Raw genomic sequence first — 144,179 nt, 5'->3', positions numbered from 1 at the left:
TATTAAATGTCACCTATCACAAATGGTAGTCAATACATGTATGTTTCATATAACATAAGTGGTTAAGGTGCACACTCAATATTTTTACTGTAATTAGTGACTTAATTAGTGTCTGCTAGCAAAAAGAGCAGTTCCACCACAATTATGATTTCCATATTTTAAAATTGTCTGCTAATTATTAAATGTCACCTATCACAAATTGTTGTCAATACATGTATGTTCCATACCACATAGGTGGTTAAGGTGCACACTCAATATTTTAACTGTAATTTGTGATTTAATTAGTGTCTGCTAGCAAAAAGAGCAGTTCTACCATAATTATGATTTCCATATTTTAAAATTGTCTGCTAATTATTAAATGTCACCTATCACAAATTGTAGTCCATACATGTATGTTTCATACCACATAGGTGGTTAAGGTGCACACTCAATATTTTTACTGTAATTAGTGACTTAATTAGTGTCTGCTAGCAAATAGATAGGGCAGTTCTACCACAATTATGATTTCCATATTTTAAAATTGTCTGCTAATTATTAAATGTCACCTATCACAAATTGTAGTCCATACATGTATGTTTCATACCACATAGGTGGTTAAGGTGCACACTCAATATTTTTACTGTAATTAGTGACTTAATTAGTGTCTGCTAGCATATAGATAGGGCAGTTATACCACAATTAAGATTTCCATATTTTAAAATTGTCTGCTAATTATTAAATGTCACCTATTACAAATTGTTGTCAATACATGTATGTTTCAAACCAGACAAGTGGTTAAGGTGCACACTCAATATTTTAACTGTAATTGGTGACTTAATTGGTGTCTGCTAGCAAATAGATAGGGCAGTTCTACCACAATTATGATTTCCATATTTTAAAATTTTCTGCTAATTATTAAATGTCACCTATCACAAATGGTAGTCAATACATGTATGTTTCATATAACATAAGTGGTTAAGGTGCACACTCAATATTTTAACTGTAATTGGTGACTTAATTGGTGTCTGCTAGCAAATAGATAGGGCAGTTCTACCACAATTATGATTTCCATATTTTAAAATTGTCTGCTAATTATTAAATGTCACCTATCACAAATTGTAGTCAATACATGTATGTTTCATACCACATAAGTGGTTAAAGTGCACACTCAATATTTTTACTGTAATTTGTGACTTAATTAGTGTCTGCTAGCAAAAAGGGCAGTTCCACCACAATTATGATTTGCATATTTTAAAATTGTCTGCTAATTATTAAATGTCACCTATTACAAATTGTAGTCAATACATGTATGTTTCATACCAGATAAGTGGTTAAGGTGCACACTCAATATTTTTACTGTAATTTGTGACTTAATTAGTGTCTGCTAGCAAATAGATAGGGCAGTTCTACCATAATTATGATTTCCATATTTTAAGATTTTCTGCTAATTATTAAATGTCACCTATCACAAATGGTAGTCAATACATGTATGTTTCATATAACATAAGTGGTTAAGGTGCACACTCAATATTTTTACTGTAATTAGTGACTTAATTAGTGTCTGCTAGCAAAAAGAGCAGTTCCACCACAATTATGATTTCCATATTTTAAAATTGTCTGCTAATTATTAAATGTCACCTATCACAAATTGTTGTCAATACATGTATGTTCCATACCACATAGGTGGTTAAGGTGCACACTCAATATTTTAACTGTAATTTGTGATTTAATTAGTGTCTGCTAGCAAAAAGAGCAGTTCTACCATAATTATGATTTCCATATTTTAAAATTGTCTGCTAATTATTAAATGTCACCTATCACAAATTGTAGTCCATACATGTATGTTTCATACCACATAGGTGGTTAAGGTGCACACTCAATATTTTTACTGTAATTAGTGACTTAATTAGTGTCTGCTAGCAAATAGATAGGGCAGTTCTACCACAATTATGATTTCCATATTTTAAAATTGTCTGCTAATTATTAAATGTCACCTATCACAAATTGTAGTCCATACATGTATGTTTCACACCACATAGGTGGTTAAGGTGCACACTCAATATTTTTACTGTAATTAGTGACTTAATTAGTGTCTGCTAGCATATAGATAGGGCAGTTATACCACAATTATGATTTCCATATTTTAAAATTGTCTGCTAATTATTAAATGTCACCTATTACAAATTGTTGTCAATACATGTATGTTTCAAACCAGACAAGTGGTTAAGGTGCACACTCAATATTTTAACTGTAATTGGTGACTTAATTGGTGTCTGCTAGCAAATAGATAGGGCAGTTCTACCACAATTATGATTTCCATATTTTAAAATTGTCTGCTAATTATTAAATGTCACCTATCACAAATTGTAGTCAATACATGTATGTTTCATACCACATAAGTGGTTAAAGTGCACACTCAATATTTTTACTGTAATTTGTGACTTAATTAGTGTCTGCTAGCAAAAAGGGCAGTTCCACCACAATTATGATTTGCATATTTTAAAATTGTCTGCTAATTATTAAATGTCACCTATTACAAATTGTAGTCAATACATGTATATTTCATACCAGATAAGTGGTTAAGGTGCACACTCAATATTTTTACTGTAATTTGTGACTTAATTAGTGTCTGCTAGCAAATAGATAGGGCAGTTCTACCATAATTATGATTTCCATATTTTAAAATTTTCTGCTAATTATTAAATGTCACCTATCACAAATGGTAGTCAATACATGTATGTTTCATATAACATAAGTGGTTAAGGTGCACACTCAATATTTTTACTGTAATTAGTGACTTAATTAGTGTCTGCTAGCAAAAAGAGCAGTTCCACCACAATTATGATTTCCATATTTTAAAATTGTCTGCTAATTATTAAATGTCACCTATCACAAATTGTAGTCCATACATGTATGTTTCATACCACATAGGTGGTTAAGGTGCACACTCAATATTTTAACTGTAATTTGTGATTTAATTAGTGTCTGCTAGCAAAAAGAGCAGTTCTACCATAATTATGATTTCCATATTTTAAAATTGTCTGCTAATTATTAAATGTCACCTATCACAAATTGTAGTCAATACATGTATGTTTCATACCATATATGTGGATAAGGTGCACACTCAATATTTCCCAAAAAATATTGGGAATAGTGTTTATATACACTCACATAGAGATACACTTTCAGGGGGAGTGAGTACATTTGTTAGAATTTCTCTGTTTAAATGAATATTAGCCATTTATATTAATATATTGATGTCAAACTATGATTACGTGATGCAAAAAGATGTGATAAACTTTGATTCAAAGCATTATTATGCCTTATAGACTGTGGCTGCTAGTGTGTCTGCTAGCTTCCACTGTCTGCTGGGACTGTCTGCTAGCTTCAGCCGAGTAACATTGTTGTGCAAGTACACACTGTACCTGTAGTTATCAGTGTATCTAACCCAGTCCCGATAGTAAGGTATTGAGTCGCAAATCCAAACAGAGTCACTTTGCATAGCTTTCAAATTGATCTGAAAATACGACCGTCTCGATATTACGTGTGGGTGATGATAGCGATAACACAATGACGAATCGTCTGGGTATGAGGTAAAATAACGGTCTTGGGTAAAAATACGACATTTGTGGTGCAAAGTCATAAAACTGATCAAGGGCAGTAGGCAACAACTGTTGATCCAGAGATTTTAATTTAGTGTATGATTGAAATTTTAGTGAATATCAGCAAGAGCTAGTTTTGTTTTGTTACACATTTAGATCATACTACTCGTAGTAAAATGTGTCGCGCTCTGCTTAGTGTGGAATATTCCAAAACTCAGCGAACGTTCACACTTTTGATCGCGGGTAGACATAATATGACACAGTGCATTTCGATTTCGTGGACCTAATTTGTACGCAAAACTTATTTATCTCTGAATACTCGTTTTAACATGTCGATAGATCCAGCATAAATGCTGTTGGCAGCTACTAATCTAACAGAAATCATTTTCTACTGTACCGTGGGATGGGACGCAGCTTTCAATACAAAAAATGTACTTACACGTCAAATAACAATGACAATGACTTTGTTACACGATTTATCCACCTCGGAATGTATCATATCACGTATAATTTTGGACTAGACACTTGACGCCCGTCGTCGACTTGTTGTTTTGATCACTATTTATTTTTACATTTTTTGTATTCCGTAGAAATAAATAACGAATTTGGGTGCCCCGTGTTTTAGACTAGATGCATATTATCGTGTATTCATATTCCAGGCTTATCCGAACGAATGATAAACTAATATTTTTACTAATCACGATGTCTGAATATTGGCCAGTCATCTGGTACTTCCTTGCCATTGCCGCTGGCTCCCACTAAGGGTAATAACAGTATCTGTCCTGCTTACTAGCAAAATCATAATTATCAAAAAATGAACCATACGAGGGGCGTTCAATAAATAATGCCCCTGACCCATTTCCCATAGCAGGAGATTAATGAAACTTGGCACAGTTATTAGTCTTTCTCTACATACGAACCACCCAGAGTTATGCATTTCTCCCATCGTTTGATGCAGCTATGGACATCGTTTTTGTAGAACACCCCAGGTTGGTCCTCCAACCACGTCGTAACTTCAGAAATCAAGGCTGCATCATCTGCGAATCACTTTCATTGCAAAAGCAACTTCATGATAGGGAAGAGATGAAAGTCAGAGGGTGCAAGGTCAGGGGAGTAAGGGGGTGAGGAGGATTTCATAGCCACACGCACGTGCAAATGGTCTGGTGACATGCGAGTTGTTGACCTAAGTGTTGTCCTGCAGGATAACTTTGCTGATCTTGCCCTGCCTCTTGATTTTGATAGCTTCTCTTAATTTCATCAAAAGTGAAGCGTAATAGGCTCCTGTAATTGTGATACCCAGGAAATCTGTCATCACTACTCCGTCCTGGACCCAGAAAACTGAGTATAACATAATAGCCAGCTGAGGGCTGCACCCTTGCCTTCTTTGGAGGTGGTGAGTCCATGTGCTTCCACTGCATTGATGGGCTTTGGATCATAGTGATGGACCCAAGTTTCATCTTGTGTAATCAGTCTTTAAAAAACGTTGACTCATCTTCTTGGCACATCTCCAAATTCATCCTCGAGCACTCGATATAAAAAGGTATAAATCAATAGAGTAAAACACACTGATTAAATACAATAGTTGGAAAGTCACAAAAACAACGGTTATAAATCTAAATATCCTACTCTTCCAGGTAGGGGCTCAAACCGTTCTGTTTACTTCAAAACAGTCCGCCGACATAAGCCCTTTGCTGCACTGTCTCCCGTTACTAAGGTTACAAACTCTATGTCAAAAGGTCAAAAAACTAAGGCATGGCAGTGTAACCATGCGATCGGCCAATCGCGGCCGTCGAGAGCACGATTGGTCGATTCTTAAAACTCTTACATAGCTGCAAAGGTCAAAATGTTCAGAACGCATCTCCGTTGTTTTGAAAATGTTTGGATCCGTTTTACAAAGAAATACGCAATTTCCGAAGAAGCGCGAAGTGTGCAGAATATCCGGTGTTCGGTAAACTTCGACGGTGTATATGGCAATACTACTGAGCGTGGCACGCGTAGCATAAACTGTACAACTTGAACTAAGCCAATTAACACCTTTATAGCCGCGAGAATTTCTACAGTTCTTCAAACAACTATAGGCTTGCAGGATGATGTTCACGAGCTCGATCGAAAAGGGATGAATTGCAGCATACCAGATTTCAATCAAACTTGAACACGTCAGATCCTGTCTTGGCTTGTTTATTCTGACAACACTGCTCACGATCATTCAACTCAACTCTATTCCTAATTTACAGTAACTCGCAAAAGTACGCTCGGCTTCAGTCCTAAATTACAGCAACTTCCACGCTCATGAAAACTCTGTTGGACTACGCGGCATCGTCACGAAGTTCAAATGGCTTCTAACTTAAACAAACGATACAAGAACTCTAAACTCTAGATGGCGCTCACAATAAATGTTCAAAAACAGTAAAATCTAAATTGTCTGAAAGCATCTTGGAATGCAGCGGTCGACGAGCGGCAAACGTCGCCATTTCCAATTGTATGGTATGAATCACAGCGCATGAAAATAAACGTATGTACGTATGTTTCGTATAAACAACCGCATGTAGTCCACGTTTGTAACTGACGGGCGGTCATACTTACTTCTACCTTTGAATAACTCAAGTTCACTTTTGTCTGGTATTTTTATCCGCAATAATGCTGGTGTCGGCGCCAATGATGTGAGGAAAGAGTAGAGCGGTTTGGGATATAGGGATAATGAGAGAGGGTGTCGTCTCAGACTAAACAAAATAGTGAAACTCGGTTGAGTATAGTATTGACGTAATGTAACAAGTAAACACAGACTGGAACGGCAAAGTAATAGCAAACAACGTAATAAAAGTTGGTAAGATTTACGTGAACTTGACAAAATAAATCGCTCTAAGCGCTTGTATACTTGACAAGGTATCAAGGTTGAATACATTTTCTCCCAGGTTCGCAGAAATTGCATTAATTATTACAGTTGTGTTTACCATTGAAATACGTGCAAATGTCACGATAAATGTAGAACATAGTAAAGAAACGAGTGTTTAAACGATACCCCTTTGACTCTTTAAATTAGATAAAATGTTATTACCTGTCTAAAACAACCTTTTGTCTGACTATTGGGCTGTCTGAACAAAGGAACACTTCCGTATTTTTATAATCCATGCATTTTGTTAATACTGATATATCGCGTGACAAATCTACCGTGTCACCAAAGACCGACTGTTAATACTTTTATACGATGTTAAAACAAGCTTTCATTTGAGTGCTGGGATGCTTTATATGAATAATTATACAACAAAACAATCTTAACTTACCGAGTTACGATGAATACCTGGATGTGATCTGATCAGCTGTGTAACCATGGGTGCTGCGCAGTGTAACCGAATCAACAGACTGACTACATGCACAGAATATGTTATTCATTTGGTTAATGATTGATACCATGAATACATCTCTTATCTACAGTATCGTTATCACGTTATAAAAATAGCACATTACCCCCATACCAGGGTGGTTGGGGTAGAAGAGAAATGCTGCCAATTTACAACCAAAACATCGTAAATTAGGACAAAGTTAAATACATTATAAAATCGTAAAAACATTGATAACTTTAAAATGTTTTAAGTTAGATGATACATGGTCCCATTGCAATGGGAGTCTTATTTCGTTTCAGTCTGATTACCAGGAGGTCTAGTTAGATTGCTGTCTTAATTACCAGATAGCGGGTGTTTCTTCATTGCATTCTGGTTGTAAGATATGGAGTTTCCAGATATGGGTCTTATTTCTTTGTAGTCTGGTTGTCAGATAGGGGTCGTATTTGTTTGTATTCTGGATACCAGATAGGGGGTCTTATTTGGTTCAAGTCTGATTGCCATATATGGGGTCTTATTTGGCTGTAGTCTCGTTGTCAGATAAGGGTCTTATTTGGTTGAGTCAGTTTACCAGATAGGGGTCTTATTTGTTTGTAGTATGGTTGTCAGATATGGGGTCTTAGTTGATTGTAGTCTGATTGTTAAGTCGGGGTCTTATTTGGTTGTATTCGGGATACCAGATAGGGGTCTTATTTGGTTGCATTCCGGATACCAGATTGGGGTCTTATTTGGTTGTATTCTGGATACCAATATGCGGTCTTATTTGACTGTAGTCTGATCGTCACATGGCCGGGGTCTTATTTGGTTGTATTCTGGATACCAGATAGGGGTCTTATTTATTTGTAGTCTTGTTGTTAGATAGGGGATCTTATTTGGTTGTAGTCTGGTTGTCAGAAAAGGGTAGTTATTTGGTTAAAGTCGTGTGGGATACCGATTCTGATTCACATTGTGAGTCTGATTTGAGATTCTATTGCAATTCCCTGATTACATTGATTGTTTCCCGACTGCTTAAGGTCTAGGTGCAGACAATGAAGAAAACACATACAATACTTTGCCTGTCAATAATGCACTAATTAAAGATTCATAACGTGGCCATTTCTGAGTTCTAAGCCTTTATTTTGACCATTACCTTCCGCACGCAAACTCAAAACTTCAAGTTCATGCTGTCTTATATTTTCTTTCTCTTCACGGTCTTGTTCACTCTATTCCCCCCCCCCCCCCCACGTTTGGCTGCTCTCTCATTATTCTCACGGTCTCTATTCTCACACTCTGCCCTCGAAAAAAACGAGTCAGCTCTTCCCCCTTAATTCAATAACAATATCTATGCTGAGAAAGTGCATTTCAAACTCAGGTAGTATTAAATAAAGTAATTTAATGTCTACCTAGCAGTACAAGCTGGTCTGACAACACATTATTCTCTAGACCTTGAACAGTTACGAAATAGAATCTCAAATCAGACTCACAATCTGAATCAGAATTAATATCCTACTTCCGACACCAAAATGTCACAGTGTAAGGGCTTCCACAGAACTCGCACTGAACAGTGGGTTCTTTCACTGCTAGTGTGGGGTAGACACTAGTACTGGAAATGAGATGCACGTACACCAAATATCAAATTGAAGCTCTTGGCTTTAATACCTCTCAAAACAATTACAAGAAACAAAGTACAGAAAAATACTATGAATAAAGTCACTAAAATAGGGGATTGCCTGGAGAAGTGTACATTGGTGATAACTCACAGTTCCAGGATGTATTAATGGGCGACAGCCAATGGCTTCTGCAACACAACATCGAAAAATATAGGAGTCTTGCTTGCAAAGGAATGCTGTTATTCTGGAGGGCACAACTGAAAGCAGGAGATCGCAGTGCAGTTCATACAAGTCTCACAGAATGATGGTTGAAAGTCTGTATCACTTGTCTCACAACATCGCAGTAGCTACACACAGAATATACAGTAGAAATGACTCCAACTGTCACCAGTCTGTCCAATTTATAGGCATAAATGGTCCAGATTCAGTGACACCACCTGGGTTTCAACATGAGCCAATCAGAATGCGATCTTGCTAGCAGCTGTGTCACGTAGGCAACTCAGTAGATCATAAACATCTTTTTTTATTCAAATAACAGCACACCTGGTAGATTTCAATTGTCCTTACAAAGTTGTAAAAACCCTTTGTTATGTAAATTACAAGCACACCTGCTGGATTCCAACTGTCCTTCTACAGTTTAAAGTATAACATGTCAATCACCTTTATGACAGTTATCATACAGCAATGCACACCATTTCTTCTCATGATTCCATGCCTTAGATTAATGAAGCAATACAGTTCACTCACCTCAAAACATATTGTGACAGGACCTATAAATTGTACCCATGGGATTGCAGTCTAACCGCAGCTCAATTGCTGTGATATACCATTTTCCAGCTAGTGAATCACATGTAGTGTTGAAATAAAAATAAAATATTGAAACAATTCATAAATTTTACAAGCAGTGAACATCGAGTAATGCATTAGATTAATGAAGCAATACAGTTCACTCACCTCAAGATATATTGGGACAGGATCTATAACTCGTATCCACGGCGCTTGCAGTCGAGCTGCAGCTCAATTCCTGTGATATACCATTTTCCAACCCACTGTGTTGAAATTAAAATAAAATATCAAAATCAATTCATAAATATTACAAGCAGTAAAAATCAAGGGATCTTTTAGATTAATGAAGCAATACAGTGATCTTTAAAACATATATTTGGGCAGGACCTTGGCTGACCTGGTGTCAGGCATAGCTGACAAACTGGATCTCGGCCATATCACCTTTGGTATTTTTATCGATCTCAAAAAACATTAATCATGAAATTATGTGCTGCGAACTAGAACACTATGGTATTAGATTTCTTCTTTTATTATGGTTTAAAAACTACCTTTGTAATCGCCAACCATTTGTTTGTATTTGTTTGTAATTTCATCTTTGCCCGACCTATTATTGCAGGGTTCTGTGAGGGTCGATTCTAGACCCAATCATATTTTTAATATATATTAATGATATAGCCAACTCTACCATTTTTTTTTTAATTTCGACTCTTTGCAGATGACACTAACCTATTTAAATGTATTCAAAACAACAAAATCAATCTTTTATAAATTGATAATGACTTACAAAGGGTTCGTGAATGGTGCAGTGCTAACAAACTTACTATTAATTCTGAAAAAAAAAGTTACATGTTAATTAAAACACCACAACGATCGGTCACTACTGAGGGCAGCCTGGATATTCAATTCTGCAATATACCATTTCCCAGCTAGTGAACCACATCTAGTGTTGAAATTAAAATAAAATCATAAAATTAAATCATAAATATAACAAGCAGTGAACACCAAGTTATGCCTTATAAAAATGTATTAATGAAGCAATACAGTTCACTCACCTTAAAACATATTGGGACAGGACCTATAAATTGTACCCATGGGGCTTGCAGTCTAGCCGCAGAATTATTTCTGCGATATACCATTTTCCAGCTAGTAAATCACATCTATGGTTGAAATGGAAATAAAAACGTTAAAATTAATTTTTTCCATCTATTCTATTTTTATAGACGAACCTTTCCAAAGAAAAGAATTTCTAATATTTAAAAAAAATAAGAGTTAGTCACTAAACCATGTACTTTCACACTCAAGCAAGAGAAGAGACATGTTGGTGAACTCGCCTTGTACACTGAGTGTTTTATTGTTTGCAGTCTTCAAAATACCATATTTTTCACAAATAAACAAATTAAAAAAGCAAAGAACTGCAGTCCTCACATCTTTATATTTTTAGTGGACCAGCCAAGTTTCCACATACAAAAATACACATAATATTTCCATTTATTTTATTTTAAAATATTTTCACTGAATTCTTTAAAATAAATTTACCATATACAAATTAATTTGTTCGACACTACTTCATCTTAATATTTTACAATCTATATACTTATACTGGAATCTATTTCAAGACATTTAAAAATATATATATATTTTAGAAGCATAACAATACAACAACTAGATTTGGTGTCACAGTTTGCTCCTAATTCATATTTGAATATTGCCAGCAATAATTAATAAAGCTTGTTCAGAATACCATTTATTCCCGACATCATATTCAGTGGCTAGTTCTCAGGATCTACAACAGTAATAAATAAACAGAAATCATTTTGATGCCATGTTTTTAGAAGACACTGCAATATCAAATTTTGATTTGGACCATACCATTTCAAGCTGCAGGGTGTTTAAACAATGACACAACAACCAATAAACACATCTTCCACTCACCACAAAAATGTTAGCCATATTTAACAACCAAGAAAGCAACAAATATCAGGCTGCATCCTGAAAACAACTAGATAGCACATTACAACCAGTCATTACAAACATGAAATCTTCCTTCCCTCCCAATAAACTCCCAATTCCAATTCGGTCCAAGCTGTTGTAGCTTCATTGACGAATAAGCGAACCGTCCAAATACCCCTGATAGTAACGAAACGAGTTATCAGTTACTCGAACACGTAACATATGAAAGTATTTAAAAATAAAATAATTTGGAAGATAGCCTTATACATTAACAGTGTTTTAAATTAAAACATCGCTGGCGATTTTGCTTTCTGGAGTGTTTGAAATTGAATAGTTTTCAACACACAATTTATGCCAATTTCGAAACAAAATAAAAATGCTAGGTATAAGAACTTGCCTCACCAATTAGTTGGCTAAATTAGTTTAATTCAGTAACAAATTAATTATTATGTTTGAAATTCTATTTGAAACTGATAAGCATAGTGTGGAGTGGAATTGACCAAGACAGCTTTGAGACAAGCTTAAGAGAAATTAATTATTTAAATTTCACAAATCAGGTAAATGTCCAGATATATTTATGCATTTTTAATTAGGTCACATGACCATATATTTTTATTAAATATATTGATCAGACCATGAGCCAGCCGATTTCAATAAAGCACTGATTTGTATGCATATGTAATAAAGTCGCATAAACATATATGGACATGACATATTGACCTAGTGTGCAATGTCTTCAATATAGCACTGTGAATGTTTTTATTCGCAATAATTCTCCTGATATGACCCCGTACGGACGGCCGCTGGTAACCACTATATTGCTACGAACGAGCATGATAGTATACGGGGAACCTCGACTCACCGATAACGTTTACACTGTTGAGATCACTCTTGATTAATTGATCTTAATGTATTGATCTTAATTGATTCTTGTGTCTCACACTGCTTGTCTGTTCCCGTAAACACCATTCTTAAGTCATGTTTGAGGGTATTTCAGCTACTGTTCAAAATGTTATCTTCAAGGTAAGTATACCTTTATACTAAGTACACATGCGGGTATAGCGTTGATTTTAAGCACGTTCTTACACTGATATCTATTCCCACGTTGTTCAAATAACTACACCCCAATAATTAGGCCGTTGTTGTTCCACCCGATAATTTTCTGAACGTTCTCGGCAACTCTCTTAAAGTTAAACAAGAAATGTACATTCCACTAACAATTATCGCCACGCGAACTGTATAGAATATGCAACTCACAAATCAGACAACAAGCTGTCAATATAGCTCGCAGTACGCTGCCCAATTAGTTGTTCACTGCGTGCTTTACTCCCCGCAATGATCATGTATGTCGATCGTGGAAATCTATCGAGTATTTCTAATTCATAATCTTCGCTGTCTAATTCTGCTATTTGGAATACGGTTTATGGTGAATGTATTCACAGTTTTTAAATACCCCTAAAGTACGGTGATCTAACTGTCGCGACTATTGAAACTTCGATTTGCTTTTAGCGGTGGTGGTTCTCTACTTCTACGCGTAAGCTTAATATCTGGTGGCTTTTATATCAGACCAGCAGGATTCCTATCATCACTGTTTCTGTTCGTCATTAGGTCAAACGTTTTTCACAAAAGGAACTAATCTACTTATGCCCATTTAAATCAAATATGTCACAGTACAGAATGAAACTAACGATATATTCACACAGTGGTAGAATATATCCATAAGACTCAATTTATATAATATAATTCATAAGGTTTTATTTTCTACTTTTCATACGCGTGCAGCTTTGTGAATTGTCATTGTGGTCTCCTCCTCAATTGTGGCAGACCTCAGGCTCGGTAATGTTAACTGTCTGAGACCAAGGCTGTCTACGAATACTCATACATGGTGTGCCATTCAATGGAAACAACTCGAAGCAATGGGATAACAAGTAATTAATGCAAATCATTGTTTCGAGGCACAATTAGCTGATCATATACGTAGTAACAAAATTTGTTTACAGTGCCAGCGGCATGTTGTCATTTCATATTCATCTTTCCAGTGTTTTAGAACGGATAAATAATTACGCTATGTCTCTGCAGGACACTTTCACAAATTTAGCTGTGAAGATTTCAGCTCCTATCAAATCAAATATTATACTCAATGAATGACATAATTCACAAAATATTTAAACGATTGGAAATAGTAAACCAGCCATGTGCCCCTGGGGCTAGTTTTTTGACAAATACGATGGAAACGATGTCTCGCGTTGTCATGGCACACGTCTCGGGACAATCTAACTCGTGACGTCATCATTTCTCTTCACTTGCTGCTCACGGGTATTTGACATCCAAATCCAATGGTGATTTGATTTCCCCTTTTGTGATTGTATGTAGCTCGCGAAAAACACAAATTCGGAATGTAAATCTTGCGGTAAAGAGAAATCGTTGATGATATCCGGGCGAGGAACTGCATTTAAAAAAAGAATTATCTATCGCCTGATATAATCGTCTCACATAAGTTAAATAAGACAAATCGATTTAGCAGGTCATTTGTATTGCCACTATTAAAGCGACGGCAGAATAGCTCACAACCTTTGCTTTTTAAAATACACGTTCTTTCTCATTACGTTTCTTTCAAACATAAAAAAGCAACAGAGCCTGTTTTTACAGTTATAAGTTTTATCCATTTCGGGTGTATAGCAACCGATACGGCAACCGAGGAGGGTCACGACCGTGCTGTGTGAAAAGCGTCAATTTTTTGTGTGTTTAATTTTTTCCCTTATTTCTAGCATTTATAGTTAATATTTGATTTGCATTTTAAAATGGCTTTGTTGATTAAAATCAATACAACATTTAAAAACAAGAGTGAAAATCGCAAATTGAAATCCAATTTATAGATTTGTAATTTCACCTTACTTTTGAAAATGAATTTTCATTTGAAAATTTACTTTTATTTTTGAAAAGTGATTTTCATTTGAAAATGACTTCAAAAATGGATTTATATTTGAAAACTTGCTTTTATTTTTAAAAATGAATTTGCATTTGAAAATTTACTTTTATTTTTGAAAATGAATTTGCATTTGAAAATTTACTTTTATTTTTGAAAATGAATTTGCATTTGAAAAATTACTTTTATTTTTGAAAATGAATTTATATTTGAAAACTTACTTTCATTTTTGAAAATGAATTTAAAATTACATTTTCATTTTACTTTTGAAAATGACTTTGCTTTTGGTTTTGAAAATGGTTTTTACTTTTTTCGCCCTTTGCTCCTTGACCTATAACCCTCGACCTTAACCTTAACTGCAAAGCCAATCAATGGCAAGTTGCCTTTTCAACGGCGCTTGTTACACCTGTTGAAGACTCGGAGTCTTGCTCATTAAAGTTTTTCGTGTGTGAGAAAGGTGAGTATCGTGACTTATTTAATGAGTGTCTGAATTGGGGCGGCATATCGTAGAAGTATTTCCAAATGAGATCGCCGTAAACTGTGGATATATCAAGTCAGATCGCTAAATCTTCATCACTCTTCACCGGTTTGTGTTCATGACGATTACTAATTTAGTGTCTGTCAATGGTCGATGAGATTGAAGTTTACTTTGCAGAAATGTGTGTAGTTTAATCTTATAGAATCGTACTGAAATTGACGTGAACAGCTGATGATAGACATCGCCTGACACAGATTGATCAAACTGTGGAGGTACCCATTATCCTGTAGCCCTTCGTAGTACATGGTGGACTTACACATGCGCTCCACATCTGTGTAGGGACATTGCCCATTAGTTCGCCCGATCTATCTTTAGGGCTAAGCACTATGTAGGCCTACATATAATCTGTGTTGATCGGGTAATTTTACCTCCATGATCGAGACGAACTAATGGGCAATGCCCCGACACACTGGTTTGGAGGATTGCTATGATACTCCTGTTATGATACTAGTCCACCTCCCGATACACAGTCGATGAATGCAGGGATAGCTAGCACTAGAGCATTTCAGGCTTAAATGTTGACATATATATATATATTTTTACTGAACCAACAGACACTGCCTCGTGATTGTCTCCGAAATCAGATTACCACTTCGTTTCCCACTGGTGTTGATGATGGACTCACAAAAGGGTAAGACAATTAATATAAAGTCCATGGTGTTCAGTGCAAGGATTTTTGGCCTCAACAATTGCAACCGTTTTGTACTTATATTCACATTTTGTTTCTTTTTAAGAGTTGAAGACGTACTTACGAACATTAATTGAGAGAGGGAAAACAAATGAGACAATTTTATTATACATGCAAAAAGATTTTGGTATTTCTTGGAGGTGAGTCATTTTTTACAAATAGATTTTTGCCTAGAATTAATATTAGTTTGCTTTGAGATCTCAGTATATTGTATTTCATTTCACTCAGTTGCAGTACACTTAAAAGACGTCTTCGAGAATGGGACATCAAAAGACATGAACAATATTCCCCAAATGACGTGAGACAAGTTATACAAGTAAGTAGGCTGATGTATATATTCATTGACATTTATTTCACAAAATACAGGTTTTTATCATTTTATAGTAAATTCTACATATATTACTTCACACTATTTTACAAGTGTAGTTATCTTTCATGAGTGGAACATAATTGTACTTGATTCTCTCAAATTCCATTTTGACCTAATTTTTGATATTTACATGTGTGAACAACTCTGAAACGACCAGGCCTTTGTACTTCATAGTACAACAATGCTATTCAGGTATTTTTTCTTGTAAAATGGTTACCGGGTAATCAAAGTCGTCATTGAGCGAATGTTTCAATGAATCATAGTAATGTTAATTGTTATGTTCCTTCTACCTAAATTTGTCCTAATGGCTATTTGATTCTATTTGATTTTCAACCTAATTAGAGAGAGCTGCAAACTGCCAGAAAATTGATTGGTATCAAAGCTATGCACCAGCGTTTGAGACAAAAACATCACATATTAGTGAAAAGGTAAGTAGCAATCTGATTCTCTGCTGAATTTCTCTGTCCATGTATTTACATTTTAATATAATTTACAATGTCAATCTTTATTACATCATTAAGGGATCATGTTGAAGCAATTATGGTAGAACAAAATCATAGCAAAATGGTTGAGCGAAGAGGCGGCAGATTGCAAATAGGAGAAAGGAGAAAATTTTATTCCAAGGTAATTAAGGTCGATGTTAAAAACATATGTTTTTAATGGTTTTATTTATTAATAATGTGTTTATTCCATTGTTTAATATGAGTAAAGGCTGCAAGTAAAAGGGATATCCTTCTATTTAGCTTTAGGCTCTGCAGTGTATTTTGTTCCACACAACAGTCATGGAGAGTTCACTGTGTGAGTAGATTCATTCATCATATGATGGAAACATAGTATGGATAAGAATGTAAGCAAAATAGGAGAAAGTGTGCTTGTTGAAGGATTATGTTTGATATATGTTTATACACTTTATTTATATATTATTCTAAATTTGTATTTTAGTTTCTACTTTAAACATCATATTATTTTTGAATATCTGATCCCCAGTACAAGTATTTGATCATGACATTTTCCAAGTATGGGAAATCACAAGGAAGGTGCCATGTGTGATACTGTACTCAATAAACTTGATATTGGACACTCTTTTGTTTTAGTTTACGCAAGCTTCCTCTGTTTCTCAGTTTTGCTACTGAAATTAGACTCCATAACATTTGCTATAGGTTCCTGTTCCACCCACTATAAAATTGCTCCCTTCAGGCTTTGAAAAACATACAATTATGTAAGACATGATGTCAGTACTAAAGGTCACCCCATATTTGTCAACCGGCAGGTTATTCCAATGCCACATAATCATGAGCCATTAGCTTTTGTTGTATTTCTGTTCCTTCTTGATGTTACATTTAATAGGTCACAGTAAATCGATGTACAATTACTGTAGCTGTGTTCGTAGATAGATAAAACACCTTAAGGCTTTTCGTTGTTTGAGTAAAATATCATTCACTGACACCTTTAACAGAGATGGGATGTTTTCTAGTTGGGAGATGATTAGTAGATTTGGTGTGCAGGACTTTGTTGCATTAAAGAAACCTGATAAAATGTTGCATTATAGTTTTGACACAATCGCAGCAGAAATGCACACTCCAAAATAGCAACAACAAATTTACTCCTTTTTGCTCCCAGAAAGATTATCATCTCCTCATCTCCTGGTATATGATTATGCAACTTGTGTGTATCTGGTCTATTCCTAAAATTTGGCATAAATGTATTCAAATTAAACCGAAATGGCCATGATACTAAGACATCAAATCATATATCAAACAACTTTCCACTTTGGCTGGAGTTACTGTAGACATAAACAAGAACTTGTCGCCACTCCTTGGTCGAGGTTGCAAAAGACAACCTTAAAGTTTTGAGAAAATATTGACACATTTGTCAACCGATGTTGGAAATTCTGACCAAAAAAGTCAGACAAGGTGCACTGAAATCAATTCAATTTTATGCAGACTTGATTTGTTAGGCCTGATTGGCGATCGTGTCGATGGAGATTTTGTTTACTTTGGTAACTTATGAATGACATGAATAAATAATTTACTCATCAAAAAATCATGTTCAATTTACGAGTGCAGATGAATCCTATAGCAAACTTATACTGAATTTTCGGTAGCGAAGTGAAAAAAAAACAATTGGAGGAAGGAAATCCCATTATCAAAGTTATGTGCATCAAGGTCCCATATAAATCCAATGTATGTGCCAATTAAACAACATCAGGAGACTGTGATCCTTATCACACTGTTTTATATATGTATTACACTATTGCATTAGCAGCAAAGCGTAAGAGGTACAAAAGAACCTTGATTTAAAATGTTATATCAAGAACATACATTGTACATTGTGTGTTATTTGTAGACCTATAATTGTATTTCAATGTTATTACAACTGCTATAACTATTTTGTTGTTTCAAGGGTCCAAACTGGTCATGGCACTTAGATGGATATGACAAGTTATTAGGCTATAAACACTCTGAGTTTCCATTTGCAATTCATGGTTGCATCGATGGATATTCACGGAGAATATTATGGTTGCGTGTACATACAACTAATTCTAGCCCTCATCTAATAGCACGCGACTTTTATGACACTGTTGTTGCTGAGCAAGGTGAGTGCAAGTTAGAGTACATAGTTATTGGATGCATGTTCTTTTGATAAATTACATATGATAAAATGAACATGGCTGTATAAAACTTATCATGGTAATGTTACAGGTTTTCATTTTTCTCATTAAGTGTTCCCTAGAAAAACCAGGTCAGATGCAGGAACTGAAGTTGGACATCTTGTACAGTGTCAGTTATTCTTACACAATAGTACTGGTGTTAATGATGTGCATTTATATGGCTCTTCAGTTACCAATCAAGTGAGTACAATATATAATATATATATATAATTATAAAATTAGTTGTCTTTGTTAATGTTTTCATAATCAATTTCACCCAAACTTGCCATATTACACCTGTTGCCATATTAATTACTCAAGTAGGCCTACATTGTAACATAGCTGTCTTAACAGCTAGCATAATAAATACAGATATTTAGTCTTACTTGCTTTACTAACTTTATCGCATGAATGTGATCATAGTTAAATGTGCATAAAATACTAGGATTCATGACATCCAACTTAAGGTACCATAGATGAATTTCTCTTTTGATTCAATTATAGATATTTCTTTAGTTTTTAGTCCCTGTTTCACTTTGTATCATTTCTGCCACACAAATGTAAATAAATATTTTGTACTAATGTGTTAAATCACGAAATACTGAAAAGGGAATTGTCATTGACAATTACTTGTTTTATCTGTACGTTGGAACTCTTTCTAAACTTTCTTTATTCTTCTTTGCGTACAGTGTATAGAAAGTTGGTGGTCTCAGATGAGAAAATACCATGCTCAATATTGGTTAGGCGCGTTGACACACAACCTAGCCATGTGACATTCATGGGACAGAATGTATCTAAAAAGTAGAATACACGTACAAAATTTTATTCCAATCGGACCAATACAACACTTGTAATTGAACAATTTCTACTTGCACAATATCGAGATGGCAGCCAAATCATGTGACTGATCAAAATTATATTATTTTTCTCATATGTAGCAATGTTCAGGCATGTTATATTCAAAATGAGCAGTTAATTGGTTGAATCGCCTCTGAGAAACAAATACACCAACTTTTGGTAAATTTTGCCTAAAGTCCAAGATGGTATTCTGAACTGTTTGTTCAGTTTCTGGATCAGTCAAGTGGACGCTGACTAACAGTATAGTAGGCTTTGAAGCTGTCATCATTTTGATTTGTTTTACTAAATTATTAATTATACAATGTGGTTTCATCTATTGAACAACATACGATATCCTAGCTATCACTCACATACTAGTTTCCTGACTATGTTTTCCAATGACTGACATCATGCAAGATGAGCTAGAGGGTGCTATAAAATGATCAAAATACAATTTCAAAATACAATATGCTCATTTAAGTACAGAAATGTGTAAAATTAATTAGATTTAATATCCTTTTAAACGAGATGTACCAGTTTGCCATTATAGCTCTGTCCCTGGGATTCACTTACAGCCATGAACCAAAGTTTAGATTTTAATCTGGTAAAAGTTTAGGCAATTCAACCAAAACCAAACCCGGTCTGTGCAATGACCAAGGGAAGCTATGTATCAAATTTCATTGAAATCTGACAAACTGTTGTTTAGATATCAGTGGAATGAACACACATACTCCTGTACCGGTACATACATATATACCGTACCCCAACTCAAATCATGAAGCTCAATGCTTGGCTGATTATTACAATGACAGTAAATAATTTATCTCTACACATTTTCTGAATATTCAAATTATTTTTACCTGTTCCATGTGTATAATAGTACTGGTTATCATAATTAGTTAAAAAATCATTAACAAATTCACATGAATTACTTTTAACAGAACACAATTTATTTCAAAAACAAATAAACCACAAACATTACAACGCAGTTCAATGAACAAGACATCAGACATCATTCATTAGTTTATCTGGACTTCGAAAGCTCTGAAAAATACAACAGTTCAATAATGTTAAATATTATTTGAGGTATTTACCAATATCTCAGACCACTAATAAGTGGTGAAATGATTTATTATAAAGCAAACATCTCACATAAATGGCTGGAAAATTCACGTAATGATAACTTTAAAATTTAAATCTTCATAATACAAAGAATGCTGATAAAATTAAGCGCATATTTCCGTTGAAAAGAAACACGAAACACCGTGATTTAAATTTTGATCCTGGAGATAACTGAATTGATTATTATTTGTCAACAACACGTATAATTCGTCCTGCAAACCTCTTTTACTTTGTGAAACCCCAACACACTTACCACAACTTCAGATTCACCAATGTCACTAACCGTTGCCTGATCATTCTCATCTATATCATCTGGAAGAGGATTAATACCTAGAGAAATACATACACAAATGATTTTTAATATAATATGAAAGAAGTCAAACACAATACTAAGAGAGAGTTATTAGTGTGAACCAACAAATGGTATAATAAAACAATTTTACAACATAGCTAATGTTAGTCAAAGCTTTTTAATATATCACATAAATAACTTTTCATAAAACCATGCAATTGATTATCGATATATTTAGACAATTGAACTGTGGGATTACTTAGATTAAGATTAGATTAGAATTTTTGAGAGAATCCATGAAAGCAGCTTTTTAGAATACAAAACTTTCGCGTTTTAAAAATGGGTGCAAGGTAAAAATCTTTGTTTATTTTTTCGCTGATATTTTATCATTTTATACTATCCCCATGATATTTATCTTTTATTTTCATGTCATCATATGTAACAAAATCTATGTTTAAGTTTTGAATCTTGGGAATCAAAACTAAAAACAAATATAGCTTAATATACTTGGTTATCTGAATATATATATATCACCTAGTTATGCTCAAATACACTAGCAAAGCACCTTTAGTTGTGATAATACAAAGCTGGTGGAAGTTGGAAGTCCTTTAAGCTGCTTTAACTTACAAGAAAACTCTTTTAAAATCAATTGTAAATCTTAACTCTTTGAAAATCAACTGAACTAACTTTAACTCTTCAATGATAAAAAGAACTCTACCTTGTAAGTTTAAAAGTTGACAATAACGGTTGCACATGTTATGTTCTTTACTAAATGTTATTATGGCAGTTTTAGACATGTTATCACATCCAAAGTACCTATGAAATTAGTAATGCAAATTCAGAATACATGTGTAATTAGCATAACAGATAATTATATCCAGTGAGTTCAGGTTTGATATTGTCGGTAAAAACTACTAATGACAGTTTGTATTATAGGCATGAGATATCACATGAATATCAAGGTGATATCAATAACATAACATGTATGAAATATGGCTATGTGGATATGCACTTGTTTAAACACAATGGCTGCCAGACAGTCATTTTGGATTTGATGGTAACAAAAATACATGTGCCTATGTTCGATCTGATGTCAGATGTATGTGTGAAATTCACTACGTTCAATTTCCCACCATAGACTCCGGTCAGTCAAAATGACTATTTTGAACTGTAGGCATTAATCAGTGATTCTGAATCTAGGTCACCTGTTTTTTGGGTGAAGCCGAGGCTCAGGCTAGTTGCACCGGGTCTCCTCTGGGACCTCGGGCACTGAATACCAGCAGGGATGCTCTGATTTCGGTCAGGGCTTTCGGGTCATGGCACACGTTGCGCCTCCCCCTTACTTTCAGCCAGCCTGGGTTCGTCACGCGGTACCGGACTCAGGAATTTACCCTGTCCGGGCTCCGCTGTGGGTTTTGACTCCCTTCTTCCGACCCACAGGCGTCCCCAGAGGGAACCAACCCTGTTATGAGACGCACAGTCGAACACATTCTCGCTCACATATTTAAGTTGAAAGGAGACGGTTTGTTCGCGTTGGATACAGCCGGTACCACGGGCAGTCCCTCAGAGTCTTCCATCCGTAATGACTCAGTGAGCCACACCGTTAGGGTGATGCGGAGTATCATTGATCCTAGTGATACGATGTATATACCCCCACCTTTGATCCTAAGGCAACCACTTACTGTTGCTTAAACGCTTATGGGATCACAGGCGTCGAGATCCAAAGCAACCCCATCGACACGTCTCCCCCTGTCCAGCCGAGTGCTGAGTGGGGCGCAGGGCGCGCAGACAGTGTTGATGGGTGGACGTGGGTCAGCCGCAGAGGAGGTAACGCTTAAGGCTCCAGGGTGGGGTAAATCTTATGCAACACTTTCCGCTGGACCAAGCGCTAACCGATCAGGGTGGTTTCGGGATCAGACCCCAAAGTGTGGGATGAGACCAAAACGCCCCCCCCCCAACCGGATCCCAAAGCTCCTTCCCCGGGCCCCGGTACCACAAATTTCTGTTTGGCAAACCGGGTAAAAGGGGACGGCCGTGTTCCATGGGCATTCTGGCCAACTCAGTCTGAGACGTCCCATAATGCCCTGAGGGCAGCGTTGCTGGAGCGCATTATTTTGCACGCCCAGGACTCTGAAACCCCATGCAGAGGCAGAACACACCAGCCTCCTAGACCAGGCGACACATGTACTGGTGGACCACCACACATCTACGTGCTACATCCCCAGTGTCGCCTGGCTCTCCTGGCTGGGGCTACTACTGTGCAACGAGACGCAGTCTTAGATGGCAAACTGAGTCAGAAGGTACGTCCCCACCTCGGTAACGCAGACCTCTTTGATGGAGAGATGGTGAGTGCAGTCTCGGGGCTTCAGAGTGTAACAAACCAGATGGTTTAGATCGAATCCGCTAGCCAGTTGGCCACTGCCAAGGGTAAACAAAGGGAGGCCCAATCACAGAAAACACAATGCCCTAAGGCGATGTCCGGTAGCCAGAGTCAGCCAGGAGGCAAGCGCTCATACAAAGAGTAGCGGCGCGCCCCACGGGAAGAAGGGACCAGGTGGTGGCTCCTCATCGGCAGCGGGGGAAGCATGTTTGACGCTTACCTCTGCAACCGGGGGGACAGGCATGTGTTCGGCGAGTGGCCAGGTCACAACTTAGTGACTACCACAGGCCTTGGGGAAACTCAGCTCACGGGGGAAGAGAGCACCCACCCCTCCCAACTGACAAACCCATGGCCACATATCCCTGTCGCACACAGATTGCATAAGTGTAGTCCGGTTTGGAGACAGCGGGTAACCGATCCCTGGACTTTTCCAGGTGGTGACATATGGTTACAGGATACCGCTGAAATCTCCATCTCCCCCGTCAGTGTCTCCCCCATTGGGTGCACTGCCAGGGGACTCCCGCAAGGCGGAAGCAATCAGACAGGAAATAGACAGTTCGCTGGAAAAAGGGCGCCATACATAAGGTAGATCAACCGGTATTAAGTCCAGGCTTCTACTCAAATGTGTTCATAATACCAAATCTAAGTTCAGGACTGGGCAGACTGAATCAGTACGTGCTCCTCGATCGGCTCTGCATAGAGACGCCATTCAGCGTTTCGACTGGCTAGCCCAACTAGACTTAAGCGGGTCCTGCGTGCATACCGATGCACCCGGTGAGTTGCCATCTCCTTTGAGTTGCCCAGCTGGGCCAAGTATTCGAATCTTGGGTGCCCCCCCTTCAGGTTATGCACAGCTCCCTACGTTCCACCAGAATGGATGGAACAGCTCTACTTTGGTGCCTGTAATACAATGCAGAGTGGCAGATACACCAGTGGGTAGCCTCCAGGCTGTTTTGGCTGTGGGACGGTCCAAAGATAGACCGGTTTGCCACACCCTGGAACGGCAAGCTTCCAACGTATGCAACACTCTTGCCAAATCCAGGAAAATGAATTCAATCCAAAAAATAAAATAAAGGGCAATATTCACCTGTTTTATGAATGTACTAATTTTAAAACAATCCGTCAACACACAACTAAGATCCATTTTTGGAATTGTTGAAGTGTGATTTTGATGCATTTTTGGCCTTAAAAATGGCTGCCATCCAACTATTTTGAATCAGATCATGAAATGCATGTGTGTATGTTCAATATAATGTCTGATGTATGTGCGATGTTTGAATGGTGTGAGATATGGCTGGATACGGATGAATGGAGATAAATCCATAAATCCTTGTTATTTTGACTGCATCTGAATGGAGACTAAATTTAACTACAAATTGTTATAATAGTTACTGTATTATTATACTACTTCAACTTTCTTCTTTTTTAAATGGCACAAGATTTACACTGTTCACATGATTTTTTGTTCCATTTCTCTTTCCAAAAATTTTCACTAATGAACATAAATATTTACTCACAAGTCTTTGCTTTCCGGATCCAGAACATCCCAGGTCGCTAGTGCTATATCTGTTAGCTGAAGACCAACACCTGTTATCAACAGCAATATACATGTACATAATTAAAACATTGCCTGAAAATTCTGGGAAGTGCTCCTTGTTAGAAATAGAACAGCTTGTTGACACTTGGCTCATTGCGAGTCATATCATACCCCCATAACTAGTTCAGAATATATGGATGAAAAAGAATTTCCAAATTTAAACATATAAAAATTCAGCTAATTTAATATGGCCGTAGGTTACTACTGCGCTTCATTTAATCTTGTTATTTTCCAATCTGATTAGAGTAGGTGTGATTTCGGCTCTGATGTGTTCCTTTCTTGGCTCTAACACAAAATATATCACAGACGAACACATTTACACAGTGATTTTGGCTGGCTCAAGCTCAAGCCTGTTGTGTAAATGAGGAAATAGATATCTAAGTGGCTGGCTAAATCTATTATATAATATGTTCAGTTCATACCTTGTAAATCCGCTATGACAAGCTTTTTATTAAATTTCTCGTAAACATAATGACAAAACGCCATAATCTTTTTCCCATTATCTTTATCCGCCAACAGTTTATTAATTACCCCATCATTATTCATGTATTTCACAAACTTTCCATGTAATTTTTCCTCGATCATATAGCAATGATCTGAATCATTCTTCTTAAGCAAATAACATGGTATAACACTAAAATGGGAAAAAAGAACAGAAAAGAAGGATTACAATATGACTGCAGTTCTGTTTATCCTCAATCCAAATATAAGTATCTTTATCAGGATCATGTTTATAGTAATTAGGCACCATATACATGGTTAACAATTATATAAATTATTTTAGATATTATTTTCCCGATGTATGACTATTGTGTCTCATCTGAATCTAATTCACCAGCTCTTGTGATAAATAAATAAAAATAAATATAAATAAATAAATAAAACATTTCCTGAAAAGAAACTAAAACTACTTATTTTCTAAACTCTACTATGGGCATGTTCATGTTAAAAAGTGTGTATAATTATTTACAAATAATTTGAATGAAATAACTTATAAAGTTTGGTCTTTCAACATTGAACTACAAAAAACAAACATTCAAAATGTTCTATGTTTTCAGCAATTGTTCAGTCCGTAGTTTACAGTTATTGAAACAGGTTTATTTATACATCTATGCTAAAATCAGGTATGACAAATGCCCTAAAGAAAATCTGTTCAGTTTTGGTTAGCTAATTACAAAAATTGTTATTTGCTATGTTCACACGGCAGCATTCTATCGGAGCCGAACTACTGCTCCTCCCACGGATTAACAGGAGATTATCTACAATGCGTTCATACGGTCGGGAGCCGAACGAGAGCCGAGATCTGCCAGAGTTAGATTCAGTTCGATCAGAGCCGAGCGGAACAGTGCCCTTGAATAATTAGTGACTGAAAACGATTTTAGTGTCGTGCTTGTGTTTTTTTCTTTACTTGACATGATGCTGTTGAGCTAGGAGAAAAAGGAGCCTGACCATGGAGGTAGAAAAGACAATGACTGGTATTTTAAATTTGGTACTAGTATCTCGAATAAACAGGAAACACGGCAGCTAAAAAACGTTTAATACAGCCTATTCGCTCAAGTTATTGTCATGCAAAATTACCATTTTGTAACTATTCAACTGTGGCGATATCTATTAAAACTCCTAGGAAGAATCACGGATTCTCTCTATCTATCATAGACGGACTATGGAACACGTCACCGTACCGCGATCGCTTCTACGATTTTTATCTTTAGTGTCTTTAAAAAGTTTCCGTTCAGTCGTTCTTTCAAGTTTTTGTCGCATAATTTCGTACGCCATTTTTTGTTTCCCATCGAGCTATCAATCTATCGCAATGATTCGTTACTATACACTAGGCCGCGTACCTCTTATTCAAGCGGGAAATTGCGTGAAATTATGAAAGATGTTGTCTCCGCCATAATTGAAATGAGAGGTTACTCGAAGAAGACGATTGAGGGCGTGATTTCGGCTCCGATAGTTGGGCCCCGATGCGTTTACACGTTCGGAGCCATGCCGGGACTCAACCCTATCGGAGTTCAACCCCGACGGTTTAGTGGAGCCGAACTTGGCTCGAGCCGGCTCGAGCCGAACGCGTTCACACAGCCATTTTTGCTGGCTCAAGCCGGCTCGAGCCTTTGGGCTCCGATAAAATGCTGTCGTGTGAACGTAGCAATTTTCTCATGGGCCATGTATAAACTGAATGGAATGGATCAGTACTAATAACTTAAGCACACACCATTATGTATATTATCTCAACACAAACATGAAGTTCAAGCAATTTATTTCGATTCAAATCAATCATAAAACATTACATACAAATATTTTAAGATTACTATATAAATGTACGCAAAAATAGGTTTACCTGTAAATATGAACATGATATTTGTGTTGAGGTGATTATAAATGCTGCATAATACTTGATCAATTAAGTGTTAACTCGATGGATTTTGACAACATGAAAACAGAATCAAATTTCAGTAGTGATATAAATAATTAGATACTTACTTTGGTGTTTCCCCAAAATCAGAAGGTGCCATATTTTGAAAACTCAAGGAAAGCATCCTGGCTGCCATTTGTGACTGCACTTCCTATATTGAAATATAAATAGTGAATGATAAAATTATGATTGTTATAATTTAAAAGAATGTGATATGTACTATTAGGATGACTATACGAATTGTCAATTTCCTTGCCTTTTTCGTCATACTCAATTCACTGTCTGTTCTAGACTTGCCCAGTGGTAGTAGCTTGTAGTGAATCTTGTGCATTGTATTTACAGTATCCGACTTGTATGTCTTAACAACATATTCTTTTTCATGGTCAAATATATCACAGTTAAATACTGTACAATTGTAGCAATCTCTCATACCACCTTCGCCAACAAGCGATCCAATTTTAAACTTTATTGGGAATGATTTATCACACCACTTGATCCCATCCACTTTAATTTTTGCAACATACACACTTCCAGTTGAATCTACACAAGACAGCAAAATTAAATAAAACTTACAAAATGTTCATTGATCACCAATCAACTGGTAACTAGAAGCTATGGTGTTTAACACAAATTGCTGAGCATAAACATAGTTAAGTTATTCAAAGAAAAAAAATCACAAACTACAAGTGTGAGTGGAACTGGTCATTTGAATCAAAATGGTTTGGGTGAATTTGAAACATCACTTTTCACAAAATGCAATTTAAAAAAACATATTAGTTCATTAGTGAAATCACAGTCCCTCTATCACCGGTCTTGAAACGACCGTTGTCCTATTGTCCTATTGCGCGCAGCAGGTAAATAAACCATTGACACCTATACGTAATCCGCAGTTGACGCAACTTGTCAGGGGTCATCTTCAAGTTGACCTGCATATCATTACCATTAATGATTTACCCGACATGGTTTGCGAAAAAAAATTGTGCGGTTGTGCAGAAGTTTTTAGAACCAGAATCAAAACATTGGAAGTCGATTTTTGAGTAGGTTGCGTACAGTGTTGTGTGTACGGAGACGCGGTCGGTTAATAGATGTCCCCACCACAGTGATAGAGGGACTGTGGTGAAATCAATACAATATTAAACTCCATTAACCATTTGTATAGTTGGTAATTGGTTAATACATGAACAAGTTGCACAGCATAGAACATTTCATTGCCCAATCAAATTGCCATGACTCTTATTAAATATTAGTGAATAACATATATTATTATACATCTATCACTGTAACACCATAAGTTACAGCATGCACTCAGACAGTACGTTGTCGCATCGATCTTCAAGCATACTTTTTGGTATCCTCGTAATAACCTCATATTATATTCAACCTGTTTATTGTATGGAACTATCATTATATTTAAAAACTATATAATGAAAATATTAATTTGTGTCTTACAGGTTTTTTCTAGAGAAGTGCACGGCAGACTCCTTCCTAGTCTTAGAAATTTGGTTATTCCAACTATTAAAATGAAAACAATAATAATAATTAATTATTATGATTTATATTTATGCATTGTATTATGTGAATTGTCAGTAATTTACCATTTTCTTTTTAAATTGTTATGTGCAAGGCTATATTAGGATGTCACTCAACAGGTACATGTCAACAAATTATCAAAAACCATAAACAGATAGACTTTATCACCAGTATAGTCCTGCATAAAACTACCAAACTAGCTGAGTTTCAAGTTTGTATCAAATACGGTTGAGACCAGACAAAAACAAATCTTGTTCATCAGCATATTCTTGTGAAAACTTTAGGTTGTTGAGTAAAATTTTTGTTTGCCAAACAATTTAATTGTTTATATATTTATCTCGAATGTTCAAATTATGTACAAAAAGCAAAAAAATATTGCAAACATTGAAATAGATGTTCATTGGCAGAGAACAATTACTATGTTCACATTGTGGGATCTCGGCATATGCCAAAGTATGTGTCACCGACAACTTTCTGCATTTATTTCATTCATTATTACAGCATCCAAACATATATAGCTTCACTTCCCTCCATTGTCATGTCATACTAGTATGAATCAGTATATGTTCTCTTAAATTCACATTAATTAAAGGGCGTGATTTGGGTTGTTGCCGAGCATTCAGGCAACAAATAAGTGAAGGCAACTAATGGCTATGAAAGTGGTTAGAAGCATGTACTGACAACTCTCACCTGAAGCTTCTCAGTTTGCAACAGCCAAATGGTAAAAAAAAAATTAATTCAAAATGCAATCTGGCAGGTGCAGATGGCAGTGTATCAAAATGTGAATATGGAAACTAAACAATGTGGGAAGTGAAGTTTCAGCTGTTGTGTCAATGAGATTTGCAGATATATGTAAGTGCTAGAGTTTAGTAATCTAGAGTACAATTTTTAATGGAAACTAATAAAAATTAGATTACAATAACACATTATGTGATCGAGAGATGAACAGGAGTTTATAATACATGTAGTAGAATATAATAACATACTAGAAGATTTGGGTACTTCATCACTTATCTTTACAGCAGTTCTCTTTCTATCAGAAACAGCTAATGAGAAAACAATTCATTTATCTTAGTTAATATTGCTACAAAACATTAATATACAAACTCTAGTTACCATGTATTGTGAAATTTTACCAAAACAGGTCAAGTATGTCTCCATGATATTTTGTAAAAGGAAACCTTAATCAAATACTCAATGGAAAATGCTACCAATAACAAAAATGGTAATCAGTCTTGTTTGATGAATTATTCATATATTGTTCTTGATAAAAATGAGAATGAGAACACAAATGTTGTTAAAAACAAATACAAACAGTGTTTTTCTAAAGATGTACTAAAGTTAGTGTTATACCAGTAATCTAGAAAACATTATGTCTGGCACTATGTATTGTACATGTCTGAAGTTTCAATGAAATCAACTCATGAGTGCTTGTATGTACATACAAATGTATGCACAAATTTGAACTAAAATTTAAAGAGAGGGGGGGGGGGGTTATGAAAACAAGCAGCCTCTCGGCTGAGATAGCTCCGCTGTTAGCAATGCACATTTCAATTAAAGAACAGAAGATATCATTAGAAAATGAACAATATGCATAGTATCAATGCTATGGGACTTGCTGTTTTCAACAAGAATTCAAAAATATCATTTTTCACCATAAATGATTAAGGTTTTTAACAAGAAGTCAAAAATATTACTTTTTACCAAAAATGACAAAAATATTTATCAAAATTAGAGAATTGAAGATATCATCATGAAATGAACAAATTTGAGAGTGGTCCACATGTAGTACATATATATGTAATATCAAAGCAATTGGACTTTTTTTTTTTAACAAGAAGTCGAAAATATCACTTTTTACCAAAAATGACAAAAATATTCACCAAAATTAGAGAATTAAAGATATCATTACAAAATGAACAAATCTGAGAGAGGTCCACATGTAGTACCTATTTATGTGATATCAAAGCAATCGGACTTGCGGTTTTTAACAAGAAGTTGAAAATATCACTTTTTACCAAAAATGACAAAAATATTCACCAAAATTAGAGAATTAAAGATATCATTACAAAATGAACAAATCTGAGAGTGGTCCACATGTAGTACATATATATGTAATATCAAGCAATTGGACTTTTTTTTTTAACAAGAAGTCGAAAATATCACTTTTTACCAAAAATGACAAAAATATTCATTAAAATTAGAGAATTGAAGATATCATTACAAAATGAACAAATCTGAGAGAGGTCCACATGTAGTACCTATATATGTAATATCAAAGCAATTGGACTTGCGGTTTTTAACAAGAAGTCGAAAATATCACTTTTTACCAAAAATGACAAAAATATTCACCAAAATCAGAGAATTGAAGATATGATCATGAAATGAACAAATCTGAGAGAGGTCTACCAAAGTTACATATACACCAAGTATCAAAGCATTCAGGCTCGTAGTTTTCAAGAAGAAGTCAAAAAAGTAAAACATTGACACGGACGACGGACGACAGACAATCACTCATATGATAAGCTCCGCTCGACAAAGTCGACAGCGGAGCTAAAAAAATGTATCACATAGACTAGAGTATGTTGAATAAAGAAAAGTGGTACATGTATATTCTTACCAAGGTTGTCACTTGCACATCTTGCAAAGCTTTTAAGCTTAGCTGAAGCTGAGAATTCTGCAAGGATGGAAGGATACTTGGATACTTAATTTGGTTTGAGATACCAAAGTGTATTTCTAACAGAAGCATTAATAAACCATCAATTACATCACAGCAATAGACAAATATCACTTTTGGCAATAACATACCACTGTTATTTATGTAAGTGCTGCTAATCAGTATACTTGGTTTACAAATAACAACCTCAATGTTTAACACACCTAGTAATTTATTTTTTCAAATAGGAAAAAATTCCTAGTTCCAGCTACAAGTTCAATTGAGAAATAAATTTCACAATGTCCCCTTTCATCATTCAATAGTAGTTCATTTAACAATCGTAACCAACCATGATAAGCGTTGAGTGAAAGATCTTTATTTAGATTACAGTTTTTCAACCTATTAATATAAATACTCACCATTTTCACCTGAGTTCTCACTGTAATCAACTATGTCACTCATGATAAAACTAAAGAATAAAAAAGTAAAATAGATGATGCAGGTTACATGTATGCAGTTTTACTTTCCTGTTGTATTAATGTTGTACTGTTTGCAAAACTTAGTTGAAAGTCATTCAATTTTGAGTAACTTGGCCATGAATCTAATCTGAAAGTTACTATATTTGTGAGTTATCTGACACATTTTTATTAACTTTATTACAAATCTCGTCATGAATTGCTGTTTGAATTCTACTTCAAGAGTAATGTTCGATGTTCAAAGTTTGTTCAACCACAGTGGTAACATAAGTATTAAATAGTCATCGCATGAATTCAAAAGGGAGGGAGGAGCATAATGGTGATACAGGACACAAAACAAGAGTCTGGTGTGCATCTCAGACTTCACATCAAACGCAGAGTCAATGAAACTGCTCAGTGATATATAGCTATAGACAGCGATATTTTTGCAAATACCATAGATGTTGGATTTATTACAGTACCATCTTTGCTCTGTTAGTAGTTGCATGTGCTTACATAAATTAAAGGGTAGTAAGTAAGAGTTTAATAAATCAGTATACATTGGAGATGCAATTTTAATAGAGCAAATACAGTACAGGTATTACTTAACATGTACTTATTGGCTTCTAACAATACAACTTTGAAGTCATTAGGTGTCTAGTAGTATAAACTAGTGTTTCTTATACAGCTTCATACACACCTTCTACTTGGTTCTCTCATCTCCCCACCACCAACATGATCATCATTTTCTTCCTTATCATCATCACTGTTGTCTTCTTCTTCTTCTTCTTCTTCATCAGCCTATAACATTTAACATCCATTTTGAAATGTACGTTCATAGATTAGAAATAGAGATAATTGTGTTTACTGTGAGACTAACTACAAAAGAAATCCTTCAGTAATGTCAGAATTCTTTAACAATCAATATCAATGAGCTACTCTCAGAATAGCAGTAAATAGCCACCAGTCCAAAATTTACATGAGGCAATCAGTAATTATACTAACCTTATAAAAATAAAAACTAGTTTTACTCTGAATTTGGTCATCACAGGTAAACTCAGGACCTGTTGTCCCACCCAACAATTTTGATGAGGTAAATCTACTGTTGTAGAATATGCAGCATTTTTCCTTTACATTGTTTACTGTTAATGGTACATTAAAAGGAACCTGTTGGTAAAATATCAGAGTATGAAAATCTTCATTTTGCATAGCAGGTTCTTTGTTCCAACTTGGATTGATTAAATGCCAATTCCATAAAAAAATTATGACAAACACACATATTCCAAGACATGCTAGCTTTAAAACGTCGCGCAGTGGATAACAGACAAAACATTGTGTGCTCAATACATTCTGAGGCAGCAATCCTTATTTAAACATGCTGATAAAAAATAAATGACAAGGAAGTCAAAATTAAATTGATGGATCAGATAACAGTATCAAATAACATCAAAACTGTTATATGTGTTGTCACAGTTAGATCCAGCATGTAACAGTTTTACATAAAAAATGTAACAAACTCTTGTTCATAATCATAGAACTCATCTGATTAACTTTACTTACAAAGTCTTTTAATCCGGCAGCCTTTTTATATTTTTTACCATCAAATATAACCCTTGTAATTGTTAGAGTCTGATGCAAAAACAAATAAAATAAATTAATAGTACATGATATAAGCTGTTTAAGGCATTATACTTTAAAGTATAAAGGTTCCTATTCATTTTTGTGCCAGGTGACAGTTACAGACATTGAATGCAACTGTTCACTCTTTTGACTTTTTACGTGCAATTTGCAAGTGCATTTGCTACAAAGACTATATTCCAGTTTGGGACTATGTGACAAGGGTCTGTGACCATCTCCTTATCATAATGCTATCCTGACATGGTACACTCACCCAGGACTGAAACTAATAATAATGGGTGAAAACAGGCAAGAAAACCTAATACAGTATACAGTTACAAAATAAAGAGGAAAAATTACATTCACCAATCCTTCTGATCTCTCAATTAAGACTATGGTGAGTTAATAAGGCAGTGTGTCCACTAGGAAACTCAGACAATGATCACTCGTGGCGTAGAACTGGGAGAAAATATCATGTGATTATATCTAATTATTGGTTGAATGGTTGTCCATTATTGTACATGAATAAGATTACCCCGGTAAATTACAGAATACAAAACAAACCTACCATACAACTTCATCAACACAATACTGCAAGTGGTTCTGAGAATACACCAATTACACCACAGCAACAAAAATATTCATTAAATATAGAGACTTGTAGTCCAATCAAAATAAGTTTATACCAAAAGAAGAGAAAAAACAGGCAGCCTGTTGGCTGAGATGGCTTCCCTGTTAGAAATGCACATTTCAATTAAAGAACAAGTCATTGAAAATGACACAGTCCTCGTTAAATTTTTGAAAGTTCTCTTTGTGCTCGTCATATTAAAGCTTGAAACTTGAGTTCTAAGTGGCGTATACAACAGATTGTTTATTTACATCAAAACGAATGTTTCGTGTAGTAGTAATACATGTATAGCCAAAAATAAAAACAGCCGTTATTCGGCCATCTTTGATCTGATTATGAAACACACTGAAATGTATGATGTATGTGCCAAATACGAATGTAAATGATACATAAATTGTGGAAATATAGTAGTAAGGCCAAAAAGTCAGATGGCTGTCAATCGGCCATCCTTGACCAGATTTTGAAACAAATTGTCATGGACATGCATCCCAACACGTATAAAGTAAATGTATGCGCCAAATTTGAATAGAAAAAAGACAGAGCACATCCAAGATGCCGCATAAAAAAACAAAAACAAGATGCCTGCCAGTGGACCATCTTTGATCCAATTGCGAAATAAATCGTCATGGACATGTATCCTAACATGTATAATCTATGTACCAAGTTTTAATGACAACTGACAAAGCATGTCCAAAATACAACATTTTCAAAAAACAAGTTGGCTGCCAGTCGGCCATTTTGAATCAAATCGCTAAACCACTGCATGTGCACATGTCCCACATAAGGTACTAGGCTAATGCAAAGAATGAACAGAATCGCCACAGGATTCTGAAATATGACTCTGGACAGACTGACGCACGGAGGGACAGACAGACTGACAGACGGAGAGACTCAGGAACTCACGAACGGTCGGGGACATGTATCCTAACATGTATGATCTATGTACTAAATTTGAATGAAAACTGACAAAGCATGTCCAAAATACAACATTTTCAAAAAACAAGATGGCTATCAGTCGGCCATTTTGAATCGAATTGCTAAACCACTGCATGTGCATATGTCCCACATAAAGTACTAGGCACATGCAAAGAATGAATGAACTTGGTCCAAGGGATTCTGAGATATGACTCCGGACGGACGCACAGACGCACAGACGGAGACCGAATTATAAGTCCCCGTTTTCAGACTTCGTCCGAACGGGGACTAACTAGAGATATCATTAGAAAATGAATAATATGTATAGCATCAAAACAATTGGACTTGTGGTTTTTAACAAGAAGACCAAAATTCACTTTTTACCAAAAATTACAAAAATATGACCAAAAGATATCATAATGAAATGAACAAACCTAAGAGAGGTCCACCCAAGGTACATATACACCAAGTATCAAAGCATTCAGGCTTCCAGTTTTCAAGAAGATGTCGAAAAGATAAAAAGTTGACACGAACGACAGACACCAGACGACGATGGACAATCACTCATATGATAAGCTCCGCTCGACAAAGTCAACAGCGGAGCTAAAAAAACAATTGCTGACATACACGAGTTAATCTATAAAGTGAACAGCAGCTCTTACCTTGGGACATTTCACCTTTATATTATGTGGCTTCTTTGCCAAACATTGTCTTCTAATGAGTTTTTGTTTGTTCTCTATTTCAGCCCATGTATCTACAAGAAATCATAGATACAATGTTAATGCATGCTCACCAGAATAGTGAATGGGTAGAACTATTTTTTTTTTTAATATTAACTTATATGAAGTTACTGGGGTATAAGTTTTTCTCTTTTTTGTACAATTGGTTCTAAAATGTTAATGAATAATATAAATATTGGGCAGATATTATGAATAGTTCTTGAGATATCAACAGAAACAACATTTATTGTTATTCAAAACATAACTTTTACAACCTTAACCATTAAGAATAACGAATGAATAGATGAATGCAAACCAACAATCTTTTCATTTTATGGCAAAAGTGGGAATAAAAGTTCTGAAAGAAGGCAATAATATATCTAAATATTGCTAAAATATTTGGTGGGAACAATTCTGACCAAAAAAAGGACAAAAACAATAAAGTAATTGTAATTACATAAAGAAATGAATTTATGACACAAACACAAATATGTACATGAAAAATAAGTTTATTACTTTGGCAAAACAGAGGGGCACACACGAAATCCATTGGCTTACAAAAAATATACCAGGATGTCATGAGCCCCCTCCATGTGAACGCAAGAAATAACACAACTCAAAAATCTGTGTTAGTAATGAAACTTCAACCACTGGGGCTGTAGTGTAATGAGAGATTGCAGCGTGACTGCAATTTGAGGTATAGGCAGTGATGGCTGTGGCTATACTGTAGAGCAACAGCGTTGGCTGCAAGAAGTTAGTAGTTTTGGTAGATGCAGCATGGCTGCAAATGGATGGTTAATGATTATTAATAAAATACATAAATCTCTATCTAGATAAAAGTACAACTATAGATAACAGTATAACTATTAAAGTAAAAATATTATCTTGGGGGGGTGGGGGTATGAGCCCCCATGAAACTATGGCGAAGTCCCAGGAGGTGTGTTTGGGGATGGTGGTGGGATCAAAGAATAAAATACTTATTTAGGTAACAACAACAGAGAAATTGACTTTAATATGGCGCCAGGAAGAAAACAACAAAGAAATGAGAAGTCACATGAACAAAAAGTCACATGGGAAACTGGCGAAATTTGTGTTATAAACACTGTTTAACATAATATATTAAACACACATTAGTGTAAATGGCCATGTATTGTATTAATATCAATGTCTCTAATAGAATAATATAACATAAATTGTATAAAAGTTCCTAAATAATAGTGCACATACTGTATTAATCTCAATGTACCCAAATAATAATGCAGTAATATACATAAGCACAATACAACACATGAAAAATCTGTACATTTGTTCCACTTTTCACAAACAGCTTATGCACTGTATTACTTTTAATTATTTTTACAATATACTTAAACAAATTTACAGTGAAAACGTGAGTCATTGCTCTAATTAGTAAACAGGAAAATTAATGTATTATGACATTAATATTATTAGGTATGGTTGTTGTAAATATGTGTTTTTTTATGTATTATTATCTATGATTTTTTGCCATTTTTGTGCAAAAATAGTGGCAAAATATGTAATGGAGGATTCTTGGGTAATTGAAAAAAAACAGTAACAAGTGAATTGTATAAAATATCTCTGGCCAGAAACTAAAATATACCGACAGCCGTAAACAGGTATGAGACTGTCTTGTGTGTTACCTCAATCAATATGGAGCTACCAAGAATGCTCTATTTCAGATTTTGTAGGATAGGGTTATGATTAGAACACCCCATGGCACAAAGGCAACAGTCTGTGAATAAGATAGGCCAAAAGATCACATCACAAAAACAACCATGATGGAAACTTTTTGACATTGAGTTTTCTTGTGCTGACATAGATCCTGCAATGATTTTTTTAATCATTAGTAGTTTCATCAAAAGTTTCTTTTTATTAAAATGATTTTTTTTCAATCAGACATTAGTTGTGGAGTGATCGGTAAGGTACTGTATGTGACTGACTGCTTTATACAAGTGAATTTTTGATGTTTTACTAATCTGAATAAACCAGCCATGATGAGAAGCATGTTGAACATTTTGAAATTGATTTTTGATTTCATTTATAATTTATTTTTGACATTGGAATAATTATTCCAAACATTTTATTTGACATTGGTAGTGGTGTGATCATTGATTTATGACTCTATATAAATATATGGACAAATAAACAAAAAAGAAGACAGATGTATGTCTGACTTAACTGCAAGTCAGACAGACAGACAGACAGACAGACAGACAGACAGAGAGACAGACCGAAACACTGACACAGACATACAGTGTATAGGGCTATAATAATATAAATGGCCTGTGAATATGTGAATAACCAGACAAACAGACAGATAGAAAGACTGATGTATGTAAGCTGGTAGTTTGCACTACCAAGTGTAAGATAATGACCAACAAGAAGTGTTCAAAATTTGGCTATAAAATTAAAGTTTTAAAATTATGAATCTGTACTTAAATGCAAACAAACAAAGGACAGACAGACTGATGCATGTAGACACAAATGTTGGACCATGATTCACAGCAAGATTCAAAAGAATTGGCCTGAAAATTGAAAGGACAGAAAGACAAGACTGACTGTATCCCCAGCTGACACTATGTTTCATGGGGCAATAAATCTAAAAACATATCAATAATTACCTTCAGTACTTGTGGTACTTTTGTGGTCTGCATCTGAAACAAAATAAAATAACTATTAACGCCTTTTACTACAGGTAACACCTGAGCTAGGCAAAACAACCACTAGACTTATTCAACAAAGATGCTTACAGTGAGTGTAATAAATATGATGATTTCTTTCCCAATAAGCACTGCGTGATGTTTACAATTGTACAACAATGTTTACATTTGGTCATTTAGTATATTTTTCAGCGTGAACGGGATCCAGAAATCACAGGCATCTCCATTTTCAAGTACTGTTAAATTTAGTTTGTTATATAATAAATTTATTATTTTAATTTATTTTAGCTTTTTTATTGATAGACAATACTACCAACCATCACTGTGTTGCAGACTTGCAGTGTAGCTATTATTTGGAAATCTCCGTATCACTGCTTGCATCTATATTGTATGTTCTAAAATAGAATGCAATGAACTTGAGCCAGAACGCTACTTGTCACTGAAGATTCATACTTATACAAATGATATGTGATTACTTCTTTCATTTTCACATTAGTGTTTGCTTGCAAATGTGCATTATATATGCATATAGTAACATGGAAATTTACCCTCTAGCATGATGAAACAAGACTACATGTCATGGAGTGACCAATCATTGTTCTTAGAGTCTGAATTGAAGGACTCTCTTAAAATACATTTACAGAATTGATATCTCTCCATTTTAATAACGTTAAAATGTGCATACTTATTATACAAGTAAGATAATCAATACTTGACATGTACAAAATGGAAATGCAATATAGGTAACTAATACTGATATGAATCCTTTTTTTACTCACTATCATTGCTTGCTTGGCTACTATTCACTGTATGTCCTGAAATTATGGTTAGGAAAAAAACAACAATTAGTTTGCACATTTGAATTATCAATAAATTTTGACCTGCAAATACAGTAGCAAAATGACAAAATGTATAGAGAGACCTACCAAAAAGATTGCCTATACAATTTATAGAAATGGTAAAATACACACAAAATATTACAAAAATTTCATGTGTCCACAAATGTTTTCTAAAAACATCCTAACCCTCAGATTGGCACATTTCAAATTATGAGTCTAGCAAATACATTGCAGGAGAACAGTGATTAGCAAGACTGGAAATATAAACTTTGTTAAAATCAAACTCACCTGTTTTTTTGAAGGTGTGTGTTTTTTAATGCTATGACCACACATCACACACTCCATTTTCAGCACTGCACCTGCACTTGATGCACTTAAGAAATTTGTGCATGCACATAACTGGCAAGAACCAGCACACTAGCATGAAAAATGTGTTAAAAAAAACATTTGTTATTATTAAAGAACAACTAATATGACCCAGCATACCCAAGATTGATTGTTGTTTATTGGGACAGCTGCATGTGCATATTGTCTAGTTGACATGTGTAGTCTTGTAAATGTGTATTTTGTTCTCTCTTCAATAAAAGCAGTTACAATGAGTTAAGTATCAACAAATTGCAGTATACTCTATAAATATGGAGAGTTTCTAGAAACCATACTTATGCATTGTAGCACAGCAATAAATAAAAATTTTGAAGTCAGGAAGCAGGATCTTACTTGACATTTTAATGCCTGCTGTCAGTAATATTAACTTTTACTTTTTGTTTTTCTGTTTCTAGAAATTGAGCAAGGGTGAATAAAAAATAAATAAATATAAAATAAATAAATAAATAAATAAATAAATAAATAAATAAATAAATAAATAAATAAATAAATAAATAAATAAATAAATAAAAAGGTATGTCGAGTTGGCAGTGAGTCGTATGTTATTGTGTTAATGAAATGCATATTATATACTCACATGGTCTCTAGCCATACAAGAACATGCCTTACACTTATTAGACTGCATTTGCTTTTTATACTGCTTACATAAGCATTTAGAACATTTTCCCCTAGGGATATTTTCATGGTCACAGTCCATTCTGTAATATAAGCATTCAAGAAGTAGAGCTAACTTATAATAACACTGAACAATATTAATCATTTCTGGAAAGTCTTCCCCTTGCACCCGACCCCTCACTCGATCTCAAAATCTGACCTGCATCTTCCTTAATTCTATTTATTTGGGGTGGTGGAAGGTAGGGGTAGGGTTAGAGCATGAAGGTAAAAAACGAATTCTTTTTTTTTACCTCCAGGCTTCATGGTTGGAGCTAAGATTGGGGTGGGTACAAATCACAACAAAATTTAATACAGGCAACAATTATTCACCTGTCTATAAAAGTCAAACTTTGGTTGCCTTGTATAATAAAACATTTCTTATTTTCCCATTTTTTCCCGGGAAATGATAGAATTATAGGTTACAGCAGTCATATTCGATGATGTCATTCAATTTTCAAATTCGACTCGATGAGTGGATGACTTCATGTACAGTTTTGCCACTCTTTGCTAGACTTTAATTGCCATGTTCTTTCCACAACAATCTGAATGTCAGATTAAAGTAACCAAATATAAGTCAGTGGCTTCATATATGCCTAATTGCCAGAAAATACTTCAGTCCGACCAATCTGTGCTAGGCAATTATATATTATATATATATATATATTTATTTGCTCTTATAGGCCACTAGCCCCTTTTGCTTATTACAATACTGATACAACAAATCTTTGGTCAAAGGTCAAGTACATCTTGTCTCAACTTTAATGCATTTTGTATAAAAACAGCTAAGTTACTAATAATTTCAAATGAATTACATGACATTAAAGAATAAAACTTATTTACAGATAGATTTGTATAAGACCAAATGGGAATCAGTCGCTTTCTAAGCATCTCGTACAGAGGACATATCATAATGAAATAATATTTGTCCTCTACTTCCATCATGTCACAGACTTGACAAAGTCTATAATCAATGTCAAGCCCCATGACCCTGCCGTCCTCTATTGCCAATACATGACTGGAACATCTAAAGCATGATAATGTTCTTCTCAATTTAACATTACTAATAAATAATAAATAATCTTCCATCTGGAATAGGACTTTGAAATTACAATATGTACGTAGTTTGTCTTTTTGTACACACCTCCGCTCTCCAATTTTGTCTAAAAATATCATTTGCCCTTGACATAAATTGACAGAGAAAGGCTTCAGGGTCACCAGGACCCTGCCAAAACCACACTTCGCCAAAACCAAACTCAAAAAGAATAGATTTTATGTGTGTTGCCCATGACGTTCTGTCATTTTCATCAAGATTGAGCGCAAGTTTATAAGCTTGCTTAGCAACTCTACTTGGGTGCATGGTTAATAGTCTTAGCCAGTATTTCATACACTTTTTGACTGTATAATTATATATAGGGTATCTACCACACTCTCCGAGTACTGCAACGTCGGATGTGGAAGACTTAACTCCTAAAAAAGCTTTGCAATATTTTAACTGGGCTCTTTCTACTACCTGATATCTATTATGTCCCCATATCTCTGATCCGTAACTCAAAATTGGTAAAATCATACCATCAAATAATTTAAAATAATCATTATATGGAAGACTCCCAGTATTATGTATCATGCGAGGCAATGAAGTATAGTGAGACGCAGAGTGACGATGATGATTACAACGAACAACACTTAGCAATCCATGCTTTTCGGCGATTATCTTTGGAAGTATTTGTATGATAGGCAAACGACCGTCTCAATTCAGACCTCATTACATGTAAATAAGTCCCGATACTCACCTTTCTCACACAGGAAAAACTTCAATGAGCGAGACTCTTCTCCCTGCTTCAACAAGTGTACATAAGAAGCGCCGTTCAAAAGTCATTGATTGGCTGAGCAGTTAAGGTCAAAGATTAGAGGTCAAGGAGCAAAGGGCGAAAAAAGTAAAAACCATTTTCAAAACCAAAATTAAAAAGCAAAGTCATTTTCAGAAGTAAAATGTAATTTTAAATTCATTTTCAAAAATAGAAGTATTTTTTCATGTGCAAATTCATTTTCATTTTGAAAAATAAAAGTAAATTTTCAAATGCAAATTCATTTTCGAAAATAAAAGTAAATTTTCAAATGGAAATTCATTTTCAAAAATAAAAGTAAATTTTCAAATGCAAATTCATTTTCGAAAATAAAAGTAAATTTTCAAATGCAAATTCATTTTCGAAAATAAAAGTAAATTTCAAATGGAAATTCATTTTCAAAAATAAAAGTAAATTTTCAAATGCAAATTTATTTTCAAAAATAAAAGTAAGTTTTCAAATATAAATCCATTTTTGAAAATAGAATAAAATTTTCGAATTAAAATCACTTTTCAAAAATAAAAGTAAATTTTCAAATGAAAATTCATTTTCAAAAGTAAGATGAGGATTTCAATTTGCGATATTCACTCTTGTTTTTAAATTTTGAATTGATTTTAATCAACAAAGCCATTTTAAATGCAAATCAAATATTAAAAATTAAACGCACAAAAAAGTCACACTTTTCACAAAGCACGGTCGTGAGCCTCGGTTGCCGTAAACCGACCATTACAGTCACGTGATACTACGAATCACGTTCAATCACTGAACTTGCTTATTTGGTTATTTGTATGCCTATGTTAATCAATCTTGAAAAAACATGTCTCAGATAAACATCGCCACCAACGGTGGTTTGTTTGGTATCAGTCCGGTTAGATTAGCGCCCTCTCCGATGCTACTTTCCAATGACTAAGTATTTCGTCATATTTAAACCCCATTTCCCCGAACATCTCCGTGTTTCGGTTTGCTGTGGACAACGTATCTCGATCGTTCCCGAATCGTTCTTGAACCACGAAACACGGATCATCATGGCTACTAAAATACCTGTTGATAAGTTCGATGACGACCTACTGACATGTCCTGTTTGTTTGGAACGTTACAAGAATCCAAAAATTCTACCTTGTTATCATTCCTTCTGTGAGGAGTGTTTAGTGAAGCTGAATGGGCCGCCTGGCAAGGTGATATGCCCCATCTGCAGACAAGTACATATCGTGAGTAACATTCACACACTCCCGCTAAGTATAATGATAGATTCTGTCATAGACATTATTAAAACTCATGAGAGTCAGCGAGGTGATGGATCCTGCCAAGGTTGCGAGGAAAACTCTTCAACAGACATTTGTATAGATTGCGCTGTGGATTTGTGCGAAACGTGCTCTAAAGCTCACAGTAAAATGCCAGTTAGTCTACGTCATCGTATTCGGCCTATTGTTGATTTCCAAGCGGTCGAATTGCGAGAATCATCGATGGTCGCTATTTACTGCAGTTCTCATTCAGATAAACTTGTCGAACTTTATTGTGAACAATGTCGAATACCTACATGTCTTTTATGTTTGGAGTCGTGTCACAAAGGTCATGAAGTGGTTGCCCTACAGGGGGTAGCTGATAACTTATGTATGGAAGCCAACGATCGCATAAAGCAATTGGATCAGAAAAAACGTGAAGCGGAAGTGAATAAAATAAAAGGGAAAAAACAATTGGAAGAATTGGCAAAAACACATTTACATCGTGAACAGCAAATAAAGAAACATTCACAGGAAACTATTGAGAAACTAATCAAAATAGTAACCCTAGAAGAAAACAGTCATTTGAATAAACTAAAAACGAATTATGATAAACTCAATAAAGAGATCTACAATGAAGTGCGCCGCTTTGAGACAGTTGAGAAACAACTGAAGAGCACAATTACAATCATAAGCAATTTATTGCAATATAGCAGTGCTGCACAACTGATGAAAACGAGCGAAGAAATATATAGACAACTGAATCAACTGGAAAGTATCACGATTGATCCTCTTGATGAAATGCGTGACGCACTTCCCCTGTTTCGTCCTGGGAACATTGTTCTACAGGGATCCCTGGGTACGTTTCGTACATTAGAATCACCAGATGCCGTATATGCAGAGATGGAATTGGAGAAAAAGATTGGGGGCGAGGGCACAGCACCAGGAATGTATGACGTACCACTTGGAGTAAGTGTTGACACACGTGGTCACATTGTGGTGGCTGATAATAATAATCAGAGGATTCAGACAATGGATATATGTGGCAGACCCAAATCACAGCTACCATTTAAAGGATACAGTAAACCAGTCAGACCCATAGATGTAGCAGTATATGATAATACTTACTTTGTTACAGATGGGACACGGGGGTTAAATGTAGGGAATAATCAAGTGATTGTATGTAATATTTCTGGCAAGGTAATAACGTGTTTCGGTGGGGAACAATTACATAATCCATATGGAATTGCCATCAACCATAAAACTGGTATTATTTATGTAGTAGATCAGGGGGCATATTGTATTCGATTGTATGAAATAGAAAGTTTCAAATATATTAAGTCAGTAGGATGTAGGGGTAATGGGAATTGCCAATTTGAATATCCACAGTTTATAGCTATTAATAATAAGGGATGTCTGATAGTTTCAGATGCAGTTACCAATCGTATTCAAGTTCTCACCTCCGATGGTGGATTTAAGTTTGCATTCTGTGGCTCTCCGAATGGCAAGTTTCACCTACCATATGGAGTTACCACTGATGGGAAAGATAATATTTATGTGTGCGATGGTCGCAATGATAGAGTGCAAATGTTTAACAGTGAAGGAAAGTTTATAACCAATATTGCTAATGGCAGAGATGTACTGTCCTTTCCAATAGGCATAGCAATTACTGGTGATGGAAAGGTTGTAGTAACTGACAGCACATACTTTGTTAAAATATTTTCATAAATAAATATCAATATTCCTCAAAATTCATGATGTTTGTTGCACTAATTCACTCTATTTAAGTTTGTGTATAGCTTTATGAGACATTCTATTTGCACTAGGTTTTGTCCACATAATATGCAAATTAGACAATTTAAACATCAGTTTCTACGTTACCAAGAACTTTTAATTGCCAAATCCTGACACCATAATAGTGTGTATCTAATATTATAATTTGCGTCCTGAATGGATGGTTAATTCAAATGTCAACAGTAATTTGATAATATACATTTATTAACATTAACATTTGGAATTTCTTTTTGATGTAACATAGAAGGTTTTTTTTACTCTTTGTCGAGAATCGCTTTTAAATGACTTGTCTTGCAATTTAGAATGTACGGATTATACAAGACTCATTGTGATTATTCATAGTGAATACATTAATTGAACGCAGGTTTAAAACTGTACATGTTGTCATGAGTCCATTTCTCAGTCCAAAGTTCAATCCGATAACACGTTAAATACGATACTGCTAAAAACGTCTAATACGAGCTTCATAAGATTAGTGTATGATTCAAAAACCTCGCAAATGTTAAAAAAATAATTGTCCAAATTTTAGCTCCCATGAGTGTAGTGCACAATGAGTAATGTTGTCCCAATATTAATGTTTTCAATGGGTGTTAATCAGGCATTTCTATCCTCCATAATCGTGATTCATTCTGCATTTAAGCTTCATGTCAGTTGAGTATTTAAAGTTGAATGCCAAAATTTAGTTGTTGCCGATGAAGTGGAAAATAATACGGCACAAAGTTACGTGTATTAATTAAGTAATTTGCATATGAATGAAACCATTTATTATTATGATTTTTAACACAAGTTTTCTCGAATGTATACAAACTTAGTACATGTATATTGTATATGTGTCTGGTAATTTGATTGATAATGTATTCGTAATAAATAGTTGCATTACAATAAACTATTACTTCTTTGTTTACTCATGTTTCAATTCTGACACGACTCTGAGTGAGAATAACAATGTAATCCAAATACATATTTATACATTGCTTGTCTGGCGCTACAAAAAATAATCAACACACATAATGAGTAATCACTTATAATTACAGTCATTTATAATAATAATTTTGTATTTAATATGCCAAATAACATATGTAGATGGCAAATTCGCATACATCAAAATTAACAGTTTTTAATCGGTAACAATTAATTTAAATACTAGTATATACATAGACATCATTGTTAATATGTTTTGCGATAATGTTCATATCAGCGAAGACTCTTATACTTATACAAACCGTGTGGTTTGCAATCATGTCATTTTTTTGTACGATTTGGTGTTGATATTTAGCGTGGTGTAGCTAGTTAGAAAGACCCCACCCCTGATTAGATAGCTGATGTGTCAGCCATTAGACATGACGTAATCGTTGTCTGGGTACATGTCGGGATTTGTAATAAATTAAACAATATCTTGTTCCCAGCAAGTTTGGAAATTCCCAAATCTATAAATAGACCTCTACACTAGGACCCAGCGGAAATCCCCTAGTTTATAAATAGAACGTGCTCTCTATTGTGTCTTGCATTTCGACCTCTCATTTAGAGATATGTGTTGCAACAGTAGTTGATATGCCCACCGAGTGCGGTGACAATGCATGATTAAGTCTACCATAACTTTTCACCTAGTCTCATTGTAAAGCTTGGCAATGGCGAGCGTGAATGAGTCTACTGCGTTCTTTCGCCAAGCTATTGTTCCCAGCAAGTTTGGAAATTCCCAAATCTATAAATAGACCTCTACACTAGGACCCAGCGGAAATCCCCTAGTTTATAAATAGAACGTGCTCTCTATTGTGTCTTGCATTTCGACCTCTCATTTAGAGATATGTGTTGTAACAGTAGTTGATATGCCCACCGAGTGCGGTGACAATGCATGATTAAGTCTACCATAACTTTTCACCTAGTCTCATTGTAAAGCTTGGCAATGGCGAGCGTAAATGAGTCTACTGCGTTCTTTCGCCAAGCTTGGCAGTGGTTTTAAATATATATTTCTTTGCCTAAACAAATTTGCCACTGCCTGACTAATAGATGAGTTACTCAGAAGATATTTATTATTTTCTGATTTCTTAGTCTTACCCTGCTGGTTGCAATCTACACAATTTAAATACAAAAATTGTTAATAAAATTGAATTCAAAACTAAGAAATAAGGTAGGGCCAAGTACTAACCTTGTGGTATACTACATGATATAGGAAGTTCCCCAGATGAAACATCATTTGAAAAAAAAAAAAATTGTGATCTATCTTCTAGATAACATTTAAACCACTTATTTGAAAGTCCGCGTATACCATAATGATCCATTTTTTCCAGAAAAATGTATGATTAATAGTAAATTCGATAAATATTCCAATAGTTGACTTGCCATAATCAATTTGAAGGAGTAGTGTGTTTATTAAATTTATTAGGGAAAGCTTAGTGCTGAATTTATTACGAAACCCGTATTGATGCTTGTAAAGAATTTTCTCTTTCTCCAAATAATGCAGTAGTTGTTTGTTAACTATTTTTTCTAGAACCTTGCTAATAAGGGGTAACACTGAGATTGACCTATAGTTCCAGGGCATATTTTTGGGGCCTTTTTTGTAGACGGGCGTTACCTTTGCCATTTTTAATGCATTTGGAAAATTGTCCCTGTAAAAATGATAAATTAAAAATAAAACAAAGTGGTTTTAAAATGATATCAGCTCCATCTACAAGAAGTCGTTCCGGTAAACAGTCATAGCCAGACGATGTTTTTCTGATCAAGATGGTTTAATGTCAAAGCTACCTCCTGTGGTTGGAGCAAGGACGAAGGAATTCACATTGGGGTCATTAAGAAAGTAATCAAAATGTTTTGGGGGATTGGTAATATATGAGACAAGGGTGGGTCCAATATTAACAAAGCAATTATTGAAGTTATTGAATGTAATTAGTAATGTCATCAATAATTACCAAACCTGATATCATTGCTAAATTTTACATTATGGAAATCAACTTAATACAAAACAAAATATACGTGTATTTTAAAATTAATTTCGCTGCACTACTATTTATATGCATACACCGAGACTGTAGCGCCCTCTACGGCAACTCATGTCAGAGATTGCACAACAGAGTGCATTGCTGTCGTCATGCTAATAGTAAAGTATAAATATATATTCACTTGTCAATGTTATCAGGTGAGCCGTGGCGTAGTGGTTTTATGTCATACGAGACTAAGGCTTGTGATTACTCCTCCATAAGCGACACTGGCAGAACCCCGCTCTGCCAAATCGACACTCACTTCTTGGACAATTTTTAGCCATTGTTTTTTCCTCATTATTATTATTCCTATTAAAACTGTGATGTTTATAATGCACAATTTTAGTTATAACAGAACATAATAGGTAATAAATCAAACATGCATGAATAAATTATAGAATTGACAGCGCAGCAATGCTTTACACATGGATGGAAATACGTATGTGCAACTAAACACGCGTGGACTACTAGTACATGTATAAACTTTGGAGCACACATTTAAATTGACGTTATGAGCAACGAAGTCAATATTAAATCTCTACCAGATATACTGTCGTGTTTTTACTTTTACAAACTATCAATTAAGTAAACCGAGACAAATATATCAATTGGAACACTTCTCAGGTATGAGGTTTTAGTCAATTGGATGTTGTTATAAATTATTATAACTACATCCATTGAATTTAATTGATTTTTATAACGAATTTGTTTTCAAATATTCAATTTGTCTTTGAAATGTTAAATAACTGCAGTATCGTACTACGTGTTCCAATAAAAAAAAAATAATAAAGGAAAAATATCAATTCAGTTATGATGGAAAAAACACACACAAAAGCAATTGCGCCTAAATAAAAAATAAAATGAGACTTTGGGGTCTAAATATATCATTTGTTTAGAAATTATATCGTTTAAATAGCTAGCTACATATCGGCAATTGCGTGTGGAAAATAATAAATTGAATAAGAAGATTTGTTTCTACATAACTCCATAGTTTAGCATTTAGATCATTTAAATAGCAGCTAAATATCGGCAATTGCGTGTGGAAATAATAATTTTAATAAGAAGATTTGTTTCCAAATAACTCCATAGTTTAGCATTTAGATCATTTAAATAGCAGCTAAATATCGGCAATTGCGTGTGGAAAATAATAAATTGAATAAGAAGATTTGTTTCTAAATAACTCCATAGTTTAGCATTTAGATCATTTAAATAGCAGCTAAATATCGGCAATTGCGTGTGGAAAGAATAATTTGAATAAGAAGATTTGTTTCTAAATAACTCCATAGTTTAGCATTTAGATCATTTAAATAGCAGCTAAATATCGGCAATTGCGTGTGGAAAATAATAATTTGAATAAGAAGATTTGTTTCTAAATAACTCCATAGTTTAGCATTTAGATCATCTAAATAGCAGCTGAATATCGGCAATTGCGTGTGGAAAATAATAATTTGAATAAGAAGATTTGTTTCTAAATAACTCCATAGTTTAGCATTTAGATCGTCTTAATAGCAGCTAAATATCTGCAATTGCGTGTGGAAAATAATAATTTGAATAAGAAGATTTGTTTCTAAATAACTCCATAGTTTAGCATTTAGAACGTCTAAATAGCAGCTAAATATCTGCAATTGCGTATGGAAAATAATAATTTGAATAAGAAGATTTTTTTCTTAAATAACTCCATAGTTTAGCATTCATCGAATTGAAAAGGTGGTGACATTTGAAACAGTATACATAGTCTCTGGAGCACACATTTATAATTACTTTATGAGTAACGACGGCAATGTTAGATCTTCGCCTGATATATTTCACTTTTACAAACTAACAAAAATGTAACAATGGATTTATAAAACAAATAACGTCACCATGAAAAGTCATGAACTTGAAATAGAAGTAGAAAGTGACAACAGCACAAAAAAGTATCGAGAAGACTGAATATTACGTACGTCCCAAAATCTTGTACTATAGTGTACTTTATGTTTATTATTTTCGCTGAGTCGGGATGAATCCGTGAAAATATAATACAGTGAAAATACCCCTTTCCTATATTTTCTATTCAAATCATCGAAAATTAGTGAAAATAAAATTCTACAAAATAGCCAAAATGTTTTTTAATCGAAAAATAACTTTAGCTAAAATAAAGTCTTCAGCAGTAAAATGAAAAAGTGAGTGTCGATTTTGCAGAGTGGGGTTCTCCACGACACTGGTTATGTCGTACCAGTGTCGCTTATGGAGGGTTAATCACAAGCTTTAGTCTCGTATGACACGATCCCACTACGCCACGGCTCACCTGATAACATTGACAAGTGAATATATATTTATACTTCACTATTAGCATGATGACAGCAATGTACTCTGTTGTGCAATCTCTGACATGAGTTGCCGTAGAGGGCGCATGGTTGTTTATCGGCGATCAGTATTACTACATTCACATGAAGTAGTACAAAATATATCGTCCAGTTATATTCACCAAGATTGTCTGAAAATAATATAGACATAGTCTACCACAATGATTATGTAATTCAGAGAAAAGCACGCATTTTCGAAGTGCACTGAACTTGACGATGACTTTAGTTGATACAGTGTATTTAGTAATGTCATCAATAATTATCAAAACTAATATCACTGCTAAATTTTACATTATGGAAATCAACTTAATACAAAACCAAAATATACGTGTATTTAGAAAATAATATCACAGTACTACTACCAGTATGCAGACATCGGGACTAGTGCCCTCTACGGCGACTCTTGTCAGAGATTGCACAACAGAGTGCATTGCTGTCATCATGCTAATAGTAAAGTGTAAATATATATTCACTTGTCAATGTTATCAGGTGAGCCGTGGCGTAGTGGGTTTATGTCATACGAGACTAAGGCTTGTGATTACTCCTCCATAGGCGGCACTGGTTCAACATAACCAGTGTCGTGGAGAACCCCACTCTGCCAAATCGACACTCACTTTTTTAACAATATTTAGCCATAATGTTGTTTTCCCTCATTATTGTTATTTGTATTAAAACAAATTTCGTACAAGTATCGTACTACGTGTTCTAATAAAAGTAAAAATAACAATTCAGTTACGATGAAAAAAAACACACACAAAAGCAATTGCGCCTAAATAAAAAATAAAATGAGACTTGGGCTCTAAATATATTAGTTGTTTAGAAATTAAATCGTTTAAATAGTAGCTGAATATCGGCAATTGCGTGTGGAAAATAATAATTTGAATAAGAAGATTTGTTTCTAAATAACTCCATAGTTTAGCATTTAGATCATTTAAATAGCAGCTAAATATCGGCAATTGCGTGTGGAAAATAATAATTTGAATAAGAAGATTTGTTTCTAAATAACTGTATAGTTTAGCATTTAGATCATTTAAATAACAGCTAAATATCGGCAATTGCGTGTGGAAAATAATAATTTGAATAAGAAGATTTGTTTCTAAATAACTGTATAGTTTAGCATTTAGATCATTTAAATAACAGCTAAATATCGGCAATTGCGTGTGGAAAATAATAATTTGAATAAGAAGATTTGTTTCTAAATAACTCCATAGTTTAGCATTTAGATCATTTAAATAGCAGCTAAATATCGGCAATTGCGTGTGGAAAATAATAATTTGAATAAGAAGATTTGTTTCTAAATAACTGTATAGTTTAGCATTTAGATCATTTAAATAACAGCTAAATATCGGCAATTGCGTGTGGAAAATAATAATTTGAATAAGGAGATTTGTTTCTAAATAACTCCATAGTTTAGCATTTAGATCATTTAAATAGCAGCTAAATATCGGCAATTGCGTGTGGAAATAATAATTTGAATAAGAAGATTTGTTTCCAAATAACTCCATCGTTTAGCATTTAGATCATTTAAATAGCAGCTAAATATCGGCAATTGCGTGTGGAAAATAATAAATTGAATAAGAAGATTTGTTTCTAAATAACTCCATAGTTTAGCATTTAGATCATTTAAATAGCAGCTAAATATCGGCAATTGCGCATGGAAATAATAATTTGAATAAGAAGATTTGTTTCTAAATAACTGCATAGTTTAGCATTTAGATCATTTAAATAGCAGCTAAATATCGGCAATTGCGTGTGGAAAATAATAATTTGAATAAGAAGATTTGTTTCTAAATAACTCCATACTTTAGCATTTAGATCATTTAAATAGCAGCTAAATATCGGCAATTGCGTGTGGAAAATAATAATTTGAATAAGAAGATTTGTTTCTAAATAACTCCATAGTTTAGCATTTAGATCATCTAAATAGCTAGCTAAATATCGGTAATTGCGTGTGGAAAATAATAATTTGAATAAGAAGATTTGTTTCTAAATAACTCCATAGTTTAGCATTTAGATCATCTAAATAGCTAGCTAAATATCGGCAATTGCGTGTGGAAAATAATAATTTGAATAAGAAGATTTGTTTCTAAATAACTCCATAGTTTAGCATTTAGATCAATTCATCTAAATAGCTAGCTAAATATCGGTAATTGCGTGTGGAAAATAATAATTTGAATAAGAAGATTTGTTTCTAAATAACTCCATAGTTTAGCATTTAGATCATCTAAATAGCTAGCTAAATATCAGCAATTGCGTGTGGAAAATAGTAATTTGAATAAGAACATTTCTTTCTTAAATAACTCCATAGTTTAGCATTCATCGAATTGAAAACGTGGTGACATTTGAAACAGTATACATAGTCTTTGGAGCACACATTTATAATTACTTTATGAGTAACGACGGCAATGTTAGATCTTCGCCTGATATATTTCACTTTTACAAACTAACAAAAATGTAACAATGGATTTATAAAACAAATAACGTCACCATGAAAATTCATGAACTTGAAATAGAAGTAGAAAGTGACAACAGCTAAAAAAAAGTATCGGGAAGACTGAATATTACGTACGTCCCAAAATCTTGTACTATAGTGTACTTTATGTTTATTATTTTCGCTGAGTCGGGATGAATCCGTGAAAATATAATACAGTGAAAATACCCCTTTTCCTATATTTTCTATTCAAATCATCGAAAATTAGTGAAAATAAAATTCTACAAAATAGCCAAAATGTTTTTTAATCGAAAAATATATTTAGCTAAAATAAAATCTTCAGCAGTAAATGAAAAAGTGAGTGTCGATTTGGCAGAGTGGGGTTCTCCACGACACTGGTTATGTCGTACCAGTGTCGCTTATGGAGGGTTAATCACAAGCTTTAGTCTCGTATGACACGATCCCACTACGCCACGGCTCACCTGATAACATTGACAAGTGAATATATATTTATACTTTACTATTAGCATGATGACAGCAATGCACTATGTTGTGAAATCCCTGAAAATGAGTTGCCGTAGAGGGCGCATGGTTGTTAATCGGCGATCAGTATTACTACATTCACATGAAGTAGTACAAAATATATCGTCCAGTTATATTCACCAAGATTGTCTGAATATAATATAGACATAGTCTACCACAATGAGTATGTAATTCAGAAAAAGGCACGCATTTTCGAAGTGAACTGAACTTGACGATGACTTTAGTTGATACAGTGTATTTAGTAATGTCATCAATAATTATCAAAACTAATATCACTGCTAAATTTTACATTATGGAAATCAACTTAATACAAAACCAAAATATACGTGTATTTAGAAAATAATATCACAGTACTACTGGCAGTATGCAGACATCGGGACTAGTGCCCTCTACGGCGACTCTTGTCAGAGATTGCACAACAGATTGCATTGCTGTCATCATGCTAATAGTAAAGTATAAATATATATTCACTTGTCAATGTTATCAGGTGAGCCGTGGCGTAGTGGGTTTATGTCATACGAGACTAAGGCTTGTGATTACTCCTCCATAAGCGACACTGGCACGACATAGCCAGTGCCGTGGAGAACCCCACTCTGCCAAATCGACACTCACTTTTTGGACAATGTTTAGCCATTTCATTCCCTCATTATTATTATTCCTATTAAAACTGTGATGTTTATAGTGCACAATTTTAGTTATAACAGAACATAATAGGTAATAAATCAAACATGCATGAATAAATTATAGAATTGACAGCGCAGCAATGCTTTACACATGGATGGAAATACTTATGTGCAACTAAACACGCGTGGACTACTAGTACATGTATAAACTTTGGAGCACACATTTAAATTTACGTTATTAGCAACGAAGTCAATATTAAATCTCTACCAGATATACTGTCGTGTTTTTACTTTTACAAACTATCAATTAAGTAAACCGAGACAAATATATCAATTGGAACACTTCTCAGGTATGAGGTTTTAGTCAATTGGATGTTGTTATAAATTATTATAACTACATCCATTGAATTTAATTGATTTTTATAACGAATTTGTTTTCAAATATTCAATTTGTCTTAGAAATGTTAAATAACTGCAGTATCGTACTACGTGTTCCAATGAAAAAAACAAATAAAGGAAAGATATCAATTCAGTTATAATGGGGAAAACACACACAAAAGCAATTGCGCCTAAATAAAAAATAAAATGAGACTTTGGGGTCTAAATATATCATTTGTTTAGAAATTATATCGTTTAAATAGCTAGCTAAATATCGGCAATTGCATGTGGAAATAATAATTTGAATAAGAAGATTTGTTTCTACATAACTCCATAGTTTAGCATTTAGATCATCTAAATAGCAGCTAAATATCGGCAATTGCGTGTGGAAAATAATAATTTGAATAAGAAAATTTGTTTCTAAATAACTCCATAGTTTAGCATTTAGATCATATAAATAGCTAGCTAAATATCGGCAATTGCGTGTGGAAAATAATAATTTGAATAAGAAGATTTGTTTCTAAATAACTCCAGAGTTTAGCATTTAGATCAATTCATCTAAATAGCTAGCTAAATATCGGTAATTGCGCGTGGAAAATAATAATTTGAATAAGAAGATTTGTTTCTAAATAACTCCATAGTTTAGCATTTAGATCATCTAAATAGCTAGCTAAATATCAGCAATTGCGTGTGGAAAATAGTAATTTGAATAAGAACATTTCTTTCTTAAATAACTCCATAGTTTAGCATTCATCGAATTGAAAACGTGGTGACATTTGAAACAGTATACATAGTCTTTGGAGCACACATTTATAATTACTTTATGAGTAACGACGGCAATGTTAGATCTTCGCCTGATATATTTCACTTTTACAAACTAACAAAAATGTAACAATGGATTTATAAAACAAATAACGTCACCATGAAAATTCATGAACTTGAAATAGAAGTAGAAAGTGACAACAGCTAAAAAAAGTATCGGGAAGACTGAATATTACGTACGTCCCAAAATCTTGTACTATAGTGTACTTTATGTTTATTATTTTCGCTGAGTCGGGATGAATCCGTGAAAATATAATACAGTGAAAATACCCCTTTTCCTATATTTTCTATTCAAATCATCGAAAATTAGTGAAAATAAAATTCTACAAAATAGCCAAAATGTTTTTTAATCGAAAAATATATTTAGCTAAAATAAAATCTTCAGCAGTAAATGAAAAAGTGAGTGTCGATTTGGCAGAGTGGGGTTCTCCACGACACTGGTTATGTCGTACCAGTGTCGCTTATGGAGGGTTAATCACAAGCTTTAGTCTCGTATGACACGATCCCACTACGCCACGGCTCACCTGATAACATTGACAAGTGAATATATATTTATACTTTACTATTAGCATGATGACAGCAATGCACTATGTTGTGCAATCCCTGAAAATGAGTTGCCGTAGAGGGCGCATGGTTGTTAATCGGCGATCAGTATTACTACATTCACATGAAGTAGTACAAAATATATCGTCCAGTTATATTCACCAAGATTGTCTGAATATAATATAGACATAGTCTACCACAATGAGTATGTAATTCAGAAAAAGGCACGCATTTTCGAAGTGAACTGAACTTGACGATGACTTTAGTTGATACAGTGTATTTAGTAATGTCATCAATAATTATCAAAACTAATATCACTGCTAAATTTTACATTATGGAAATCAACTTAATACAAAACCAAAATATACGTGTATTTAGAAAATAATATCACAGTACTACTGGCAGTATGCAGACATCGGGACTAATGCCCTCTACGGCGACTCTTGTCAGAGATTGCACAACAGATTGCATTGCTGTCATCATGCTAATAGTAAAGTATAAATACATATTCACTTGTCAATGTTATCAGGTGAGCCGTGGCGTAGTGGGTTTATGTCATACGAGACTAAGGCTTGTGATTACTCCTCCATAAGCGACACTGGCACGACATAGCCAGTGCCGTGGAGAACCCCACTCTGCCAAATCGACACTCACTTTTTGGACAATGTTTAGCCATTTTTTTCCCTCATTATTATTATTCCTATTAAAACTGTGATGTTTATAGTGCACAATTTTAGTTATAACAGAACATAATAGGTAATAAATCAAACATGCATGAATAAATTATAGAATTGACAGCGCAGCAATGCTTTACACATGGATGGAAATACTTATGTGCAACTAAACACGCGTGGACTACTAGTACATGTATAAACTTTGGAGCACACATTTAAATTTACGTTATTAGCAACGAAGTCAATATTAAATCTCTACCAGATATACTGTCGTGTTTTTACTTTTACAAACTATCAATTAAGTAAACCGATACAAATATATCAATTGAAACACTTCTCAGGTATGAGGTTTTAGTCAATTGGATGTTGTTATAAATTATTATAACTACATCCATTGAATTTAATCGATTTTTATAACGAATTTGTTTTCAAATATTCAATTTGTCTTAGAAATGTTAAATAACTGCAGTATCGTACTACGTGTTCCAATGAAAAAAAACAAATAAAGGAAAGATATCAATTCAGTTATGATGGGAAAACACACACACAAAAGCAATTGCGCCTAAATAAAAAATAAAATGAGACTTTGGGGTCTAAATATATCATTTGTTTAGAAATTATATCGTTTAAATAGCTAGCTAAATATCGGCAATTGCATGTGGAAATAATAATTTGAATAAGAAGATTTGTTTCTACATAACTCCATAGTTTAGCATTTAGATCATCTAAATAGCAGCTAAATATCGGCAATTGCGTGTGGAAAATAATAATTTGAATAAGAAAATTTGTTTCTAAATAACTCCATAGTTTAGCATTTAGATCATATAAATAGCTAGCTAAATATCGGCAATTGCGTGTGGAAAATAATAATTTGAATAAGAAGATTTGTTTCTAAATAACTCCAGAGTTTAGCATTTAGATCAATTCATCTAAATAGCTAGCTAAATATCGGTAATTGCGCGTGGAAAATAATAATTTGAATAAGAAGATTTGTTTCTAAATAACTCCATAGTTTAGCATTTAGATCATCTAAATAGCTAGCTAAATATCAGCAATTGCGTGTGGAAAATAGTAATTTGAATAAGAACATTTCTTTCTTAAATAACTCCATAGTTTAGCATTCATCGAATTGAAAACGTGGTGACATTTGAAACAGTATACATAGTCTTTGGAGCACACATTTATAATTACTTTATGAGTAACGACGGCAATGTTAGATCTTCGCCTGATATATTTCACTTTTACAAACTAACAAAAATGTAACAATGGATTTATAAAACAAATAACGTCACCATGAAAATTCATGAACTTGAAATAGAAGTAGAAAGTGACAACAGCTAAAAAAAGTATCGGGAAGACTGAATATTACGTACGTCCCAAAATCTTGTACTATAGTGTACTTTATGTTTATTATTTTCGCTGAGTCGGGATGAATCCGTGAAAATATAATACAGTGAAAATACCCCTTTTCCTATATTTTCTATTCAAATCATCGAAAATTAGTGAAAATAAAATTCTACAAAATAGCCAAAATGTTTTTTAATCGAAAAATATATTTAGCTAAAATAAAATCTTCAGCAGTAAATGAAAAAGTGAGTGTCGATTTGGCAGAGTGGGGTTCTCCACGACACTAGTTATGTCGTACCAGTGTCGCTTATGGAGGGTTAATCACAAGCTTTAGTCTCGTATGACACGATCCCACTACGCCACGGCTCACCTGATAACATTGACAAGTGAATATATATTTATACTTTACTATTAGCATGATGACAGCAATGCACTATGTTGTGAAATCCCTGAAAATGAGTTGCCGTAGAGGGCGCATGGTTGTTAATCGGCGATCAGTATTACTACATTCACATGAAGTAGTACAAAATATATCGTCCAGTTATATTCACCAAGATTGTCTGAATATAATATAGACATAGTCTACCACAATGATTATGTAATTCAGAAAAAGGCACGCATTTTCGAAGTGAACTGAACTTGACGATGACTTTAGTTGATACAGTGTATTTAGTAATGTCATCAATAATTATCAAAACTAATATCACTGCTAAATTTTACATTATGGAAATCAACTTAATACAAAACCAAAATATACGTGTATTTAGAAAATAATATCACAGTACTACTGGCAGTATGCAGACATCGGGACTAGTGCCCTCTACGGCGACTCTTGTCAGAGATTGCACAACAGATTGCATTGCTGTCATCATGCTAATAGTAAAGTATAAATATATATTCACTTGTCAATGTTATCAGGTGAGCCGTGGCGTAGTGGGTTTATGTCATACGAGACTAAGGCTTGTGATTACTCCTCCATAAGCGACACTGGCACGAAATAGCCAGTGCCGTGGAGAACCCCACTCTGCCAAATCGACACTCACTTTTTGGACAATGTTTAGCCATTTTATTCCCTCATTATTATTATTCCTATTAAAACTGTGATGTTTCTAGTGCACAATTTTAGTTATAACAGAACATAATAGGTAATAAATCAAACATGCATGAATAAATTATAGAATTGACAGCGCAGCAATGCTTTACACATGGATGGAAATACTTATGTGCAACTAAACACGCGTGGACTACTAGTACATGTATAAACTTTGGAGCACACATTTAAATTTACGTTATTAGCAACGAAGTCAATATTAAATCTCTACCAGATATACTGTCGTGTTTTTACTTTTACAAACTATCAATTAAGTAAACCGAGACAAATATATCAATTGAAACACTTCTCAGGTATGAGGTTTTAGTCAATTGGATGTTGTTATAAATTATTATAACTACATCCATTGAATTTAATCGATTTTTATAACGAATTTGTTTTCAAATATTCAATTTGTCTTAGAAATGTTAAATAACTGCAGTATCGTACTACGTGTTCCAATGAAAAAAACAAATAAAGGAAAGATATCAATTCAGTTATGATGGGAAAAACACACACAAAAGCAATTGCGCCTAAATAAAAAATAAAATGAGACTTTGGGGTCTAAATATATCATTTGTTTAGAAATTATATCGTTTAAATAGCTAGCTAAATATCGGCAATTGCATGTGGAAATAATAATTTGAATAAGAAGATTTGTTTCTACATAACTCCATAGTTTAGCATTTAGATCATCTAAATAGCAGCTAAATATCGGCAATTGCGTGTGGAAAATAATAATTTGAATAAGAAAATTTGTTTCTAAATAACTCCATAGTTTAGCATTTAGATCATATAAATAGCTAGCTAAATATCGGCAATTGCGTGTGGAAAATAATAATTTGAATAAGAAGATTTGTTTCTAAATAACTCCAGAGTTTAGCATTTAGATCAATTCATCTAAATAGCTAGCTAAATATCGGTAATTGCGCGTGGAAAATAATAATTTGAATAAGAAGATTTGTTTCTACATAACTCCATAGTTTAGCATTTAGATCATCTAAATAGCAGCTAAATATCGGCAATTGCGTGTGGAAATAATAATTTGAATAAGAAGATTTGTTTCTAAATAACTCCATAGTTTAGCATTTAGATCATCTAAATAGCTAGCTAAATATCGGCAATTGCATGTGGAAATAATAATTTGAATAAGAAGATTTGTTTCTACATAACTCCATAGTTTATCATTTAGATCATCTAAATAGCAGCTAAATATCGGCAATTGCGTGTGGAAATAATAATTTGAATAAGAAGATTTGTTTCTAAATAACTCCATAGTTTAGCATTTAGACCATTTAAATAGCAGCTAAATATCGGCAATTGCGTGTGGAAAATAATAATTTGAATAAGAAGATTTGTTTCTAAATAACTCCATAGTTTAGCATTTAGATCATCTAAATAGCTAGCTAAATATCGGTAATTGCGTGTGGAAAATAATAATTTGAATAAGAAGATTTGTTTCTAAATAACTCCAGAGTTTAGCATCGTAAACGACACTGGTTCAACATAACCAGTGTCGTGGAGAACCCCACTCTGCCAAATCGACACTCACTTTTTTAACAATATTTAGCCATAATGTTGTTTTCCCTCATTATTGTTATTTGTATTAAAACAAATTTCGTACAAGTATCGTACTACGTGTTCTAATAAAAGTAAAAATAACAATTCAGTTACGATGAAAAAAAACACACACAAAAGCAATTGCGCCTAAATAAAAAATAAAATGAGACTTGGGCTCTAAATATATTAGTTGTTTAGAAATTATAAATCGTTTAAATAGTAGCTGAATATCGGCAATTGCGTGTGGAAAATAATAATTTGAATAAGAAGATTTGTTTCTAAATAACTCCATAGTTTAGCATTTAGATCATTTAAATAGCAGCTAAATATCGGCAATTGCGTGTGGAAAATAATAATTTGAATAAGAAGATTTGTTTCTAAATAACTCCATAGTTTGGCATTTAGATCATTTAAATATCAGTTCAATATCGGCAATTGCGTGTGGAAATAATAATTTGAATAAGAAGATTTGTTTCTAAATAACTCCATAGTTTAGCATTTAGATCATTTAAATAGCAGCTAAATATCGGCAATTGCGTGTGGAAATAATAATTTGAATAAGAAGATTTGTTTCTAAATAACTGCATAGTTTAGCATTTAGATCATTTAAATAGCAGCTAAATATCGGCAATTGCGTGTGGAAAATAATAATTTGAATAAGAAGATTTGTTTCTAAATAACTCCAACACAATTGGAACTATTTCGGGATAATTGGATTCGCTTAAAATGTGCTACTGTTAGGGTAGTATTGTTCTTAATTTCCTCATTTCTGATATCAATACAAGAAATTATCAGAAAAAAATCTAAAACGAACAAATAAAATATTTTTGTGAAGACAAACCATTACAGTAGCACATTTTAAGCGAATCCAATTATCCCGACATAGTTCCAATTGTGTTCTCCATAGTTTAGCATTTAGATCATCTAAATAGCTAGCTAAATATCGGCAATTGCGTGTGGAAAATAATAATTTGAATAAGAAGATTTGTTTCTAAATAACTCCAGAGTTTAGCATTTAGATCAATTCATCTAAATAGCTAGCTAAATATCGGTAATTGCGCGTGGAAAATAATAATTTGAATAAGAAGATTTGTTTCTAAATAACTCCATAGTTTAGCATTTAGATCATCTAAATAGCTAGCTAAATATCAGCAATTGCGTGTGGAAAATAGTAATTTGAATAAGAACATTTCTTTCTTAAATAACTCCATAGTTTAGCATTTATCGAATTGAAAACGTGGTGATATTTGAAACAGTATACATAGTCTTTGGAGCACACATTTGTAATTACTTTATGAGTAACGACGGCAATGTTAGACCTTCGCCTGAGATATTTCACTTTTACAAACTAACAAAAATGTAAGATGGATTTATAAAACAAATAACGTCACCATGAAAAGTCATGGATTTAAAATAGAAGTAGAAAGTGACAACAGCTAAAAAAAAGTATCGAGAAGACTGAATATTACCACGTCCAAAAATCTTGTACTATAGTGTACTTTATGTTTATTATTTTCGCTGAGTCGGGATGAATCCGTGAAAATATAATACAGTGAAAATACCCCTTTCCTATATTTTATATACAAATCATCGAAAATCAGTGAAAATAAAATTCTGCAAAACAATCAAAATGTTTTTTAATCGAAAAATAACTTTAGTTAAAATAAAGTCTTTAGCAGTAAATGAAAAAGTGAGTGTCGATTTGGCAGAGTGGGGTTCTCCACGACACTGGCTATGTGTACCAGTGCCGCTTATTGAGGGTTAATCACAAGCTTTAGTCTCGTATGACACGATCCCACTACGCCACGGCTCACCTGATAACATTGACAAGTGAATATATATTCATACTTTACTATTAGCATGATGACAGCAATGCACTCGTGGAGAACCCCACTCTGCCAAATCGACACTCACTTTTTTGACAATTTTTAGCCATAATGTTGTTTTTCCCCTCGTTATTATTATTCCTATTAAAATTTAACATTTAAGTAAAGCAAGACAAATATATCAATTGGAGAATTTCTCAGATATGAAATTTCAGTCAATTGGATGTTGTTATAAATTATTATAACTTAATCCATTAAATGTAATTGACTTATATTAGGAATATGTTTTGCAATATTCAATTTTTCTTTGAAATGTTAAATAACTGCAGTGTCGTACTACGTATTCCAATAAAAGAACAAAAAGAAAAAATAACAATTAAGTTACGATGGGAAAAAATAACCAACCAACTTGAAAGCAATTGCGCATAAATACAAAAAAAATAACATAAGACTTGGGGTATGCGCTTTAGATACTTTAGTTCTATAGGAATAACATTGACACAAATCGTTTCATTAGTTCCATGGCTGGCACCAACCGAAACGTAACAATTCAGCATTATGGTACATGTATACCGCGATACCGGTTGTGAGACCTGTTTTTACCATTACCATTACATGCGCCCTCTGGTGTTAAGCGAATCCAATTATCCCGACATAGTTCCAATTGTGTTCTCCATAGTTTAGCATTTAGATCATCTAAATAGCTAGCTAAATATCGGCAATTGCGTGTGGAAATAATAATTTGAATAAGAAGATTTGTTTCTAAATAACTCCATAGTTTAGCATTTAGATCATCTAAATAGCTAGCTAAATATCGGCAATTGCATGTGGAAATAATAATTTGAATAAGAAGATTTGTTTCTACATAACTCCATAGTTTATCATTTAGATCATCTAAATAGCAGCTAAATATCGGCAATTGCGTGTGGAAATAATAATTTGAATAAGAAGATTTGTTTCTAAATAACTCCATAGTTTAGCATTTAGACCATTTAAATAGCAGCTAAATATCGGCAATTGCGTGTGGAAAATAATAATTTGAATAAGAAGATTTGTTTCTAAATAACTCCATAGTTTAGCATTTAGATCATCTAAATAGCTAGCTAAATATCGGTAATTGCGTGTGGAAAATAATAATTTGAATAAGAAGATTTGTTTCTAAATAACTCCAGAGTTTAGCATCGTAAACGACACTGGTTCAACATAACCAGTGTCGTGGAGAACCCCACTCTGCCAAATCGACACTCACTTTTTTAACAATATTTAGCCATAATGTTGTTTTCCCTCATTATTGTTATTTGTATTAAAACAAATTTCGTACAAGTATCGTACTACGTGTTCTAATAAAAGTAAAAATAACAATTCAGTTACGATGAAAAAAAACACACACAAAAGCAATTGCGCCTAAATAAAAAATAAAATGAGACTTGGGCTCTAAATATATTAGTTGTTTAGAAATTATAAATCGTTTAAATAGTAGCTGAATATCGGCAATTGCGTGTGGAAAATAATAATTTGAATAAGAAGATTTGTTTCTAAATAACTCCATAGTTTAGCATTTAGATCATTTAAATAGCAGCTAAATATCGGCAATTGCGTGTGGAAAATAATAATTTGAATAAGAAGATTTGTTTCTAAATAACTCCATAGTTTGGCATTTAGATCATTTAAATATCAGTTCAATATCGGCAATTGCGTGTGGAAATAATAATTTGAATAAGAAGATTTGTTTCTAAATAACTCCATAGTTTAGCATTTAGATCATTTAAATAGCAGCTAAATATCGGCAATTGCGTGTGGAAATAATAATTTGAATAAGAAGATTTGTTTCTAAATAACTGCATAGTTTAGCATTTAGATCATTTAAATAGCAGCTAAATATCGGCAATTGCGTGTGGAAAATAATAATTTGAATAAGAAGATTTGTTTCTAAATAACTCCAACACAATTGGAACTATTTCGGGATAATTGGATTCGCTTAAAATGTGCTACTGTTAGGGTAGTATTGTTCTTAATTTCCTCATTTCTGATATCAATACAAGAAATTATCAGAAAAAAATCTAAAACGAACAAATAAAATATTTTTGTGAAGACAAACCATTACAGTAGCACATTTTAAGCGAATCCAATTATCCCGACATAGTTCCAATTGTGTTCTCCATAGTTTAGCATTTAGATCATCTAAATAGCTAGCTAAATATCGGCAATTGCGTGTGGAAAATAATAATTTGAATAAGAAGATTTGTTTCTAAATAACTCCATAGTTTAGCATTTAGATCATCTAAATAGCTAGCTAAATATCGGTAATTGCGTGTGGAAAATAATAATTTGAATAAGAAGATTTGTTTCTAAATAACTCCATAGTTTAGCATTTAGATCATCTAAATAGCTAGCTAAATATCAGCAATTGCGTGTGGAAAATAGTAATTTGAATAAGAACATTTCTTTCTTAAATAACTCCATAGTTTAGCATTTATCGAATTGAAAACGTGGTGATATTTGAAACAGTATACATAGTCTTTGGAGCACACATTTGTAATTACTTTATGAGTAACGACGGCAATGTTAGACCTTCGCCTGAGATATTTCACTTTTACAAACTAACAAAAATGTAAGATGGATTTATAAAACAAATAACGTCACCATGAAAAGTCATGGATTTAAAATAGAAGTAGAAAGTGACAACAGCTAAAAAAAAGTATCGAGAAGACTGAATATTACCACGTCCAAAAATCTTGTACTATAGTGTACTTTATGTTTATTATTTTCGCTGAGTCGGGATGAATCCGTGAAAATATAATACAGTGAAAATACCCCTTTCCTATATTTTATATACAAATCATCGAAAATCAGTGAAAATAAAATTCTGCAAAACAATCAAAATGTTTTTTAATCGAAAAATAACTTTAGTTAAAATAAAGTCTTTAGCAGTAAATGAAAAAGTGAGTGTCGATTTGGCAGAGTGGGGTTCTCCACGACACTGGCTATGTGTACCAGTGCCGCTTATTGAGGGTTAATCACAAGCTTTAGTCTCGTATGACACGATCCCACTACGCCACGGCTCACCTGATAACATTGACAAGTGAATATATATTCATACTTTACTATTAGCATGATGACAGCAATGCACTCGTGGAGAACCCCACTCTGCCAAATCGACACTCACTTTTTTGACAATTTTTAGCCATAATGTTGTTTTTCCCCTCGTTATTATTATTCCTATTAAAATTTAACATTTAAGTAAAGCAAGACAAATATATCAATTGGAGAATTTCTCAGATATGAAATTTCAGTCAATTGGATGTTGTTATAAATTATTATAACTTAATCCATTAAATGTAATTGACTTATATTAGGAATATGTTTTGCAATATTCAATTTTTCTTTGAAATGTTAAATAACTGCAGTGTCGTACTACGTATTCCAATAAAAGAACAAAAAGAAAAAATAACAATTAAGTTACGATGGGAAAAAATAACCAACCAACTTGAAAGCAATTGCGCATAAATACAAAAAAAATAACATAAGACTTGGGGTATGCGCTTTAGATACTTTAGTTCTATAGGAATAACATTGACACAAATCGTTTCATTAGTTCCATGGCTGGCACCAACCGAAACGTAACAATTCAGCATTATGGTACATGTATACCGCGATACCGGTTGTGAGACCTGTTTTTACCATTACATGCGCCCTCTGGTGTTGAAATGTAAAAACTATACGTTTTGTTTTTATCATGATCTTTACTTGAATAGATGAATAAGAATAATAGAGACAATATCTATATGCTATTCTGGGATGTAACAAGGCACTTCCAGGACCTGCTGGGTCCTCTTTTCACCCAGCCAAAATGGAAAAATGAATAGTACGATGACCACCGCTATCTAACTGTGGCGTTGAGTGGTTAGTACTCGAAGCCGGACACTAGCACAGATATGGATATATCACCAGATTTGAGTTCCATTTGGCGCATTGTCAAAGCGTCCAAATTGTGGATTGGGTATTCCCATGTAATAATCACAGCCACATAATGGTTGACATCATCAAAATAGCCCCCCGGTCGGACAACTGTGACTGGGCCAGTCCCCGTCCAATAGCCTTGATTTTGGTGTAATTCCTTAGTATCGTTTTGAAACAATTAACTGGTAGTAAATAAATACTGAATAACAAATTATGTGGTAATTTTCACCCATCTGCGGTATTTCTATCCTACGTCACTATTAGAAAGTGTTGTACTATAATTATTTTAATCAGCGTGCTTTGATGCATAATGTCGTGTGCATCGTCCAGTTTTTACTTGAAAATATGGCCTATATTTTTTTTAAAGATTGAACTTATTTATGATTACAGGGTTTATAATATATAAATACTTATTTTGGTGTAGCCTGTTTCCGTACGTCTTCGCCTGTAATCATTACGCCAGGCGCGTGGAATTTGCATAATAATAAATAGGTTGAGGTCACTTTCTGATTTGACCATATGACGTCAGATATGCAAATTTCACCCGTACAGTGCAGGATTCTCTTGCATGCTTCCTTGCTGTCTCTGGTTCGGTTGATCAACTGCTGTTTTTGAGAGTCTTTTTGGATTTCCCGGGTATTTTCTGGATTACGCTAAAGCCATGTCGAAACCACTGTCCGATATACTCGGGAATAGACTGATTAACCGGGCGAACGAGACCGTGGACCCGACTTCGTTGGCGGGGGTTGGCAAGCTGATCGGACTGTATTTCTCCGCTCATTGGTGTCCGCCTTGTCGAGGTTTCACTCCGAAACTCGTTGAGTTCTACAATAATTTTAAGAAATCGGAGAACGGCGATAAGCTGGAGATTATATTTGTGAGTTCGGACAGAGATTCGGCGTCGTTTGAGGAGTATTATGGGGAGATGCCATGGCTAGCTTTGCCTTTTGACGAAAGGCAACGTAAGGTAATGTACTAGCTGCGTTATTATACTTGTAAATATCGATGTGTGTGCTGCCTGGATACACGTTGTTACTGTGTGCAGTTCTTCCAATTTAACTAGCTACCACCAAGAATTAATAATGCTTGGCTTGTTAGTGAAGCATTTCATGACAAGTCAATCGTTAACATTATGATTAATTCCGAATCAATAAAATAAAATCCGATCGGCAATCGTATACCAGAAAAGAAACGACACGCCTTCTTTCCAGTGTGTGTAATAAATTCGTCAAGGATTTCGTTTTGTTTCTTTTTTTGTGTGTGTAGACGTAGATAGTATCAACTGAGATAATATTAAATATCGGCGTTGTACCTCTGTGCCATGCCTTCGAGGCGAATTTCTGATAACAGCCGAACTGGATACGGGAACCTGCTGTTTTATTTAAGTATGGTGGTCATAGCAGACAAGTTTTTTTTCCACGCCTTTGGGCAAGATTTGTATTTATAGATGATATGTAGCATGAAAAGTGTCGTTGGCAAACTCGTTTGGCTGGCCACATATCTCACTAGTATTAGGCTCCTGTTTCTACAGATATCTTTTATAATGTATCAATTTGTCCCGTAGCGCCTTTCTCGGATTTCTTCACCGTCGATCTTGCGGTGATACATTTGCCAACGTCTTCCGTAATCCGTCTATATCCTATTTTGGGTTGTTGGCAGTAAGAACAATGGAGGAAAACCAAAGTGTTATTGTCCCTGAGTAGTACGCACAAAACATTTCCTGGGGCCAGTTTTCATGCCAGCGTTTTTTGTTTGTTTTTTTTGTTCACTTGCGTTTAAAAAATTGGAAATATTTAAATTAAGTGTTGCACTTTTAGTAAAATGTCGTGTGTATAGCAGGACTATGAACATATCAATGTTTACGGGGGGGACGGGGGGGGGGACTGAAGATGTGCCAAATAGTGAAGGATGTGATGAAGCCCTACTGTCAATGTATTAGTTGGAGCTGTCAAATTACCTACATAAAGGAATTTCATGGCATTTAAAATCCCCCAGTGTGAGGTTAGTTTTTGTCCCCTTCCCTAGGTGGTGGACGTTGATTATTACTGCAGCAAAGTGACCCCAAATAAACCACTCCTGCAGCCAGACATACCATGAGATATCGGACAATTCACAAATACATCCTCGATGAGCCACAGGCGAGTGCATATGTGGAGTGAATTTGGCAACCTCGAGTGGTGTACCTAACACCAGCGGTGGTTTAAATATTGCTATTATATTATGCCAACTTTATTTAAAATATGATTCTGAGACTTGGAAATAACAAAACAAATGTAATACAGCATGTGGAATGTTCAAGTTGAAACAACGGGCCCTGGAACTAGCATACAGATAGTGATTAGAGATTGAGCAGTGTTGCACATTTGATTTAGTTTGTTGTTAGCACGAACATTGATAAATGTAAAATCGTCTCAACCGACATAATATTTACAAAAAACTGCACTTTAGTGCTAAATCCCTGAGTATGGTTTGGATGAGGAGACCCACTACAGTGACCTACTATGGTATATGATCTGAACGACGTTTTCAGGCAGTTAAAATGGTGGTCTAATATAATAATTAATATTATATATACTTTTCCCATAATTGATGAATACATCATTTAGAGTTATTTAACTGACTTGCTTCTATTCGGCAATATTATATTTACTCCAGGGATTTTAATCAGGTCTGGCTTTGAAAGTCGTAAACACAGATGTATTGAGAAAGAATTGCATGATTAATTTTTGTTTCTCATGATTGAATAGTTTGACTACCACTTTATGTCATGATTTTATCTGTCTAGCAAGTCTAGACTTCTTTTTTGTTTTTCTAAAAATATATATTTTTGTCTTATTACGGTGAATCAAATTTCTTTTGTTGGTGATTTTGCTAGATTTCGTCGTCATGCTAAAATAACTACAAATATATTTTTAAGACATTAAACAAAAAGTCAAAAATTATGAAAAGAAGACAATCTTCATAAAATGGCAGATGTTGTTGTGTCATTAAAACAGTAGTCTGGTTAAAAAAAAAAATGTGTTGCAGTCTCTCTCTGAAAATGTCTGCACCCACACAGGCATTCTATATTTTAATGGAATAGCAAGTGATATTTGCAAAGTCTAAGAAATGTGAATAAGGGTTGATTAGAAGCAAATAAATCCTTACATTTTTTTGTTTCAAAATTGTAATTGGGACTTTTTTTATTCAGTGCAAAATATTTTGTTGGAGAGAAACTGTTGAAAATCACACAAGAATGACATTATTGTTATGTTAAAGTATTATTTCAAATTTTTTAATAATTTTTGCGAAATTTAGATAATCCAGTGAGTGATAATCCAAAATGGCTTCAATAACTTGCTTGCATTTAAATTTGCAAACTACCTCAAAAGTTCCGTCTTTCTTGCTTAAAATAAATTTAAAGTAAACAAGAAAATGCACATATTGAGTACGTGAAAGAATGTGTGATGTGTCAATCACATTGTCCATCCAGCAATAATATGAAATTGACATTATGACCTCGAACGCATACTGTCAGTTATTTGTCAACACTGTAACTAACCGATTTGCTGTGAGTTTCAGAAAGTTTTGGATTTTCAACTGATGGAATTTCAACACATGAATGTTATTATTAATCAACTGAAATTGACAAATTCTTTGTCTTGAAAATTAAAATGTGTTTCCAATCACGTATTTACATCCCCTGACTGTCAGCTCTCCACAGCAAATACATGTAATATCAATTTCGAAAATTGTGCCATATTAAGCAAAAAAAATATTTAGGCCTAATTCTGAGATGTCATGAAAAATGGTGTGGTTGTACATCTTTTTTTTCCTTATTTTCCTTTTTTTTTCCTTTTTAAACAGTATTTTGTCAGAAACCAGAAATAAAAAAGTATTGAGTGGCTCCTTTTGGGCTGATGCGCATAAAGGTCAAAGAATGAGATTTGATAATTACTGCATGTCCACATTTATTAATATTCCAGTACTGTAGATACTTCGTTTTCAGTGAAAAACTGCTTTAAGAAAATGTGTGGAATTAATGTTCTGAAGATATGAAGTAATAGTAACTCAACTGTGCATCAAATTGTCACAAATGTATTTAACTGTCTAATCAGAGACAATACATGTCATGTGGTGATTCACGAATTGTGCTTTTCAGTGAAATTTATTTTTTGCATTAAAATATATATTTAATTAAAATTTGATAAACAAAATGGGGCATCAAATATGAAATGTTATTATTTTAAATCTTATATAGTTACTTGTTCATAAAAAATAATTTTAATAGTTTAAACTATTTTCATTTGTTTACATATTTTGTTTATTAAATTAAATAAGTAAAAGACTGTAAAACAATTGTTTTAATATTTAATACTAAGCTGGCATACAACAATGCAACACAAGTTTTTTCTCTCTGGTCCTTCAGGCATTGGGGATATAATGCTTAAATTGTATAGAAATATACAAATAAATTACCAAGACAAATTAATCAATTAGTGACCAATTAGCAAACTTTAAAATGAAAATTAGCCATGCTGATTGAGTTGTTTTTTTTTTTGGGGGGGGGGGGCAATATTTTCTTTTTCTTCTACTCTCTTATTGGATGTAGTTATTGTTAATAAATTACCAACAAATTAAATTTATAAACTTGTGAATGAGATTTTGTCTTGTGAATTTGAAAATTATAGTGCATTAAACCCATATCATGCATTGTGTTTGTTGGAAATGCCTGACATGCCGCACGGAAATAAATTTAGTGTGAAGTACCTGTACCAGCCTCAGACTTTAGGTTCCTTTTTCTAAGCTTAAAAACTGGTGAAGCGCGTCTGCTCATAGTTTACATGCCTTTAGGGTTAGTAATTAGCGATGACCCGAATTATGCTAAGAGCGTTGATAACCAAGGAGTTGATGTGGAGGCCAACTAGAATGTACCATGTGATGATATCCAGACACAATGAAATGATTTAATGTATATTTTAAAATGTATTACCAAGTCTTGCTTTTGTTCCATTGTGTGTGTTTCTTCAAATGCTGTCTGTGGTACTGGTAGAATAAAACCACAAATCAGCACTTTTTTGGCTTGCACCGAGTTGTAACATAAATATTATTGCTTTGTTCATTTGTGACAGATTAGGTATCCACTTTGACACTATGGTAATGTCATTTTCACTTCTGTTAATAATTATCCTGATTAGTGGCAATCCTGTTGTACTGGTCTATTATGGGGCATTGACCTTGAGCAATGGGGTGTATTCCTTTGGGACTTAATGCTGTCAACCTTGCCAATGGGCTTTAACAAATGAAGACATCACTGTTTGGAACCCTGGGGTAAATGAATAGTACATACCTGAATGACAAGGTCGCATGTTTTTTTTTTTTATGAGGAACTTGTTTGTTTTTTAGCAAGTATAAGCACAGTTCTATTTTGATCAATTAGGGCTGATTGTGAATAATTGTGTTCAACTCATTTTCATACATTTGTTCCACATGTGTGGTCATTCCCTGTATGTAAATATAGCAATGCAAATTCTGCCTTCGTTGAAAAAGCACCCAGTTGTTGTGAATCTGTGTCACCCTAGAAACGTTTTTTTATTCTTTATTCAGATTGACACTCAGTGGACACATGTCGGCCGCACGTCACCACTCCAAACTTCGACTCTAATTCATCAATTTCAATTTGTCCGTATCTCACTTGTAATATAAATGCACCAGATCGTTGTTTCTCTCTTTTATAGAACGCTGGCGGGCACAATGCGCAAAGAGGCGCCCGTTCACTCTTGGGCCTCCCGGTGGCTTTGTATTTGTGAACAAATCAATCAGACAATGAGATGGAGATTGGTGTTGATGGTTTAACGGTGCTGTCTAAGCAGCTGCTCCGATCTTATTCACTGTAGAAATTACATACAGAGTTAGGGTTGGGATTTTCCGCCAGTTGAGTTTACATAATACATTTGTGCACATCAAAGTTGATGTTATGGATGGGATTTGTAGATCATCACACGGTTACTTTGTCCACTGTATCATCACAAATTAACTTTCCTCTAATGTACGCAACAATCAACTTGTCGATATTGATACAGTTACAGCCATATGTGTATACAAACTTAATTGATGCAACCCTATTCGGGTATGTGATTTATTTTGGCAGTGGTCCAGGGTATGAATACTTTACAAATATTAGTGTTCTTAAAAAACCTGCATTCTCTCCGATTAAATGTGGAAATCTAGACATTTCTAATAATTGGAAAATAAATGACGAAACCAGAGTGTACATAGCGCAGGAAGTAGCGATTACCTTACTATCCTAGGCACAAAACACTGGTCTTTAATCAGACATTTGTTTGATACGAAACTGATACATTGCAACAATTTTTTTAAATATTTACTGCCCAGATGAATCAAAATTATTTTGTAAAAACCGAAAGCATATTATTGTGGGAAAAATACTGTCCCATAATTCCTCTGAATTAAATTGGTATTTTTTAAGTTAATGTTAATGAGTTAATTAGGGTTTTGCAATGAACACAGCTCAAAAAAGGCAACTAGGAAAAAGTAATAAAATAAATGTATGAGACATGTAGTGGTAGTGTAGTGGATTGACAAGGCTTAGCTGTAAATCTCTGCTGAAGTGGTAGGCTAATGGTCTAAATCATGAGTTGTTGAAGTTGAGGAAAAAACAACAGATTGTCCATATTAAGAGAACACTCTATACACTTAATTGCATCTTGTGTATGTCATTGGTCTAGTGTCAAATGAATTATTTTCAGCCAAGCATTTATAAGGTTTATATTAAAAAACATAAATTACAAGACAGACAGGAAAATGAAAATAACAAAATGGACAATGACGAAAAATCATTTACAGAGGCATTTAGCATTTATTTTTGTACATTTTGTTCACTGGGTCCTGTGAACAACCACTTCACAATTCCTTTCATCACTTTTTACAAAATGAACTTTTTCATTTTTTTTGTTTTTAATTTTGGTCAAGAAGAGTAGCCAATGGGGAATTATGTTCATTTGATCAACATTTAACAAAAAAATTACAGAAAAGTAAATAAAAATGTATAAAATCATGCATCAAAACTTTGACTGGAAAATCTTATCAATTTTTAAGTCATTATCCATGTACAAGTTATAAGATTGATCATCTGGGAACAGAAATGGGGTAGATTATTTGAATAGTGATTATATGAACAGATAGACTGAATCACAGCAAGGGGTGAATTCAGATTGCTGTTATGAGTGTTACCAATTATGGCAGTCTCATTAGATCTTAGAGAGAGAGGATGCATAGCTGGGATGATTGATGCCAATTAAAAAACTCTACATCTCACTTCTCTAGATACTAACACAGCCACACTGGTTTAACAGTGTATGGTCAAAGGGCGTAGGTCATTGAGGTCATATCTTTTTTCACAAAGGACTGATCGTTTTTGATACTTTAATAAATCTTTCCAGATTCTGAAAACAAAAGAAATAACAATAAAATTTGTAAACAGTGAAAGTTTATCAGTCAGCGAGTCATTGTGACTTTTTGTGAAATGTTGTAACAAATATCAATTTGTAAATAAAATGTCGTAAGCAAAAATGTATCCCTTTTAATTTTTTGATCTGATAAAAAAAAGTTACATCACTGAAGGGAAAGAAATTTTGCAACAGTCACTGTGATACACTGTCTCAATGGCTGATCACAAACACTTTGCACTAGTCTCCCCCAGCCCCAACTACAATTGGCCCACTCCTAATGTCTTTGCATTTTTAAGTGTACTTAATACATACTTCAGTCGCAATTTATCAACTAATTAATGACAAAACTAAAGACTATTGATTTTCTATCTCGCTTATTAATAAAAATACTGTTCTAATATTAATAAACGATATGCTGTTTCAGACTTCTGACTGGTTCATAGGTCTTTATAATAAAATAAAGAAAATGAAATTGTTGACCTTTCACCTCTCCCTCCCAGGAAGCAGTTATGTATGTATTTATTTATATATAAATAACTTCCTATTAAATTGTGCCAATTATAATGGCGTGTTGCAACGATATTGAAGAGAATAACTTCCATGATTGGTTACAAAAATAAGTGCCAAATATTCAAGTTAATATTTGTGGGCTTTGTTAGTCCACGTTCGGACGCAGTCCGAAAACGGACACTTATGTTTTGCCCTGTGTGCGTCCGTCCGTCCGTCCGTGCGTCCGTGATCACCTGTATCTCGAACATGCATGGACCGATTAAGTTCAAACTTCACTCATACAGCACACATTATATGGGACATATGCACATGCATTTTTTTCATGATCCGATTAACGATAGCCGAATAGCGGCCATTTTAAGGCCGAAAATGCATCAAAATCGCACATTTTCACCATTCCGGACCCGGATCTCAGTTATGCATGGACGGATTTTGTTCAAATTTGGTACATACATTAAACATAATAGGACCTTGATGCACGTCATATTTTTTTTTGGATCGGGTTCGAAATGGCCGACTGGCGGCCATTTTGTTTTAAAGAATTCAGTTCTGGATCCGTATCTGAGACATGCTTGGATTGATCGAGTTCAAACTTCACACACACAAGGTACATCATGTCACAAATATGTATGTGCATTTGTTTCATGATCTCATTAACGATAGCCAAATGGCGGCCACTTTAAGGCCGAAAATGCATTGAAATCGCACATTTTCACCATTCCAGACCCGGATCTCAGTTATGCATGGACGGATTTCATTCAAATTTGGTACATACATTAAACATAATAGGACCTTGATGCACGTCATTTTTTTTTTCGGATCAAGTTCGAAATAGCCGACTGGCGGCCATTTTGTTTTAAAGAATTCAGTTCTGGATCCGTATCCGAGACATGTCTGGATTGATCAAGTTCAAACTTCACACACACAAGGTACATCATGTCACAAATATGTATGTGCATTTGTTTCATGATCTCATTAACGATAGCCAAATGGGGCCGCTTTAAGGCCGAAAATGCATTGAAATCGCACATTTTCACCATTCCGGACCCAGATCTCAGTTATGCATGAACGGATTTCATTCAAATTTGGTACATACATTAAACATAATAGGACCTTGATGCACGTCATTTTTTTTTTCGGATCAAGTTCGAAATAGCCGACTGGCGGCCATTTTGTTTTAAAGAATTCAGTTCTGGATCCGTATCCGAGACATGTCTGGATTGATCAAGTTCAAACTTCACACACACAAGGTACATCATGTCACAAATATGTATGTGCATTTGTTTCATGATCTCATTAACGATAGCCAAATGGGGGCCGCTTTAAGGCCGAAAATGCATTGAAATCGCACATTTTCACCATTCCGGACCCGTATCTCAGTTATGCATGGATGGATTTTGTTCAAATTTGGTACATACATTAAACATAATAGGACCTTGATGCACGTCTTTTTTTTTCGGATCAAGTTCGAAATGGCCGACTGGCCGCCATTTTGTTAAAGAATTCAGTTCTGGATCCGTATCCAAGACATGTCTGGATTGATCAAGTTCAAACTTCACACACACATGGTACATCATGTCACAAATAGATATGTGCATTTGTTTCATGATCTGCTTAACAATAGCGGAATGATGGCCATTTTAAGGCCGAAAATGCATCAAAATCACGTATTTTCACAATTCCAGAACCGGATCTCAGTCATGCATGGATGGATTTTGTTCAGATGTGGCACAATGTGTTGTACATATGCAGGTGCATTTCGGTCATGATCTGCTTTGAATGTATATGTCACTCAAATATGAACGGAACGGGGACGTGTCATTGACAATGACTTGTTCTCTATGTACATGTCCTGGACTTGAACTTCATGGTTGCATTGGTAGTGGATACTTTAACTATTTATGTTAGTATTATTAACCTTTTCACGACCAGTTCCTTCTTTTCATCACAAATTCACAAAATAGTTCTGTTTATAGTCTGCACTTTTCTTCAAAAGATTGGGACAAAAATAGCCAAACTTTTTGAGTAAAAACTAAAAATTTACTCAAATTCTGTCTGTTGGCCCCAGAATTAGTGTTAATTTTTAGTAATATTGAAGAATATAAGAAAAAAAGTGCAGAACAATTTGGGGGAGGAAGTCTGATGGTGAAAAGGTTAAACGTTTCCTGAAATTCTCCATATTATTCTCATCTTCTAAGACAAGGTGATTGTAATATTAGGTTTTTCTTATTCTGAGTTTCAAGCCATGAAAATTCATACATAAAGCAAGGAATTAGAGACAATTTGAAGCTGCTTGTTCCTGATTGGTTACCAAACCCTAACATCTAAGAGTCGGACCAATCAGAGAGCAGTTTGTTTGATGACTGTTTCTTTTTTCAATGTATCAAATTCTGCCTCGTATCTAGGGATTTAGACCCATTTATTTCATGTTGTCTTGAATAGATCAATGGACATTCTAGAATTTCCCTGATTATTCATGTATAAGCTTGCGTAACCTAGTTTTGGCATGACTCAGAATGTGTAACAAATTGACTACTATTAAAGTGAGGTACATACTGTAAATCGCTTGAATTTTGCTGCTAGGAATTGAGTGTTTTTATGGCACTCATGAAGACAAATGTTTGCGTAATTAGCTGACACTCGGGAAATTGTTACTTCTACGAAATGTCAATGTTTACAGACTCGCGTAATTTGCCTCTCGGAAAATTACTGTGGCTGACGGTATAGTGTATGTTCAAAACTGCAATTTGATTGGCTATAACCTTCTTAATTGGCTACAGCCTTGGTATAGTTTAAATCATAGTCATTTGATGGTTTACAGCCGATTAACCATGTGATTCATACTCATGCGATAATCAACACATCACTATAATGTAACTAACTTGTGCATATTTTGAGACAGGTCGGATTTCAGCTGCTCCAGAGCGGATTGCGGTTTTGGTCGTGGTCTGTATACATGTATAGAATTTGTCTACCATTAGTCAGCTGAGGTACCATATTTAGTCTAATGGAATGCATCCCTAATATAAACCACCCATCACAGTTGTTAATTAATATATGACTTGTTTTATCCGTAAGGACAACTGTCTTCTGTAATTTACATATTAGTGCATGTGCTTCTGAGAAATATGATATATATAATATTTTTATTAAACAAGTGATCAAATTTACAAAATCATAATTCATAAGAAAATTAGGTAACAGTTCAGGAAAAAATTCATATCATTTATGCTCCAATATGGTAGCCATTTTGTAAAAGTTTGTAAAACTTACATATTTAGTAAGAGAGATTATCATGGCCTTGTTATTGCAATTATTTTGTGTATATTAAAATGAACTTTTGTCACAAGTTAACTGGACATATTTCAGACAGTTTCAGGTTCAGCTGTTTTTCACTACCATAAAAAAAAATATGACCAGCATGTAGAATCAATATTCAGTAAGTACTGTATTTGTTCTATTAGTATCACATTCACTAAATAAAGAACAGAGCTGTGTCTGTGGTCATGTAATAAGACCCACCGTACAACAAATGCATTTTTTTTTATTTGCTTCTATTAGAGATGCACTCATTAAAGGACCAATTCACTTGCCCTGAGAAAGTGTGAATTGGATGTGCGGCTATGCTAATGAGTGTTGTTAATCACTTGCATAGCCTATGTTTACAGAAACCTGTAGTTTATTTACAAGCTGATTATCTATATGTAAACATCGATGCGTGTAACTGCGGATTTTCTGTATCATATCATTTGCCATCCTCGTTTGCGTTGAACTACGATGCCACGGCGATGACCACGATGTACGTACGCTGAGAGTGATGTCATGCTGCGGTCAACGATAAAAAAAATATTCACTGCACAACGCTCATACTTTCACTCTCATAAATGCTGCTACTGATACGTGGTAATAGCAAAGATAATAAATTTGAGACGATGCATCATTCTATGAAATTCCCTTTCTATTGTATAACATTGGGGTACATCGAAGAGTCAAGTTGAGTTCATCGTCTGCTACCAGAATTCATGCCTGCGATTGAACAATCACTTAATGCGTTGGTGAGGTCCCAAGCCCAGGTGATACGTCGCATAGTTTTATTTTTCTATGGATTACTTTTTGCATATCACTTCAAAATCGGTCATTTTTGATGAGATGGTTGTTGGGTGTCCAGTAACTACATGTATATACTTAAAGTTTCTGAGACGAGTCATTTGGGAATAGCGCATACACCATGACACAAAACCGGAACAAAAAATAGTGAGGCACCCCGTTAATGGCCAGGACACGTGAACCTCAGTAAATACAATGTACAAACCTAGCAGTAGTGTACAGTTGTCACTACGATAGACAAACATGCCAGAATAAATCATCGATGTGATGGCAACATTTTCGTGGTATCACACGTACATGATGGGGGATGGACATCCAGTTCGTGTTTTTGACTTTTATCCGCCAAAATCTCAACTCGTACACAATTTATTGTCATAAATACTATACCCAGTCATTGCTGTGATATTCATGTAGTCACATACATCCACTTTGGCACAACATAATTGACGTGCTTTTACCGGAGCTTGGCTGGAGCTGTTTACTACAGCGTGACAATCAAGGAAATAATCCCTATTAAGCGTATTTATAGTATATCTGGGCCTTTAAGCAAATACGATGGTACTTTGTTGGAGAATAAAAATGTTGAATCTATTAATTGACCAATCACAAAATAATTTTGCATTATGTATATTACACGTAGGTTTAAACTAATGCTTTTATTAGTGAGAATATACAGTAAACCTTGATTGATACATTTTTCCTGCCACAAAGGAAAATGATTGCTGAACAATACTGAGTTAAATAAATTTCACCAAATTAGTGATGTAAAAAACAGCAGGTTATTCCACCAAGTTACATGTGCCTCTGTGTTGATTCAACAGAGTGGTGTGTGTGTGTGTGTGTGTGTGTGTGTGTGTGTGTGTGTGTGTGTGTGTGTGTGTGTGTGTGTGTGTGTGTGTGTGTGTGTGTGTGTGTGTGTGTGTGTGTGTGTGTGTGTGTGTGTGTGGACTCAAATTTACACTGATGTTGACAGAGAATACAGTGGTTAAATTATTTAATTTAATTATTTGTTTATCAATTCAAATAGTAGGATAACAAATTACTACTAAAATAATCTACAGCTGTACAACTCATGTTAAGCTATGCTGTCACATCTGTGCATCTCGTGTTTCCAACTAAATTCTTATTTCAATTTTACATTAGTGTTCAGTCGTTAAAATTAATTATAAAATGCATTGTATCATGAGAAGTTCTCTTAGTATTAGAATGTAGGTTTATAAATAAATTCCATGAAAAGAAATTTTGCAAATTTTATTAGAAGTACATTGTATATACTAAAGATTGGCCTCTATTTCAGATGCCCTACTAATACAGTACATGTACCTCTATTAGAGATGGACTTCTAATACTGTAATGTAATGTTTTAATTATTCACTGAGTTTTAGTTTCGCTATTTTCACTGATACATGTAGGTAAAATCAGCTAAATTAAATCTACATAAAACTCGTTGTTTCTTTGACAAATTTGTGAAATTAAAAACACAGTGAATATCAATCAATCAATCAAAATAAATGGTTATACAGTAAGAGCAAATACAGTAAATGCAATTCTGTTAATATTGGAGATGGAATGCTAATAAAACAAATATGGTACATGCACCTCTCTTGGAGATGCACTTCTAATAGAGCAATTTGTATGGTACATGTGTATCTATTATTATTGGAGATGTACTTCTAATAGAGTAAATATGGTACATGCTCCTCTGTTGAAGATGCACTTTATAATAAGGCAAATACGATATCAATATTTGCATGTGGATGGTAGATGCACATGTGAATCATCTGCACCTAATTAATTTACAGTATCCTAGGGAGTTCCTCATCTGACTACTTAACTCATTTGTTGTACATTATTTCAAAGTGATCAATTTTACTTATCACAATCAAAGTATTAAAAGTTGTTGAAGATTTAAAGTCAAGTTTTAAGTCCATTATCATGAGGTTAAAGGTCACACATGTCCACAACCTATTAAATGGGCCATTAAAGTTGATAAAAGAATTTCTGATTGACTTTTCAAGTACATTATTACAGATTCTTGGAGAGTTTTGGAAACTGTGGAGTTTGTTAATGAAATTTGTAATTTGTAGTACATTGTATATCTTTACTAGTATATACTTGGATTGCCTACAACGAGGTATATGTCATTTGGACTGGTGAAATTGGGAATTCACAAGTCCAAGGAGTTTGTCGTTGTTGTTGAAGGGGGGCGGGACTCTGTCTATCTGGTGTTAATACTCACTTATACAATTTCTAATAGTAATTACTGGTATTTAAAATTAATATCACTTGTCTCATCTACCAGATTTCCCTATAAAGTAAATTTGTTAATGGGCTCAGCTTTCTAGAAAAATTAACAGATTATAATGCTGTACATTTCATAAAAACATTGCAATTTCATAATCTATGAGATCCATGAAAACTCTTTCAATATTTCATTCTTTCACTGTGATTGTCAAAAAAAAATCATTTTTTCTGGCAGATATATTGGTGATATGAAAAATAATGTAATGTAAACAAACTGCCTAGAGGCTGTGTGCATTACTGTTTTGTAATTGATCACTGTTCTTCAAGTATTTGAACTGAGTTGACAATCAGCAAAACACAAGTTTACTACCACCTACTTTGTGAATCATTCTTTAAAGGGACTTTGTTGTCATCTTTGGTTGTTTTCTACATACAACAATATGTGGAATTGTGGAAGTTCTCATTTTCGTGGCAAGACATTTTAAAAATGCCTTGGTGTCATTGAAACTGTGTTTTGAATATTTATGGGCCCCAAGGCAGTCAGGATGGGCATTGAATTTCCTAAATGAATTTTGAGCCCTGCATTAGCAATAAACCATGGTAACTAGTATCTACCAGTAACTGTCATCAACTGACTACACAGTTTGGTCAAATCTCACTACAACTACATGTACATACTTTAATACGTAATGAATGTACACGAGTCGGACCCTATCTCGTATATACATATATTTCTTATCTTTACAGCAAAGAAAATAAAAATACATGTCAAAATTGTTATCAGTGTAATTGCAAAAATAGCTTTTGTTTGAGACTTCTTCATCACCATAGAATTCCCTTTATTTTATGGTTCACAATTACCATACTTAAATTTGATTGAGTTGATGCCAGATATTACAGAATACAGTGATATTCCTGGAATAAATTACAATTACTCCCAAATCTGGTTTCTGTGAGGAAAGTAAGTAAAAACGATTTTCTTGGGTCTAGTTATCCGATCTTGCGGTTGCAGGTTTTATTTGTTGATGATGATGTGTTGTATAAATTTACCCTGATTTCTGTTCAAAAAAAACTTTAAAAAGTTTTAAAAACTAAAAATTTTTAAAAATCATCAGTAATAATGATCGCAATATTTATCTTGTCTCAGTATTTGGACTTTACATCATTGATTTGAATTTATCATATTTCAGCACCATTAATGCCATTTTTACAGTGATTACATTGGATAGTCAGCAGTCAACCACTACCCCTACCCCACAGCTATGGATTTACAACAGACTTTATATGGGAATAAATACTGATCCTTATCAATCTAATGCTTTTTGATGCCATTGACCAACTTTCTTTATAATTTAATAATTATTATAATTTACATACTAAAATGATTTTATTCAATATCATCTTGTTAGCTAATTTATTTATTAGGGTAATTTTTAATTTGTCTTGTCTTCAATTTTTGCCTCGCAATTCATGGTTCAAAAATTAACTTTAAAATTTCTTCATCAGTATGAATGAGTAGAGTTACAGAAAACAATACATTTTATTTGTTCACACTAGTAGTAGCAATATTAAAAAGTTAGCCAAGTCATTTCAAAAATACTCTAAAACATGTCTTTTAGGTAGCATGTTATTTCAGCTAATTCATCTAATCTGCAATTTAGCTAAATTTAGATGGCGCTAATTAGAATAGAGTATATTCGCACAGTGAGATTATTGGTACTTTTGCTAAATTAAGATGGCGCTAATTAGAATGGAGTATATTCGCACAGTGAGATTATTGGTACTTTAGCTAAATTAAGTTTCAGTTAATTAATGCATTGAGTCAAATTCGCTAAAATGGTACATTGTATGTAGCTATTTCAAAGTGTTTTACAGTAAATCGTAACTCAACTCTCAAATTTTAGGATTGGTTATTCCGATGTCTTATTCAAGACATCGTTGGTTACCACCTAATGCGCAGCAATGACTACAAATTCGTTCAACTCTGGCTGAATAATCTTATTGCAGTTCACCAGTCTTTACTATTTTGTTTTGAAAATGATATTTGACGACATTTATACAAAACAATGCATCTTATGGGACATCTTTTAAGAGTAACAGTTTTATTGTACCCGGTACGTGCACGTCGTACCTTGTGACAGACTGGTTCGAATTGTAGTTTGGGACTGTACTGTATGTATTTCCCATAATGCCCTTGGTGAACTTAAACCTGCCACGTGGCAAAATGAATGAGAAGGAAATAACACATTATTTGCATACTTATTGCATTCCTAGGAGTAGTCAAGAACTGCCACATTCCACTTTCCAAGACTTTTCTCAATGTCTGTTGTTGTGTCAGGTGAATGGGTTAATTCAAATCGGTCTCAGATTTCTTGCAATCAAAGTCGGGATGTCTTGCGTTTTGACTTGGTATTTTTGCAGTTGATTAAGTCTCTGACAATGTTATGTAATTTACATTAAAATTCGAGCTGTGGTTAAAACACATTTCAAGCATTTTACATAGTAGCGTTATTGTATACCCGGTAGTATCATTCACCGAATATCGTGTCGATTCCAAATGTACCATGGGGTATCTTGAAACTAAATTCTTGTCTTTAACGCATTTAAAATAAAAGTGTGCTAACCTACATGTGTGACTTCTTCCAGCAAATTGCCACATACTTTACACGACAGTGAAAAGGAAAGTTTTTGTAGAACATGATTTATCAAATTGTTGTAACCATCTGGGTAGTTTATCACTCTTGGCGAACATTTTAGCGTCTGGTTCATTGAACTGTCAGTATTTCATGCTCCAGAGAAAAGATTAAAACATATTTAACGAGAGTTCAATAAACTGTATACATTTTTTCAGCTGTCTCTTGTGTTTTTTTAGTGAAATGCCAATAATTCATGGTGGGATTAAAGTGAAAGTTTTTTGGTGTTGTTTATTATATTTGGTGAGCATGAGCATCAGCAACGTAACATGGATAAAAATGTTTGTGTTGATTTCATCAAGGTTTTTTTCTTGCCAATTCTACGTTTACATGTAATGCTTCACCGCTTGTCTGTGTTACAATTTTCTCCAGCAGACAGCAATTTCAAATAAAATCTTAAATAATAATAATAATAATAATAATAATAATAATAACTTTATTGCATCCTTAGAAATACAATGTTTCTATCAGTTAATAGCAATAAAGATTAGTTGTGATAACTACTACTACAAAAAGAAAGTTAGTTGTTAAAAAAAAGATAAAGCAAGTGTTACATATCAAATGGCATTTTTATTTCTTGATTGAAATGCATTATGAATATAGTTGCCAATCTTTTTTATTATTACATCATTTTTTGAAGTCATCAAGAAATTAAATTTCTGGAGATCATCCTGGGTTTCTTGTGGAAATATAATGTCTTGTATGATTTGTTGGCGTATTACTTTATATTGTGGACATTTCATAACAAAGTGCAGTTCATCTTCTATTTCATTCTGTGAACATTGTTTGCAAATTCTATTTTCAGTAGGTTATTTTTGGTTGCATAAGTCTCCCTTTTTCTATTGCTAAATTGTGATTACTAGTTCGAAATTTTGTCATTGAAATTCTTTGTTTCAAATTTAGCACATCCAAGTATTTTTCAAAATTATAAGAGTCTTTGAATTTTTCATAAGTTCTCAGTTTTGTTTTTTCAGTTATATTTTTTCTCCAGAAATTTATGTATTTTTGTTTGACAACTTTGCCAATTTGCTGTATATGTTTTGTTAACCAATCATTCTGTTGTTCTCGTGAAAAGTTCATGTTGTTCATCATTTTTTGTATTGAAGAGTACCATTGTAAATTGTATTTCTTTTGTTCAAGGTATGCTTGTTTTGTGATATTATTGTCTGGTAATTTACTGATACGAGTCCAGTATTTTATTAAATTGATCTGAATATTTACTAAGAGTAGGAATTCTCCTACTTCGGCTCTGCTTGATTTAAATGATTTAAGTCGTGTTAAATTATAATCTATAAAATATAATCTAATCTATATAGTTTTGTGATTAAACAAATCATCGATAAAAATGTGAACCTTGGTGTAGAGGCTAGATTGTACCAGGGATCCGTTTATTGTTATATGCACCATATCAGAAGGCTAAAGGTCAGAGGTCAAAAGAGGGCATGAATCCACCAGGCTCGACTCCAATACTCTTATCCTCCTCTAAAACTTGGGAGATTACTTGGATGAGGTGACTGAAGCTACTGTAAATACTGGTATATAAGATAGATAATGTGCATAGTGTATTTAAAATGCTATCAAAACCTGCATGTTTATCTGACTTGTGCCTCTGTTAGACATCGCTTCTGTTATGTAGTGCGAATATATGATAACATATTTCATAAATCTGATTGACCACAATTTTATTTACAGCACCTACTACTACAGTGACCAATGATAAGTTTTGCTGAGTGGAAAACAAATCTCTGATGCAGGAATGCTGCAAGCTTTTCTGATAAAATTACTTTTAATTATTAAAGCGGCCGGGAGGGTCAACACCTGTGCACGCATGGGAATTGTGTCCAAATTGACGATAACAACACACGCTAAAAACACAAAGGCTCATGGGTAGATGCTTGTTTGTAAACAATGACACGCTATGGCCATCTGACGCATGCGCAGGTGACGACTCCCCCGCTTTAAATGTTGTTGTTTCAAAGTGAAGGGTTTTATATCTAAGCAATTCATACGCACTCTGACCTGTGAGCTTAGGATGCTCTGAAAGACACCGCGAACATCGCGTTCAAGAAAGAATCACGTTAATAGTTGATGCAATTTCCAACGACTGCTGCATCTTTCGATATATAGACATGTAAACTTGTGTATGTCGTCTGAAACAGTCAACACATAGACATGTAAACTTGCATGACGGCAATACCACAAATTAAAGCATGTTAAAAATCAGTGTGGTGCAAATATTTTTGTCCTCTCTTTTATAGTTTTTGAACATGTTGGTATGTTGCATTCATGGCTTGCCATGGTGATTTACTTGTTCAATGTCTAGTACCCTACAGTGTGGTGCGCCGTTCAGTGAAAGTTATCCAAATAAAAGTTTCAGCCTGACTGACTTGTATATTGACTACCAGTATACACGTTTGTATGGGTTTTGTTTCCTAAGATGTTGAGTGTGCCTCAGTGGCTTATTGACACTGCCCATACAGTGCCTTATAAGTAGATATCTTCTATCATAGGGTTTATATCTTAAGGTCAAATCAGTGAGTTGATATACCCAGCACATCATCTGGGGGATAAAGCTGATATCTTTTAAGTGACCCTACAGCATCTGATTTATTGAACTCGCGTAGTAATTTTTTATTATTTCTCACACTTAGCTCATTTGCATAAAAGAATGTTGTTCATAGACACTGATTACAATTTAATTTACCCTATTTTGTTTTAAAAAATGTTTTTTTTTTTTATGGAGCCGTCACTATATTTGCCGATACAGGGATAAGTAAGTTACATAATTTTGAAGTCAATTCAAAACATAGCCTGACATGGTCGCGTGAGTTGCGCCCTCCGCAGTGCTCCAAACCCAACACATGCCTGACAAAACGATGTAGTTTTTCACTTCCCCTGACGAATTTTTGTCGGTACCAATCAAATTGCAGGAACGTCAGATAGTGACAGCTATCAAAAGAGTAACTATTCACGGCAGAGTTTATTTGTTGACATAATATGTGATAAGGTGCTGTTGCGTGTCATTGCAAGAAAGAGTGAACTTTGCAAAATCGCAGTATTGATCATGCTGATGAGACGTACTCTATTCTGTCAGGCATTAGTGAGGGTTGATGCCGTTCGGCCAGCGAGGGCGCCACTCACGCTTACATGTTAGGCTATACAAAACATTACACTCTCACAGACAGTGAGAAGAGAAGTTGTGATGAGAGGGATTATGAAATGCAATCATAAATGTGGTTTTATATCACACACACATTTTGAAACTAACCAGAATATTCAAATTACCGGTATGTTATAATTCCTAATAATAGTGCAAAAATTATTGCACAAAACCAACCACCAACATATTTTGTGATAGTCAGAAATGATGTCAAAAATTAATTCTGTTTGCATGAGCCAATCAGATTGCTGGAATTATTATTAGTATGGAGACATGGAAAATAATGACACTGCTTTATTACACTGAACTGCCATATATGGGATGAATATATAATACATTCACATAATAGGATTCCATTCTGCACAAAATGACTTGTAGTCTTTTCTGTGAAGGAACAAAAATCATTGAGAATGTTGGCGAAAACATAGCTTGAAATTGAGTGAAGGGATTAAAATAATTTGAACATTTTTTTGCATTTTTTTTTGATTGCTTTTCAAAGTTGCTTTTAATTTTAACATTCCTGTCCCCCTAGCACAATAGTGTAGCATGTTCAATTTCATATTGCAAAACCCATCATGTACAGGTAAATGTAATACTAGTAGTAGATGAAAACACTGTATTGTATACATATATTGTGTTCACTGGGTGAGAAGGAGAACACTTTACCACCATGTGAAGGATTTGTTTTTCACAGACCACTTCTAAATTTCTTTTCTCAAGGTTCTTGGTCTCAAGAAATTGAGAGTTTGGTCATTATAAATTCCTTGGGGACTAGTGGAAATAAAAAAATGCTTATATTGTATGTCTCTAGTTCTGAATGGCATGGTCTCAAAAAAAAAATGTTGCTATTTTTTATTACTCTATTCCCATGTGAGAACTTTCATAGAAATGTATTTTTCACTCTGGTGTTTATCACAAGCAATTACTTGAACTCTTGCAAAATTTCATAGAAAATTAGATCTGATTGAAATAGATTATTTTAATAATTAGTTTCTTTTTTGGCAGGTTTAATTCAGGTTTCAAAATTGAAAGAAAAAAGTTATAAAAAAAAAATATTTCTGTGAAGAAAACAAAAAGACAAATTTAAATTCAATTTACAAAATATCTGATTTGTTTATATACTTAAAGGTTCTATTATTTGAATTAAGCAATATTACCAAATGTAGAGGTAAATAGCAATGAACTTGAGAGCAGTTACCAGCCATCTCTCTAGTGTTACATTGCCAGACTTTCTCTGTGGGAGGTCAGAGTCACTTGATACTTGCTACCAATTACCTCAACTTTTCCACCTCCCTTCTAATTACAGTAACTATAATAATGACTTGTACCTATGCCCTGCTGTGTAACTCACTGATAAAATAACTCCAGTAATCCATACTCTCCTGGGGAAACCAACAATTTGAGTGTGACAGCAAAAAAACAGTTTGTGTCAATCTGTATCTAACTGCATGTCAAATATGTTTGGTCATTTGACCTTTTCACCACCAGAGTTTCTTGTCCAATTTTTTCAGCTTGTTTTTCAGATTCTCTTCAATCTTACCCTAATTTTGGAGCCGACAGATAAAATTTCAGTCAATTTTCGGTTTTACTTCAAAAATTTGACTATTTTTGTTCCAATCTTCTGAAGGAAGATTTTGTGAATCTGTGATGAACAGACTGAACTTGTGGTGAACAGGTTAAGAGATCAACCATATATATATATTTGAGGAGGGGTCTGGACTGACTTGAGATATCTTTTGAGAACTTTTGCACTCATCAATCTGTAAATTGTTGAATCATGACAATTTTTCAAGCTGGTAATAATTAAAAATCTTGAGAAAATACGCCGCATATAATATATTTGATAGATTTCTGAAATTTTAATTAACATGGACTTTGTACCTTGTTCATAAAGACAGCCACAAATGCAAATCCTAATTTTAATTGTATGTTTTTTTTCCATTAATTCATTCCTCCCAAAATAAAATTTGCATACTTCTTTTTCAAATATTTGTCAGATGCTGGCATTGTATCATAGACATTTTTCAAGTAATGTCTGGGGCTTTTTAATTGGCAAATCACATCTACTTTTTAATTGGCACTACCCTAAATAATGTCTACTTTTCAATTAATACACCCCTAAATAATGTTTTCTTATTAATTGGCACTACCCTAAATAATGTCTACTTTTCAATTAACACACCCTTAAATAATGTTTTCTTATTAATTGGCACAACTCTAAATAATGTCTACTTTTCAATTAATACACCCCTAAATAATGTTTTCTTATTAATTGGCACTACCCTAAATAATGTCTACTTTTCAATTAATACACCCCTAAATAATGTTTTCTTATTAATTGGCACTACCCTAAATAATGTCTACTTTTCAATTAACACACCCCTAAATAATGTTTTCTTATTAATTGGCACTACCCTAAATAATGCTTGTTCGTATAAATTATGTCTCTATTTCAATTGCACTCCCTAAATAATGTCATTTTTTTGTCATCCTTCTTTCCATAAATAATGTCTTCTTTTCAGTTCTCTCTTCTCAAAATAATATCTACTTTTTAATTAGCACTTCTCTAAATAATGTTTACTTTTCAATCGGCACTTCTCTGAGTAGTTATTATCGTCTTTTCAATTGGCACTACCCTACATGTAATTGTCACCTATTTCAATTCTCTCCTTCCAAAATAATGCCTACTTTTCAATTGGCCCTTCCCTAAATATATTTGTTAATTTCAAGTGGCAACTTGTCACTGTCTTCTATATCTGGTATGGTAACTTTGATTTTATCTTGACAGTACAGTGATTGGACTCCATGCTGTGTTGCTTATAGATACAGCATACAATCTAAACACACACATACACAATGTAGTTGCAGTTCTTTCAAGTCAATCCTGTCTGCATGAACATTAGATGCAGTAGATATGTTGTGATATTAACAACCACTTACATTTTGTGCAAACAGACAATGTGTTTTACATGTACATGCATCTTCATGTACACTAAAAATAATGTTATACATTAACTGTTTTATATAATGAGCTCATTTGCATATTTAATTGATTTCAATGCTGTCCTATACATCATAGACCTTCTAAGGTCTATGATTACATGTACTGGGTAACTCCTAAACTATTTGTTTATATTTAGTCGAAATGATGTTCTACACTAAAAAGATGCATAAACAAGTCTAATTTTCACTTTATTTTGTTATTTTTTTTTTCATGAATTATGTAAATCATTTTGGACAGATTGTTTAGCTCAGAGGAACTTGTTCACACCAATTACTGTATGTGCATCAATAATGAGTTATATTTAGTATTAGCTCAGTTTTGATAATGTTTAAATTTCTTCATCATAAGCAACTTCTCTGCATTCAGGTTTGATGCAGAAACTTAAATCTATTGTTACTGTAATTTTTTTCTTCTTGGAAACTAATTGCCTATGGTGCGGTAGTTTTAATCATTTGACAGATAGGTGGATTAATACAGTACAAATGCACAAAGATGCATTTAAAATTTGACTCCATACCTGAGTGAGAAGTACTTGCATGTGACACGTTCAAATTTTCTGTAAAGAAAAAATGTATATTACACACGTTGTGTCACAAGGGACTCGTAATGAACATGAAGCGACACATTGTCTATGGGAAGTCAACTTTTCTCATTTACAAATTTAAACCCACATAATTTTTTTTTTTCATTTTTTCCAAAATACTAATGATTTGTAATTCGTAGAAAATGATATCCTTGTGATCCAAAATTTTGAAAAAAAAATAATGGAATGTTAAATAATCACCAAAATTTTTGCAGGAAAAATAATGGCTTTAAAAATTAAAAATGTTAATGACTTTACTCTATTAGTAACACTTCCATTAATTACTGAAGTGTTTTTATGGTTAAAATAAGTAATATTTTAGGGATTCAGTTTACATGTATAAGAAATGTGCATTTATTTTTGAGAATTTTTTTTTTTAAGATGCACTTTCAATAGATCATATTGCAGTACAGTTTTTGTTAAATTATCTGCACATTGAGTTTGTGAAAATATATATAATATGGTTTTAAGTTATAATATATAAATTATATAATGTTTTAAAACTGCTGTCAAAGCTTGAAATAGCTTGCAATCCAGTCTGTGTTGTAGCCAACCTCAATAAATCCTACCCAGTTCAGTCATATGACCTCAGTTATTGTGTGTTAGGTTATTGACCTAAGATTGTTGCCATGATAACAAATGAGACACAATTATGTTTTGTAGATTGAATTTCCCAAATGTATTGTCATCTCCTACATTTGTAGATATGAGATGTAGATTTCATATGCACTTGATGGAACAGTCACTGTGGTGCGCTACTACAATAATTGGAATTGTGACTTTAGAAATAAATTCAAAGGTGAGAGATCACTTTCATCGAGTTATATCTTGCAATAAATAGGTTTACTGTCTCTCATTTCCCAAAATGCCAGACAGATCTAAGAGGCCATCAAACTTTAAATTCCTTAATTATAAATTTACTTTAATTTCAATAAATAAAAAATCTGCTGAATATAATATCAGTTCATGTGAACTTGAACATTGCGTATAAACTCATTAGCTGTTTCGCTAACAAATTCAGTTATAAATTTAAATACCAGGATTTAATGCTTGTACAAGCACTGTCCCTCTATAGGCCACTCTAGAAATTCTCTTGTTTTAAGTGTGAATCACGTCAATCTCACAAACGAATGCTCCTGTGCAGTGCTGAGTTTAAATGGACTATTTCCAAATACCTCCTGAAAATGTTTTAGGTTCTGCGCCTGATGTGTATTTGTTGGTATGCAAGAGATTTTTTTTATGCAGAAATGCCAAGTGGTTAAATTTCCTGTTCAGATGGCTTTATGTTACCCCTATTGGCTGAGTAAAATTTTTGAATTTCTTGCTGTCTTTTAGGAATTTGAAATATGTGTTTTTAGCTCCGCTGTCGACTTTGTCGAGCGGAGCTTATCATATGAGTGATTGTCCGGCGTCGTTGTCCGTGTCAATGTTTTACTTTTTCGACTTCTTCTTGAAAACTACAAGGCTGAATGCTTTGATACTTTGTGTATATGTACCTTGGGTAGACCTCTCTCAGATTTGTTCATTTCATGATGATATCTTCAATTCTCTAATTTTGGTGAATATTTTTGTCATTTTTGGTAAAAAGTGATATTTCTGACTTCTTGTTAAAAACCGCAAGTCCAATTGCTTTGATATTATATATATTGGTACTACATGTTAACCTCTCTCAGGTTTGTTCATTTCGTGATGATATCTTTAATTCTCTAATTTTGGTGAATATTTTTGTCATTTTTGGTAAAAAGTGATATTTTCAACTTCTTGTTAAAAACCGCAAGTCCAATTGCTTTGATATTACATATATAGGTACTACATGTGTACCTCTCTCGGATTTGTTCATTTTGTGATAATATCTTCAATTCTCTAATTTTGGTGAATATTTTTGTCATTTTTGGTAAAAAGTGATATTTTCGACTTCTTGTTAAAAACCAAAAGTTCAATTGCTTTGATATTACATATATAGATACTACATGTAGACCTTTCTCAGATTTGTTCATTTCGTGATGATATCTTAAATTCACTAATTTTGGTGAATATTTTTGTCATTTTTGGTAGAAAGTGATATTTTCGACTTGTTGTTAAAAACTGTAAGTCCGATTGCTTTGATACTATACATATTGTTCATTTTCTAATGATGTCTTCAGTTCTTTAATTGAAATGTGCATTGCTAACAGCGGAGCTATCTCAAGTGGTTCAAGTGGGTTTCAAAATGGCCGCTTCCATATAGTGAATTATTTACATTTAATGTATTTAACAGTCCCAGGGATTGACACATTCCTCTTTAAGCAGACCTATGAAGAAGGTGAATGCACATAGTCATTATTGAGTTTGACTTCAACACATTGTCTTTATATTACCATGATGGTGTACCTCATCTTCTTACAATTTTACCAACAACAACATTTTAAAAACGAATTGAAATTGATCGTTACAATTTTTGGGAAAGTACGTAAATTATAAATGGTGGAGAAAAGTGAAACTCTGAATCCTTCATCTTGAAACTTTTTTTTCAAATTAAATTTCAAGAATAATGACCTCTAATTTTCTAATAATGCCACGTAGTCTATTAAGCTAATATTAAAATAGGCTTGATGGAGTTTTTGAATAATACGTGTCACTTAAAGTATATATTATCAAGATTTATGAGGTCAGGGGTCAGGGTATATGAGGATTTGTTTGATATTCTGATGAGCCTTAGTGCAAATGCTATTAAGTTTTTTTTTTTTTTTTGCATTGAAACATTTTAAAATGATAAAAATTCACTCATGAAATCATGAAAGAACAATGGTGTGCACAGAACTGCATGTGGCTATCACAAACTAGTGACTACATCAACTTTAAGAGTGCATTTATCCTCATTAGCATATGGTTCAATGCTATATAACCCTCAATCATGCCATAATGAGTCCATGTCCCTGTTTTTTAGTGTCTGTGTTTACCAAGACAGTCAACACTGGGACGTATGTAATACTGTAAAACATGTCTTTTTAGCTGGCATGTTATTTTAGCTATTTTAGCTAATTCAAGATGCAGCTAATTTAACAGAAAGTATATTCTCACAGGGAGATAGTTGATACTTTAGCTAAATTAAGATTTCTGTTAATTCACGCCAAGAGTCAAATCGGATAAAATTGCATGCAGTTATTTTAACGTGTTCTATGTACAGTAGTTTGGTAGGTGAATATGCACAGGGCTGTTCAACTTCCATGATGGTTCATTTGAAATGTGAATTTTCAGACATGATATCAAGAGTGCTTGAAAAATTATTCCACTAAACCTAATAAATATGTGTTTATGATTTTTTATGACAGCGCGAATGCTGTCATGTGATGTCAATCAACCAATCAGTGATCATGTTTGACTTCTCATTGATTTGGTGCATTTATTTGGTTGAATGGTAATAATTTCTGACGGCAGCTGATGTTAATATCTGGCAGTTAACATTCCACACCCAATTATATTCACATTCTACGGTCTTAAAACCATTTGTAACCTTTGATTCAGTCAGCTTCATAAGGCGTCAGTTTCTTTCTTTTGATATTTGCCGCAGTTTCTCATTAAAAATGTCCCTTGTGGCTATGAGAGAATGAACATACTTGTTATGTAGTAATGTGGGAATAAGCGTGCAGTAGCTACATGTAGTGTCCAATCTGTGCTATACCGTCTAAATGTTTTTTTGTCTTTGTAATTTGCATTTAACCTTTTCACCACCAGTTCCCTGTTTTCATTACAAATTCACAAAATAGTCCCAGTTATAGTCTGCACTTTCCTTCAGGAACAAAAATAACCAAATATTAAATAACTGGAAATAGACTCAAATTTTTGTCTGCTGGCTCCAAAATTATGGTTCATTTCCATGAATATTGAAGAATAGAAGAAAAAAGTTTGGGTGAGAAAGTCTGATAGTCAAATGGTTAATGCCTTTGCTTTATTACAAGGTGTGGATATGTATGTTATCTGCCATTTTATCATCTCCCAAGTTGCACAGGAACAGTTTTGCCTTGTCATTCTCAGACAGTTGCAATACACCAAATCTAGCTGTAATGACTGTTCAGACAAAAATGTCAGTTACATGTACTTTTATTGCAGTGCCAAATGTTTTGTCAAAAGCCATTTTGTCAAAATTTTGTCCATTCAGCGATAACTAACTACCGGTATTAAAAACTTGTAATCAAACAACCTGGTACAGAAGTCGCCTTCTCCTGCTTTCAGATCTCAAAAAAATACTCCTTTCACAGGGGAAGCAAGTATGAATACAACAATAGTTTCATCTATTCACATTGCATTGCTATTTGGGTATCCATGTTTGACATGGCTCACATACTGTATACTTCATATTAACATGTATACAATGTGTATAAATACCCCCAGTAATACATATTTGTTCGCACAAAACTCGCGAAAGCTTAAAAACTAGCTAAATGTTAATTTGCGCTTAGATCATAGTGTAGATGTATCGTTTCAATGCATGTACATTGTATTAAGCTCACTAGCGTCAAATACATAATGATTACGTGTTTTGTTCTGAATCTTGTATATAAATATACCCTATAGGCACCAGACATTTACAACAATTCGTACAATATTTCCCATTTTCTTCCTCTTTATCTTAAGTTACGTTTTCTGTGATTGTAATGTAAGTCGCCTGCAGTAGTTTCTAAATAATATTCATGCCTCTAAGACAGACCAAAGACAATCAGTTGAACAAAAGTTTTTGAAATTTGATCAGTATTTCTGGAGTACAGTTGAGTAATCGCATAATGTCTTGCATTTTCACTTTACTGTTGTATTCACATCATATTTGCATTGTGTTAGCATTCGCATCGCATACGCTTTGCATCAAAGTCGCATCATTGTAACATGAAATAGTCAGGTAATAATTTCTGAATTAGGTCACTTAGCAATATAAATATTTACTTATACTTGTTCATATACTAATTATTCATTGCAAATATGTAACATTGACGATTGAGAGTGTACATATTTATTTATTTGGTATCAACACAAGTAAAATAATATTTTGAAGATTAGAACTCTATACAGATTGTGAAAGTGAGGTATTTATCCATGAATTTGATCTTGTATAAATATTTTCATCTATGGATGCATGTATTTTTTTCACAAGATTGATACAACTTGAACTAAATTTTTTATTTTTCATTTTGATAAACAATGAACCTGCTTTAATTTGCTAATGCGACAATGATGCGATGTGAATGTGTTCTCAATATGACAATGATACACTACAAATGCGCGAAGTGATGCGAGATGTTATGCGATTACTCCACTGTAGATGTGCTTGTTAGGTGACACAGATGGGCATTACGTCAAATGTCAGCTTAATCTAAGAAAAAAAATCTTAAATTTTTTGCAATTGATGTGTACATTTTGTTTGTTTTGTTTTTTATATTAAAATTGCACTCTTATTCTGATTTTTCTCACAAGAGGTCACATGAGGTCACATGTATACTTAACATTCTTTTGCTTATTGTCCCTTTTCTTGACCCCTGTCTGTAGCTGATAGAATAATAATAGAGGTTTTAGTTTTGATATGTGAGAAGCAATCAATTATTTTTTTCCTAGTTTGCTGTATTTATAATAGTGTATTGATAGAAATGCAATTCCTAAGCCCCCCCCCATAACAACAACCCCCCTCAAAGTAGATACTATTATACTAATTATATTCAACCAGTGCATGATTGTGATTGCTTCCTGTCTACAGTGGCTGAAAGCTTTGTCGATCCACAATCAATTTTTAGCTCCGCTGTCGACTTTTTAGAGTGGAGCTTATCATATGAGTGATTGTCCGCCGTCGTCGTCTGTGTCAATGTTTTACTTTTTCGACTTCTTCTTGAAAACTACAAGCCTGAATGCTTTGTTACTTGGTGTATATGTACCTTGGGTAGACCTCTCTTAGGTTTGTTCATTTCATGATCATATCTTCAATTCTCTAATTTTGGTGAATATTTTTGTCATTTTTGGTAAAAAGTGATATTTTCATCTTCTTGTTAAAAACTGCAAGTCAAATTGCTTTGATATTAAATATATAGTTACTACATGTGGACCTCTCTCAGATTTGTTCATTTTGTAATGATATCTTTAATTCTCTAATTTTGGTGAATATTTTTGTCACTTTTGGTAAAAAGTGATAGTTTCGACTTCTTGTTAAAAACCACAATCATTTATGGTGAAAAATGATATTTTTGAATTCTTGTTGAAAACAGCAAGTCCCATTGCATTTATACTATGCATATTGTTCCTTTTCTAATGATATCTTCTGTTCTTTAATTGAAATGTGCAGTGCTAACAGCGGAGTTATCTCAGCCGAGAGGCTGCTTGTTTTTTTAATCATGTCAATTGAGATGATTTTCCATACATGTACATCAGTGATGCCGCTGGCATGAAACTACATAAACCTCACAACGCCGAAATACATTGTGCCAATTCAAGTCACCTTGTAATTTATCTTTGATTATTGTATGTTAGTTTCATTTAACTTTCATTGCAAATTGAACATTTCAGATGCTGTATCACATTTAAACTTGGTTTTTGGTGCTTTAAAGTTATCTCTGTATTTTAGAATAAAGCTGGTACATGTATAAATATAGTAATAACTCAATTTCATCCAGTTCCCTCCATATACACACTCGCTATCACTTGTGTGTATAGATGTATGTTGTGAAACTGGTCTATATCTTGTGGTATATGTTTACGTTAGAGGGTGGTTATTCCTTCATTTGAAATTAAAAATACATGCCTTGGTACAGTTCTACATGCACCCTGTACTTTTATACATGTATGCCAATTAATGGTTTTATTGAATGCAATTATTTTAACTGCATTGGTAAAAACATTTTTTGTTTCAGTCATCAATAAATCATTCCTCTATTAGTAAGGTAATAATAATATTTTAAGTTGTTTATAATGCACCTATTCACAATTTGAAGAACTCCAATAATATGAGTACAGTAATATCAGTTACTCCGCTGCGCGTCGGCCGATACTCCAGCTGTACTGTCTTCGTGCATACTTTGAGGTATTCTCGTAATAACCTTATTATTATACATCTTTTCCTTCCAAGGAAACATCATGGAAATGCCGAAATACAAAATGTTTAGAATCAGCGAACTTCTTTGTGTGGAGTCCAGTCAAACCCTGGTGGCAGCCATGTTTGTTTTTATTATTAGAGAACGCTTACACACGTAATCATTTCATATTTGGAATTTGCATTTCCTAATATGGTAGGATGAAAATACTATGTATAATACCGCAAATTTACGGCATGCTGTAACTTATGGCGCTACAATGACAGATGTATAATTGTGGTTATTTCCATTTTGTATTCATTCATGGTATTTCTTTGGAACGTAGACATTTACATAGAAATAAATCAAATGTACCTTGCCTCGTATCTCAACTAGTTTTATTATAGATCTGTAACATTGAATCCATTAATCTGGGAAAATGAGCTCCAAAGTACAGAGGGATTTAGTTGTAGGAAAAATAATTGCACTGATAATGGGTTTTGGTGAGTGCCTGAATTACAGTAATTTGCTGTAGCATGACTTATTGCTTGATTGCTGCTGTATGTACTTTCTAAGAACATAAATAACAAGAACTTTGTAGGCGTGATGTACATGTACAGTACGGTGCAAACGTAACTTAATATTAAGCCAGATTTAGACAGCTTTAGGCTGGCTTAAAGCTATCTTATCTTGCTTTTAAAACTGCCACTTATCTAAATTGTGCAAATTAATCTGAATATTTCTTATATTAGTAACATTGGTAATTACTGTAAAAAAGAAGTTGAAATTATTGATGACTATGATAAAAGTTATTATGAAAAGGTAAAGCTAGCTGTTAGCTATCATGGGAATTAAGTTTTGCCCAGACTGTATTGTATACAATAACAGTGTAGTACTATATGGCACAAATGTTTTCACAAATTGATTTATTTTAATTTGAGATTGCTTGATATTTTTGATGAACAAAATGTTCTCTACTTAATCAACAATTTCAACATTGATCAACGATGTTGCAACTTTGATTAAACAAATTTACAATCTGTAATCAACAATTATATAAACTTTGTTCAACAATGTTACAATCTTCTATCAACAATTTTACAGTCTTTGATCAACAATTTTACATCTTTGGATCAACAATTGTTTATAGAATTGTATATTTTATGGATGGTTGACAGATTAGAATCACTATTTCTTGATGTGAATTCAATTGTGGAACATAGTAAAATAAATTCCACTACACTGTAGATCTCATAAAAACATTATTTCTGGTTCAAAAGGTGTTTCTATTTGTTTTGTTTTTTTCCAATTTTTTAACTGACCATGTCCATATTTCCATATATTTGAGCTCTTGAATTTTTCTTGTAGGAAATATTTAGCATGAAGCCTTCTGACATCTCTAGTAACACATTGTATGTGTAGTGTATGTGTGCACATGCACCTTTAATGGAGCAAATAGCATAAAAACTTAGATTTGTCTGACTGACTGACTGTCTGTGACTGTATTAAAGTGACTGCCCAAGGGACTTGATTAGAGTGGTCTTTATAGACGAGTGGTCTTAATATGGAGGTTGGATTTTTTTTTTATGGATCACCAACTCATCATCAAAAACAAATAAATTTGAATTCAGAATATTAAAAATTATTTCTGCTAATGATCAAGAACTACTGTCCAATATCTCTACCTCTTGAGCAGATAATTTGAATCAATTGTTAATAATCAATTACCGGTAATTGCATTCCTTGAAAAATCTTTGTACCGATACTTGTCAACAATTTATTTGTATTGAAACACATCATTGCCCTGAACTATAACATGCAAGGTACCAAGAGTTGATTCTAGGCCCAATCTTATTTTTGATTTATATTAATGACAAGTCAATTCTACCAATTTCTTCCATATTTTATACTTTGCACATGAAACTAACTTTTTTAAGTTAAATACAATAAAAACTTAATCTTTCTGAAATTAATGCTGACTTTTAAAAGGGTATGTGAATGGTATAGTGCTAATAAACTTGTATTAAATCCTAAAATAACATTAAATGTAATAATTATGACACCACATTGATTGGCCATTAGTGAGGGTGACCTGCATATTAAGAGGTCACCGATAGAGGGCGTCCGTTCATGTATTTATCTCTAGTAAATGTGTATGTTAATAACATTAGTATCTGATGATTTTAACTGCTCATTACTTGTTGCATATTTAATTAGCAGTGATGTCAGTGTTAGTGCAAGTGCAGACAGAACATGTAATTGTATTGTGCATTTTTTATCTCAGAAATCGTATTCCATTTTTGGGACATCTTCATATCATTATCCTGGCATCAACCATGTCTGGGATCCTTGTGCAATGGTTTCCAAAAGTTGCATCTATTAGTGAAAGAATCTTGACCAGTAGCTTTATTTTTTTACTCCTTGTGCATCAGAGAGATTGTGATGTTAATTGCCTTGAAGCGAATGGTTTAATTCACAAACGACTGAAAACTTGGTATTGGGGTTGGTAGAATACGGTCCTACACACGTATTCGGTATTATTGTCGGACTGAGTATTCAAATGAGGTTCGTAAACTTGCTTGATTGGTTTTCCAAATTTATAAATAAATAACACAATTTAGTGCTATTTTATCCTCCCATTTAAAGCACCATATTGTGTTCAGCCTACGTTTTCGTGTATCATTTTGCAAATTTGTATGCATTCTGTTACTATTTTTAGCTCGCTGTCGACTTTGTCGTCACAGTGGAGCTGTTCATATTACTGATTGTCCGTCGTCGTCAACTTTACAATTTCAATTTTTTCTTCGAAACCGCATGTCAGAATGTTTTCAAATTTGATATGCAAGTACTTTGGATGGTTCTTTCTCAGATTTGTTCATTTAATGTCAAAATCTCAAATTCTCTAAATTTGGTGAATATTTTTGCAATTTTTGGTAAAAAGTGATATTTTCGACTTCTTGTTAAAAAACGCAAGTCTAATTGCTTTGATATAATATATACTACATAGGTACTACAGGTAGACCTCTCTCAGATTTGTTCATTTCATGATGATATCTTTAATTCTCTAATTTTGGTGAATATTTTTGGCAATTTTTAGTAAAAAGTGATATTTTGACTTCTTGTTAAAAACCACAAGTCTGATTGCTTTGATATTACATATATAGGTACTACATGTGGACCTCTCTCAGATTTGTTCATTTCGTAATGATATCTTTAATTCTCTAATTTTGATTAATATTTTGGTCATTTTTGGTAAAAAGTGATATTTTCGACTTCCTGTTTAAAACCACAAGTCTGGTTGCTTTAATATTATACATATTGTTCATTTTCTAATGTGCATTGCTAACAGCAGAGCTATCTCAGCTGATAGACTGCTTGTTTTGCTAATGTTGTAATGACCATTCTCATTGGCTGCAGTATTGATCAAAATGTTTCACAAGCTTTGATTGGTTAAAGGTGATTTGACGCATTATTTCATAAGATTACGGTAGTTAAAGTGCTCCTCCTTCGCCTATTAAACAAAACAAAGACATCTACACTGTCAAATATACAAATTTTGTTGAACTTACATTAAGTAAATAAATTAATATTCTAAGATTTCTTCTCTCAGCTATGTCTGCGAACTAAAATTATTCCCGATTTTTTGAAAGCAAGTTGACGAATTATTTTATTTTTTTATTTGCAACTTTCAGTAATATTAAATATAAATTTAATCAATTTCGGTATCTTGCCACATGTGTATCTCATTTCACCATGACTCATAGACTGATTACAGCATTTCAAAAGGTTCATTTGGAAACGTGAATCATCACAGATAAGTGAAGGCTTCATTCACTCTGTCACTCACTCATTTTCTCAAATAAACCTAACCTATTTTTTTTTTTTCACGTTATATTTAGTGTTACATAAATTTCTTCTATCAGTTAAATTCAAGAATAATACCTTTTGTATTTCTGTTTCTGTAATGTTACAATGCTTATATAAAAAGTAGAATTGGTCTAAACCAGCAGTGACAGGTTTGTGACGATGTCAATCAAAACCATGTACCACCATTGTACTATTAGTAAAAGGCTAAATAACTCAATCTATGGACGATAACACTGTGTGATGTAAGGAGAGTCTAGGCACTCATTCTGTCATACAATAAGAATGCACGTGAAAAGTGTTCCATTTTAGGTACTACCGGTAGTACATATATACGAAGCCATTTAACGCTATGTTGTAACATAATGAATGGCATTTGCAGTACCATCTTTCTTTATACTAGTCATAATAGTAACTAAATTTACTGATGTGGATGTGAAAATGTATCGGAAATTTCGATGTTTTGAATATTTTGACAATTTTAACAACTTTAATGTGGTGAAATTAAAAAAAAAAATATTGAGGTGAGTATTTCAAACTTCTGATATTCTTTTTTTCAACCTGAAACAGGTAGAATGTGACACCAAAGTTATAAGAAAATTATTGATTTTGTTCTTCTTTATTGCTAATAAAAATTACTTTTGTCTCACCAATGCTATATGAGGTACTTTAAATACATGCATATGCATTTTAAGGAATAAACTTAAAAAATACCAGAAAAAAACCTACACTTAGCAAAAATTCTAAAATATGTTAATATTCAGAGTTTAATAAAACAATTTAAATATCACCAAAGTAAAATTTCAGAGTGTGCCTAATTCCTTATAATAAAACAACAAATTGACCTGCTTCGTGCAAGTTTCATTTTTGACCTTTTTTTGCACTGATTGTAACCAAGGCATTTCCCCAAATCCTACAATATGCAGAATGTTGATACATTCATGTAGTTATGTTTGTTGCATATACATTATTATTACATATGTACTGCAGTTTATTTTGATTCGTCCCTGAAATCAAAATCGGTATTTCCACAACCATATGCAAATGAGGTCCGAGAGCAAACAAAGTAGTCCCTTCAGGAGTACAGTTTTTCGGAATAAACAATATTTAGAAGTACGATATTTTCCCCTTGGGGTACATGAATATACTTGCCGAGTGACATGAAATTTGAACAAGAGTAATGGTACTTTTAGGCAGTCACTTATTTTGGAGATGCGGTGTATTCTGCTGTACGGCCGCAGGATACACCGCATCACTCGTGAAAATAACTTCCATACGCAACGAAAGCCACGGGGAGGGTGTGGGGTTCTGTCATATTATTCAGTCATACAATAAATAATCTTTACTTAAACTCTAAAACGATTTTTTTATTAGATTTTGATCTTTTCATTAATTTAAACATTATCACAGTAATTCAAAAAAATAATGTCAAGTTGTAAGAATTTATGTTTTTTTTTTTCTTTTAATTCAAAATAAAAAAAATAAAATTACAGAATTATATGTCTGAATTGTATTTTGCTCATTTGTAAAACTGGCCACTAGAGGGCGCACTTGTTATTACGCTAGTGTAATCATCAAACTCAGTTCTCATGTTTTTCTCACTTTTTAGGATAAGTTATCAAAGAAATTCAAAATTCAGGGTATACCCACTTTTGTGTTAATGGACAGCACAAGTGGACGTGTGGTTACAGACGATGGAAGAAACGTTGTGATGGATGATCCGAATGGAAACAATTATCCATGGAAACCCAAACCGTTCTCAGGTAAGGTTATTGCAAGTTTCATTCAAATGTGTTGAGATATTTAAAAAGTCGTAGTCGTCGCGGTGCGCATGTGCAACATTTATGTTGATAAACATTGATTTTCCCACAATTCAATGCACTCTTCTAATAGAAATCACAAGTATGAGATTCGTGGGTGTGACTTGCACTAATTACCTCCAGTGACTTTTTTGATACCTTTCAATCAGCTGAAAATCCCTAATTTAAAGCTTTGTAACGTCTCAGTTTACACTTGTTGATCTGCACAACAGTCGAAGTCGCCATCTTTGTTTATATGAGACCCAGATATCTTGCGCATGCGTGGGGCGACGACTACCGCCCATTAAATCAGTAACTAACCATGAATGCTAATTATCTTCGAGCACATATACATGTACCAAGTTTCATCATATATAGACTGCAGTGTATTCTCAGAGCATATGTGTACAGAAATGTATCAAGTTACATTGAATTCTGTTAAGTGTTTCTTGAGATATCAGTGGAACTGTTTATAATCGTTAAATTACTATTATGTTTGATATGTTTTAGATTTTGTAATTTTTCATGTCGATATTATTGTGAATGATTATTTTTTTTTTTCAACAGAGATAATTGGAACAAACTTTGTCAACAACAAAAAAGAAGAAACTTCCATAGAGTGTATGAAAGACAAAATATTATGCATATATTTCTCAGCACACTGGGTTAGTTGCAATTTCTTGCAATTTGTTTTTTGACGATGTTTGCCCAAAGTCCAAAAATATAATTTCACTTTTGTGTGTACGTGCACCTATATCTTGAACATATCTGGACTGATACAAACCTTACTTCGTCGTGAACTTGCTTTACCATGATTCAGTTAAGAAAATAATTACAAACTTCAAAAACACTTGATGTAAACAAACAAAACGGAACAAGCTGTGATTCAGAATCAAAGTAATCAGTGGCGCAAACCAAATGACAAAATGAGGAACTGAATTCCTTTGTTGTGAATGTGTGCATTTACGTGTACATGTACAGTTTGTATATGCAGATTGATTGGTTTCATTAAACCCCTTAGCTGAGTTGATAATCATAAACCTATCCTCCTAACCTGCTTTAGTATTGTCATAGGTACCCCCTAGGCTGGTTGCAATATCAACAATGTTGGCCAGAAATGATTGTCATCATCAGAATCTTTATTGTAGTTGATTATTATCATAGGAACACTTAGTGCAGTTGAATATCATCACCAATACCCCCTAGCTGATTTGATTTTCAACACCAGAACACAAGCCTTCATAATTATTTCATATGTGATACAGCCCATGGTGTAACTCATGGCAACCAGCGCTATGGAGAAGCAACATCGGGTGATAACCTCAAACTTTTATTGTTATTTTCAGTGTCCACCGTGCAAAGCCTTCACTCCTGTTTTAATTGAACTTTATAAAAAATTAAAAGACGATCATAAAGCCATGGAAATCATCTTTGTTAGTTCTGATCGTAGTCAAGAATCATTTGACCAGTATTTCAGTACGATGCCCTGGCTAGCTGTACCCTATGGGGACACCAGGATCGAACAGCTTTCAAAACTGTTTCAAGTTAGCGGTGAGTGTCTTTTCTTTCTTGAAAAATGTGCTGATCAATTGATGGTTGAATGGATGAGAGAGAGGAGTGTAATCCACATCACCAATTGTATTTTTGTTTCTACTGCTGAAAGTTGTATTAAATTTTCACATAGCTGAAATATAGTTGTATACAGCTTGTGAAAAGTTAAGGTGATCCCATTTACATAGCTTTAAAGATAATCATGTCTTCAATATAAGTAGTATTCATCATGTTATCTAAAGGGTAAATGGGTTGCAGTGCCCTCTACCTGTTGATGAGCGCCCTCTTGTGTCTTGTTTTTTTTATTACATTTATCGTGTTATCCCAGGGTAAATGGGTTGCAGCGCCCTCTAAGCAATTGATGAGTGCCTCTTTGTGTCCTGTTTTCTATTGCATTCACTGATTTAACAAAATGCATCTGATGATCAATTTTTGCACTAATCCAATAATTTCAGTAGTTTGGTGTCTTGCATATAAGATAAAATAAAAAATGTGTTATATCTTGATGTTCAGGTATTCCATCATTGGTTGTCATGGATACCAATGGTGAGGTCATCACCAAAGATGGAAGGAGTTCTGCGTCATCAGATCCTGACGGAAAGGTAATTATAAATGTTCAAAGATATGAATTTGGCCACCTGATTGGCTGAAGAAAGGTCTTATATCTGGCACCAGAAAACCTATTATTCTGCTCTGGAACTAAATAAATTTGTTTAACTATTTCTAACTGGATCAAGATTACACAACTGTTAGCAATATTGTTGGTTATTGCTGGTTTGTATGATCAACTGATCAGAAGTGGGAAACCAGGCACATAATGCAAATTATGATTGCCAAAAATGGAAATTTTGACAATTTTTCAGGAAAGCTTCTTATGAAGAAACAATCTTTGCAGAACAAATTTAATACATAATGTCATCAGCACATCTGTTTTTGTCACTGTCACGGCGCATCTGTTTTGTAAATACAAAGAATTAACAGTAAAAATAATATTTTTATTTTCATGTTTGCTTTGCGTGTGTGTGGCAATAATGTCTTATTGGTATTATTGCCAGTTAGTTGTAAATAGTCATAAGCTCTGTATTTGAATATTCTAAATCGATCAAAGTGAACATTTCCAGTGCTACCCAAAAACACTAGAAATACCACATTGACAAGGTGTAGCCTGTATTGGGGGGGGGGGGGTATTTAATGTATAAACAAAAGTCAAATTTAATTTATAAAAAATACCAGTTTGAAGAATATCAAATTTGTTTAACACCTCACCTTTACTTTATTGATATTTGTATAATAAATCAAATCATCTAATGTTTATTCTGCTTTGTTTTCTTGCACGTAATTTAGATCGTTTTGACAATTTTACAAATGCTGATCACGTCCATGTGTTTCTCACACTTACAATTCTCTGTAAGTGCAGATACACTTTTTTCACCTTTAGACCTACTTTTTTTTTTTTGGAAACATTTCCATGACGATTTATCAAATTTGCTGATTTTTACTTCACATCATTTTTTTTCAATTCTTGCACGTTATCAATACTGAACTATGAATAAAATAGTTCTCCTTATGAATGGCTGAGACAGTGAACAATGCATTACTCGCACAGTCTATTATTTCCCGGTTGAACTGACTATCACCAGCTGGAATGAATATTGATTTCAGACCCTTCCTTTTGGTTTGATTGGTCTACCCTTTTCTTTGTTCTCTCACTGCCATTTGTGACACTGCTGTTGAAGAGTTCTGACCCGAAACGTCTTGTTGAATTTCTTTTATCTTGTTTTGTGCTATTTGATTGCATGGGTTGTTCTATATTGATTTGTTCTATCGGCGCATTGCAGTCTTTCTTTGGAGTGAATAATATTATAATAGTGTATTTGAAAAAAAAAAAATTTAATACCTCAGAATCAAATATGAAATATTGCCTTTGGTAGTGACTTATTTGGCATGAAATAGGGTGGAATAAATAAATCACTTGAAAATAGATAGTTTTGTGTTTAAACCCCATTACAGATAAAGATTTACTAAAAATCGGTGTACACTGAAAAAAAGATGTGTAAGAACAGAGCAATCCAGTAAACTTATGAAATCAGCTTATGAAATTAAAGATTTATTAGATTAAAATTGAATATTCAAAGTGAGCAATATTTTAAATTTAAAATATATTGAATATTACTGCAAAAAAAAGTGTTATTCCTGTCACAGAAGATGACGCTTTTATGCAGAGGTCATAATCAGAGTTCTATTCATATGGGCATTGTACAATCATTCACCTCCTTTTCGAAAATATTTATTTTTGACAATGTTTAAACTTTTTAAACTAATTTTTCATTTTGCAGGATTTTCCGTGGCGCCCAAAAGCAGTGAACAATCTGACGGGATATGCTGCTGGTATTCTAAATGAGGATGCATGTCTTATTTTATTCACTGGTAGGTTTGTCGTTTTTTATCACTTAAATCATTTGAGTGTCAAATAATTTTCCTGCTCAAAATAAATATTTTCTATGATTTCAGTCTCAATGTTGAACCAAACAGTAATGTGACATTGCTTCACAAATGTTTAAATTTTTGTAAACATTTTCTGTAGTCAAAAAAAACAGACAAGTGAAACTATTTTGTCAATGGTCAAAGTTGATTTTGCTCTATGAGGATTAATGAGCATTTCTATGCTGAAATTTTTTTCTTATACATGTACAACTTCTGCTTGTGAAAAACAAATAATGGTGACATCACTTGCATCATTTGCCATTGTAAAAAGCCATATTAAAAATCCCCCTTAAGTTAAATGGCCTCTTAGATTGTACACTGAATGTATTATCTTTTGAACCTTTCCAGAGGGTGAAGAACAAGACATACTTGCAGCCACTGACATTGTACAGCCAGTAGCTGAGGAAATACTCAAGAAGTACAAGGCATTGGAAGATGAGCCTCCATTGCAGTTTTTCATTGGCGGTGACGTAAGTCATCTTTTTTTTTTTTATTCATATGTTTAGCAAAACTTTTCCAGCTGCTTCAAAGGCAGCATAGTCAGTTGTCAGGCACATAAACATAGGATAAGTATGTAGGTTGTAAAAATAGATACATCAAAATTTGTTTCAAAAAATATCAACTTACTGCTAAGAGAACTATAACTTAAAGCAAGAGGGTCGTCATCTGTGCACACGCAGGAATTGAGTCCCAAGCGGCGATAACAACACACGCTAAAAACGCAAAGGCTCATGGGTAGACGCTTGTTGGTAAACAATGACACGCTATGGCCACCTGAAGCATGTGCAGGTGACGACTCCCCCGCTTTAAAGTCTGCCATTTATAGCATTCTATTTAAACAGTTATGTATTTGTTTATAAACAGGATGAAATTGTGGATTCTGTGAGAGATTTCTGTTCAATGGACGACAAAGTACCACTGCTCACCATCCTAGATATCCCGGAACAGTTCATTTACATCTACGAAGCAGAGGACATCACGCCAGAAACAGTTTATAAATTTGTTCAAGATTACATAGCGGGAGTGCTGGAAGGAACACCCTTACGTGGATGAGTTAATGAGCGTCAACATTCAAATGAAGACTCTCTCTATTGCTGAATAGTTTTTTTGTTTGTTTTATTTGCAGAACGATCAGAAATATTTGCAGAATTCTGTTCTATTCGGTGTTAGGCGTAAACAAAATTCTCCCCACAAATACGACACTGATAGGTTAAAGGTCACATTGAAGTCAAAATTCAGCGTTCTGTTTTTGTATTGGTCTGAATAGCCTCACATATCATGCAGGATATCATTTTGATCAATTTAAATACTTAAAAAAATAAATGTAAAAAACAAAGATATACGTCAGGTTTTCATGAGCTTTAAATACGAATGGCTGTTTTACTATCCCCTCCTTTTCCCCCTTCAAGACTGTTTCACATGGGATAGATGGTCCCATTATATTTTAATAAGTGTAGATTTTTTATCTAACTTCCTAACATTTCTGAAACCAAGGTGAAGTGGGTTTTTTTAATGCTGAGTTAAATTTCAATAGGCTTGAGTAGGGGAATTCGTTTTGTAATTTTTTCTATGTATTTATTGACGTTGACACTGTCAGAGGATCATGTCATCATTTTACATTTTATATTTATGCAATATAAATATGGCTAGCTGAATTATGTTCCTATGAATTTCAGTATGGATACGTGAAATACAAACCCAGATTTAATAATAAATATGATTCTGAAAGCATTTTTAAAAAATGGGTGCATGTTGTATCTAAAAACAGATTCATGTAGCCGAAATGTAATTTAGGTTTTTGTGAGCAAAATCTAAAATTAGTGTTCATGATATTAATTATGCAGATTATGTTTTGCTTTGAAATATTTAGCGGAACGTACATGAACGTTTATCGATGGTGTTACTGCTGTGTTGAAAAATGTTTATCTCCATGGTGATTGAAAATATACTTTGTGAAGTATTTACTATGTGTCCTTTTTATCAAAAATAATTTGAAGACAAAAAAAAAATGTACTTTGCCGTTCTCAAAAAATTGAATTTTGATATGTAGCGTATTTTAATCAAAAGCAAGTTGTATATATTATTATTATTATTATTATTATTATCTGCGTACAAGCCATTTAGTGCCAATGGTGTGTCAAGCGCCCACACAAGCACCTCATTTGTTGTTATCGCACAGTGATAAAAATAAGAAATGTGCATTTCTTAAAAAAAGTAATTATGGTTTGTCTGGAATACCAGTATGGATTTTTCGTGTGTGTGGGGAGGGGAGGGGAGGGGGGGGGGTGATAGTTTGAATTCATTTTGATATGATTATCATTTTTTTAACTGTCTGCCATCGCACCATGTGTGATATAGGTCAATGTGACCTGTACAACATGTGAAAATATATTGTTTGTGTAATGATCGACTACTATGGTGCAGTTAAGTTGCATTCCTACTGTCAGGTACCATTCCCTCATCTATATCAAATGTTTAGATTGTCGATGAGTATGAGAAATTAACTGCAGAATGTTAATTTAAGTTGTCTGTCCAGTTTGTGCGAACTTGCACCTCTATACTTAGTCTTTTGATATATATAACCTAAATTACTGTTCTGAACGAGACAACAGACAGAGAATGTTTTATTTAACAACGTCACAAAACCTTCTCGCTACCTTAAATTGACCGAGATTTCTAAACAGTAGACACTGAGTTAAGGGGGCTTGGTTTTTCCTTGAAGCCAGTAATTTTAGGTATGTTTGTTCAAGGGATAAGCACCCCCCCCCCTTCAAGTGCTTTAAAAATAAGATAAATGGTGAGTGCAGGATATTTAACTTTAATACATCATATTTTATTAGCAAATATAATACCAATTTCACAAACTTTATATCTCTAGCTTGTTATGGGAGTGATGTTTCACAAATTTGCATTGTGGGAATGCAACTTTCAGACCTTTGCTTGTTAAGCCATTCATGCCTACCTCTGGTTTGTTCCAACACAACCTATTCAATCTGGTGAATCTGAGTTATTCGTTGAAACCCAATGCTAGTATTGGATTTGGATTGGTTTTAATCAATATGGACCTAAAAAATATTTTTGCAGTTTCTTTTAACATTTCTATACAGTTTCTTAACAGAGTAATTACAAAACCTGCAACAGTCTTGTTGTGTTTTGTTTGACATGGGTCTTTTGCAAGATATACAACCTGTGTGAAAAGAAATTGTTTATACATACAACAAATACACAGTACCATAACAATTGGGTCATTCTCACTAATATTGTTTTTGGTTCACTAGTACTGGTACAGGTTTCATTCTACCTCATTTCCAGACTGATTCTCTAATTAGCCAAAATCTCTGTTAGAAAAATAGTTGACCACCAGACTTATTGAAATAAGAATGACCGCATCCCCAGGACATCCCCACACATATGAGAAATAAAACATTCTTTTTAAATATTTCTCTGAACCTAAATAATATTGATTTCCGAGCGCTTCTATTAGTGCAGCATGGTTGGTAATGTAATAAACGCATTAAAATTTTTCCCTCATAAATGTACATTGTATATGGTGTTCAAATGCATGAATGTTTTGTTGTACTCTGTAAATAAACAAAACACTGATACTTTCGTTTTATTCATTTGCTGAGCTCTTAAATGATTTTCACATTGTCTTCCTTTCATAAAATTGCAGAAGCTAGTCTGTGATAGCGCCCTCTTGTGGTTAGTAATAGCGCCATCACTTGGTGAGATATTGCGTTACAGTTGTTTATGCTTTAAAGCTACACATGTACATTACTTTGGGTAGATGTATACTAATAGATATGTTACAATAAACTTGTTACAACATCTGTTTTGTGTGCTGGCTTGTATTATATTCATCTTAAAAAAGTAATATGGATGAAAACATGCATTTTGTATTAATATTTTTCAATGCTGCATAATTATGACCAAGTTGTATCATGATTTATTATGTTGATTTTGTTCAATGGATAAAATACGAAAACCACTTTTATGCATGTGTAGCGACTGTAATTGTAACAAAACAATCAGTGTATTGAAAAATGTAATTATTTCATTGAATGAATAATTAATTGTGTGCTGCATGAACAATATGTTTAGTTCTGAATAATTTGTATTCAATTGTATTGGACAGCGTAAAGTATAAAGCTCATTTAAAATTGCATGTTCTTATCCATATTGCATCTGTGCTGTTTGTGTATGTTTTCATGCATATACCTGCAGGGCAGTCAGCTATTTTTGTATACACTACGAGATGCTGCATTATCCATGAATTTGATCCTTGAAATATTGCATGGGATTCTACAAACATGAATATATTTGAGGGGGGATTTCCATGCTTAATAATAGTGCTATACATATGTAATGATGTAAGTGCACCTCAATTCCATAATTCCCATTTGAAAAATCGGCATTTTGAAATTTAATTATAGAAACCATTTGATTTTTACAATAGATATTTGGTTTGCAGCTTTCTTGTAATAAATGAGATCATAAAGTGAACGTAAAATCACTTATTAAATGCATTGGGATGGCATGGTTTACATATGGCCATGATTTTAAATCGGAAGGGTCACCTGCGCATGCGTCCCAAGCGACGATAACATCGCAAAGGCTCATGGGTAGACGCTTGTTTGTAAACAGCGACACGCTATGGCAGTTTGGCGCGTGCGCAGGTGACTACTCCCCTGCTTTAATATTGCAAGATTTAACTGTTTCAAAACAGCCTCCATAATACAAGTATTGCCTATATATGGCAGTATACAGTTACACTATTCATCTATATTAACACATGCATACACTGCCAGAATTTGGATAATTGGAAGTGCAATTCTCACCACCTCGAATACAAAACGCGCGCGTCTTTGGAACGTTTTTTCTGTTTCGCGCATTGCATCACGGGGAAAATGTCCACATAGTATACATTTGCATAACACAATCAAAGAACTGATCTACGTTCTTCTGAGTTTGTTTTATCAGCTGTAAAAGTGTTAGAGGTTGTCCAAAATATGTTGAAATATTTGAGCAAGTGCAACTGTTAATCTTATTATAACTTAATAGATAGAGTTCCACTTGGTTTAGCCGTTAAAAACGTGAAATAAAAATAGATTTGCCATAGTATTATAACATAATGACAGTCGCATAATAAGTTAACGGATTATAAGTGGACAGAAAAATAAATGGGAAGGATCTTGATCCCATAGATGAACTAACACGGGAAAGATAGAATGCTGAATAAAAAATCTTTTCCCGGTAAAAATAGCACTTTATAACATTAATAGCTCCCGTTTCCAATTATAAGTTGAACGAGGGATGTTGAATTGCATTCCTTGAATGTTTTGTTGTTTCGTATATTGGGCATACAGTTTGATGAGTTGATGTGTAAAAATTGACAACATAAGTTGGAAAAGAGGAGGTGATTAATTTAGCAACACCAACAAGACGTCGACACCTGCCATGTGTATAGTTGTATTCCACAGTCACTTGGGGGTTGAAAATCAATAAATTCTCATTTAAAAAAAAAAAATAGAATTTATTGATTTTCAGCCCCCAAGTGACTGTGTTGTATTCGGTGAAAATACACAACACACAGAATTGCAGATATGACTCTATGTCTATGATGGCTAAACAGATGGTTCATTGCATTTTCTTAACATCGTGCAAACGTGTGGTTTGTACTGTGAAACGCAAAACGTGTCGACCCCGGAAGTTCGAAAGTCGCGTGGTTAATGTCGAATCGAACGGACCCGTTGTATTCGAGATACTGAGAATTGTATGTCAAACGTGAATGGGATTGGATCCCATTTGATATCACACAGATTTTTTTTGTCGACACCTTTGACAGTTTATAAACATGCCAGTTTATACCATTGTTCTTGACATTTTGGATTCTTGTATCTCGATAAATCATCTGGTGGTCCAATTTTAATCGTTTTTGGTATCCTGGCGGTATGAACCAATAAAAAATTAAAATATTGCGATTGTCTTTCGTTGCTAAGTGTATTGTCGTGTGTTATGTGAACTTAGGCAGCATTTTCTGTAACTGTGAGATACTGCGTGTAATTCGTATGTGTCTTTGCCCATCCTCTGCTGTTAACTAGCTTTATTTAATTAAATTAAGTTTAATTAAGCCTTCTTCCAGATTGTGTTAGCCGTTGCCATTAATGTAGCCTCAGACTACTTAAAAAAATAGTAGTCTGAGTTTTGACAAAGTTTCCTTTGTGTAGTATGTAGCGAACTTTTGCCCCATTGTTATAGTAGTAGGCCTGTCTGGCTTTGTTCTTCTTTAACTGCCTGGCTATACTCGCAACTGTTGTTGGTTTGAGCAGGGCCCTGGTTTGAGATATTTACCCGCTATTGTTAATAGTCTCTGCACTGGAGAGGAATCCATACGTCGTGTTGGAGTGTTTTGAAATCTAGTATGCCAAGCTACGAATCGAAGTGATAACAATGCCATTTTCAATGCATCGTAAACAAGTTCCACGTGACTAAGGGAAAGTACGTACTATTTTTAAAAGAGAACAAAGCTTGAAGGAGGAAGTTAACAAAAAAAATCCTGCCGTGGGTATTCTTATTACCTTCTATCGCGTACATCGACTTCACTTGACATTGATTTCAGTGACAAGGTAAGATCAAATTCAATTGCGTTTAAAGCGCGGTGGTCGTCGCGCAGCGCGTGTTCGAATTTCATGTACATAAACAATGTATTTTACACACGTTATATACGTCGCTATGAGTTCCTAATCAAACAGGACGCGGCGCGACGACTGCCGCCCTTTAATTTGTTGTCGAATGCTGTTATGGATTAAACTTGCCGTACCGATAAATTGAGACGGTTCTTTGGTTAACGCGATCTTACTAAAGACCTGATAAGATTTGTGTGTGTTTTGCGTGGAATTTCAGTATTTTCATTGATTTTTGACGAGTTGAATGTAAAATATAGGAAAAAAGGTATATTCTCTGGATTTTATTTAGAAGTTCACTAAATCATTCCTTCAGCGAAAATAGCGAAAATTAATTCCAAGCAAAAATAAAGTATTTAACAGTTTTATGTCAAGATATTTGGCGTCAACGTTTGAAAGTCTATCTGAATTGTGTGATGCCATGGTGTACCTTATCTAATTGAACAATATAAAGCTGTTTTTAACACAGCAGATTAATACCCAGTGTTTGTGTGATGCCACCGTTTTCATCTCCCGGCTTTTTATTCCTGCGTTTAGAGAAGTTAAATAACATAACCATTGACTAGAAGATCCCCTAGCTTTGGAACAAATACTAAGAAATAACATAATTTTATTTAACAACTTTCCACTACTTTGATATTTGACAGGTTAACATAAACATATTTTCTGTTACAATTAGTGGCCGGTTGGGAACGATTTTCGCTTACTAATCAACATCATCAAAACAAATACTCGAAATGTAATCATATGTAAATTTCACTGAATCTCATTTAAATTCATCTATATTTAGCTTTAGATTCATTGCACAGAATTGCGTAACGTTGACAAGGCTACTCATGCTTTGTGTAGGTGTGTGGGATCACATGTCATTGACCACCGATCTGTCTGAAGAAGACCTCATACCTTTGTACATACGTGTACTTTTTGTCTGCCGGCCAGATAAGTCACAAAGCAGTTTTTTGTGAAAAGAAAACAAATTGACCCCCAGTAATAAAAAAATAAGTTTTGTCTTATAGTATATGATTTTCCAGCAATGTAAATTGCGCCGTTGTTAAATATACGGCTGTGCTACAACGGAGTGAATGTTATGTGTGCACAAGGCACTGCAAACTACCTTATTTTCGCTGTGGAGGTAACGCAGTCTGAGTGAAAATAGCTTTTTTCCTATATTTTACATTCATCTTATCACAAATTAATGGAAATAAACTCCTCACAAACAGCCAAATTATCTTTTCAGTGGAAAATTTACAATAGTAATCGACTTATCCAGGAAATCGTCAAATGACGTAAAACTCTAAACTACCCGTCGGATGGTATTGCTCGTATCAATGCCATAACTAACAATTTGTAGCGAAACATTTTAAGATGTTTTCGCTGTACATTATCTTGACCAAAACATAGCTCCCTTTGATCTCAATAATTAAAGAACGCCCGTTTCAAGCTCTAGGTGGTATTAGTTTGGCTCTGTGCCAATACAGAGTAAGTTCTTTTCATCAGGACAGTCAACGCTGTGTTTGTGAGCACATTTGCGTTGAGCCCTTTTGACATCAGTTTGACCAAATGAACCGGTGTATAAACGCCAACATGACCATTACTTGCTTGGCGTTTTACATAATATATATATATATACCATGTGTAATTAAATACTTGTTGGCGAATTACCCTTAAAATTGAGAAATTATTGGTCATATTTTCGTTTACAAATCGATGTTGGTTCATACGATTTTTGTTATTCGTGTGAGCATTGTACAAGATTCACGATTTTGTAATTTTTTTTCACGTTTTTATACCAGACTGGACATACTAACATAGAGACATTACTTATAGTTGACGTGTCTTTTGATGCGTCAATTTAATTTGATATTCGAGATCACTGGGAATACATTACAGTACTATGATATCACATGCTTAGTGGATTACTGGGGCCCTGTGCAATATGCTTATTGCTGGGATTTTCCACTTCGTTTGTAAGGTAACATGATGTTTACTGCCACAACATATAATTATGGTCTGCCCACGTCTTTCATTGCCTAATTGATACAGTCAAACGGGGACTATGTCATTGAGAATAATTTAAATACATGAAATCTCTTATTCAAACTTAGATGAATTATTGTGGTTAATTAAAACAAAATAAATTTCATCAGGTGGAGTGTTTGGCAAATTAAAACAAGTTATACTCCTGTGTTTTGCACGATTTTATTTTTAAGGAAGCTTGGATGAAGTAGATATATGAATTATTTGTAAATAATCGGTGTTTGGCTGTTGCAATCAATACAGAATGAGTGAATAGTGTGGGTAACCCCCAGGGGAGGTCACACATTATAGGGACGTGTGGCCCTATAGTGGGGTCGTACATTTTAGCTGTTTGTCTAGAATGGGGTATAGATTTGCTTGCCTTTAGGTCTAATATCAGGTTTGCCTGTCTAGGATGGGGCCGGGGTATGGCGTCTGTTTTTTTTAATTTCCATGTATTTACCTGAGTTTTAGTACTTTTATTGATGAGTCCGGGTGACGAGTATAACTGAAACAATTTAGTGACAATTTGGTCTCTGATGGGATATACAAAATCACTATTTGGTCTATAATGTGGTATGGTTTTTGAGGTGAAAATGAGGTGTCTATGATGGGGTCTGGTGGTTTACTAGTACTTCCCGGCCGCACACCCCTACAAAAGTGAAAGGCCAGTGAACCCCGGGGGTAACACTACCTCAAGATCTACTCAGTTGAAAACTAAAGATCAGTGGGGTATGTGTAAACAGATCTTACACTAGAAGGTAAATGTGATTGATTTTAAGTGCACATAATCATTGAACGTTTGACCACAACATTTTAAGAGAAAGATAATACTATATTGTCACTGTAATATAAAATTATATTTGCATGCACGAATATAAAAAAACACAGTCACTGTATTTTGCAGTCCGCTAAAAACCAAAGACCTTAGACAACATGGACTTTGTCCAACCATGGAGGTAGAAAAGAGAAGGAGCACTGACGGAAAATAGGCCAATTGTTTATTGCTAAGTTAAGCTCCTAGTCCCTTTGTGCTCCTGTCGTTTGAACTCGATGATAGTTGGCGATTGTTTAAACGAGTGTACTGATCGTAATATTCAGATTACACAGAAAAAATGTTCCAATGAAATATTAAATCAGTTGCGCAGACCATAAATGAGGTCGTTACTCATGCGCAGTGAGCTTTGTTGAAAACATGAGGTCACCATTCACACTACACACCGGAAACTAGACACATGGACATTTAATCCCGTTTGTAGTTCAAGATTGTCTATTACTTATGCTCTCTGACGAGTCAGCTTTTGAAACACTTTATTTATATGATCCACAGAATACCGCAAAAATATTTTTCTTTTTTTACGCCGATGGTCCAACGTAGGTTATAATCTTCAGTACAGATAATCTCCTTAATTCTTATAACTGGCAGATTTATGTTATGATAACAGTTTTAGTTGTTATCTTTTTACAGTTGGTATAAAAGTGTTTTTTTCACTATGGGTTTTTTTCCTAGGGTTTTTTTTTCCTAGGGGTTTTTTTCCTAGGTTTTTTTTTTCCTAAGGGTTTTTTTTTCCTACACTCATCTTTGATTAGTCATACCATGTCAATATTCATATGCATCACAGTTTAACGGGTTGTCTAGGCTATATCCATTTATAATGATACATAAGTTTGACCGGTCATTCTTTACTTTTAGGCAGTTTTATTTTCTTGTAGAGAAAACTTCCTTTTTTTATACTTTTATGCTCTTATCGCTATTTTTTGGTTTCACTCGTACTAATAGAATGGACGGAGTCATTCGGTTTTGATAAAATGTAATTATTCTGATTATATTCTAATTTGGCTCAAAGTGTGTAGCTACACAAACCCTAGCAGCCGTGTTTGGCTGGTGGAACAGGAGAGGATGCAACATAGATGTTGACATGGTTTTGTTATCCGCCACCCAAAGTGTAATTATAAAAGTACATGAAAGGGATACCTACAGTTGTACGCGTGTTGCACATCTGTTTTCTAAGCTCTGTGCTAAAATCAGACACAGCTCAATGCAACAGGACACATTTCCATGCCATGTAGATTGTTCTTCGAAATGCTATTGTTTATAACAGTATTACTGCGCAGTATCTTTAATGCGTTCCTTTAAGTCTTGGCTTTATAAAACATCACATAGAACATGTCCGAGATACAGGCGTCGACAGACGTGTATATGTAAAATTATAATTCCCCCGTTTTCAAAATTATTACTGTTTTATTTTGTTTCTGAAATGGCATATATTATAGTAAGTTAGAAAGGAACACATTTTCAACCACTTTATTGTAAAAAAGTATAACTTTTTCAACACACGAGTTACACTTTACAGCGGTGTTGAATTGACAATGTATAATTGATTGGCTAAGCAGTTAGGGCCACGGTCATAGGCCAAAGAGCAAAGGTCTGTGCAAAATGTAAATCTATTTTTAAAAGTGAAGTGATTGTTGTTATTGACATTGCAACAAATAAATAAAACAAATAAAATGAACAAATGAAATATAAGAGCAACACAAAAACACGACATCTTTAACGGGGGAATAAATCAGACCACAGTTGGAAAATTGCCAAATCCTTGCCACCTGATATCCGTTTGTACGTAGTTCGTGTCATTTCTTGTCACTACACTATAGCATGTTCTGTCACCGGTTATGTATAGTAGATATATTGTTCCCACTGACATACAGTATTCATAGAAGGGGGCAGACAGCCAGCAGAGGTAGAAAAGTGTTAAATTTTTTTTTTCGGCATTTTTTGTTACAACAAGCAGCCATCTATGCTAAATCAGGTCCTTATATAGTAAGGTTTTACGTCAGGGGCGATGCCAAACTTAAAAATCTTTTTTTGCCCATGTTTGGGACAAAATTCAAAAATGGTCCAATCCTTTTAAGATGCAAAACAATTTACTCGGCTTGACGAGTAAAGTTCAAAAATGTTTGACCTATTTTTGACCTAGCGTTACGTCACAATGATCGAATAAGTGAAAGGGTCAACACACTTTTCGTGAAGGGTCAAGTTCATAAAATCTGTTATAATGGTCCGATTTTGACAATTTTGGTGTCTAATTATGTGTTTTCTTGCATTAAAAAGCCAATAAGACAACTTTCATAGACCATTATGCCAGTCTTAGTTATGGAGATACAATTACGTCAGATAAGATGGGTCTTAAAAATGGTTATTACATCAAAATCATGATTTGCCTCTTTTACATCAATCACATTAATTATATATATATAAAAATGTATAAATGTTATTTAGAGATGGTGATGGTTTGTTGCGGTTTTGAAGTGTTTAATGTTTTTGACGAATCACAGTACAAAGGAAGTAACACGTAGTAGGTGTTGGAGGTCACAGTTCAAGTTTATACCGGCGATAATGCTAGTGATGTTAGGTGGAGATTCTGTCTCATTCGGGTGAAAACTAGCGTTCGTTTTTGTTTTTATTTGAGTTGATGTTTGGTCATGCGATCCGTACATTGGTTCGAGAAGTAGAGATGTCACTTGCGTTGGCACATGATTTACAGTGTAGTTCGCATTTTGGCCAAGTATCGCCGTTGGTTATTCCATGGAACTATAAGGGGTTTATAGTTCCATGGTTATTCATTTCGGTCCGTGCCACCATAGTTGTGATTCGTCCAATTAATCCTTTAGGAGATATACCCCCGAGTAGGCAAGTCCACAGGGTTTTGCGTAGTAGGAATATATTTGTATCCGTGTTTGAACGAATTCATTTCCTTGGCTCGGTTCTTTGTAAATACATCTTGCTTTCCTCGTCCATGCACCGTGACCCAATGTAAGGTAATTTTTGACTCTGATCAGAGTGATAGTGGCTAGTGATTGTGTATTTATTCAACAGTGATTTCATTACAAATTGGCTTAGATGTGGCGATGACAGCTTATGTTTGACGGTTAATTGGTGCGACTTTGGATTTAACGTTAACCATCGCAGTTTGGTGTTCGTCTGATACTAGATAAATCGCACCACCGTAAGCCATTTTCGAGGCATCTGAGAAGGCGCGTATTTCTACGTTGGTGACGTAGTTCGAGAAATAACGTCTGGAGATATTAATGTTGGTGACTTGGTGTAGTTCTTCAGCAATCTTATTCCATACAATTAATAGTTCACTAGTAATTAGCTTATGCAAGTTATTGTTGGAATAAATACCGGAGAATATAATCCCAGGGGGTCATAGATTGATGTTTTGAATGGGCTGTTAATATAATTAATGTCCGTCAGCCACAGACATTTCGTAAATTTGCGGTCATGGATCTGCAGAAAAGCTTTCTCTATATCTGCAGTCAGTGCAATCAAAATCTGATTAGTATTGACGTCAAGTCACTTAAAAGTGGTTGACTGACCTGGTTTGTCCATTGCTTGGCGACGCACTGCAATCGTAAACTATATACGTATGGTGTGGTGGAATGTCCCGTTTAATTTAACGGTGTGGCAAATCATGTCCTTTTGTTTGGTTATCATTGATGACTTAAACCTTGACGAATTAATCTGCAATAATTTATTATACTATTGTAGACGAGAATAAGTTCAGCGAGCAATTTCTGTAACATGTTGTGGGTGCGTGCATTTGCAGACGCGAAGTTAGTGGGTTATCATGATTTTCCGTCCATGGTAGTCTTTCCGGGTTAAATTATGATTTGTATAATGATGACACTGGTCATCGTGGGTCGGCTTAGCATCGGGAGCTGAAATCGTTTTGTATATCACGATATTTTCCAAATCCCAGTAAGATGTTATCTTTTTATCTAGCTGTTCATTCAGTAGATTTCATCGCTGTGAGATAGAAAGTTTGTATGTTAGTACATGTACTTCGTTGTTTACCAGTGTGTATATGTTCCAAAAGTAAATAGCACAGGCCCATTGCCCATTTAAATTGGTACACAAACCAGAAAATTATTTGGAGAAAATACAAAACATTGATTTGTGCTTCAGCAACCACTGCTTAAAAATAGAGAATGCCAGTCTGTGCTAGGATTTGTGAGCTATGTCATGTAACTATCAGGGGGAAATCTTCTCCTCGGGGTTCTCCACACTTCAGGGGGGAATCTCGTCTCGTCTCTATATCTCGTCCCCTTGAGGTGCGGGATCGGGAAAGTCACTTAAGCTTTACAGTCAACTAAGACACACACAACGAAATACGTTTCAACTCTCGTCTTAGTCGGTCATTCGAGCACTCTATAAGACACAGCGCCCTGGGGAAAAGTCCCCAAGACTATCGCAAGGCTGACCCAAGACTAGCCCAAGACTGGACTGCCTCAAGGCTCGCCCCAGGACTCTCTCGGACTGGACTCTCAGACTGCGTCTATCGTGCTGTGCTCCCCAAGACCAACTCAAACTCTCTTTATTCATTTTCAAAACACTAACCAATTACGAAACAGTAAAAAGACTCTAGGGCGTAACTTTCAATCATAAAGCCAATCACACTAAGCACAGAATACGTCATATCTTTTGATTAATCGTTCACTACATTAATAACTATGAATACCAACTGTCAGAATGAGTAGTCTGAATAGCGGCGGTTATCTCGTAATTAGTTCCAAATCACTGAGCCAAGTTCCGTCCAAAACTTCAAATAGGCCTAAACGATGACAGACATAACACAGCAATTCGCTAATAATCAATATATCCATCAATATAAATAATGGCCCATCCCCCACCTCCACGCCGTGAAAAATACGAAAACCATACATGTGGTAAAAATCAGTATTTGCATAAAAAACAACTAACTGAAATCCCATTTATACAATGTTATCAATGTCGTTGTGTATTTTTTTCACAGGAACTGATCTGCAAAAGAAATGCCTCTCTATCAGAGGTGCGTCGTCTCTGGAATCGTGTCTCTGGCCGTTATAACAACATGCTGCTGTGCGATCCTTCTTAATGTGGAACAATTGAAGGAAGAGCTGTTTAATTTAACGAACAATGGACTCGGTGTACAAGCAATGCAGGTACGTGACACCATGGAAGGTAGCCATGGTAACACCATGCGACACTGATAATACCTTTTGATGTCGTCACGCCTAGTGCACATATTTTGTCTTCGGCCACGCTTTTACGCTTTAGATTTAAAAACGACATCTCATGATATGTCCTCATGTAGAATAAATTAAATTCCATTTATTGTTATCTATGTATTTAAATCTACAAATACACATAATCAACGAAAGCAACAGTAGCTACGCCGTTAGAGAGCGCTGTTACTATACCGGATACTCGAAATAGCCGTGTTTAGTGTACAGATACTTATATGAACATTTCGCTCGCAGCAAATTAAATCCCCCTTTTATAAACAGTCTCTATATATTTTCTATCGACGCACAGGAACATTTTGATCAGCTATATTTTAGTCCGGAACCTCTGGATGGAGAAGACATTGTGGAAAAGGTGAGCACTTATAGTTTTGACGTTGAGGGCGGTTAACGATTTCGACGCTCTGAACTGTCTGAACTAAACGCTTTGTCACTAGATGGCGAGATTGATAGAAAAAATGTTTCAGATTGTGCAAATACTACACGAATCGTATTACTGTAAAACCATTTATTTTCGCATTTAATTTTACTATTTTGATGCTTTGAGCAAATTCACTTGGTTTTAAGTTCACGAACTTGAGTTATATTGTTGTTTTACTTGTTCACTTGGATTTTACGTGTTACGAAAATAGTGAAATAGAAACAAATTAATATATTGTCATTGGAGATAATGCAAAAAATGCAATGATATTGGGAATTAAATCAACTCCAAGAAACAACATACAAATTTTCAAGGAATATCTGTTTCTCGAAATATTGTCTTCACTAAAACTACTTGTTATTTTTCAACATTCTAAAGATGGCATCGAATCACGATATTGAAATATGTCACGATATATCATGGTAAAGTCTGGTTATAATTCCCAGAACACACAATCAGCCTTTTTTTGTGTTTATTGACAGATGAAAGAAGCACTGACAGAAAAAGTGATAGAAACTGTCCAGGCACTTGAGAACATCAAGGACGCAGTCCAGCAATCTTTCTTACAGGACGAAATCGATTTCATTCAGTGTTGTGAAATGACTTACGAAATGGAATTTCACCAGTTATTCGGCAAGGAGGTAAGTATGCAATCTAATATTCATATGCATAATAAATTGTATGCAAATAAAAAGGTCATCAAAAGAACTACCGACAGATAATCAGGGTTTGTGAGCGAAGATCTTTCTTTATTAAAAATTATAAATCGAAAAGTGATATTTTTCTCCATACTAAATTTGAAAAGCGAGGTGGATGTTCCCAAAACTGAAATGAGCACAAACTTGATTGTGACTTCACAGACTGTCCGTCTGTATTATCTCAACATAACATACCCAATTGCAAACGTCAGATCACACATGTCTTTCAACAATAACGGATTCGAAAAAAAGCAACAACAATACAATACAATGGAACCATCTCGGAAAATATGCTGATTTGCTGGTTGACTCAAAATCACCCTGGAGAGAGAAGGGGGTTAAACATTATTCTGTTGCCCTTATAAACAGTCGTTAGAGTGTTTAATAAATTATTGTACTTATAAAATAAAAAACACATCCATACATAAATTACACGAATTGTCCCCCCCCCCCATGAAGCGAATCATCAATTGTTGGTATGTCAAAAAAAACATTACACGTCGAATACGTCTTTTCCACAGCTTGATCCAGAGATAGGTTGTATACGAATCGCCGACACCGCTGCACCTGGTGCCAGACGTCTCTCCAATCAAGTCATCGATGTGATGAAACAGAATTATAACAATATGCCTAATTTGAAATGGCAGTATTTCGGCAGCGAAGAAGGGATTTTCTCCATATATCCTGCCTCCATTGTAGACGACTGTTTTAATTATGATCACAGATACAGGTGATATCAGTATTACAATAACATTATCTTAAAGTGAAATCATTAATGATTATTTCGCAATGGCTAGTTTAATATTATCAAATTATGGTCGGTGTAAGATCGGTCGAGTTCAAATCATACTCAAGCCTGAACGCCATAAAGTGGACTATCAGCGCCAAAAACCAATGACCGAATACTAGTATTTAACTTACGGGTGTGACTTTGAGGTCCTCCGGTGTTTTAGCTATAGGTCAATAGCTCTTCTTGTGTCGGTCTCTAATCTGTGTGATGTCAGTTTTGTAATTTAACATCAAATGTATCAAAAATAAACGATTAGAATACCAATCACAACAACTAAAGACCGGCACAGATGATGATAGTGAAATATACATACATTCTCAGACCATGGTACGTAGAAGCAGCAACACCAGAACCAAAGAATGTAGTCATCGTGATAGACACCAGTGCGTCAATGGAAGAGGAGACAAACGGGAAAACATTGATGCAGATTGCTATCGATGCCGCCATCACTGTGTTGGACACCATGAATCCCAGTGATAAGGTGTGTATAGCGAACTGACACCAGAAGCATGAACAGAGCACGTGTCTCTCATGCCAATCTCAATCTACTGAATATTTATTATGTCGAAAAACACACATCATGAATTATTAATTGACAGGTCGGTGTTGTGAGTTTCTCAGACACGGTTTTTGTCCCTGGAGGTTTTGAAGACACGGATTGCTACAAACAGGAACTGGCAAAGGCAACTTTGGTCAACATTGAGAATTTGAAAGAATTTGTTTCAAATTTGAGATCCATTGGTGAGTGCATGTTACAGCGATGTTCCGACTGATAAACAAATGAATATTGCATGTGAAATCAATCAATTTGCGAAATAGCTTATATCTCATTAGTCATTGTAAAAATATGAAAGTTGTTACGTATTTAAAATAATTGAACGTTCTTTGCTTTTAGTCCACGCTGTTCCCATATTCTATTAGTACGAGATAGCTGCCATTAAAACAATTGATTCGATTTCTTTGAATTTTGCAATTATACTGCTTTGTGTATGTCTAATACAATGTTCGTACTTGGTGTTTCTCAGGTGGAACAAAATATGGGATAGCTTTCACGACAGCATTCGATTTATTGAGATCATCCTGGTTGGAAGAAGAACACAAAAGAGGTGAGCGAACCATAACCGACAGACTGCTAGTATATTAGTTATTATTGTTCCGAAAGGCCGCGCATAAATTGGTGTTTTGTGATGAATTTGTTTACGCGTATCCGTTAATCGACTTATTTAGCTGATTACTAGCGAATGACTGTGTTATGTCTGTCATCGTTTAGGCTCATGCGAGGTTCTGGATGGAACTCGACTCAGTGATTTGGAACTAATTACGATATAACCGTCGCTATTCGGACTACTATTTCTGACACTTGGTATTCGCAGTTACTAATATAGCGAACGATTAATCAAAAGATATGACGTGTTCAGTACTTAGTGTGATTAGGGTCACCGGACAATTGTATCGAGAAACAAGACTACGAATTGTCATGGAAAATAAAATTTGCTCTGTAAAGCCAAATTTAAATTCAAACTGTATACGGCTAATTAGTAACATGTTCTTGATTGAATCAATGTAACTAAACTGACTTGAACAAAACCACGTACACAAATTAAGGTTCAGAAATATTAATATGCAATATTAATTTCACTTAGATAATTTTATTGTGTTTTTCTTGGAGTTATAAACATCGTAACAAGAGCGTGGCTAGTGTTTTTAATATATATATATAAGTATATGCAAATTTGGGAACACCCGCAACAGTGGACTTTGATTCCCAAAACAGCGGAGCTATTTCGGACATCAGGTCTAACAATCTTTTTAATTCATTATTTTCACCCAGAGCAAGTAATACTATTTCTAACCGACGGTGAACCGAATGATGACCCATCTGACATTATGTCGGTTATTCGTTCCAAAAATGAGGAAATGATGAACAGAGTTGTTATTCTAACATTTGGTCTCGGCAATGGTGAGTATACCGCGATAACATTCACAATCATTCTAATCAAATCAAAACAGTGGGTACTAATGATGTGTGGTATCAATTCAGAAATATATGCATGCCATGTTCAATCTTTTTCGGGGGAGGGTCAAAGTTCACCTGTTAATTGTGATCTATAACTTTAACGGTGATGCCTATAATGTATTAACATTTATGTAAATATACTGTCACATATATGCATATTTTACGATCCACTTTGAGGTGCTTGCCTTCTTCGGCTAATAGACAAGGCCATTTATATTTTGACTTATTATAATTATAATTATAATATAATATAATATATGATTATAGTTTTATTTATGTCTACATTATAATGTCACAAATATAATATACAAATATTTCACCCAATTTGGAAATGTTCGTGCTTGTCATTTGCATGCCTCAATATATATTCACACTTTAATTCTTGAATGTCATCACGTGTGCAAATCACAATTTTAAAACATTTTGGATTAACATCAGAAAAATGGTTTTAATGTAAAGACGAAAAACTACTTTGTTTTCATATTTGCTCAAATCGCGTCAAAATGTAGGCGGCACCGTACTTTAGTGACTTTAACCAAAAGTGAACATTAAACACCCCAAATTTTCGAACATTAAGTACTGTTTTGACATGTCTAGCAAAATAAACACCCAAGAGCTTTCCAAAGGGTTTCTGCTTTCCATAACGTCCCATTGTTTGTACAGTAAGTCATATGGCTCATCGACTATCAGCACGGCGGGGCGATCTCACGTGGTGTACAAATATGGACACTTTTTATCCAAAAATTAAGTAGTACCCGTACCCCCATATTCCATCAAGCGAGCATGCCACACTGCATGGGGGATTATTGCTATTATATCAACAATATTTCTCTGTAGTATTCAGTGATTGGAACATTATAATACACCATGCGCTAGGCGCCCTCTTTCGCCGTTTATTTGTTTCAGTCATGTGATTTTCAATGAATTTTAATTTCCTCTTCCTTCTTTTAATGGTTTTACTGATATCAATGTATTATTTAAAGCTGATTTATTAATATTGCTATTAATACTAACAATCTTGTTCAATAAATGCGTTTGTGTTGTACTGCTTACTGCTTAATGATAGATCATTTTAATATTAAAATTTATATATTCTTGAACCCAAGTTAACAGTTTCTGGCGTGTTTAATTAAAACAGAACCTCGTCCAATCACAATAATTTTCGGATGCAATTATACATTGTAAGAATCAATTGCACAATTAATCGTTTTGATATTTTGATTTCATGACACGACAGACGGTGGATTGGATTTCTTGGAAGATATTTCCTCACAGAAGTTTGAAGATCACGGATTGCCTAAATATAATGAGTCCGTGGGTGAGGTGAAGGTATGCTTATCATGTTGGTGAATTTGACCATTGACAAGAAAAAAGTTATGAAATGGGATTTCACTTGAAGTTGAAGTAATATAATTCTCAGAACCTCCTTGTCACGCGATTGAAATTATTGTACCTGTAGGCACTTTACGTTCTATTGAAGCGCGTGTGCAGTGACTTGTTGACAAGGATCCCGGGCAAAGAACCGGTCGTTCTCCCCCGAGGATTAAATAAAGGCGGTGTTCGTTGCTTCTGTTATTAAATGTCCATGTACGTGCCCATGGAGATGGCGAGCTAGTGTTGATCATTGGGCGAAGTTTGTTGTCACACTTTCGCACTTTCGCAAGCTGTCGCGTAAATGTAAACATATGACGTTACAGTGCGATGATCTATAAAAGGCAATTACAATACTTATCATCACTCGATCAAAGTGCAAATATATATATATATATATATATAAATATCTATTTTGTGTGTTCACAGCTGGGACATTATACGCATGTGACTGACTACACTTTACTTCGGAGTAAAATGGCACGATATTATGATTACTTTGCCTTTTACGATAGTTTACAAGACGAACCGATATTCTCAGTGCCATACCAAGATGGGTTTGGATTAGGTAAGAACAGATCTACTTCCAGTATTTGTTAATGGCTACAAGATGAAATGCACATATGAATATATGAAATTATTATAATTGTGTTCATGTTAATGCACATTGTATTGTCATTTTAATTATATTTCTGATATACCAATATAATCTTAAAATTCAGCCCATGCGTATGAACCGTGATTGATGAATGCATTTTTGATTCACGCCCAGGTTTGATGACAACAGCAGCGCTGCCTGTCAAATACAATAGAAAGTTAATGGGCGTGGTCGGAGTGGACATAACACTAGACGACTTACTTGCTGACGTCACCTTCTTTAAAAAAGGTGCATCCTCGTATGCGTTTATCTTTGAGGCCAACAGTAAAGCGGCAGGTAATTACTTAGTTATTGCTTTTATACTTTTATATATGAAATTTTATTTGTATTTATTGTAATTATTGATACGTACTACAAATTGAAAACTGTAATTTTAGATAACATCCCGAACATATGAGTTATTTAAAATTTACTGGACCAGCATGACAACGTTTATATTAAACATCTTTGTACAGGTCGGGCATTGATTCACCCACTGTTACCAGCCCCAATGGATATAGCAGATGAACCAATCTATGTACATATCACTACATTGGAACGTGATACAGAGTTTTTCGATTCTGTTTTCAAGAACGCCACAAAGTATGTTACGTAATACATTATGAGACGTGTTTTCCAGCTTAGCGTTAAAGCCGAGGAGTCGTCACCTACGCATGCGTCAGGTGGCCATTCATTCTTTACAAACAAGCTTCTACCCATGAGCCTTTGCGCTCTTAACGTGTGTAATTGACGGGCAAATATATATCAAAACAAAGTGACGGCCATATTTCAGTCACGCATGCCAAAAAAGGGCAAATTGTGGCATATACGTATTGTTTAAATTGTATATCATAGACCCGTTTTCATTTTAAAGCGGGGGAGTCGTCTCCTACCCATGCGTCTGATGGCCATATCGTCTACCCATGAGCCTTTGCGTTTTTAGCGTGTGTTGTTATCGTCGCTTCGGACTCAATTCCTGCGCGTGCGCAGGTGAGGACCCTCCCGCTTTGACATGGTCATTGTAAAGACGGTCTGCATTCAATGAGATACAGTAGTGCAATTACAATATTATGTGTTTCATATTGGACCGTTGTCTACGGTTTATACATTGCTTGCACCCACATTCCATGTGATATGATTATTTTTTTCTCCCCTTCTTACAAGTGGCGACACCACCGGGGAAGCTACTTTTATATCTAAACGCTATCTTCCTCGGGGTAATTCAGACAAGGAAGGAGTTCGCACTACCTCAGTGGAGTCGACGTATTACTGGCGTCCTGTGAGTCAATTCAGATCAGTTATAGTAATCCTTTGTCGTCTAAGTGATTTTTGTTAATAATGTTTTTAAATTGCTTCTTCTGGAGACGGGCAAACGTGTTTGGTTGTGTTGTCGCTCGTGGTAGTAAAATCTCTCAAAAACATATAATCTATATTGGTGGACAACTTAAAGTCGAAACGATATCGACGTTTTGAATGGCCTTCATGTCACGCACTGATTACGTCACAGGGAGCGCCTCGTCAATAGAGGGGGCTTTATATGACAGATTAGGTTTTACATGTACATATTTATATATTGTTTTCAGATTCAAGGGTCACCATATATTTTGTGTCTTGTGCAAGGTACGGGTGATTATGAAGCTGTATTGGCAAAACAAATCACAGTGGTAAATGGTACTGTACCAGTTTCTGACTATCTACGTAGTTTTTACAGTCTGCTGGCTGCAAGTGATAATCTAATAAATGAAATCAATTTGCCAATATTCACTTAACGAAGTAAAACAAGAGTTATGAAACGTGAAAAAGCCAATCAGCTACGACATTACAGATGAACGACCCTCACTTTGGTTTCAAATGCCCCAGAACTTATGTTATTGGTTCTGTGTCTAATAATTATGGTATTCGTACGCAGTGTAGCCGAATGTAGTTGAATTTCGTTGGTGGATGGCTTAAAAATCCTCTTAACGGATTATTTGAATGTGAAAGGAATCTGAATTTCCATTTCGCAAATTTAGTATTTTTCTAGGTCCGGGCCGGAATCAAGATGGCTTCCCCGGTATATATGTGTAGATTAGTCGCATTAAGTTATTTCATTATCACTTTATTACGCGAACTGACTGTGTTAGTTTTGTTTTATACTCTAATATAGTTAAGTTTTTTGAGGCTATTTCGCTAACAAAATTTACATTCACTTTTTCAGATGATGACTTCCTCTATCACCGTCTTGATCTGATACCTCCAGGGAAATCGTGCTCACATTTCAACAGATATGCAACCATAGGTATGCATATAATAAGTATTGCACTATTCTCACCTGACATGATCTGACCTGACCCTTAGTGTAGCATAGAGACATCACACATTTGTAGAAGGGTTGTCATATTCTTTCATATAACAATATAACTATTGCTTTATAAACTGAAATCACTTCGTTATATAGAAACCTATTAATAATATTTATTTAAAATTCGATTTTATTTAGATCAGCCCGTAGTGAAATTTTCACCGAATGCCTTCATAAACCCGACAGGATATCTCCAACTGATCGAAACTGAGAATGTAGTGCGCCAATACGGGAACTATATGAAAGACTCAAGTAGCCTGAACACTTATTTCAAAGTATATATTCATCTTTTTCTCAAATTCCTTATTTTTGTTTCTATTTAACCAAACATTCACCAACGTTGTAATACGAATAGCTTGATAATATTACTTTTATGCACTACTTTATAATTTTCCGTGTTCTATGACGTACTAGGAAGTCAACGCGCATGCTCGTGAAATAAATTAATTTTCCATGAAACGAACACAGTGCATAGTAATTGTCAAATCAGTTAATCTGGTCGAACCTGTTATTTAGGAGGGAATTCGTGACATGGTTTTAGCCACATCGAAGGTCAACGAACTGTGGACTCAGAATAATCTTGGTTTTGAGAATTACACATTGTATCGTTTTATTGGAAGTCATAACGGCGTTTATCGACAATTCCCCGGAATGATTATGAATAAGAAATTCGACGCCACCTCGCGGCCGTGGTAAGTAAACGTTGTGCTTCCGTTTTGAATATTCAATATATGAAGATTGTAAAACAATAGTTTGACTGATATAGCTGTATATTAGTTCTACGACTAGCAGTGAGGGCAGTTGTACTAAGCCAATAATTAGATTTTTGCGTTTGACTACCTGAATTTCAGTATTGGGACTTTACGGAAAACGAAAAAATTATCACGTGTGGGAACATTGGTTTCATTGTCAGTATTGATAATTGTAACGGGAAGGTTGCTGAGAAATTGTGTTATCTGTAGATCTGTGTTACTAATACATTGTGTGTGTAGTTTTTATCCTCAGACCATGGGTAGCAAATAACACCGGGGTTAAAAAAAAATATCGCGTGTTGTGAATTAACTAACGCAAAATATTACGATAGCCGCTGAAACAATAAGAAACGGTTGCTCAGACTTGTATTTAATTTCTAGGTACATGCGATCTAAAAGTAACCGGGGGATTTTGACGTTATCGGCGTCACGTGGGACTGACAACGATGAAGGTAATTTCATCACACTTAGTAAAGCGATAACAGAAAGGTAAGTATTTAAAACGTTGAGGGCGCCCTATAAAGAACAATATTTCAAATGTTAGGGCATGTTACTGAGCAACGAATTGCATACACACTTGGCCCACATTGACTGAAAAACTCGTTATCCACTACAACCTGCTACTGAGCCTCATTCATTGGCTTTTTCTTCTTTATAACGAGGGCAGCGAGAGCGACTGAAGGTATATATAAAAGAGTGTATGTATACTCTATCAGTTTGAAAACGGTGCACTTCCGGACAATTAGTTGCGTCATTTTGTTTGTTTGTTTGTTTGTTTTAATTGACAAATTATGCTAAGTGAGATAGCTCGTTCATGTTTAGAAAGTTTTTAAGTTAAAGCAGGAGGGTGGTCACCTGCACATGCGCGGGAATTGAGTCCCAAGCGACGATAACAACATGGGTAGACGTTTGTTTCTAAACAATTACTCCAATGTCTTTAGTTATTCTTGGTCATGAAGAAAGACATCTTCCTCTTGCTGCAGGACTGCATCAGAAACTCTCAATTCACATGTCTGGCGCTATGATCATGCTGCCACCTTTTAGAGTATCCTCCACCCACACTCCTTAAAACATCTGTCCTTTGTTTTGGTAGTAAAATTAACCAGCTCAGTTTTTTTTTCGTCCTTACGTTTTCGTTTGCAGGCCTAAGCATTCCTTGGCTATTTCTTTTGTCATCATACTATTTTCTTTCGTATATCATCATTTCGTATCATCAGCATAGTACATTCGATCCAAGCGCTTCTCTTATTTCTTAAAATTCGCCTTCTAACAATTATGTATCATTGGAAAAATGAGTAACGCGAACATATCTTTTGTCCCCCTATGAGTTTTGCTTTTTAAAACGGTCCTCCATTGTAGGGATAGTTAAGGTACCAAAGCCATCCCATTTACCAGTTTTCCAATCTTACAGTCCTGTGCTATCTTTCTTTTGAGCGTTATAAACCCACTCATCCCAGAGGGCATGAACCCTTTTGAAGGGGTCATATGCTGTACATTTTCTTCCCAATTAAAGGTCCCGATACAAAACAAAGAAAAAGGGCTAAAACCGATTCAAGATGAATTTTGCTGTGACTGTTTTAAATTAACTTGAATCTAACGCACTTACAGCTACAGAAAATCAAACGTTTTGTTTTGTGTGCTTAACCATGGCAACATTTCGCTTGCGCACCGTTCGTTTGTTGTTGTTGTTGTTGTTGTTAGCATCATTGAGAGGCATTGTGGTTGCCGGGCGTCGACCGTCACGATTGTTAATATTTTCCTATATTTCTTCTGCAGTATCACTTTCTTGAGTGCCACGTCCGATGACGTCATGGTTGTCATGGGGATGGACATCACATATTCTTACTTCGACAAATTGATGAAAAAGAATTACCCGCAATGTGAAGAAAGCAAATACAGGTAAAACATTTGTAGTCTAAGACAGGTACCAACATTACTATAAAAAAGTAAAACATGGTCATTTGCACAAAACTAGGATGGAACAAATTAAATTTGTATAAAATTTATCCCGAAACATCTTTTAGCAATCTGTAGCCGTCATTGGGTTACTAGTATAAAATAAAAATTATTTATATTCCGTTTGACACAACAACTATAAATTCACATATCGGTGTAGAATAAACAATGGGTTCAGGGCGCCTTCTCTCAGCTGCCGGCGTCCATAATTTATCATTTCACCAGTGATTTCATATCATACTCGTCCCGAGTTGAATTACTGAAGCGTAAATGTTATGTATTTGTTCTTTTCCACCAGGTGTTTCGTAATGGATAGCAGTGGCCATCTTGTTATGCATCCCGAATTGATCCAACCCGGAAGTCGATTGTACACACGTGGGGAGCACATAACACAGATAGAGCCGGCCATCGCACAAGATTTGATCGATAAAAATATAATGAAGAAACGAAGATGTGTGAACTTCCAAAACATCAAGGATCAGTATTATTATGTTGTAAGTATTACTACGCACAATCGATAGTCATATTGACCCGGGTGTACATCTCAAAGCGAGACTGTTTACGTTGTACCTCATAACTGGTATGCGCGCGCACAAGAAACGCCGAATCGTCGACTCAAAAGTGACAATGCTAATACTGTAAAGGTGTCTACGTAATGAAACGCTATCTACGTCGATAAACATTGATTTTCCCACAATTCAATGCGCTTTTCTAATGGAGTCACGAGTACGAGTTTTGACCAGGGCGCGACATGCTCTAAATACCATAGATGGCTCCTTCGATACCTTCCAATCACCAAAGAAATTACCCAGTTAAAGCTTGGTAACGTCTCAGTTGTATTCGTTGGTCTGCACAATATTCAAAATCGCCATCTTTATTCGCATGTGACCAATATTTCGCGCTTGCGTGGCGCGACGACCACCGCCCTTCAACATTTTGGTAACGACCCGGGTTATTTCAACGTTAATAACAAAAAATTATGAACGAACCAAAATGTATATAGTTCGGCATATTTTATATTATTTATGTAAACTTTTCAAATTTATATTTATATGTATTGCTATCATTTTCCACAGACAGAACACGGGCCACAGTCAAGAACCATTGACAACCTTGATAGTACAGATTCATGTACACGTTATCAGTTCTCAGAGATTCCTGAAACCAACGCGTATCTTGGAATCATAGACCAGTCAAGAGCGTGTTTTCCTCAGCAATGCGCATGTGTTCACGTGAGTAACGTCTGCCGCTCTATTTAGCGATGGCACCATTTATTCCTGTCACATCGCTAAAGTGAGGGATTTGTATCATGCCTTTCTATTTTGCGAAGGCATCCATTTGTTCCTGTCACATCGTTATAGTGAGGGGTTTGTATCTCGCCGTTCTATTTAGCGATGAGATCTATTTGTTCCTGTCACATCGCATCTTCGCTAGCCAAGGTCTAAGTTTATTCGGCCAAGCCTCTAAACAGACCTTGACAGAGCGACCATTAAATATGCGTATTCTAACAGTCCTCCCAGTAGTCAGTTGCTGCATGGACGTACATTATTGCTGTTAATCATTGTCCAATCAGTTTGCGTGTTCACAAATCTCTCTTTGGCGTTTTATTTTAAACAAAATGGTGGCACCCATGAATCGTGATATTTGTGATGATAAAATTGCGAAAGTTTTTGGTGTTGGTGCCCTCAAGCCTCAATCAGGTACAGGCAATCGACGCAGTTTTGTGTGGGGAGGATGTCTTCATAGAGACAAAAACAGGAAGTGGAATTTTGTTTTATAATTTGGTACGTCCAAGCTGATTGGGCGCCTTGTTTCAAGGCGCGCCCAATCAAACCTCACTGCTAAAATTGTTAACAAATGCAGAAGATCGGTACAGATATGCTCGTAAACTTGCCTAGAATGTACGGATCTGCGTTAAACCTTTGATTTACAACTTAACATTGCACCAGCTCACGGGCAAGGTCAGTATTTTTTTTTTTGACCCAATATAATATAAAATTTAAGATTCGAATCTTGTCGTGAAAAATCAAAACTAAGATCGGGCGGCAACTCAGCCAAGATGAGAGTACGTCTGCCTATTTATAAATTTAAGATGAGTACAATAGAAAGACAATGCGTCTTATCAGGTGTGAATCACCGTGCAGCGTCCATCTCTAGTACGTCCATGGTTATAGTGAACAATTTGTATCCTGCGTTTCTACTTTGCAATGACACCCATTTGTTGCTGTCACATAGTTATATTGAGGGATTTGTGTCATACCTTTCTATTTAGCGGTGACACCCATTTGTTCCTGTCACATCGTTATAGTGAGCAATTTGTATCACGCCGTTCTATTTTGCAATGGCACCTATTTATTCCTGTCACATCGCTGTAGTGAGGGATTTGTATCATGCCTTTCTATTTAGCGGTGACACCCATTTATTCCTGTCACATCGCTATAGTGAGGGATTTGTATCATGCCGTTCTATTTAGCGATGACACCTATCTGTCACATCGTTAAACTGAGGGATTTGTATCACGCCGTTCTATTTTGCGATGGCACCCATTTGTTCCTGTCACATCGCTATAGTGAGGGATTTATATCATGCCCTTCTATTTAGCGATGACACCTATTTGTTCCTGTCACACCGTTACAGTGGTGGATTTGTATCATGCCATTCTATTTAACGATGACACCTATTTGTTCCTGTCACATCGTTATAGTGAGGGATTTGTATCATGCCATTCTATTAGTGATGGCACATATTTGTTATTGCCACATCGTTATAGTGAGGGATCTGTATGCCGTTCTCATTAGTGGTGACATAAGTCTCGTTACTTTCTCGCTTTCAACGAGATCTCGATGTCCATTGGCGCCAGAGTTCTATTCTTTACCATATCCCGTGTTTAACACTCGCTTCATAAAAGCAACTAGTACTACTTTCATTTACAGTATTATGACTATGCTCTACTTATGCATACCTATCTGTATTGTGCTCTGTAGGATCACTGTCAACGGAACGATAATGACGACTGCGAATGTCCATGCTTATCATCAGCCCGATACGACTTCTGTAACGACCAATTCTCGTTTTCAAGGTATCCATACATAAAACTACTTTGAAAATCTACTGGCTAACTCACTTTCCGTTAAATTACATTCATTCAATTAGAATTAAACTTGTATCTCAATCCCATTTAGGAATGCAATTTAATTTCAATTTTATGTAGAATGTTATATACTGTAGAATACTTTGTTTTAGCTGGAATTAATTGTCGCTGAAAAGCTTTTTGGATGTTTTGTATGGAATTCATTTCCACTGACTTTTAAACAAGTTGAATGTAAAATATAGGATATTGGTATAGTCGCTGGATTTTATTTTCACTGAATTATTCCTTATTCCAAGCGAAAATAAAGTATTTTACAGTATATTGATTGAAATAACTTAAATTCCATAAAATGCAACCCAAAACTTGATCACATTAGTGATTTGTAGGTATACTGTATATCAACATGGCTCGGGTCTCTCCGCCATTCAGATAGCATTGGAATGCATGTAACTGCCTGGAGCCCTATTCGTTTGTTTCATTTGTAGCGACGCGGCATTTTTTATATATCAGTGATGATCGATAGTGATATAAACAATTATCTCCTAAAATCGCCATTGATTCACTCGACTTTGAATGCAGCCATGTCGGAAGGCGCTTATAAAATGACAAGCGCTCTCGTGACCATAACACCCTGTATTGGTCGCACGTCATTCCACTCGTTATGCATAAAACCCTAAACGTATTTTATTCCCATTAAATTTAAAATGAAGTCATTTTATTTTATCTAAGTGCAAATTGCAAGTGCTATTTTATGGTAGGGATTCACTTGTACGCATTTAAACGGCCAAACTTCTCATCGTATTCTAAGACACATCTACTAAATTTCCATATTATCACGACAATAATCCCATTCTCTTGTTTGCGCGTGTGTGGGTGTTTAATAAATCAAGCCAATCAACAAGAAAAGTGCGCAAATGAATATTTGGCGGATGGATAATTTCTTAAGGCTTACAAAATGTTTCGATGTTTTCCAATCGGCCAATAGTATTGTTTAGATTTCAGTTAACAATTATAAAAAAAAGTCCGCGATAGTACTGAGAATGTATTTTCTGAGAACGTGTTAATAAATGGTGAATGTAAATACGAAACGCTCTCAAACATTAAAACATGCTGAAAATCATGATTCAGTATTGAAAGTTTAGTAGATATTCCCTCAGCAAGTTGCACATATTGCGTGCACCACATATTCCACATATCAATAGCTATGCACTATGGATAAGACATTTTTAGCAATGATCTAAGAGTACGCTTTAACACTGTAACCTTTTTCGCAGTGACGACGCACCCTCGTGTACTCCGCCAAGTCCATCGTTATCGCGAGTAGTCGAAGAGGAATTGGACACGGAAGATTTGTATCAATGTTTTAAAGTTACGTGTGAGTTCGTTAATATACCGAGGTAAATAAAAGTGAGAAAGAAAATAAATAATTGAAGAGAGAGAGAGCGAATGGGAAACGGACAAATTGACATGTAGATAAATGAGTGACGAATAAGTTTGCTATTCTTGCTTTCAGTGTAATTCCTACAGTGGATGTTTATGGTCAGTGGAAAATGAACAGTGTTTAGAAAACAGGGTTGGATCCGATGAAGGTGGGTAGCTAGTTAATAGCAGTGTTAGTGTATGTAAGATTGCAGAACTGCACCGATTAAGTCTGATTATGCGGTTACACCATGGAGTACATATTATTGTACATATTAATATTGATATACAAATGACTACTAGTACTAGTAGATTATGACAAGCAGTGTTACTTTTGAATGTGTGTGAATGCGCTATTTTGGAAGTTATTACCTGTAATTTGCATACTAGTATATATATATATTTCCTGGTGATATTTCAAGAGAATTGTACATGGTATTCATATGTAGTGTGAAACATACAAACACAATTACATGTACAGGTCATAGGGAAATTTTTTTTTTGATTTCAATTAGTTCCTTGCATATTTTCACGGTTATCAAAATTCACTAATGTATACTGTGAAAAAAATCACAACAGATATAATTAGCATATTGTGTTTTCTAAACTTGAGAACTTCAGTAATTTTTACGAAAGTTTGGTTGCACACATTAGAGACTGCTAATTTTAATCCATTCCATTTCATTTACACAATGATTTTGTTACTAAACGCTAACACGTCAGACGTAAACTATAATAGCCGAAGCTCACACGTAGCAATGAATTGTGTTCACGTTACACGAAGTACGGGCTAAGATTTAAGCTGATTTAGGCTTATCTAGCAAATTTGCGTTTCGGCTAGACCCAATTGCGTCCACGCACAGGGAGGGACAGTCGTTAGCACGGGCTAAGGGGCGCCATCAGTTGGTGACCTTTGGCAAGCCGCTATTTGTGAACGAAAAATGGATGACACGCGCGAGGTTCTATTTCTGCTGCTGACATGTTTGGTTCTAATTTTGAAGCGACGTGCACAGGAACGTGAGAGAAGACGGTCCCAACTTATTTGGATGCATAGAAACAGTATACAACGGCGTAACAGAATACAGAGTTTTATTAATGCATGTCGTAGACAGCGAACCAAATTTATTTTGTCTACGATTGGAGCTGCTGTACGCTCTACTACAGCGACCCGATCAGTGTGGAAGCGTGTACACTGATCTCGGTTGCCATTTTGGAAATGAGAAAGTTGGATATATTTGATCACGTTCATAATGTTCACACCAAAAGGTCGCTGCAGAGGGCGCTTAGCCCTGGGCTAAGCGTTCGCGCACACTTCGTTAGCCCGTGTATAAAGGGTCTAGACCGCGTCTTAAATTCGGATCAGATTTAACCCGTACTTAGCGTTCCTTAGCCCGTGCTAAGCGTTCACGCACGTTCGTTTAGCACGGGCTAAGGAATTTGACCTCTTAGCCCGTGCTAAGGAGCTGTGCGTGAACGCAACTAATAACTGCCGGTTTTGTTTTTATAAACTATTTATAGCATGCAATTGTTCATAGCGTTGTTCATTTTTTATTTCAAAAACACTATCGTGTGTACAGACATGTAATAAACATATCTTCTGATCCGTTAGGCTGTTCAATGTATTTGACACATTTGGGAGACTCAGTTATATTATATTGAAACCGTATTCTTTATTTAGTTCACATGCATATTTAATAAACATTTTTTTATTATACGTGGTCAAAACGATAATACTTGACGCTTTTTTGAAGGGTACCTGCGCAATGTATTGTCGTAAATCTTGTAATTCCTTTTAGATGTTTTTAACATGTTCAGGAAACATGAATATTTCCTTTGAAGCAGAAATTTATGGATGTGAATTTGCGATCAAATAATTTCAACTACAATTAAAATATAGAGAGTAAACTATGTATTTTTTAAGTTGTAATGATGCTTTTCTAATTGCAACATATTACTGTCAATCTTTACCATAGCCACCATTACACGCCATTATATAGTAGTATTTGGTTTTTACATTCACGGCCATAGTGTGACCTTTACTTAATTTACAACCTTACCCATGGTCAACGCATTGATTTTCTATTGGCTCATCCTGTAAATTCACAACCCTTGTCATCGATGCATTGACGCTACTTTGCATGACAGTACTTGGCACATGCTGTAATCTACATTCCTGGCCATTCACATGTTTCATTGTAGTTGCTTGTTGTGCAACGTTTAATTAGGATACAATTCTACCAGGCTGGTAATAATGTTCGTATTCATTTATCCATTCGTACTTAACCTAATAAAAATTAAATACATCTATTTCAATTTATTTTAATATTTTATTCAATATTGTTATTATGTAGGTACGTGAATTCGATTTGAACTTGACCTGAGTTTGATGTGTTCGTGAAGTATTAGATTAATGATGAATATGTTTTTAAATACTGGCCAGATACTCAAGTTTTAAATAAATCGGTCAAATAGGCCAAAGACACTAGTGTCTTTGAATAGGCATGTAGCTTGATTTTATTCGACTTTACAGTCGTGTTTTCTAGATACACATGTTACTCGGTTACTCAATGATAAGTAAGCTTATACAGCATGCCATTGGGCATGGTGGCACTAGCATGTCACGTCTATTTAAAGGGCGGTGGTCGTCGCGAAGCGCGTGTTCGATTCCCATGTAAACAAACAATGTAATTTACACGCGTTTTGTACGTCGCTATGAGTCTCACATCGAACAGGACGCAACGCGACGACCACCACCTTTAACTTAAAATAACAAATATTTTTCTCGGCATGCGTCCTTGTGAAATAGCTATTTTTTGTACCCTATAGTCCCGAGGGGCAGGACTAGACGTAGATGCGATAAAACTTTAACAATCACAACACATAAGTTGAAAAGCTCGTCAAGAATGTGTTCTTGCCTTTTTTGGACGACGTCATCACGTATGTATACACTAGTTGACTGACGCGGACTAACTCGGATCTGAGTACAGAGAACAGAGCCATGACTCACTTCTCCCTTTTTATTTGTGCACACTCTGTTATAACTTCTCATGCTGGTCTCGGTTTTATGAGCAATCACTCAGGCTCCCATTATATGCCTAGCCTCGAATCCGCTGCTATCTAGGATCTGTGAGCATCAATGTACAGGTGGCCAGGACTGTGAACTTACATAATTCGCCGGATATTATTATACAATAGTGACGTCAACCAGGTTTGAACAGAGTGGGTGGACCAGGTACTGCTGCCCCATGGAACGCACCGATTGCTATGGTTATAAAATAGTATACAAAACAATTGCTCAAAAGATAACACAAATTTAAATAAACAAAGTATATTCGCATGTTCATTTTACATTTTATTTTATAACCAGGCTAGTTGAAAGTGTTCACTGCTTTGGTCGCAAAGTCCACACATGTAATTCACTGTGCTTCTCAGTACACGTGGGGGACTTATAAGTATTCTTCCATTCCAGATGAGCACCTGCCCATTTACCTTGTTGCCTGCGCCACCGCTGTGGTTGTTATCGTAGGCGCCGTAATTGGGCTGGTTGTCTACAGGAGAAAACTGCACGACAGAAACTACGAGCAACCGTCACCGATTGGACATAGCTATCCTAAAGTTGGAAACAATGTTCCAAGAGAAAACCCAGGATACGCGCCTTCTCCCAGTGACTCACCAAGTGCACCAAGCGCCCCCGTTCAAGACGACGATCAGTATTCCGCTTTGGATATTGACGGTGGTGATTATATAGCACCGAACCTTGAGGAACATAGCCTGTAGTCTGAGCTACGGCATGGAGAGCAAACGAGTATGCATGAACAAGTGAATAACTATTTGCATAAGTCATTTGCATGTTCTACACCCCAGCCCAGAATTTAATGCATCCAGTCAATTTCACTCGATTTTTTGACAATTCCAATACAAACTCATAATTGAACGTGTACACGGGCCCGAGATCGGTATATATAACAAGACAACGTAAATGGCAGTTCATTTTGCGATACATACCGATTTATCGACTTGACAAACATAAGCCATATCATTTGATATGCAGCCGTACTTGTACTATATCACAAAAATAGTTATACACGAATCCATAATTTTTAAATTGAAAATTACCTTATTATACGTACAGATCAATTGGCTGTTCCTCGATTATCAGCCATATCCTTTGGTCGGTTACGTGCAACCCGTGACTATTTATGTTTACGTTTAAAGCGGGGGAGTCGTCGCCTGTGCATGCGTCAGATGGCCATAGCGTGTCATTGTTTATAAACAAGCGTCCACCTTTGCGTGTTTAGCGTGTGTTGTTGTCGTCGCTTGGGACTCAATTCCCGCGCGTGCGCAGGTGACGACCCTCCCGCTTTAAGCTTATAACCTCATAATAGGCCGGCATATTCAGTACCTTCTTGGAGTCAGGGCTGCAAATGACTAATGTATATAGGAATGTATATCTATTCGTCATTTAAATGTATACACGTCATGAAAGATTAGTTTTATCTGTAATAGAGATCGGAACTTTTGAGGTTTATTCAATAATATCTGTAATTACGGTAACAATACTCATTTAATTAGGAACTGTGGAGAATGACTAATATTGTAAGGTTTTTTGTTTTTTAATAGGCCCAAAAATCTCACCATTTTAAGCAGTAAAAAAGTGTTTCTCTAAAAATTAACAATTCCGGACCGTTGTTTGAACAGTGGCAACTTTGAACCTCGGATTGATCTGTATTTCTCTGACATGTTCCGAATACTATGAAGTCTGAAGAGCAAACACGTCTTTTGCATTTCAGGACATTTTGACATTTGCGATTCGACGGATAGTTGGTGGACGATATTAAAAATATCGCTGCACCAAGTATTTTCTTAATTAAATAAAAACATTATTATGAATCAAAAACAATACGTTTGTATATAATTTTTAATACATGAAATGCACAAAATTGTATTGAATTTACAAAACATGACATTTTGTCTTAAAACTCTCGTCCGCTTACATCACAAACAAAACGACGGCTTTTGCACGTTGTTTTAGCGCTGTCAGTGTGCGTACATGTGTACAGCGGTAGCGAACATGGCGAACACGTTTGATCGACTATTAAATTTTAAATTAAGTTTAAATAAAAAAAAAATCCGACCGACCGACCCAATTTTGTTTTTTGCCTAATTGTTATTGAGGCGTGTACATTATAATCATTTATGTTATGTAATATATTATGTTACTGCTGGTGTGTGGGTTTTTTTTGGGGGGGGAGGGGGGGTTGTTTGAAAATTTTATTTAATCAAACCACTAAATTGAAAACTATTTTTCAAATAATTGTGAGCATGTACTACGTATTTGATTTTAAATAATTTTATTTATGTCGCCACATGTAAGTTTCGTGTAAACTAACAATGCATTTTACACTCGTAACCATGGTAACCATATCGAATAGCACATTTTCTATTTTTTGTAAAGTTTTTTGACGAAATTACATGTAAATATCTCACAATTTGTATAGCAATGTCAGAAACATATATTTATACCGAGCATGGTGAAAAGTCTTTATTATTAACTTTTGCTACAATAAATGACACCACGTACATAACGTTGCTGTATTATTTAGGATTAACAACTTGCATGTTTAAGGTAGATATTACAGTTCAGTAGTGGCAATTTTGCAGGGAAACTTGATGATCACGTGATAATGTTAATGGCAGAAGCCAATGGTCGGTCACATGATTGTTCTGTCCTTCAGTGTTATCTGCTATTAAACGAGTCGAAGTTCCCTACATCCCCAACATCCCACCCCTTTCGTAGCACTCAGGCCCGTAGTTTGGGGGAGTTCGGGGGGTTCAGTCGAACCCCCTAAATTTGGGAAGTGAATATAATTATGGTCGTAAATTAGTACATATTAAAACAAACAGTAATAATTAAAATAATTATCATCGTTTAAATCACTTGACCAACATCACACTCGGTCGAAATTACATAGTAATAAGCATTTTGATGGCAACGAGCTTCAATCGTGAAGTTATACCGGCTTTGATTGGCTGTTGCTGAGTTGGGAGGCTAAACAGTAGTCAATCCAAAAAAAGTTGTTATAAATGGGCAAGCTGTTATAAATCAGCCAAATGTAGTCAACTTATTGTATTAGTGCGTGTAGCCTGTGTTATTGGAAAATAGTGTACTGCTACGGGTTGAAAAGATCATTGAAAAAAATACCGAAGATTTATAATCAGTAAAATAGTTCGATCACGGGTTGTATAGGTCTTAGAGCCAACAATTTACTCCACTGTGCTGCTTCAGCACTGAAAGTATGCTATGAATTATACTTTTCAAACATATTTAATGAATAATATTTGTGACCATTTCCGTGACAAGCTGCGAGTGTGAGCGCAATTTCTCCACATTGAGAAGATTGAATACATATATGGGGCAAGCTCTAGCTTTGCTCCACATTCATCAACAAATCGATATTTATCGTGTTGTGGATACGTTCGCAAAGTTACATCCAATGAGGATAACTTATGTAATGTATTGTGTGATATGCCAAAGTCTGTGTTATCAGAGTAGTGTGCTACACAAACTATTGTCAGTTTTATTTTTACATAAATGATATATCATGTAAAAAAAATTATGTTAATGAAATAAAATAAGGAGCCACCGTAATCGCTGAATAAAATACAGTGAAGCTAGAATTTTTTGTCTGTTTTAAAACATATTACTATTTTATATATGGCAAGCATATATCCCAATATCTTATAATTTTTTTCGGTAACATATGATGAAAAAGATGATGAAAAAAAAAAAACAGATTTACAGTGAACCAAGACATGTATATACTGTAAAAAACACTTGGTGGTATGTCATTGGATAGAGCATTCTAATTTGTTAGATGCAATCATTGTGACAGCTATTTGTTATGGTAGCGATATGGGGGTACGAATATTCGGAGATCATCGAGAGGGTACGAACTGATAGATCTACGAATGTTGGGTGAATGTTGAAGGCTGCCATTATTCTTTGTTTATTTCAAGTGTTGTATCTCATATTGGTTGAAAATATTTTAAGTAAAAAATAGCCGGTACCAGAAAACATGTCATATAATGTTTAAACAATTAGAGTAGACCGGAAGACTTACTTGGGCAATCCACATACAAAAGTCTCCTGTTCAAATCTGGTTTCGACGTTGTCTGATTTAAATAACAAGTTGGGGATACTGCAAATTTCTTAGAGATATTTACTCAATGAATATTGTTGTCAGTAGGAATGGCATGCCTCAATTTCACAATCATCCAGGCTGTGTACTTACGGAAAAATCAAAGTAGTATTAGAACCTGGGAGATACTTAAATTG

At 34.5% G+C, this 144,179-nt stretch overlaps 4 protein-coding genes and 3 long non-coding RNA genes across 7 annotated transcripts; 4 read left to right on the top strand and 3 right to left on the bottom strand.

The window, feature by feature from the left end:
- The first annotated feature begins 14,559 nt into the window (after window positions 1-14,559).
- LOC144361207 (uncharacterized) lies at window positions 14,560-28,903 on the top strand. The gene is made up of 9 exons (XM_085490961.1): window positions 14,560-14,627; window positions 15,263-15,339; window positions 15,443-15,536; window positions 15,625-15,712; window positions 16,109-16,194; window positions 16,288-16,390; window positions 18,170-18,362; window positions 18,500-18,617; window positions 28,509-28,903. Exons 2-9 carry the CDS (start codon window positions 15,321-15,323, stop codon window positions 28,579-28,581), a joined length of 774 nt encoding a protein of 257 aa, XP_085347087.1. The 5' UTR covers window positions 14,560-14,627; window positions 15,263-15,320; the 3' UTR covers window positions 28,582-28,903.
- LOC144361210 (uncharacterized) lies at window positions 20,182-25,225 on the bottom strand. Its single transcript, XR_013422359.2, has 4 exons — window positions 25,067-25,225; window positions 24,565-24,634; window positions 20,629-20,705; window positions 20,182-20,297 (listed from the first exon to the last, which is right to left on the bottom strand). It is a non-coding gene; the product is annotated as an uncharacterized LOC144361210 (long non-coding RNA).
- A 3,930-nt stretch (window positions 28,904-32,833) lies between the features above and the next one.
- LOC146733796 (uncharacterized) lies at window positions 32,834-35,596 on the bottom strand. Its single transcript, XR_014926720.1, has 3 exons — window positions 35,521-35,596; window positions 33,259-33,327; window positions 32,834-32,865 (listed from the first exon to the last, which is right to left on the bottom strand). It is a non-coding gene; the product is annotated as an uncharacterized LOC146733796 (long non-coding RNA).
- A 2,620-nt stretch (window positions 35,597-38,216) lies between these two features.
- On the bottom strand, window positions 38,217-40,112 carry LOC146733795 (uncharacterized). Its single transcript, XR_014926721.1, has 4 exons — window positions 40,059-40,112; window positions 39,386-39,514; window positions 39,038-39,073; window positions 38,217-38,252 (listed from the first exon to the last, which is right to left on the bottom strand). It is a non-coding gene; the product is annotated as an uncharacterized LOC146733795 (long non-coding RNA).
- A 2,804-nt stretch (window positions 40,113-42,916) lies between these two features.
- Window positions 42,917-44,950, top strand: LOC102802490 (E3 ubiquitin-protein ligase TRIM33-like). The gene has a single exon (XM_006822635.2). The coding sequence runs from the start codon at window positions 43,005-43,007 to the stop codon at window positions 44,925-44,927; it is 1,923 nt and encodes a 640-aa protein (XP_006822698.1). The 5' UTR covers window positions 42,917-43,004; the 3' UTR covers window positions 44,928-44,950.
- Window positions 44,951-66,660: 21,710 nt separating this feature from the next.
- LOC100378642 (nucleoredoxin-like) lies at window positions 66,661-110,415 on the top strand. The gene is made up of 8 exons (XM_002741752.4): window positions 66,661-67,077; window positions 102,361-102,514; window positions 103,118-103,215; window positions 103,897-104,101; window positions 104,615-104,703; window positions 106,438-106,528; window positions 106,934-107,055; window positions 107,450-110,415. The coding sequence occupies exons 1-8, from the start codon at window positions 66,772-66,774 to the stop codon at window positions 107,636-107,638; spliced, it is 1,254 nt and encodes a 417-aa protein (XP_002741798.1). The 5' UTR covers window positions 66,661-66,771; the 3' UTR covers window positions 107,639-110,415.
- Window positions 110,416-112,849: 2,434 nt separating this feature from the next.
- On the top strand, window positions 112,850-142,428 carry LOC102806196 (VWFA and cache domain-containing protein 1-like). Its single transcript, XM_085491281.1, has 26 exons — window positions 112,850-113,211; window positions 121,101-121,269; window positions 121,643-121,705; window positions 122,254-122,412; window positions 122,991-123,199; window positions 123,581-123,740; window positions 123,859-124,000; window positions 124,285-124,365; window positions 125,091-125,219; window positions 126,514-126,605; window positions 127,077-127,215; window positions 127,420-127,581; window positions 127,761-127,887; window positions 128,449-128,563; window positions 128,868-128,955; window positions 129,482-129,562; window positions 129,764-129,900; window positions 130,142-130,317; window positions 130,759-130,866; window positions 132,154-132,276; window positions 132,632-132,827; window positions 133,410-133,565; window positions 135,318-135,412; window positions 136,699-136,821; window positions 136,938-137,013; window positions 140,313-142,428. Exons 2-25 carry the CDS (start codon window positions 121,120-121,122, stop codon window positions 136,987-136,989), a joined length of 3,063 nt encoding a protein of 1,020 aa, XP_085347407.1. The 5' UTR covers window positions 112,850-113,211; window positions 121,101-121,119; the 3' UTR covers window positions 136,990-137,013; window positions 140,313-142,428.
- The last annotated feature ends 1,751 nt before the right edge of the window (window positions 142,429-144,179 follow it).

Source organism: Saccoglossus kowalevskii, chromosome 16 (assembly GCF_978046115.1).
Source record: "Saccoglossus kowalevskii chromosome 16, keSacKowa6.1, whole genome shotgun sequence".
NCBI classification, from domain to species: domain Eukaryota; kingdom Metazoa; phylum Hemichordata; class Enteropneusta; family Harrimaniidae; genus Saccoglossus; species Saccoglossus kowalevskii.
This window is presented reverse-complemented; position numbering and strand designations above follow the sequence as displayed.

Excerpts from the sequence above, each read along its gene's own strand:
- LOC100378642 (XM_002741752.4), top strand. The coding sequence starts at position 66,772 with ATGTCGAAACCACTGTCCGATATACTCGGGAATAGACTGATTAACCGG. Across the intron at positions 103,216-103,896 it reads TATATTTCTCAGCACACTGG|TGTCCACCGTGCAAAGCCTT; the intron begins GTTAGTTGCAAT and ends TGTTATTTTCAG. Across the intron at positions 106,529-106,933 it reads ATGTCTTATTTTATTCACTG|AGGGTGAAGAACAAGACATA; the intron begins GTAGGTTTGTCG and ends GAACCTTTCCAG.
- LOC144361207 (XM_085490961.1), top strand. Across the intron at positions 15,537-15,624 it reads GATTTTGGTATTTCTTGGAG|TTGCAGTACACTTAAAAGAC; the intron begins GTGAGTCATTTT and ends CATTTCACTCAG. Across the intron at positions 16,195-16,287 it reads CATCACATATTAGTGAAAAG|GGATCATGTTGAAGCAATTA; the intron begins GTAAGTAGCAAT and ends TACATCATTAAG.
- LOC102802490 (XM_006822635.2), top strand. The coding sequence starts at position 43,005 with ATGGCTACTAAAATACCTGTTGATAAGTTCGATGACGACCTACTGACA.
- LOC102806196 (XM_085491281.1), top strand. The coding sequence starts at position 121,120 with ATGCCTCTCTATCAGAGGTGCGTCGTCTCTGGAATCGTGTCTCTGGCC. Across the intron at positions 121,270-121,642 it reads TCGGTGTACAAGCAATGCAG|GAACATTTTGATCAGCTATA; the intron begins GTACGTGACACC and ends ATCGACGCACAG. Across the intron at positions 129,563-129,763 it reads CAACAGATATGCAACCATAG|ATCAGCCCGTAGTGAAATTT; the intron begins GTATGCATATAA and ends GATTTTATTTAG.